The sequence below is a fragment of the Hemibagrus wyckioides genome, linkage group LG03, assembly GCF_019097595.1.
Source record: "Hemibagrus wyckioides isolate EC202008001 linkage group LG03, SWU_Hwy_1.0, whole genome shotgun sequence".
NCBI classification, from domain to species: domain Eukaryota; kingdom Metazoa; phylum Chordata; class Actinopteri; order Siluriformes; family Bagridae; genus Hemibagrus; species Hemibagrus wyckioides.
The window spans coordinates 17599060-17718156 of record NC_080712.1 but is presented as its reverse complement, the minus strand read 5'-3'; the positions used below and the strand labels follow the sequence as shown (position 1 = coordinate 17718156).

At 38.5% G+C, this 119097-nt stretch overlaps 12 protein-coding genes across 17 annotated transcripts in view; 8 read left to right on the top strand and 4 right to left on the bottom strand.

Annotated features, from left to right (window-relative positions):
* Positions 1 to 3830: 3830 nt before the first annotated feature.
* Positions 3831 to 5531, bottom strand: eif4ebp2 (eukaryotic translation initiation factor 4E binding protein 2). Its single transcript, XM_058380722.1, has 3 exons — positions 5226 to 5531; positions 4387 to 4563; positions 3831 to 4268 (listed from the first exon to the last, which is right to left on the bottom strand). Exons 1-3 carry the CDS (start codon positions 5356 to 5358, stop codon positions 4237 to 4239), a joined length of 342 nt encoding a protein of 113 aa, XP_058236705.1. The 5' UTR covers positions 5359 to 5531; the 3' UTR covers positions 3831 to 4236.
* Positions 5532 to 9066: 3535 nt separating this feature from the next.
* ppa1b (inorganic pyrophosphatase 1b) lies at positions 9067 to 17556 on the top strand. The gene is made up of 11 exons (XM_058386727.1): positions 9067 to 9203; positions 10734 to 10798; positions 11139 to 11192; positions 11390 to 11509; positions 12540 to 12626; positions 12757 to 12883; positions 13022 to 13149; positions 13629 to 13714; positions 14607 to 14682; positions 16843 to 16882; positions 17259 to 17556. Exons 1-11 carry the CDS (start codon positions 9143 to 9145, stop codon positions 17285 to 17287), a joined length of 873 nt encoding a protein of 290 aa, XP_058242710.1. The 5' UTR covers positions 9067 to 9142; the 3' UTR covers positions 17288 to 17556.
* Positions 17557 to 17930: 374 nt separating this feature from the next.
* Positions 17931 to 21973, top strand: sar1ab (secretion associated, Ras related GTPase 1Ab). The gene is made up of 7 exons (XM_058386762.1): positions 17931 to 18138; positions 19189 to 19260; positions 19371 to 19490; positions 19628 to 19693; positions 19817 to 19920; positions 20048 to 20179; positions 20415 to 21973. The coding sequence occupies exons 2-7, from the start codon at positions 19203 to 19205 to the stop codon at positions 20529 to 20531; spliced, it is 597 nt and encodes a 198-aa protein (XP_058242745.1). The 5' UTR covers positions 17931 to 18138; positions 19189 to 19202; the 3' UTR covers positions 20532 to 21973.
* Positions 21974 to 24897: 2924 nt separating this feature from the next.
* On the top strand, positions 24898 to 28778 carry tysnd1 (trypsin like peroxisomal matrix peptidase 1). Of its 2 annotated transcripts, XM_058385754.1 has the most exons (5): positions 24898 to 26247; positions 26334 to 26464; positions 27161 to 27346; positions 27654 to 27889; positions 28231 to 28778. In XM_058385754.1, exons 1-4 carry the CDS (start codon positions 25190 to 25192, stop codon positions 27854 to 27856), a joined length of 1578 nt encoding a protein of 525 aa, XP_058241737.1. In that variant the 5' UTR covers positions 24898 to 25189; the 3' UTR covers positions 27857 to 27889; positions 28231 to 28778. The 2 variants fall into 2 exon arrangements, with proteins under 2 accessions (XP_058241737.1, XP_058241736.1); XM_058385753.1 differs by having other exon boundaries at positions 27654 to 28778.
* A 434-nt stretch (positions 28779 to 29212) lies between these two features.
* On the bottom strand, positions 29213 to 58627 carry spock2 (SPARC (osteonectin), cwcv and kazal like domains proteoglycan 2). Its single transcript, XM_058385755.1, has 10 exons — positions 58320 to 58627; positions 47666 to 47711; positions 44700 to 44814; positions 41697 to 41802; positions 40916 to 41030; positions 39518 to 39640; positions 38974 to 39192; positions 32987 to 33049; positions 32003 to 32140; positions 29213 to 31371 (listed from the first exon to the last, which is right to left on the bottom strand). Exons 1-10 carry the CDS (start codon positions 58509 to 58511, stop codon positions 31226 to 31228), a joined length of 1263 nt encoding a protein of 420 aa, XP_058241738.1. The 5' UTR covers positions 58512 to 58627; the 3' UTR covers positions 29213 to 31225.
* A 10746-nt stretch (positions 58628 to 69373) lies between these two features.
* LOC131349038 (DNA damage-inducible transcript 4 protein-like) lies at positions 69374 to 70593 on the top strand. The gene is made up of 2 exons (XM_058384354.1): positions 69374 to 69543; positions 69655 to 70593. Exons 1-2 carry the CDS (start codon positions 69432 to 69434, stop codon positions 70095 to 70097), a joined length of 555 nt encoding a protein of 184 aa, XP_058240337.1. The 5' UTR covers positions 69374 to 69431; the 3' UTR covers positions 70098 to 70593.
* A 417-nt stretch (positions 70594 to 71010) lies between these two features.
* Positions 71011 to 77503, bottom strand: dnajb12a (DnaJ heat shock protein family (Hsp40) member B12a). Its single transcript, XM_058384325.1, has 9 exons — positions 77339 to 77503; positions 75498 to 75675; positions 75223 to 75368; positions 74912 to 75085; positions 73341 to 73420; positions 73014 to 73123; positions 72133 to 72305; positions 71861 to 71992; positions 71011 to 71574 (listed from the first exon to the last, which is right to left on the bottom strand). Exons 1-8 carry the CDS (start codon positions 77469 to 77471, stop codon positions 71868 to 71870), a joined length of 1119 nt encoding a protein of 372 aa, XP_058240308.1. The 5' UTR covers positions 77472 to 77503; the 3' UTR covers positions 71011 to 71574; positions 71861 to 71867.
* A 33-nt stretch (positions 77504 to 77536) lies between these two features.
* Positions 77537 to 79085, top strand: trmt2b (tRNA methyltransferase 2 homolog B). The gene has a single exon (XM_058384312.1). It carries the CDS (start codon positions 77600 to 77602, stop codon positions 79043 to 79045), a length of 1446 nt encoding a protein of 481 aa, XP_058240295.1. The 5' UTR covers positions 77537 to 77599; the 3' UTR covers positions 79046 to 79085.
* Positions 79086 to 82317: 3232 nt separating this feature from the next.
* scdb (stearoyl-CoA desaturase b) lies at positions 82318 to 89760 on the top strand. 3 transcript variants are annotated; one of them, XM_058384333.1, is made up of 6 exons: positions 82318 to 82477; positions 82692 to 82949; positions 83868 to 83998; positions 84633 to 84838; positions 85637 to 85869; positions 86885 to 89760. In XM_058384333.1, exons 2-6 carry the CDS (start codon positions 82715 to 82717, stop codon positions 87082 to 87084), a joined length of 1005 nt encoding a protein of 334 aa, XP_058240316.1. In that variant the 5' UTR covers positions 82318 to 82477; positions 82692 to 82714; the 3' UTR covers positions 87085 to 89760. The 3 variants fall into 3 exon arrangements, with proteins under 3 accessions (XP_058240316.1, XP_058240309.1, XP_058240325.1); XM_058384326.1 differs by having other exon boundaries at positions 82395 to 82544; XM_058384342.1 differs by having other exon boundaries at positions 82446 to 82602.
* A 1670-nt stretch (positions 89761 to 91430) lies between these two features.
* On the top strand, positions 91431 to 97155 carry wnt8b (wingless-type MMTV integration site family, member 8b). The gene is made up of 6 exons (XM_058385962.1): positions 91431 to 92061; positions 93114 to 93147; positions 93717 to 93855; positions 94494 to 94619; positions 94827 to 94969; positions 96106 to 97155. The coding sequence occupies exons 1-6, from the start codon at positions 91991 to 91993 to the stop codon at positions 96664 to 96666; spliced, it is 1074 nt and encodes a 357-aa protein (XP_058241945.1). The 5' UTR covers positions 91431 to 91990; the 3' UTR covers positions 96667 to 97155.
* Positions 97156 to 103747: 6592 nt separating this feature from the next.
* Positions 103748 to 115580, top strand: hif1an (hypoxia inducible factor 1 subunit alpha inhibitor). Of its 2 annotated transcripts, none has more exons than XM_058383713.1 (8): positions 103748 to 104136; positions 107794 to 108044; positions 110068 to 110216; positions 110352 to 110497; positions 111253 to 111359; positions 111743 to 111806; positions 112691 to 112801; positions 113781 to 114255. In XM_058383713.1, the coding sequence occupies exons 1-8, from the start codon at positions 103984 to 103986 to the stop codon at positions 113850 to 113852; spliced, it is 1053 nt and encodes a 350-aa protein (XP_058239696.1). In that variant the 5' UTR covers positions 103748 to 103983; the 3' UTR covers positions 113853 to 114255. The 2 variants fall into 2 exon arrangements, with proteins under 2 accessions (XP_058239696.1, XP_058239705.1); XM_058383722.1 differs by lacking the exon at positions 113781 to 114255 and adding an exon at positions 114262 to 115580 and having other exon boundaries at positions 103750 to 104136.
* Positions 115581 to 117499: 1919 nt separating this feature from the next.
* The window catches only part of cuedc2 (CUE domain containing 2), a 7370-nt gene continuing 5772 nt past the window's right edge, over positions 117500 to 119097 (bottom strand). For both annotated transcript variants that reach the window (XM_058383730.1, XM_058383738.1), the window contains exon 9: positions 117500 to 119097. This exon is cut by the window's right edge and continues 1780 nt beyond it. The gene's annotated coding sequence lies outside the window, so the exon portion shown is untranslated.

The window sequence follows — 119097 nt, the reverse complement described above, 5'->3', positions numbered from 1 at the left end:
GCGAATGCAAATGTGGATTCGTGAATGGGAACGGAAAATTCCGCAAGTGTCACTTTTGTATTTGGGGACAAACAGCCTTAGTTTTAGTGCCAGTTTCTTTCAGTGCTTTTAGTCTCAGTTAAATAAAGTCTTTTTAAGAGGCAGCGCCTTTCACAGAGCTGATAAAGAACACCCTCGGCTTGAAGGCCTGCTGGTGCGCCGTGGACAGTGTTGCCATGGGTTTCCAAGCAACTGAGCACTTCTCAAGAATCATTTATACACTGTAGTTTCACCAAAAATATCGTCTGAAAAGCAGGAAGGGAAGGCTTAAACACTCCAAAAGTGGTCCTTTTTTGGTGCTTTTGTCATGGTTAACATTTGTGGTTATCTTTCCAAATATTCTGCGATAACGTAATTAAAAATGGTATTTAAAGCAATCTTTGGGAGGACCAGATGTACCAAAATAAGGAATAAATAAAGCAATGCAAAAATGACACAATGCTGATATAAAAAAATGGCATCACACAATGTTTATGAATAATGTATCATCTATGTACAAGTTCTATACTGTATATGTATATTAAGGGAACAGTATAACTCCTAGTCAGTTATCTTCAAGGATATCAATCTGACCAGCTAGAAAGGCCAAGCCCCAATAAAAGGGAATGGTTTTGCAGACAGTTGCTCTCTCATTATCCTTCCTCACTGATTTGTCTTTAGTTTTGTGTTTTGTTAGGGTCCTTTTCACTACTTGTAGCATGAGGCAGCAACCCAATCAGGTAGCACAGGTTTCCTCCAGGAAGCCACATGTGAACATGCTGTCTCAAGGAGGTTTAGTGTGTCTTCCAGCAGAGTTTAAAGAGCATGGAGGAGATAGCGGGAGATGGACCGTTACATGATGAGGAAAGCTGCACAGGGCCATAGAAGGGCAACAACCCAGCAGCAGGAACTGAAGGAGCACTGCCAGTGCACTACAAAATGACCTCCAGCAGGCTACTGGTGTGCATGTATCAGACCAAACCGTCAGAAACAGACTCTATGATCATGGCATGAGGGCCAGACATCCTCTAGTGGGACCTGTGCTCACAGCTCAGCACTGTGCAGCTCGACTGGTGCTTGCCAGAGAACACCAGAATTGGCAGGTCCACCACTGGCACCTGGCTCTCTTCATGGATGAAAGCAGGTTCACACTGAGCACGTGACAGACGTGAAAGAGTCTGGAGATGTAGTGAGGAACGTTATGAATTGAAAATTAAAATTCGGCCCTCAGTGGGTTGATTTTGTTTTATCCACTCCTGTATCTGTACCGTCCTTGTAATACAGGGCTATCAACGTCAGAGGCAATTCCCACTGGGTGACTAATATTAATACCCAATAGACTGACTACAATTACTCTTGTGCCATTAACTTATTTAAAGTGTGCTACATAGAAACATCTGCATTCAGCCAACATACACCCAAAAATTAAATCCATGAGCTAATGCCCCTAATCCCCATCAATAAATACACTATACGGCCAAAAGTATGTATGTGGACACCTGACCATGACACATATTTTACAAAGTAGTTGGAAGCAGACAACTGTATAGATGCCTTTGTTTGCTGTAGCATTAAGATTTCATTTCACTGGTCCAAGACAAAGACATGGTTAAATCTGGAACGGGAGGTTTTTTTTTTTAAAAAAAGGACATATAGATGTGATTGTAAGGTGTCCATAGAGTACACAGTTTATATCAAACATTTAACCATCAGTTGGAACTGCTTCAGAATTTGTCACTAGAGGCATACAACTATTCCCATACCCATTGTGCCATCTAGTGGTTATATTAGACAAGTTATACAGGAATATTAACTTTAGAACTTAACAAAATACACCGAGCAACAAGAGATTTTTCCCAAGGAACTTTTATTGATTTTGCTGTTATAATGTCCACTGGCATTGGAATTTAATTCAAATTAATGTAAATTTTACAGGGTCTCAATTACAGAACAAAAAATACTGTTTGTGCCACTTTTTGTATGTCATTAATCTGGGAAGGCTCTAACTGTCTCTGCTGGGCAATTTCTAAATTCCAATTGTGTACGATGTGCAAAAATACACAACGCTTCAGTTAAGGGGATGACAGACACTGTGGATTTGACAGCTCACAATACATTACGAGAGTACATTCAGAATATACGCCACCATTTGCTTCAACATACATTTCATCTCGCCAATTGGTATTTAAATCTGAAATGGGAGTTCAATTGTAAATTCAGAAAAATAAAATGATTTGGAATTAATCAGAGTTTGCTGTGTTTAGCAAAAATCATATGAGCCAGTAAATCCAATCAGTTACAATTCAAGCCAACCCAATCACTTATCCTATTTCAACCAATATATTGCTGCAAGCCCAAACCTTTTACCTCTAAAGCAGAGAAAAAGAATAAACCAACATGTCTCCAAAAATATAAATGTATTCTGACAAACATCTTAATCCTAATCCTAATCTCAGAAAAGAAAAAGAAAAGTGGTAGGATTTAGGGAGGGGAAAAAAGGAGAACTAAACTTGTTTAAGTCACAGTTGTGACACGCTTAGTAAAGTAAGGCAAGGGTCAAGAGACTTATGTAAAAAGACAAATGAATGATTTAAGCACGAAAGGTGTAAAGCAGAGAATGAGCTGTATTCTCGTTTAAGTCACTTTTTAAAGACAATCGCCTTGCTCTCCTGTGGAAAAATCTCAAACATTTCCCATGAGGAATCGGGAAACAAAAATACAATTTTTTTTTATATAATGCTGACATCTGAGCTTAGGATAAGATATAGAAGAGCTTTAAAGAATATGCATAGAGGAGTATTGGAAATGTTTCATTCAAGCTTTTGAGCCATCAAAACAAATAAAAAAAAAAAAAAATTAAATCAACTGTCAGGTCACTGCAACTATTCATCGTCTCTAACGCCGTTATGATTTTTAACTGGATTTTCAGTGATGCATAATAGCAGAGCGAAACGTCCTGACAACACTTCAGTGCTTTCCTACCTTTGATCCGATGTTGCAGGTTTGTAAATATATAGTAGCAAACGGAAAGCGAAAAGTAGACGTCACAACTGGCATAATGATACATATACGTCCCTGTTATTTCACCTAGAAGAGCTAAAAGTGATCTAGTGTACATGACACAAGTGCATCTTGAGACCAGCTCTGGAATGGGGCTGCTTCGTAATTCATTACCTATTTATAAAATCATATTTAACCATTCACTGGCCCAAAGCTGTGCATGATGTCATTACCTTTGACCAACAACTAATTTTGGGTCACTTGTACTACAGTATTTGTGTGTTTTTTTTTTTTAAAGATTCAGTGACCACAAAGCTGATGGTAATGCTTCAAGTATCATCAGGATTTACTAATAATTCAAAGGTAGGGGCAAATTATATTGCTAATAGGATCAATCTGAAAACTGAACACAGTATGACAAGCTGAAGAACAACTGTTCATCAGTCATTTTTCCAAATGATATTTTTTTTTGCCTAAAATAAAGAAGAAGGGGGAAAAGGGGGTAGAAATTTGGCAGGATTCCAACTGCAATTCTTACTTAAGGTCCATGGTTTAGGCATTTTACAAAACTACTTGCCCATGCTGAATCGGCAGTACTACCAGCACATTTAAACAGAATAGAATGGATCCAAGCTATTATATCAATGCCCAATTCGAAGGCTTGGAATGAAAATGGTACTCTTTAAATCTGAACCAAAAAGTGCATGATGCTAGTCGATGCTACTAGAGCGTTTATGGTAATAAAAACAAACTATACTGAAAAGGCTGACACTACTGAAAACGATGAAACAACAAGGAGGCAACTGAAGGGGCACTGATGAGTAGATGTCTAGAGGACACCAAGTTGGCATTTTGGATCGTTTAACTTACTGTGAAAACGGCACTAAATTACCATGAAGAAATCTCTTGGTGGCTGTTTTACAAGTGAGTCTGTTTACATCAATTTGTTACATTTTAGCACTTAAATACAGACATTTCCCTTGCTGTGTGGCATGTACGGCTGATGGTAGCCCTGAAATCTAACCAAACATCATTTGTTAAGTTTCAGGGCTCCAGCAGCCCACTGGGCCAACATGAGTCGACTATCCCCATGATTATTTAGCAACCAACAGCTAGAGAGAGCTAAAGGAGAGGGCTCACAACATTGGTTTCTACAAGCCAAGCCACTGGCACATGGACGCCAGGTTATTATTTGCTCATCACGTTGGTTCCTCTTCTTTAGATGTCCATCTCAAACTGAGCATCTTCACCTGAAGCACAAAATGACCAAAACCATTAGACATTTACAACGAATACACAGCAGCACATCTAATCGATTAACAGCAGACTAATCATCAGGTCGAGGTGTAAGTGAGTGGAAAGACGAACCTGTTCCTGGTTTGCCATCATGGTTATTGATGTTATTAGCTTCGTTCTTCTTGTTCTCATTCAGGATATTTCGGCTCGTCACTCCGGGAATGACAGGCAGGTGTGCTGGTGGAGTCTGGGCTATCGGGGAATTACGCCGGTCTAACAGGAATTTACGGTCATAGATGATCCGGGTGCCTGCGATAAACCATAAAAAAAACAAGCAAACACAGCCATAATGTTTCCTCTTTCTGAATACACACAACAGTTGTGTCACAAAAGTATATATAAATTCATTTCAAAGCAAATAAGATTAAAATACACATCAGTTATTAACTGGAAAATGCATTATTTTATATATCAGTATCAAACAAATATTTTAACAAAATCATCCTTAAATATTTTTATAGCTATATAACACGGCTGTTTGGTCATCATAATTTGTGCTTGCTGCAAGCAGAGAGCCAAAACATCATACTATTGTTATAATTGAACACAGGATCTTCCTTCCGATTGGACAAATCTCAATCACTGCGCTGCAAAGTAACCAATCACGCCATTTTAAACAAAAGCAAGGGCGGCGCGAGTGTTCTGGCAGCCTCCCAAATCACACACTATTGGACCCAGAGCGCACTCTACAGAGCGCAGAAGTCATCCTTTTACACTCTAAAGAGTGAGCCTACATAGGGAAGTAGGGCGCCATTTGAAATCCAGCCCTTGTTTTTGTTTTGAACATGCTAGGCTTTCTAGCGAGGCAAGTAGGCCACAGGCTAACGTCGAGCAGAGTGAATAACAAGTGACAACCTCCTGCATGTGAATTTTGGTCCAAGTAGCAAAAGCACGCTTTAAAATGCCATTACCGCCCGGGGTAGTTGAAAATAAAGTGCCTCCAGGAGTGGTGCAATAATCGTGAGGTAGCTGCGTTGAATCGTCGATCAGCACCGTCCTGGTCGGAATGGCCCTGCTCTCGCTATGCTGACGACTGGACGACATTGCATTAAATTGGGTCGCTGAGCTGGTCGAGCTAAAGTTGTAACGCCGACGGAAGATGGTACCCCGGGCCCTTTGCCTTCTTTTCTAGCTTTTTTCAAAGGCTTTCTTGTCGTTTGACTCGTCCTCCCAGCCGTCAGCACCGTCCCTCCCTCCGCCAGGCAGGAAGCAGAGCGCCTCCGCAGGATATGAGTGCAAACAGGAGCTGAACACGTGGCCACGCGGGGCGCGTCCCACTTCACAACCATGTAGGCAGCCTACACTGCCAGTCACGTTCTTTTGCTGAAGCTTTCATTTCTGAATCCTGAAACCATTTCCGTCAAATCAAACCTGCTTTAAGGTGTAAATGTACCTTGAAAATGCTTTTCCGTGGTGAACCGACATGGATCTTGACTTACTGAAACTACTTTTCCCTTATTCCTTCATCTTGAGAAGCTGTTTTAGTCAAGTCAGTTCAGATCAAGAAGCTTTTTATTGTCATTTCAACCACATATAACTGACGCAGTACACAGTGAGATGAGACCGTGTTACTCCAGGACCCTGGTGCTATGTAAAACAACATACATAAAGCAACATAAAGTGCAAACAGAAAATACAAAGACAACACAAAACAGTATAAAGTGCGCACACAGTGCGGAAAAATGTGCAAACTAGAAGAACTGTAAACTAGTGGTTTCTTTTTAACGGTGATGTCAGACAGAGGAGTTCAGAGTGGAGGTGGGACTGCATCAGGGATCGGCTCTGAGCCCCTTCCTGTTTGCTATGGTGATGGACCAGTTGTCAGAGGAGGTCAGACAGGAGTCTCCTTGGACAATGATGTTTGCAGATGACATTGTGATCTGTGGTGGGAACAGGGAGCAGGTGGAGGAAAACCTGGAGAGGTGGAGGTTTGCGCTAGAGAGAAGAGGAATGAAAGTCAGTCGTACTAAGACTGAGTACATGTATGTGAATGACAGGGAGGGAAGTGGAACAGTAAGATTACAGGGTGAAGAGGTGAAGAAGTTTAAGTATTTGGGGTCAACAGTCCAGAGTAATAGAGAGTGTGGGAAAGAGGTAAAAAAGCGAGTGCAGGCAGGTTGGAATGGGTGGAAAAAGGTGTCGGGAATTCTGTGTGATAGAAAAATTTCAGCGAGAATCAAGGGGAAGGTGTACAGGACAGCGGTGAGACCAGCCATGCTGTATGGTTTAGAGACAGTGTCACTGAGACAGAGACAGGAGCTGAAGATGTTGAGGTTCTCTTTGGGAGTGACAAGGTTGGACAGGATTAGGAACGAGTAAAACCTATGGGACAGCTCATGTTGGACGTTTGGGGGACAAAGTTAGAGAGGCCAGGTTAAGATGGTTTGGACATGTCCAGAGGAGGGAGAGTGAGTATATTGGTAGGAGAATGTTGGACATGAAGCTGCCAGGCAGGAGGAAAAGAGGAAGGCCAAAGAGGAGGTATATGGATGTAATAAATGAGGATATGAAGCTAGAGGGTGTAAGTGTTGAGGATGCAGAAGATAGGGATAGGTGGAGAGAGATGATTCGCTGTCGACCCCTGAAGGGAAAAGCCGAAAGAAGAAGAAGAGCTCAAGTGGTTAAGGCTCTGGGTCGGTGATCATGGTTTAAGCCCCAGCACTGCCAAACTGCCACTGTTGGGCCCTTAAGCAAGGCCCCCAACCCACCCTGCTCCATGGGTGCTGCATCATGGCTGACCCTGCACTCTGACCCCAACCCCCAAGGATGGGATGTGCGAAGAAAGAATTTCACTGTGCAGTAATGTATATATGACAAATAAAGACAACTTAACATATATGCTTGTAACCATATACATATAGCAGCAGTTGAAGTGTGCAAAAACAGCAGGAGCAATGGTTAAATAGATATGCAATACAAGCATGTAAACATTTATAGTGTGGGTTTTTATTGTGTTCAGTGGCTATTCCAGAAACACTGACAGGGATATACCCTGCATGGGAAGACAGTTCAGTCCATTACAGGGTGCCATACACACACTCATACACATTCACACTTTCAGTGTAAGCAGTTTAGAGAGAAACGTGTAGTCAGAATTACACCAGGGAATTGTGCCACCTTGCCGTTCTACTGGAAATACTCATTTGAATAAACATGTTTGTATTAGCCAGCAATAATAGGAGCAAACCTTTGATTGTGGGTAGTTTGATTAACAACGTTTGTTTAAGGGTTGATCAGTGAGAGGTAACAATACATCAGCCAGGTAACTGTTTAAAGGAAAACATGGTAGGAGCAGATTGCTAGTGTGATTTGGATCCATTTGTTTCTTTAGAAGTAAGAGTCAGTGCAAATGAGCAAAGTTTGTATTTTATATATATCTACATCTGTTCAAGCACAATACAGGGTTCGAGGGCTCTCTGAATGGACAGATGACTATGAAAATCATGTAAATCATATACTGTGTCCTTCACGCAGCAGATCTAGGAAGATTTAGGACTGGTGTGTTAGACAGTGTTCTCCACCAACATCATCCAAACACCAATTTAGAGAATATATTTTCTAAGAATGATGTTCCCTTAGATGGTATGAGGAAGAAACCTTGATAGGAACCAGACTCCATAGGGAACCCATACTCATTTGGGTGACAATGGGGCGTGTGTTTGTAAATTATTATAAACACCGGAGAGCGTGATTATGAACGATGTCCTTTCTACAGTCATATACAGTCAGTTGGAGTTGTGTGATGCATATACAGCATATGTAGAATGTTATTGTGTGTATTAATTAGGAGGTTGTTGTCATCCTCAAAGTCCACATAGGGTTGGCATCTTCGCTTTGAATACCCAAAATCTTTACGAAGCAGAATCCAACTGCAGCCGGTGCATCTCTGGATGCCTCAGGATCCTCGCAGGGTTGGCCTCTTCTCACTGAAGGTCTACTGGAGCTGGCACAATCTCTAGATGCCTCGGTATGGGAAGAGAAAGGGAAACAAGTGGTAAAGAATTAGCGTAGCTACTGTTCATAATATTAGCAAGCACTAGATGATAATGTGCATTTAATCAGATGTACTGGGGCCCAAGGTTATGAGATGTATTATGTGTATGCCTGGCTAAAGAGATATGTCTTCGCGTTTAAAATGGAAGACTGTGTCTGAGCTCCGTACACTGTCAGGAAGGCTGTTCCTAAGTTTAGGAGCTAAATACCCCCTTTTGTAGACTTTGCTATTCTGGGAGCTACCAGAAGTAGTTTTGTGGATCTCAAGGAGCGTGAGGGATTGTAGCGTGTTAGAAGACTGGTGCTAAACCATTTAGAGCCTTATGCGTAAGTAGCAATAGTTTGTAATCAAATTCTAAACTTAACAGGTAGCCAGTGCAGGGATGATAATATTGGAGTTATATGTTCATATTATGATGTTGTCTGACGTCACTAATGCTCTTGTGGTGAATGAACACAAATCCCTACAGCCTACAAAATCTAATGGAAAGCCTTCCCAGAAGAGTGGAGGTCAGTATAACAGTGGAAAGGGGAATGAGATGTTCAGAAAGCACACAGGGGTGTCCACAAACCTTTGGCCACATAGTGCATGTGGTGCCTATGCATGTAAATCAGGATAAAGAAACAGTGAAATTCATTCTGACAACAGACTTCAGCTGAAATGAGTTTCCCACCAATTTGTGTCAGCGTGTCTGCTCGTGCACTTGTACACTAGGGCAAGTGAAGGAGGGGTTTGTTTTCTCCGAGTTACGACTTTTCCTTCCTACAACGCAGGCTTCTGTTGAACTTGTAAGTCCCACGTCATTGAGTCACTGCACGCTTACCACTGGCAGCCATGAGCTACTCAATCGAAGAACGAGGAAATCCCAACACTCTGAGCTATAGAGTGTTTTATAGTGAGTTCCACATTTATTCATCTATAAGAAACCTTACATGTATATGATGCTGTGTTTCTGTAGACCCGGGAGAGACGGGGGCCACGTGTTGCCTAGGCTACAGTTGCATCATTCATAAGGGAAGATCCCTACAGGTCTGCGCGAGCGCTAAGTCGAGTTTTTAATGTCAAGGTTTATAACGCAGCAAAGCAAGCTGTATTCTGAGTGCTGTAAGGGCAGAGGTTAGCTTCTCATCGTTAACTGGCATGGCAGAACAGTAGCTACATAAGAGCTGTTTCATTCATATAAACATAGACGTGATACATGATCACTGAATAATCCCTGTATCTTGGATGCTGTGGGTAGCTAACCGGCTACTCTGGAAATACTTGAATGGCGCTCTGATTTTATAAAGCACCCTACTACCGAGGCCAACTTTTTTTCATTAATATTACCGGGAACGTTTCAGAAATCGTTTTTAAATCGTCTATATCGCCCTCTTGGTTATTGAACTTTCTAACCGGCTCAATAATGAAAGACTGCAGTGTTGAGTACTGTAGGAACAGCAGGCTTGTGCACGCGCCATTTCATTTGCCTTAGCGTAGGCAAGTGGTGTATGTTGTGTCCCAAAGGCGTTACCCCTGCGCTAGCAAGTGACTTAGAGCTAATTATGGAACAAAATAACAATTACAACTGTGTTTAACGACTGATGTACTAGGGTGTGGGTGTGTTACAGAACTAAAACGAAGCTGGCAGTGTGCCTGCAACAAATTGTGAAAGTGAAAGACAGTTTCTTATATTTTATCTGAATACGAAGAATCTGGACCAGAGCATAACATTATGAGCACTGAGAGGTGACGTGAATATCACTGATTATCTCCTCATCATGGCACCTGTTAGTGGGTGGGATATATTAGGCAGCTAGTGAACAGTTTGTCCTCAAAGTTGATGTGTTAGAATCAGGAAAAATGGGCAAGTGTAAGGATTTGAGAGAGTTTGATGAAGGGTCAAATTGTGATGGCTAGACGACTGGACCAGAGCATCTCCAAAACTGTAGCTCTTGTGAGGTGTTCCTGGTCTGCAGTGGTCAGTATCTATCAAAAGTGGTCCAAAGAAGGAACAGTGGTGAATCGGTGACAGGGTCATGGGTGGCCAAGGCTCACTGATGCACATGGGGAGTGAAGGCTGGCCCGTGTGATCCGATCCAACAGACGAGCTACTGTTGCTCAGGTTGCTGAAGAAGTTAATGCTGGTTCTGATAGAAAGGTGTCAGAATACACAGTGCATGACGGGTCAGGGCTGTCTTGGCAGCGAAAGGGGGACCAACACAATATTAGGCAGGTGGTCATATTATTATGCCTGATTGGTGTATATGTATAAAATTGACTCTCTCTCTCTCTCTCTCTCTCTCTCTCTATATATATATATATATATATATATATATATAAAATAATTTTATACTATTCATTGGAAGATAGGGGAGGAGACTGGACTGTAGACCTCTCTTTCGAAATCAGTGTGTCTGATATGTGTTATCTCTTTTCTATACAGAGGACCAAGATGGGAAATACATTTCACCATTCCATGACATCCCTATCTATGCAGATGAAGCCCAGGTATTGTGTCCTTGCAACTTGGTTGTTTTTTTATTTTGTTTTTTGTTTTTTCAGTCAAAGCTTTGAGAATTGTGTAGCTTCTGTTCTTGGTTGATATTATAGCAGAATGAATAGCCTTTCTCCTCATGAGACCTGATAAAACAGCATGAAATATTTGTAGCTCTTGCTGCAAGAAGTGCAGAAAGTTCAACCTTCTAGCATAGCACTTATACTGGACTTCTTACTATCTTGTTTTACTCTTCTTCAAATCCACAAGCTATACTAATCATAAATGTCAGAATTAAAGGACCGGTATTGCTATATGAGCAGAAATTAACATTAACAGTTATTTATTCCACAGAACATTTTCCATATGGTTGTGGAGGTACCCAGATGGACAAATGCAAAAATGGAGGTATGACTTGAATGAATGAATGAATGAATGAATGAATGAATGAATGAATGAATGAATTAATTAATTAGCCGTTCCATAATAAATGCAATTTTACATCAGGTCTTGTTGCATTACCTCATGTACTACTAATCCTTGGATATTATATAATTATGCAAAGAGTGTCTTGACTATGACTGATTCGGTGCTTTCGTTCTCAGATTGCCACAAAGGACCCACTTAATCCAATAAAGCAGGATGTGAAAAAGGGGAATTTGCGTTATGTGGCCAATGTTTTCCCACATAAAGGATACATCTGGAACTACGGTGCAATTCCTCAGGTAAGGGAGATATAAGTGACTTTTCCGACCTCTTTGCTAAAAGTGCATCATAACAACAGCATAGTGGGTGATATGACCTTACATTGTGATTGATTAACATGATCTGTTTCTACACAAAGATTGTATGTAAGCATGTTTTGTCACATATGCTTTAAAAGCATTCAGACATGGAAACCAAAAATATTTTATAAAACATCCTTGCTTTATTTCTTAGTCCTACTTGTGTTCTCCCGAAACTAGGCAGTTCTACAGCTTAGAGGAGTCTTAGTTACATGGCAGCATGGCTGAAAACATGCATTTGTTTAACTACCAAGAAAGCAGCCCAAAGAGTTTCAAAATCCATATAAGGAATTTGCTCCACAGGCAGAAAATGTGAAGTAAATGTTTCTGACAAAGCACTAAATATATGAAAACAAGTGAATGCTGGAAAGACAGGTCAAGACTATAATACCTGTAAAAAAAAAAAAGAGGGTTTTAAGAAACTTTAATAAATAATTTATCCTCATGTATTTCCTGGGTTTGTGAGAGTGTGGAGGAAAACACAAGAGACAGGTGGAATTTTAACGGAGCTCTAGACTCAAGTTTATCTAGTCTGCACATTCCAGTGTACTTCAGAACTCGCTTTTAGGTTCAAGTTCATCCTTCATGGCGTGTGTGTGTGTGTCGCAAGCTCTACCAAGCGGTCACAAACTCTGTCTTGCTCTAGCTAGTGGGTTGCCAAGTGAAATCAGAAAGACACATAAGTAAGCTTGCAATGATGAGACAAGAGTAAGAATCATCACACTTTACTTGAAGGTTCACCCCACCTTTCTTTCAATCTATGGCTGATGCTTAACCGCACCCCTGCCACCACATCTTGTCCTGACTTACTGAGTCTCAAACATTTTTCTGACTGTGCCATTCCTGTTCACAAAATGCTGAGAGTACAATAAATATCAAAACAATGATTAACAATTAAAAATTGGTTTACGTGGTTTTCTGAACCTACTTGGTGTATCCGACTACAACCTATTTTCTCCTCTTCTGATAGACCTGGGAAGACCCTGGCCATAAAGACTGTGACACTGGATGCTGTGGGGACAATGACCCAATAGATGTCTGTGAAATTGGCAGCAGGGTGTGTAATTAATTTGTTTGTTAATTCTAATATTATGTAGTTCACTTTATACTGTGTCTTGATGTTCCTTATGTAGGTCTCTGTTGTAGTATAAATGAACGCATGTTTGTGTTTCCTTTTTTTTTTCCAGGTATGCTCAAGAGGAGAAGTTATTAAAGTGAAACTTCTGGGTGTACTGGCTATGATTGATGAAGGCGAAACTGACTGGAAAGTTATTGCAATCAATGTTGATGACCCAGAAGCAAAAGACTTGAATGGTGATTGATTTTGAAAGTCCCACATTAATGCTTTCTAATTATTTCTCAAATATTAATCGCTTTTATGTTGCTGACTTTTCAATGGCATTGCGATGTCTGTTAGAAAGGTATTGTTCTCATTTTCTTGGTTCATTTCAGATATTACTGATGTCCAGCGACTCAAGCCTGGCTACCTTGAAGCTACTGTGGACTGGTTTAGACGGTACAAAGTACCAGACGGGAAGCCTGAAAACCAGTTTGCTTTCAATGGCGAGTTTAAAGACAAGGTACTTTTGTGTCTTGTTCTCCACTGTTCAGGTCAATATAAAAAAAAGGGAACAACATACTGCTTTACTCAAAATGGTGTGCTTTTTCAGCACACATTTTGACTCTTTATATGCATGTTTATACTTAATACACTATTTAGCAGTGCTTACATCTGCTCTGACTGACAGGAGAATGATTTTTACTAGACAGATTAATTAATGTGCACAGACTGTCTGTTTAATATCAGGAACACAGAGGTATTTGAAACAAACACAAAAAACTCTCCTGTTATAAGTAACAGTCACTTTATGGTTAAACGTATGGTTAACGCTGCCATGTTATTATGTTACGTTATCTTACATTGGGTTTTTATGCAACAGAAGCTCTGAGCAACTTATCCATCTCTGACCCTATATCATGCCAACAAGCATGTCTTGAAAATAAGTTCAGAACAAGTTAATTTTCCACATTTAATTAAGGCATTTATTTTTAAATACAGGACTTTGCCATTAAGACAATCAAAAGCACCCATGACTTCTGGAAAGCACTTATTTCACAACAGACCAATGCAGGTGGTCTGAGCTGGTAAGAGCTTTTTCACTTTGTCATGAATTTCCCCGTAATGCTTAAAAATTGTGCTCTTTTGTTTTCTGAAGCAAATCCACTAACTCTTAGCAGTCCACTGATTAGGCTGGTCACACAGGTTGCCTGCATTTCCTAAAATGGCACCAGGGTGTTTCACTGTGCTTATAACTCGTAGGGCTTGTTTTTGCCATGCAAAATTCCCCTTCCTGTTACTAAACCGTTCTTTCAGTAGTATTGGCGACATCATCCGTGGACATAACAAACAATACCACAAAATGGAAGCTATCCGATGAAGTCGAAAAGGAAGAAGGGGCATTTATTTTACTGGAATCACCATTAACGGGAGTTTACAAGTCAGTGTGAGCCAGCTAGCCGACATGCTATAAATTAAGTGTGGCTTCTTGAGGATCCATTTCCGCTTGTAGAGCAAAAATAAAGAAAACATTTAGACATATTGTATCTGAAATGTCGCTTAATCTATATTAATTTCTTGTGTGTAAAACAGTAGAATAAAACCAATATCACATAAGCAAGAATGCTGAATATCAGCACAGCTGTATGTCTGGGAGTTCTGTAGGTAATCACAACTTTAGATTAAATATTTATCCGAGTAAGATTTTAAATTTACTCAGCAGCCCAAAAATTGATTGGCTTGTATGCGGACTGCTGAACATGCCATGAAGGCCAGATCTGGACCATTTTATAAGCTTTAAGAACTTTCTTAACAAGTCTTTCCATAAAGCAATATCAAGATCTGTAATAGTGATTTAGCCTAGAAATCAGACTCCGTCATACATATACAGATATCTTCATACATTATTTCCTTATTTTTATTATATGCTGAATTTATGCCATGAACTAAAAGATGTGATCTTTTTGCTCTGTTGTGTAGTAAAAACACTTGTGTGTCGGAGCCCGGCACTCCGTTCTGCTGTTCACTGGAGGACGCCAAAGCACTTGTTGAAGGCGTAAGGACTTTTTCCATCTTAAGTTTTGTTTTCAAATTGTTTTTTTTTTTTTTTTTGCAGACAGTACTTTGCAGAATGTTTTTGGCATGTGTGAAGAAATTTTCTAAAGTAAGAATGCTTTAAAATAAACAAACAAAAAAAAAACATTTTATATATATATATATATAATATAAAAAATGAGAGAGAGAGCGAGCTTATACTTATCAATTTACAAAATGCAAAGTGAGAGAACAGAAGAAAAATCTACATTGAATCAGTATTTAATGTGACTCCCCTTTGGCTTCAAACCAGCATTATGCACATTTTGTACACAAAGTCAGGGTTTTTTTTATAGGAAACGATGCAGCAGATAAAAGACACATCATGCTTACTTCCCTTCAACATCAGATGTCCAGCAGTGCATCAGTAAAGAGTTGGTGAAAATCAGTGTGGAAGTGGACTTCGCCCTGGTTTCTATACCTCTGACATGTAAGCAAAGCTACATGACACAACTGTGCAGGAAAACATGGGAACTGGGGTGCAGACAAATGGCAGCAGGTGCTCTGGACTGATGAGTCAAAATTGTACATTTTTGGCTGTAACAGGAGGCAGGTGGTTGGCCAAAGGGCTGGAGAGCTGTACAATAATGAGTGTCTGCCGACAACTATGAATCATGGTGGAGGTTCCCTGCAAGTTTGGGGCTGCATTTCTGCAAATGCATTTGGAGATTTGGTCTGGACTAATGGTGTCCTCAATACTGAGAAATACAGGCAGATACTTCTCCATCAGGGAGGCTTCTGATTGGCCCCAAATTTATTCTGCAGCAGGACAATGACCTCAAACATACAGCCAATGTCAATAAGAACTATCTTCAGCATAGAGAAGAACAAGAAGTCCTGGAAGTGATGGTTTGGCCCCCACGGAGCCCTGATATCAAAATCATTGAGTCTTTCTGGGATTACATGAAGAGACAGAAGGATTTGATGCAGTGTACATACACAGCAGATCTGTGGTTAGTTCTCCAAGATATTTGGAACAGCCAACCTGCTGAGTTCTTTCAAAAACTGTGTGCAAGTGTACCGTGAAGAATTGATGCTGTTTTGCAGACAAAAGGAGTCACACCAAATATCGATTTTGATCTCTCTGCTGTTTATTTACTTTCCATTTTGTTAATTGATAATGATCTATTAACACTTCTATTTTTGAAAGCATTCTTACTTTACTGCATTTTTCACATTTCCCTAAAACTTGTGCACAGTACTATATGTGTGTGTGTTATTTACACACACATATATATATATATATAAATTGCAGTATATAAATGGATGGTAATGTTTTGTGATTTATCATCATCCTAGGGCTTTGGATGTTATCACAGACATTCCCTGCAGGCATACAGTGTATGCAGACACCATTTCAAGCTGACAGAAATTAGGAAATAATTTAGGCATTTGAAACGAGAATTAAAAAAGAAAAGAAAAAAGATTGCCCCTAAATTTTTTTTATTTAACAGCAAATGGACTTTTTACTGTTTTGTGATGTAATTTTGCTTTAAACTGGAAAAAGTTTGGCCTTCAAGCCATCAAGGTGTTTGTGTATATAGTGGACTTTCTTTTTATCCACTTCCCTGACTTCTTTTTACTTACTGAAACAGAGCAAACATAATCCACAGGCAAATATCAAATAGTTTGTTATTCTTATGTCTTGGCTGTGAGCTACATCCAAACACATTTGTTGCACAAGTTGCTAAAGCATTTTTGGCATAAAATGGATAGAGTCCTGCCTGTTATTTCTGGAGCTGTATATATTATAGGTTTAAGCATTATTATTTGCTTAAGCTTCAGGGTAGAATTTAAGACTATTAAAACTTAAAATATTGATTCTGAGGTCTGTTTTGTCATTTATTGTTTACCTAATAAAATAAAACACAATGAATCATCTACTTCTATACAGTAATGAGATGTTTCTTCATGATTCATGAATAAGTCTGATCTGTTTCAGTTTCAGTTTGAAGAATAGCAGTCAGGAATATAATCTAGTAATTTAGATACCTGTTTTTGTTTGCTGCACATTGTCAGTGATTTGCACTTTGCTTGACTAAAACATTTCCAAACAGGATTTATCATGCATAAGCCTTCAGTCGTCTTTAATTTCTTTACATAATGTTTCTTCTTATTTCAGACTTGTCCCTGTGGCGATGCTGCATCTATTCCAGACTCGGGTATATGGGTCTTTTTTTCTTTTTTGCTCAGTTATTAAACACAAATATTTTCTTTGCCTATCTACAAATGAATGCCATTTTAAGTGACCAATGATATGGATAGTTCAGAGGTTTTAAAATAGTAGCTCTGTATTTCTATCCAATATATTTTTTTAACTCCTAAACTACTGTGATGCCTCTACGTCGAATTTGCATTGTTTATTCGTAAGATAGTGAAGCAAAGACAGTTTCTATCCTGGGGGCAATATTCTAATCTTCAGAAGGTATTTTATTATTATTTTTTAAACTGAAGAGCAAATATCATGTTGTAAATGAAACACTTAACAGTTTGATTAAAAAATAATAATAATAACATTGTGATTCTCTTCTTTTTCAGTTGACAAGTGGTTTTATTATCAGAAGTGAAAAGAGAAAAGACGAATCTTGATGGACCGGTCCCACTGCAGCCGTTTAGAGTATGTGAACATAGACAGAAATGAAGAACTTAACATGGATCCAAGTTTACAATCGGGGTAGCAGGGAAAGGCTAACGCACATTACTAAATACGTATATGCGTTTCATTCATTTAACCAGTGTACTGTTAGATTGCATACTGTTTATGATTGTTTAGGATCTGGTCAAACTCAGGTACTGGACGGTTGCATCAATAAAGTTTTTCTGTTTGTTCCTGTCACTTTGTCATCTCTGTTTCTGTTTCATAAATATGAAGGTCTTCTCTTGCTTTACCCTCTAGTGCACTAGAAGGTATTCTGCATGAGTGCACTAGAGGGTAAAAGCAAGAACTTTTTCAATGGGTCAGTCAGCAGGTTAAGCCCAATGACTTTATAGTGGTGGCGTAAAATACTAATCCACAACATTTGAACAAAGTTCATCTGTTTACTTATGGCCAGTGGTGTTAGCTGGGGAAACCTGCTTGTTAATGTACATTACTTTGATGTTATTTATAATCGTTCACGCTATTGTGGCCAAACCTTAGTTACACCCAAGATTCATACACAGCTGCTGTTTTACATTACCCCCCCCCCACACACACACACTTTCCACCACTCGAGGGCGCTGCTCACAGGGTCCGTTAGCGCGTATCCGAGCTCAGGCAGTTTGTTTACTTGACGCATTTATTTAGAAATTAGCCAATGTAGGTTACAGACAGTATTGACACATACAGCGATAAAAGAAAGCCGTGGATAAAGCAGAGATATTGAGAAAGCTGAGGTGATTTCGGTGACACGGAGCTGACGGGGTGACGCACATCGAGGTGGGTTATATACTGAAACAGGAGTCGCCTATATACCATCGCAGTCTCTGTCCAACTGTCATACCTTCAGATTAGCTTTATGAAGTTGATAAATTTGTCGATGATATGCTGTTACTATTTTCTAGAAAGACAAATATGAGGTGTTTTGTGGACTGAGCTTCTCTCACTCTTTCTATATATAGGTTACTCACGGCTACTGCCATGGGGTAACCGGCCACGGGATTTTCATAAGGGTTTAAAACCTGGCGTTATGACGTTTAAAGTAATACCCTCTTCTTTGACTAGTAATGTGAGCACAGAGCAGCTCGGTGAGGTAATGCTTTTGTTACACGCCATGTTAGGTTTATTACACAGCGTTTAAACGGTGTACAAAACACCAACTGAGGGGAGTTAGGGGGAGTTGGGGTCTGCCATTTGACTGGCATTTGTGTGCGCGCGCGTGCGGGCGTATAGCTATGTATATGTGCGCGCGCGCGCGCGCGTTTTCATATCTTAGTGGGGACCCAATGTCTTAACAAGGATAGGAATGTCTGAAAGATTTGACCTTGTGTTGTCAATTTTGTCTGTCCCCATGTGAAAAACTTATAGATAGATAGATAGATAGATAGATAGATATAACATTAGCGTATTATATTAATTGAAAGGAATAATATGCAATGGGAAGTCTGCACAAGGATAGTAAAATAACCCTGTGTGTGTGTGTGTGCGCATATACCATTGGTCCAAGGTGTCGGGTAACTATCACTAACGTGTTTATAAAAATAGTTGGTTGCTAAATAGTATTGAGTCTGAGTCTGTAGGACACAGTGTAACAAATATAGTGGAATTGTGTGAATCAGACACCATGCATTAATAAACACCTTTTGTGTGTGTGTGTGTGTAAGAGAGAGAGAGAGAGAGAGAATGCCATTGATGGAATTAAGCATGGATTTATCAAATGTTATGAATCCATGTCACTGCTCACATTCTAGCCTGGTTTTGTTCATTAAACTGTGCCACAATATAAACCCAAGACATTTCTGTGAAATTGCCTTCTTTCTTTGCCTTCAGGGAACATCAACAGAATGTCTTTCATATTTGATTGGATCTACAGAGGATTTAGTAGTGTGTTACAAATATTAGGTAATGTATCACGAATGAGACTGTTTCTGCATGAGAAATTTTCATGCCATTTAGCTATTAACATTAATACTAACAGCTGTAAGAAACTCATGATTGGTTTCTCTCTTTAGGACTGTATAAAAAGTCAGGAAAGCTGGTTTTCCTTGGATTAGACAATGCAGGAAAAACTACGTTATTGCACATGCTTAAGGACGATCGACTCGGGCAGCATGTTCCTACACTTCATCCAAGTCAGTAGTTGTTATTCATCTGTGCTTCACGGATACACAGCAATATGTGGGGAAAGGCATGGAAAATGTTTCAGTAGTCGTAACATTAACCTGATCATCTAGGCTGGTGTTATAAATTTTACCTTTGTTTTTATCAGCTTCAGAAGAGTTGACCATTGCTGGGATGACTTTTACAACATTTGACCTGGGTGGGCATGCACAAGGTAACCATGGCGATCCATCAAACTGTGTAAAGTATTACAGTACGATTTAGTGTTAGTGTACACTACACGGTTACAGGGACATGCAAAGATGCTTTGCAAATATATTTTATTCTTCAACTGCAGCAAGAAGAGTTTGGAAGAATTACTTACCAGCCATCAATGGAATAGTCTACCTTGTGGATTGTGCTGACCATGCGCGTCTCCTTGAGGCTAAAGTCGAACTAGACGTGAGCTTATTATTATAGTTGTTTGTTGTTATGTTTTCATCATTAATAAGTGTATTGATCAGGTCATTTCCCTTTACCAAGACATAATTTGTGTAGAAACATGACCATTTTCTGTCTGGGATTTCAGGCCCTGCTAACCGATGAGACCATATCCAACGTGCCAATCCTTATTTTGGGAAATAAAATTGACCGACCTGAGGCAATAAGTGAAGATGCACTGAGAGGAACATTTGGTCTACATGGACACACTACTGGGAAGGTAAAAAAAATAACCAAACACGTCATACGGCACGGACATTAGTGTTAATTGGAGTTTTTTTGTATTACTTAGAATGTCTTCTTCATTTTGCAGTAAATATAAATGTGTCAGGATTAAATCTTTGAAGCTTGCTTACAATGTTTCTCTCACAGTGACAGAATTGTCACTATTTGCATAATTTTGTTACGTTTTTTCTAAAATGACTTTTTATCAATTATTGATTGTTTGTCTTTAGGGGAATGTGTCACTGAAAGAGCTGAATATGAGGCCAATGGAAGTGTTTATGTGCAGCGTGTTAAAAAGACAAGGATACGGGGATGGTTTCCGATGGCTTTCTCAATACATCGACTAACCGGTTAAGCCTCAACAGCCTCTCCAAACCTGCTTGACCCTATTTATTGACGGTTTGCTCAGGAGTAAAGAACTATTTAAAACGGAATGAAAACTGACAATTGTTCTAGTAGTATTAGTTTTTTTTAATTGTGCCAAAAATAAAATATGCTCCTAAGGTACATTTGTGTAAGCTCAAATGAAATATATTTAAAACTAGGGTTGCAAAGGGGCAGAAAACCTCTGGGAAATTTCCATGGGAACTTCATCTCGGGAATTTTAAGTTGGAAACTTAACAGGAATTCATGGGAATTAATGGGAATTATTTAGAAATTTATATAAACTGTATATACAAACATAAATATAAACATTTTGTTTGGTCATAAGCTGACACGCAAGCAAACTAATGCATAAATGAGATTTTTGACTTTGATTTAATTGCAAGTAGAAATTCATTCTTTCATTGAACAACACAAAAGCATAAATGTTGAAAAACTACATATTTCCTTATGATCAGTGCATGTTATGGAGGAATGCACAGAGCATGTGAAGGTTTGGCCTCAGTAGCCCTGCAGTGCTGTGTGCATGTGACTGAGGAATATACAGGGTAGAAATTCAACTGGAATTGCATAAAATTTGGCTGTTTTAAGATTATGCTGCAAAATATATTTTTCAACTACATTTAAGTTCCCTGTTATAGGCTAACCTGCAAATTCCCAGTTTATTCCCATTAATTCCTGTTAATTCCAAAATATTTCCGTTAATTCCCATGGAAAGTTTCCATCCTTGAAAATTCCCGGAATTTTACAACCCTATTTAAATCTGAAGCAAACTGTATGGTACATGATGAGTCGGGGCTATTTTAGGATAAATTGTATTATGTTCAGGGTTTGCTTAGTCTATCCACATTACATACATTTTCAGTTAGATACACTTTCATAAATACATATTTCGCATATTTTATCAAATTGAAAAAGGGATTAAACCGGCAGGTATATGGAACATGGTGCAATAACTATGTATATGACTTATGTAGCTTGCATATATTTTATTTTTATTTTTAAACACTTGACACCCGTGTGCCTTATTGAGTGTGGTGATGTATCAGCAACTGATTGGTGCTTTAATTTACTTTTCTTTTCTTTTTTTCATTTTAAGACCACACTGTTATAGGTACAAAATTGTTAGATTTCACAAATTATTTCTGCAATAAATACTTTTTTTGGCCTTCCACTTCAATTGGCATGCAGTGATCAAACAAGAGCATGAACAGCACAACAACCTTGCAGAGAAAGAGCACTTTTGCAGTACACTGTCATGTTAAGTCATTTTTCACATTTGTAAATATAATCACTTTCACACATCTTTTAACTTTTTTAACCGATGTGGTTAAAAAAAACAACCTTAATGGCACAATTTTCATGGCTTAATTTTGGAGCAAATAAAAACAAACATTTTCAGTTATTGTTGCATGTTGTCTGTACTTTGTTCATATGTGGTTCTTCTCCAAAGCTCTTGCCACAAGGTTTGAAGCATATACACTATATTGCCAAAAGTATTCGCTCACCTGCCTTGACTCGCATATGAACTTAAGTGACATCCCATTTCTAATCCATAGGGTTCAATATGATGTCGGTCCACCCTTTGCAGCTATAACAGCTTCAACTCTTCTGGGAAGGCTGTCCACAAGGTTCAGGAGTGTGTTTATGGGAATTTTTGACCATTCTTCCAGAAGCGCATTTGTGAGGTCACACACTGATGTTGGACGAGAAGGCCTGGCTCTCAGTCTCCGCTCTAATTCATCCCAAAGGTGTTCTATCGGGTTGAGGTCAGGACTCTGTGCAGGCCAGTCAAGTTCATCCACACCAGACTCTGTCATCCATGTCTTTATGGACCTTGCTTTGTGCACTGGTGCACAGTCATGTTGGAAGAGGAAGGGGCCAGCTCCAAACTGTTCCCACAAAGTTAGGAGCACGGAATTGTCCAAAATGTCTTGGTATGCTGAAGCATTCAAAGTTCTTTTCACTGGAACTAAGGGGCCGAGCCCAGCTCCTGAAAAACAACCCCACACCATAATCCCCCCTCCACCAAACTTTACACTTGGCACAATGCATTCAGACAAGTACCGTTCTCCTGGTAACCGCCAAACCCAGACTCGTCCATCAGATTGCCAGATGGAGAAGCGCGATTCGTCACTCCAGAGAACGCGTCTCCACTGCTCTAGAGTCCAGTGGCGGCGTGCTTTACACCACTGCATCCGACGCTTTGCATTGCACTTGGTGATGTATGGCTTGGATGCAGCTGCTCGGCCATGGAAACCCATTCCATGAAGCTCTCTGCGCACTGTTCTTGAGCTAATCTGAAGGCCACATGAAGTTTGGAGGTCTGTAGCGATTGACTCTGCAGAAAGTTGGCGACCTCTTCGCACTATGCGCCTCAGCATCCGCTGACCCCGCTCCGTCAGTTTATGTGGCCTACCACTTCGTGGCTGAGTTGCTGTCGTTCCCAAACACTTCCACGTTCTTATAATACAGCTGACAGTTGACTGTGGAATATTTAGGAGCGAGGAAATTTCACGACTGGATTTGTTGCACAGGTGGCATCCTATCACAGTTCCACGCTGGAATTCACTGAGCTCCTGAGAGCGACCCATTCTTTCACAAATGTTTGTAAAAACAGTCTGCATGCCTAGGTGCTTGATTTTATACACCTGTGGCCATGGAAGTGATTGGAACACCTGATTCTGATTATTTGGATGGGTGAGCGAATACTTTTGGCAATATAGTGTAATTGTCTAGAATGTCTTTAAAAGCTGTAGCATTTCAATTTCCCTTCACTGGATCTAAAAGGCCCAGACCTGTTCCAGTATGACAATGCACAGGTGCACACAGTGAGCTCCTTGAACACATAATTTGAGAAGACTGGTGTGGAAAAACTTGAGAAGCCTGCACAGAGCCCTGACCTCAACCCCAATGAACCCCAGGCCTCCTTACCAGGGCCTCCATCACTGCCTGAATCACTGATGCACAAATCCGTACTACCCTGCTCCAAAATATGGTAGAAATCCACACATCTACACTCCGAAATCTAGTGAAACGCTTTCCTAGAAGAATGAATATTATTATAACACCAAAGGAAGTACACCGTTCAGGCATAACATTATGAGCACTGACAGGTGACGTAAATAAGACTGATTATCTCCTCATCATGGCACCTGTTAGTGGGTGGGATATATTAGGCAGCAGGTGAACATTTTCTCCTCAAAGTTGATGTGTTAGAAGCAGGAAAAATGGGTAAGTGTACGGATTTGAGAGAGTTTGACAAGGGACAAGTTGTGATGGCTAGACCACTGGATCAGAGCATCTCCAAAACTGCAGCTCTTGTGGGGTGTTCCCGGTCTGCAGTGGTCAGTATCTATCAAAAGTGGTCCAAAGAAGGACCAGTGGTGAACCAGCGACGGTCATGGGCGACCAAGACTCATTGATGCACATGGGGAGTGAAGGCTGGCCCGTGTGATCCGATCCAACAGACGAGCTACTGTTGCTCAGATTACTGAAGAAGTTAATTCTGGTTCTGATAGAAAGGTGTCAGAATACACAGCATGACGGGTCAGGGCTGTCTTGACAGCAAAACGACGACCAACACAATATTAGGCAGGTGGTCATAATGTTATGCCTGGTCGGTGAATGGGACGTTTGAAAGGCCCGTATGGTGATGGTCAGGTGTGCTGAAGCGTTTGGCTAAGTAGTGTACAATGACGTCAGAAATGCATTTATACTGTGTTATTGTATATTAATTATTTCCATATTAATTGTATGACTACGACCCTGAGTAAATTCATAAAGAGATTTGAACGATTTGCAAAACGAGAGAAATAAATATTTAAAAAAAAAAAAAAAAAAAAAGTTTACTGTCGTGTTTTGGTGCTGCTCCAATCAAAAATCGGGATATTAGTAGGTAACACATACGGGCCAATGGGAGAGGACGCAGGCCTATACAATGACCAATGAGATAAAAACCGGACGTGTTTCTGTTCTGTTTTCATACATGCTGTTAGTACGGTCACTACTCTTTTTTGTTTTTCTATTAATTGTTTTCTCTTCATGATCGTGCGGTATCCTATAAATACTATAGTGTACCTTGTTCTGTGCCTTGTCTTGTTTGAATTGTTCTAAATATTGAATGCTTCAATGTCAAATTGTTTGTATTATAATAATAGCAATTAATAAAGAAAGAAAAAAAGATTTAACAAAATAATAATAATAATAATAATAATAATAATAATAATAATACTGTCGTTATAATACTACTAATAATATTATCATGTGTTGTTCTGTCGCGCATGCGCGCGCGGAACAAAACCCCTGAGATTCTACACATGCGCAGTACAAATCGTGTTTCCGGTACGGATCGAGTAGAGAGACAGCAGCAGTGTAGCGTCGGTTATGCTTTACAAAAAATATAAGATGAGTTTAAGCTTTTTGATTAACATTACCTTGTTTAATGTTTGTGTTTATTTTGGTTCTTAACTCGGTTTGCTTTACTAAGTTATTTAAAAACAAATCGGTATTGGGATGAAAGTCCATCTCAGGGTCAGTCGAGTCTCGAGCTCGATTCATTAACCTTCATTAAAAACAAGGTGTCTGTATTGTAGGGTTTGTTTTGTTGCTGTTGTTGAAAATGTCTGTCGAGGAGATGTGTTGTGTTGTTACTGTTTCTGAAAGCAGCTGTAGTGAGAAACACCAGGCGAGTGTAAATCCACTGAGCTGCAGTGGAGTGGTGTTAAACTATCAGTCTGGACTGGTGCTCTGCAGCGGGCTGTTGTTTTCTCGGTTCTTACTGGATAAAGAGTGTATACGCCAAAACCCTAACATATTAAGTCCTCACAAATTTAATAACAATATCCAGGTTTACATAGATCATGTAGATAGAAAGGTAAAGCCATGCCCAAGCGAGAGATTCATAAAGAATGAGTGTCCCACATGCCGTAAACCTGCTGATCTGCTGATGATGGTTAACTGTGTGGAGTTTCAGGTGGCTTTCCAAAAACTCTTTCCTGACTCTGAACAGTGGAAGTTTACTGATTTGGAGGAAGACGATGAAATCCTCTACGACTCGAACTTCCTGAGTTGGTTTGCAGTGCTGCAAATGACCACAGATACCCAAGTGGATCCTGTGCCTTGGATAAAGAGTACAGTGCTTGCAAAGGGATGCTCAGTCCTGGCGTGTGGATCTCCATTCGGTTCCTTCTGTCCAGATCTGTTCATGAGCACACTGAGCAAAGGCATCGTGAGCAATCTAGCCGGAGAGGAGAATGCCTTGATTTTGACAGATGCCCGCTGTCTGCCTGGCACTCAGGGAGGAGGTCTCTTTGTTAGTGATGGAGACGTGTCATATCTTGTGGGTTTAATCACATCACCACTGTGCTGGAAGTCGAATGAATGGATTGGGCTGACCTTAGTGTGTTCTCTGCATTTAATTGTGAAGAACATATTGCAGGCTGTAACATGTCAGCAGTCACTGAAAGAAATATCAATATCAACACACTCAATTACTGATATCTGTCATGTCCCAGCACAAGAAAACTCGGATAATGAAATGTACCCCATGGTGGTTGTGGTTGAAGGTGGACAAGTTTGGGGATCTGGGATTGTGTTAAATCCTCGTTTAGTGTTAACTTGCAGGCACGTTGTGAATGGGAGACAATCTCTGAAAGTCACACTCAACACTAGTCAAAGGTAGTGTCCTGTATTTTTTCATAATAAGTATCACAAACCACGATTATTCGCAATTTACCAAATGTAAACATGGTCTCTGCCCTCAGAGCTCAGACCGTGAGTAGCACAGTGCTGTATTCTACAAAGGAAACTTCTCCTTATGATGTTGCCATTGTGCAGCTTCACGAGTCTTTCTCTCACGTCATGGTGCCACAGATAACCACCGGTTTTTTGCCTGGTAAGATAAGATAGTTGATTTGTATAACTGCATGTTAACTGATAGACATGCTACATTTCCCTGTATTTTATTTTATCCTTTCTTACCCTTTCCCTTCCTTTTTAATTCATAAATAGTGAAATAAATTTTGCTTTAAGTTTCATAGTTTTAAACCAGTGGAAGCAGTAATTATGTTTCATTACAATATTTATTCATTATCATCATTTCAAATGAATCGTTTAAAAATAAATTTCATTGTTTAGAAGCTACACTATTGACAAAAGTTTTGGGACACCCCTCCAAATCATTAAATTCAGGGGTTGGACTTGGCCACTTAGTTTCAGTGAAAGGAACTCTTAATGCTTCAGCATACCAAGACATTTTGGACAATTTCATAGAACACCTTTGGGATGAATTAGAGCAGAGACTGAGAGCCAGGCCTTCACATCCAACATCAGAGCCTGACCTCACAAATGCATTTCAAAGGAATGGTCAAAAATTCCCATAAACACACTCCTAAACCTTGTGAAAAGCCTTCCCAGAAGAGTTGAAGCTGTTATAGCTGCAAAGGGCGGGCCAACTCCATATTACATTCATGTGCATGTAAAGGCAGACGTCTCTGATTTCCGATGATTTGGAGGGGTGTCCCAAAACGTTTGGCAATATACATTAGTTTACATCATTATTAAAGATCAGTTTGATTCTGTCTGTGTCTAGGTGAGGATGTGCTTGTACTGGGTTATGGAGCTTTAGGAAAGACCTGTGGGCCCTCACTGACCTCAGGAATACTGTCCAGAGTTGTCCAACTGCAAAACAAGCCAGTTATGCTGCAGACAACGTGTGCAGTGAATTGCGGAGCCAGTGGTGGGGCTGTTGTCCGTGCCAAAACGGGCGAGTTGTTAGGTAACACTGTGTTATATAATTACCAAAAATTGTCTCATTTCCTGTGCACTTAATCACATAGTTTATTCAGTAAATCTCAACTCATTTCATTCTTGCTGTCAGCATAGCTCTGAGAGGATTATGGCTAAACACTGAGTTTTCTCACTTTAATCAGTAGGGGGCATCATTCAACTAACATGGCGTTTCTAGCCAAAGTATGCCAGAATATCATATTATTTATTATACCTGATAATTTAATAAAGTTTAAAGTTGCTGTGTCTCAGTCTTATCAGTCTACCAATTAATAAATGCATTTGCTTTTGTCCAGGTATTGTGTCCAGTAATACGAGAGACTTTGCAGCTAAGGTTACCTATCCCCATTTAAACTTCAGCATCCCAGTTTCCGTGCTGGAGCCCCTTCTGGGTCGCTTTGCACAGACGCAAGACCCTGCTGTCTTTCAGGAGTTGGACAGTGCAGACGATGAGGTTAGGAGAGTGTGGAGACTTCAGATTCCTCAAAGCAAGCTGTAAATATGTCCCACTGCTTTCACTGAGATAGAAAATGTGAGTGACATTACCATGCACATACCATTGTTTCCTACATTCCCACAGTGGCATTAACCAACAGACTGTTCCACTTTTGATTGCTGAAGGTTCAGTCTACTGGAAGAATAGAAAGAAAAGGAAAATGAATTTTAAAGGTCATTGATCGCTGGTTATTTTGTCTTTGAGTAAACAGAACTTATACGACTTAATTCTCTGTGGACATCAAATGTAATTATAATTGATTACTATAAAGACTAATATAAGCAATTGTGTATATTGCTAGGAAACTTTTTTAAAGCAATTTCACTTTTATGGATTCATAAAATGAATGACTATATTGTGTTTTGATGATCCTTTAGGATTTTTAACTGAAGACACTGAAGCTAAATTTTCGTCTGCTGTTCTGCCATATCGTGTGGTCAACCATACGACTAGTGCCTTACTACAACTATGTCAAATAATCAATTATTTCTGAAACTATAATGGCTTGTCTTGTTGTACAGTGACTCTATATTAAGCCAGCCATGAACTAGATGTCAGATTTGAAGTATTGAAAATGGGAATGGCCTTAAGTGGTCTTCATGCATACTGCTGTCAGTATTACTTGGGCTTAGGAGACTCAAACACTGACTGAAACGAAGTAAATCTGGGGAATGGAAAGCCTGATTAGAAAACAAATAAAGCCTGAAGCAGTTGTTGTTAGACTGGAGACACAAATCATGGACTATTACTTCTGCTTTCACGATTTCCCCTAGCCACACAGCTTATTCTCTATGAAGTCTAACTGGTGGAAGTGCTCATTTACTTGACTGGAAAAGTCTTTCAATTCTGACATGTTGCATTTCACTTTCACAATGTGATTGTGCCTCAATAAAACACCGATTATTTATCACTGTTCCTTTTCTTTTCATTATTTCGAGCATTTTAAGCAAAGCCCAGCGATCCTTCCATAATGTTAATCAATGCCACAGTATTTACAGTATATTTTCATTCAAGTATTATGGTGTAGATGTGAGTCTGTGTAAGGTAGGGTAAGGAAGCAAAGTAAAGTAAAGTACAGTGTTAAAGACAACTTTGTGTTCTGCAGTACTGTGCTTTAAGACAACATTAGGTTGTTAAAACCAAAAGGAAGTCAGCTGACTGTGTCTTTTCAAAAGCGCAGGGTAGTAAATTGACCGGACCTGCTGGGAACATTTATTGCTGAAACTTGAAATCTTATCAGCGCTCTTGATCAACAGGAGAGAAGAACTAATTTGTTTTTCCCTCCTGATGAGAGCAAAACTGATTGCGGCTATGACCGGAAGGTTCATTCGCAGAATAACCGAGTACAAGAGAACAAGATGTTTGGGCCCAATGCCTTTAATCATAATTATACTGAGCCAAAAAGATGATATATTGGGACAAAGAAACATGCAGCTAAATGCAATTCTAATGCAATTGCCAGGGCAAATACACTGTGTCTGTATACTCCAACTATTTACAATGATAAATTTATATGACAATACAATCATATGCAAGTTAATCCATCCTCATGAGGTGATGCCCTCATACACGTGAGGAAAACTAACAGTTATCTCCTCACAATCAGACCAGAGTGACAGGCACTCTAATGACACGGATTACAACTTTAATCCAACTGAAAAAAATTCTATTATTCATTCTTACAGAGAACTAGTTGTTATCTTTTGTTGATTTAAAGAGAAGACAAGCATATTACATCCTATTACATCACACTCCCCATACTGCTTAGAGCTCACAGCCTGGATCCGTCTGACTGTATTAACATACCAGATAATATCTGTGATTCACACGCTTTTAAGATTTGCACGGATTATGCACAAAGCCCGTGCGTCTTGTGCTGAGCGTACTGTAGAAAAGCATTTTTCAAACAGTCTTGTGCTCTCAAGAGGGAGTGATTGTTTCAGTGTATGATAAGGATTGCACAGTGTTTACGCCAAAAGACCTGTTATGTGTATGAAATCACAGGGGTCTGATGTCTCACTGTTACATGACCTGATACCATCGACAACCTGAAACCTTCTCAAGAAAACAAAAAAAACAAGTCTTATCTGGTGACAGAAACGTTTATACCTAGTCAGTGCATTTGGTACATGAATGTCGTGAATGTAAACCAAAACTATAAACCCTTGCAGCAAAAAATATGTACACCTACTAACATTACAACAGACTCCTATTTCAGCTGGGTGAGATGAGTGGATCTGATTAGTCAACAGGCAAAATAGCAAGACAGACAGATCCCCCTGGCTGTCATTGGGTTGGGTTGCGTATCTCATTCTCCATACTGCTATTCATACACATGTTTACTGTGACATAACTGTTATCTCAGAGATAAAGCATTTTTCCCTAGCCTTTTTTTTCTGTGATAAAAATCTGAAAGCAGAGACCATGTTTTTACAAAGAGTTACTAGGTCTCCGAATATGTCAAGTTCAGTGGTATTACGAGGAAACACAGTGCTTCACTATGTCCACTTTCAGGGGATTGGATCATTGGACAAATACAATGTCTTCTTTTTGAGCAAGTGGAGCAATGTGCAGGAATGTCTTAGGGACTATATCGATAATAAGACCAACAAGAAATGCATAATGATATTGCACAAATTTATAGACAAGGACAGGACATGCTGTATGACACAGAAACTCGAATCATGTATCAGTAACTGACTTGTGGTTAGTTATCAGAGCAGTTTTTGGCTTTAGAATGTATTCTTGCTGTGTTCTAGCCAGTGAAACTATATGGGGTTAATTAAACCTGTAAATGGTGAACCCACAAAAAGGTCAAGAAAGTGTCATTCTGTCATCATGTGTTCACTCGAGGTCTGCTAGTCTTAGGTCAAATCTCAGTGCTTCCATAAAAGTCTGAAACTAAAAGGTAACATTTCCAAATATATATGTGCATTTAGTTTATGCTTCTTGCATAAGAATAATGTGACATTTGAGATGAAGCACACTGTATAGCATTTGCAAAGCTCCTGTTCATCTAAAGAGAAAATGTCCAGTTATCAATTACCTAGATTCCAGCTTAAGATTGCTGATGCTATTGACTTTATCAGAAGAGCACAATCTTAAACACAGAACAAAAAAAAAAGTTTCACAAGTATATATAAGATCTTTTTTTTTTTTTTCTTTTAACTCTTTCCCACACCCATAATTTCACTACAGTTATCACAACTCAATAACCCTTCCCTCCCCTCCCTGGCCAATGCTGTTCGGAGTGCAGTATAGAGATGTCCAACCCTCCAGTTTCCACCATTTTGTGTCAGCAAGAGATGGAGCTGCCTCGGAATCAGTGGTCAAAGTAAAGCTATCTTGACCAGGCAACCATTTCGTTTTGGTCTACCAGATATATCCACCATCATCCATTTCCCCGATCTCTTCCTCCTCTTCTTCAGCCTCTTCTCCGGTGTCTTCTGCTTCTTTCTCCTCCTCGTCCTCCCATCCCACGCCACTGCCGAAATCCCCCGAGTAGCCAGCCACTTCATCTAGGAAACACAAAGTGAAAGTCGGAGAAGACCAAAACGTTCTTGTCATATTTAATGGATCTGCTGTTTACTTTCCATCAGCTAAACATGATTTCATCATATCAAAACAAGTGCAGCAAATCTACCACAAACTGTGCAATTTCCCTCTAATAAAGGCTGAATTAAGAATCTAATTGCTTAAATTGTGACAAATGGCAAGCATGTTGTGTGTTTAGCTATTAATGAAAACCATAAAGAGTGTCTGGATGGATGCAGCATCAGCATCAGTAACATCCATTACAGCAAAATGAGCAGAAGAAATGAGAATGCTTCAGCTACCTGCTCAGACACAACAAACAAGACTTGTGGCTTAGGCTTTGGGCTTTTTAATGGCTATTGTAAGCCCAGTCAGGGTATTTGTTCTTATCACCTGCAGGTCCATCACAGCCAGTAGTAATTAATCTTTCGGACCTTTATTTCAAGTACGACAACTGCTCTTTTGGAATGGTAATGAACCTGGTCTAATGAATGTAACACTTGGTCTTCTGTCACAGGGGTGACTGATGGTTTTGTGTATCTAAGCCCTCGCAACAAAGGCAGCCTTGTGCTCTCTGTATGTGTGTTTGTGTGTCTGCACGTCGTGTGTGCTTACCACAGTCAGTGTTGCCATGGATTCTGGAGCCCATTAACTCTTCTCCATGCTGGTCTACACACCAGCACTCCCCCTTGCTTTGGTCACATTGCATCTTCCTATAATAACCATCCTCATCACAGCTGGGGATATAGGTACCTATCATGCCAAAAACACGTGTGTTCAGATTAGACATGTGTTATGATTTATGTTCAGCTTCACTCCTTGCATCAATCGAATTGAGCATTGCACTGAAGCTGAGATTACAAAGCAGTCTTAGTTCTGTAAATAATCGGTCATGCGCTGGAGCCAAATGACAGCAGCATGTAGGGAACAACCTTGAGAAGGACTTTCCAAATGATTAATGGATGTAATTGTTGTTTTCTGAACAGTAAAAAAAAACACACTGCATATATAAGTACACATTAGAAAACAAAAAAACATGGTTTGCCAGTTCAGTGCAGCTTTGAAGGATGTGCCTAAAAAAACCACTGATGTGTATTTTAGGAGACAATCGGAACAGGAGCCAAAAGAAAAATATCTGTGCTGTGGTGATGATGCCAGGTTTTGTCATGTCGTCAGGGAGCATGTGTGTGTTTGGCCATCTTTGGCTGCTGCCTGCATCTGCATCGTGTCCTTGGAGATTCCTGCTGATGGCATAGCCAAACATGTAGCACTGCCCACTGCCAGCTCTGCTTCATGCTAATCCCCATGCCTGATTAGCAGCTAATCCCAGCCTCGTGCTTGTCATCTGCTTCACGAAACTCCTCCAGCATCTCTTCTGTGATGTTTGATCAATCTGTCCGTTACCTAACTTATCCTTTTTTTCTCTGCAGCTCTAAACTTTTGTTTCTGCATCATACGCAATATTGCTTCTTATTCCTGGGCCATTCAATATCCCTGCGTACTTCATGTTTTTTTCTTTATAATTTTTCACCTTCCTTTTCCTGCCTTCTATCTGGTTCCTAACCTGCATTTTTTCCCCCCATGAACGTTCATACATACCTGGCTTCTTTTTGGCTCCTTCCTGCATTTGGATCCTCTCTAGCTCAGCCAGGCAGGGAGGCTCTGAGGACCAAAACAATTAGAGCATTAGAGAGAGACACTCTGCTAATCTCCTCCAGCCAAACGCTGAGCTTCTGCACCGTCCCCTGATGAACCTTACATTATGCCATTCATTTCCCACTGCAGCTGCTAAATCAGGGTCCAATATATTTCTTTTCACAAAGTTGATAGATTTGAACAATTCTGTGTTGCTACAAATTCAGAATATGCAATTGACAAAATAAAGCAATGACAATACTGTCTGTATAATCACATACTATATATTGGACTAAGCATAAGAACATAAACTAACATAAAACACAATTTTACTTTGGGTAATATAGAAAATAACATGCATACAGTCATGTAGATACAGGTCAAGAGCTTCAGTTATGTGATGTTCACATCAAATGTCAGAATGGGGGAAAAACATGATCTCACTGACTTTGACCATGGCACGGTTGTTGGTGCCAGATGGGGTAGTTTCAGGCACTTTCAGGCACAACAGTCTATAGATTTTACCCAGAATGGTGCAAACGTGGAGAAACATCTTTTAATGAGAGAGAATGGTCAGTCTCTTTCAAGCTAATTAGTCTACAATAGACTATACAATAGACTATCACTATGGTAAGCACAAAATGATCACAGGATGCACAACACAGGAACCTTGAGGCAGATGGGATACAACAGAAGCCAAGAACAGGAATCAGGCTACAGTGGGCACAGGCTCACCTAACTGGACAGTTGGCAACATTATGCACTGGATAGTCATAAAGTAGATCAGTCCATTGTAGTCCCCAGTGTTAAATAAATATAGAAATTACCACCCTACATAAGTTGCACCAAAAACACACTAGGATTTGATTTAAAAGAAACAATTGCTGTATATGGAATTTATATGGAAAAGTATGATTACACATATATTAGTCCATTCAAGTTTGAATCAGGAAAAAAAATACTATTTTTGGTTGGTTTGGTACTTAGTTTGGTTTAGTTTCATGATACACAAAATGAAAATAACCAAAAAGAGGGGGAAAACATTAGCTGATGGACATATCAGGATAAAAAACTCTCTGGAGATGTTTGAATCCTGACAGTGCCATATTCCAAGAAAACTGTCACAGAGATACACAGTCAACCGCCTCTGACCTCATGTATGTATGCAAAAAAAGGCAGTTATTGCTGTCCTCTGAGTGTGTTACAATGCCCTGTGACGTATCATGTACAGAATTTCAAAACAATGCAGCTGGCTGGATTCATATTTTGAGGGACTTAGTGTAGTAACAAACGTTTTCATAGATTTAAATAAGCATATGTTTAAGTAAGGCTTACATGGCACCAAGGAAACCACACTCTCACTGCTGTGGCCCAGGTTCAGATCCCAGGCAGGGAACCAATCCAGATACCGGCGGCTGCACAAGCCAGTCTCAGTACACTCAGTGCTGGTCCCAAGCCCAGATAAAAAATGGTGGAGTTGCTTTAGGAAGGGCATCTGATGTAAAACCTACGCTAAATTAAATACACGAATCAGATGAATCACTGTGGCAACCCCTAAAGGGAGCAACTTGAAGAAGAACAACAACCACATCAAGGCCACTAACACCTCAATCGTTCCAAACAGCAGTACAATACTACATGACCTTTCATCAGCCTTCATAAAGACTGAACTGCCAGATGACTACTTAACTAACTTAACTACATAGACTATACAAACTATACATCTGACTAAGAAACACAAAGAAAGTGAACGAAGAGATCTTAACTGAAAATGAAACACTTCGTCTTTCCAACCATTTCATAATAAAACCACCTTAGCCTTAAATCCAACACAAAACAAGAAACACTGAAAACCATATTTTTTTATCCATAATGCTCAGAAATTCAATTAAAGTTCCACAAACAAAATACACAAATTGAGTTAGCCCCCCCCCCCACACACACAATGAATGCAATCCATTCAAGTAAACAAGTACTTTTTTGTTGTTGTTGTGTGAGCACCTGGAAAATAACAGTAAATTTAACCCAGTAAGGGAAGTCAAATATACATACTGGGTTTAAGCCGCATATTTACATTTACAATTAATTTAGTACAGAATTTAAAGCATTTAAGTAATTCTAATGTTTACTTTTCAGATTTCAGATTTACTGAATTGCTGATTTTTTTTTATTTCAGTGTAAAGTTTTTATTTTGAAGTATTTTTGTGTTTCCCCTTGGTAATGGACAACAAAGGAATTTTCCCCATGGCTGTAAGGGCCAGATGGACATAAACTGCTGATCTCCTGGGATTTTCACTCACAATAGGCTCTTGAGTTTTACTGAAAATGGTGCAAAAAAAAATGAACAAACAAAAAAAACCACCATCCTGTGAGTGGAAGATCTGCAGGCTGAAACACCTTGTGCATGACAGAAATCATAAATCAGGTGAATGACCAGACGCATCTGAGCTGACAGGAAGTCTATAGTAACTCTTTCCATCTGTGGTGTGCAGAAAAGCATGCACAAAATATCAACCTTGGCTGGCAGGAGTGGAACCAAGTGTGGTCTTCTGCTGTTGTAGCCCATCCACCTCAGGCTTCAACGTTTTGTGTATACTGAGATGCTTTTCCCTTTTGGTTCCAACATCCATGCCACAATTAAAGTCATAGAGATGACAGTTTTTCTTTTTTTCTGATGAACACATTGAACTGAATTGTTTGACTCTGATCTGTATGTTTTTTTCCCCATTGTGCTGCTGTTACATGATTGACTGATTATTGAGTGTGTGCAACCTCATATTTATACCAAAGCTAAAGTATACATTAGGTATTTATTTTGCCATATATATACACTTTTGAGAGAAAATACTTTTAGCTCAAGGCTAATAGTATACATAAATGAATCATTTTCATTCATTTATCAATTACTCCATTTACTGGATCACTCACACAGCTCTGTGTGATCTATGCCCTTCACGTCTTATACAAATTTCTGCTTGGCTGCTTGGGTCCCAGAGTGATTCAGGCTGAGCAGGTTGTCAACAAACAGTGATGTTTTCGTTCCATAATGGTCTGTGATGGCTATTTCCCCTCCATTGGGGAAAATCTGAGGGGGGGGGAAGTGTGACAGGCCAAAGGCAAATACACCTGCCTCAGGAGAGGTGGGAATGCTTAACCAGAATCAAATAAGAGTGAAATTGGTGTGTGTGTGTGTGTGTGTGTGTTGCAGAGATTCTTCTCTGTGCCGTTCCTGTACTAGAGGGTGGAACATATGCTTGTTTTTGTAAAATAGTCTTATCCTGCTTCATGGCGTGGCAGGCCCACACACACACACACACACACACACACACACACACACACACAGGAAAGAAGACGCCAGCTAATGTTAATAATATGCATTATTCCCCACTGACAAACATACACAAATACAAAAAGGGATTTCCCCTCAGCCAACCCAACACTGCCACCCACACACAAAACACCTGCTAATCCTCAGTCACATGAACCTCTGTACTTTTCATTCAGAACACATTTCCTGAGAAGCACCATGAGGATGCAGTGGAAACAGATAGATGGTTCTTTTTTCTTTTCCTTAAACAAACAAAATCTCTGGACACCAAAAAAAAAAAAACAGGCCATAAAACAGGACAGTGCTGTTTTACTTTCCTCACTCTCGCTCTCTGCTCAGCTATGGAGGGCAAAACTTTGTGTGAAAGAGCTGAAAGCCTGGGATTACTTTAATCCAAGCATCCCGCATATGGGTGAATTCCCCGCTCAAGTTTTCGATTATATTTAGAAAACCAATTAAGCCTAATCCAGTGCAGTTTGAATGAGTTCTGTCAGTTTGAGGGATAAGAACAGTGACACTGCACCAGAAAGACTCTTTATAATGCACTTTATACTTTATAATGCACAATTTAAAAAAAAAAAATCATAATGTTGGTGTTTTATTTATATGTTCAAGCTTTCAAAACATTATTTATTTATAAATAATAATTTATATATTTAACTGCATTATATTTATTACTATATATTTTAACTGTTTCTAAAATATATGGGAAAAATGGAATCAACATACACTGATGAGCCAAACCATCATGACCACACACCTAATATCCTAATATCCTCCTCATCCTCACAAAACAGCTCCAACTCACAGACATGAACTTTACAAGACCTCTGAAAGAATCTGGCACCAAGACATTAACAGTAGATCCTTTAAATCTTGTAAACTGTGAAGTGGAGCCACTGCAAATCAAGACTTGTTGTTCCAGCACATTCACAGATGCTCGATAGGATTGAGATTTGGGGAAATTTAAAGGGCAGGGCAACAACCTGAACTCTTTTTCATAAACCACACACAATTCCTGAAAGTGTACAGTGTAGCAGGCCACCATATATCCTTCTGAAAGAGGCCACAGGCATTGGGGAATAACATTTGCCATGAAGGGTGGCAAAATAGATGGCACATGTCAAAATGACATCCATATTAAATCCACAGACCCAGGTTTTTCGAGAAGGATGTTTTCAAGAGCATCTGACTCCTTCCACTGACATCTCGTCTTTCCACAGTGCATCCTGGTGCCATCACTTCTCAAGGAAAACACTGCACATTTAACCAGCTTACTGGAAAATAGGACTCACCGGACCTTATATTGCTCCATGGTTCAGTCCTGATGCGTGTGTGTTCATTGTAGGAGCTTTCAGTGGTGGACAGGGGGTTAGCACTCTGAGTACTCTGACTGGTTTAAGAGTAAACTGCCCCATATGCAGCAGGGTACAATACACTGTGTGTTTTGACACATTGCTCTTGTAAACATTGTTAAAAGTTTCTGCGATTCTGTGCTACATTAAACCTTCTGTTGATTTGAGCCAGATGGTATAGGGTTAATCACCCTTGTGCACTGATGAGTCTTGGATGCCCAATACAGTTTGTGGTTTGTCCATTTCAGAGATGCCCAGATGTCTGGTCATATCAATTTGGCCTATGCCAAAGTCTCTCAGGTCTTCAGATTTTCCCATCCAACAGGCCAATTATGAGAACAGACTGTTTGCCTAGAATCTAATATATCCATCTGTTTTATCTGCCACTGTTACAAGATTATCTGTTTTATTGGCTTAATCTGTGAGTGGTCATAATGCTTTGGCTCATCCGCGTTTGGAGAAATAAATGCAGTTTAAAAATGGCTTAAAATGCAACACCTGGAAAATCCTAGTGATTTTTTCAGCCATTGTGTCATCCTTTTTTACCACCTCCCTCTTGCTATTTTTAAAAAGCACACTGTGATCCAATTTAGCAGTACATCAGACATTAATAGCAATCTTTAATCTTCCCAGTAATTGCTAATACACATCTGGGTCATTCATGAGCATTGATTAAAAACAAGCAAGGGAAAAATACAGGAGCTTTTTGTAATATTTTTGGTTTGAAGCCAAAAACCTTTGAAGCCCAAATCCTTTGCTTTTTCATTGTGACATGAACAATGAATGAACGCAACATACACAGATCAATGACACACACATTTCAATTATTATTATTTATCAATTTTTCACATGCATTTTAAAAATATATGTTTATAATTCTTAGTAATGTCCATAGCACACATCAGCTGCACTTAGTTTGTATGAGGTGACTGAATAAAATAGTACTTGTTTTCATTGTATTACTATTATAAACTGTACAGTGAGGCCACATTATATATTTATTGCTACTCATGAAGACTGAATAATATTATCACATCATAATAATTTAGATTAGATGCATGTATCTCATTATAAAGCAATAAAGCAGTGCACAGAAAGCATCCTTTTCCTATTCTGAACACAATATCGATCGTGTTGAGAAAGCAAACATAGCAATGCTCGAATGAAATCAGCTCAAGAAAGTTAAACTCTTTTTGTAAATCTGTCATTTGAAATCAGTCATGGAAGTACCCTGGTGTATACTGAAAGTATGTATGATTGTAACTTACTCTCTCTCCAGAAGCAGAGGCACCACTCGGCTGTGGAGACTTTGCCATCACGGTAGGAATCGCAGGAATTGAAGAAAGGCCGGATACACACTTCATACTTATCCAGATTAATAGCAGCCATCTCAGCCTGGTCCAGATACAGGTCATTATTAGTGTCCAGCTTCGAAAACATCCATCCAATGGAGTCCTTACATGTTGCCACTAGAGTGCGGTCCAAAACTGTACAGAGAAGTGCATAATTTAACATGAAACACTATTTCAGCTTACAGACTTATTTCAGAGTCTTCACCGTGGCATAAGTGAACTAAGCTGATGACATGATTTTATGGCAGGATCGAAATATGGTTCAGAAAGCTTTGTGTAAATTCATATTAAATAGAAAAAATTGCACTTACAAGCACATTCCTAATATAACATTCTAACTCTGTTCTGTTTCTCAGCGGTGAGCTTTGGATTTTGGCGGCCTCAGCAAAAGTCAATTGGTGTAATCTTGTTCAGCATCAAATCAATGGCTGAGCAGACAGCTGACAGCTTTGGGCCTTACTTGATGCTGAGGTGGCTGCAGTAGGCTTGCGTGTGTTGTTCTGTTTGGCGTTGCCCTGAAGCAGCTGGAACCAGTCACGCAGACGATCACCCAAATCTGCCAGGTCCTGACCTGTACAACTGTCTATAGGTCCGAGTGGGAGAAAGCGTGAAAGCAGAACGGAAGGGGAGACAAGTAAAGGAAATAAAAACAAGGAAATAAATTCGGCATAGGAAATCATAAGCGAGGTGCAATTGAAATTTAGTCTGACTCTCAGAAACCAACAAGGATATTTAAACACCACACTGATGAAAGGAATTAAATTAATAAGTTATAGAACGAATAATAATAAACAAACAAAGAGTTTTCTGTAATATATTTACAAGACTGCACATTAATCTATTATCTTGATTATTGAAATGTGTTGAAGATGTATATATTGCACATTACCATGAAGCCATTAGAGGTATATTACACATTCTATAAAGTGACAAAAGTGAACTGTACTTTACAGAGTGTACTGTAGTGGCTATTTCTTAGAGCGGAAAGCTTAGTTTAAAATAGTCTTTAGTCCTTAACAGCTCTAAAGGCCTTGGGGATTACTGGGAGATTGAGGGGAGTTACAGCTTTGGGGAAGAAGCTGCAGTTCAGTCTATAAATCAAAAACGTTTGTGGAAAGGCAATTGTAAAAGAACCGAGACACTGAAAATAATGGGGCCTTTAGACATCCCTGATGTCTATCCCTGATGTCTAGGGCAGCAAAACCTTTCAAAGATATCCAGAAAGAGAAAGAGAGAAGCACTGAATAAAATGTGGATGGTTGATAAATCAGTAGTCTGTAGTTCTCAGAGAGAACTTTAGGGGATGTCAGAAGAGAGGAAAAATGTCTTGAGGCTGTTTCTAGGCAAGAGCAGTCTCATCAATTAATAACTCGAGTTATGCCTCTAGATCTTTTATATTTTAAAGTCTTAAAGAATTTCACATCATCCACTTGGTTTATTGGTCTGGTATAATGTTCTTGAAAAAGGTCCATTATTATTGTAATCTTTCGGTACATTTAGCACTAGCAATCCACTCGTCTTCTAGCAAACTAGCTCGACTGTGTCTGTAAATCACATGCATTTGGCCGAGGTGAGAGTCCCGGTTGGCTATGACTTATGGTAATAAGTAAATCTGCTCAGTGAGTTTAGTGAATGGCTAATAGCAGCACGGTACCGCAGTGGTCTGCTACTCCAAACACCTGACCTGAAGCAGGCTCTCCCAGCAGCAGGACAGACAAAAAAAAACCCCGCTATGTGTGCAGGTGCAGCAATAAATAAATCATAGAGCTGTTTAAGCTTTGCTGTAGTGCAGTGATGGAAGAAATTATAGCAGTAGAACAGCTGCTGCCGTTTGGTGGTCACTGAAAGAGCTACGTACTGTGTGTACTGTCCGTCATTGTACTCGGCACAGCTGTAGTGGAACACGGGCAGGGACCAGTGCACTTCACACTCAGCTCTTTTTTGGTGAGACAGGCTTGATGCTGGAGTTTACACTGAAACAACCACACACACACACACACACAGAAAAAATAAGAAGGTCCATATAAGATAAGACATACTGTAGCAACATTTGATTACTGTTGTGTACCAGAGTATAAAAGTAGTTTGTCTGGGATTTCAGTTAAATTCCAGATTCTGTACACATACTTTATAAAGGTGACCACAAAAAAGACGATATCTGATCCGGATAAGGCATCATCTTTCTTGGAAAACTAATTCCCTTCCGTACCTCAGCCTCTCAACAAGACCAGAAAGAGATAAAACAAGACTGCACATAAATCTCATTTTATTCCTTCTTTCCCTCTCTTTTCAAGTCTCTCTTTCTTAAGTGCACTCATCCTCACATCCCCTGATATTTGCAAACCCTACGGGCATATTCATCTTACGTTTTATGAACCTCGTGGGCTACTATAAATGAGATATCCATGATGACAGAGAAACTAATGAAGCAGCCCACTGCCACTGCACATGCTGATTCATAGGAGCATCATAAAGGATAAATAACTACGAGTAATGATTCCATCATTTCCTTCAGTAACAGGCACAAAATAATGAAAAAACCCAGCACATTCATGTATATTTAAATTTTAACAATACTACAAAGTCTTAAATTGTACAAATTGCCATTTAAAATGAGATCACTTGCAGATGTGTTTTACCTGAGAAGCGTAGTTATAGCCATCAGAACCACACACAGGCCCAGAGGTGGACACAGGGCATGGTTTGCAGTTGTTCTCCTGCTGACCCACCACTGGATGCTTCAGCCTGTGAAATTACATTCATGAATATGACGCTCAAGGCTCCAAGATTCAAGTACTGATGCTAGTCATCTTACTGGTGCTCTATGTACACCCATTTTCTAGCAGATGTCTAGAACATTCTGCTCACTACCATGTTCCGCTTTTCGAAAATATTAAACCAGTTTATACTCATTAATGTCATGACTGTAATGGCCATAAGGGATGGTTTTTGGTTTTTGCTTTTGCTGTGGATGGTGCTTGTAGAGAACAGGGGCTTCATGTTGTGATTTAAATAGCTACTGCCCATGTAGTTTCTGTGCATGTTTGACTCTAGATAGACAACACTGGCTAGCCTAAATTGCCCCTAGGTGTGAATGAGTGTGTGAACATGTGTGTACATGGTGCCCTGGGATGCATTGGCATCCCATTCAGGGTGTAGTCGTGCCTCACACCCAGTGTTCCCGGGACAGGCTCCAGATTCCGGACCCAGTTCAGCCAAAACGTTTAGTGAAGATGAATGAATGCACCTCTATCCTGTAATGTAGACACAGACTGAAAAGTAATATCACAATATGTGTTGTTTTGTTTTGTTTGTTTAACAGAGCATATTGTGGTCTGCTGCAGTAGTGCTGAGCTTTGAATGCTGTTCTCTTCAGCAAACAGAATCTGATATATGTTTGCTTACTGCACTGTTTTTCTTCTACCTACACTGTATCTGCTGTTTACACATCAGGGTTTTCTTAGAAATCTTTTAAGAAAAGCCATAAAGCAACCACTATTCTCTTCCAGGGAGAGCATGCTGGGGAAAAAAAAGGGATTCCAGGGTTCCACACCAACAGCAACCATCAGAGAGAAGATTTATAAATCTAAAGTCCTTTTGTATAGAGCAATAATCCCTGATGCCCAGGCACCAAACCAGGAAGCTTGCAGTTCTGCCATGCTGAGCTCCAAACGTGAACCTCCTGAACCACAAAAGGAAAATTCATCCTTTCATCATTATGTTCTTAATCTGTCAGCAAAATGTGACCATCATATCTGTTGGGGCAGTGTATATTTGTGGTTATTTCATTTTAAAGAAGAGTTGTCCTAGTTATGAAAACGACAGATTAGTTTCACAAACCTTTTATAACCTTTTTTTGAGCAGATGCTGTTGTGAAATCTGCATCAGTAGTTTTAGAAGCAACACTCGAAACAAATGTGTGGTGTAGGATACAGTCTGTAATCATTTGTTTAATCATTTCTTATATTAAATAAGTACCTATTTCTAAAGAAGTCATATGACTTTAGACAGGGATACTGTTTATTTGGAAAGTGAACTCATTTTAAGGCTCCAAAATATTTATGGCATGCCTACCCCACTCTATAGTCCCAATTAGTAGAAATAATAGGCCTACTATTTTAAAACATTCATAGTGCAAATGCACCGATCAGGCATAACATTATGAGCACTGACAGGTGAAGTGAATAACACTGATTATCTCCTCATCATGGCACCTGTTAGTGGGTGGGATATATTAGGCAGCAAGTGAACATTTTGTCCTCAAAGTTGATGTGTTAGAAGCAGGAAAAATGGACAAACGTAAGGATTTGAGAGAGTTTGATGAAGGGCCAAATTGTGACGGCTAGATGACTGGATCAGAGCATCTCCAAAACTGCAGCTCTTGTGGGGTGTTTGCAGTCTGCAGTGGTCAGTATCTATCAAAAGTGGTCCAAGGAAGGAACAGTGGTGAACCGGGGACATGGTCATGGGCGGCCAAGGCTCATTGATGCACATGGGGCGTGAAGGCTGTCCTGTGTGATCCGATCCAACAGACGAGCTACTGTTGCTCAGATTGCTGAAGAAGCAATCTATAGAACTATTTTAATTCAATGCACTGAACCCTCAAGTCAAAGTCAAATGGTTGAGTTTGGCAGTTTAGTCAGGTTTATGTAACATTTTCATGAGTATTAAATCCAAATACCAAAAGCATTTCAGAATGTGTGTGCTGGGGTGTGGTACATTCATTCCTGAGCTATTTTGCACTGGTTGTGTAACTATCATGTGCAAATGTCTGTAAATATGAAAAACATGCATTACCCGTAATAGGAACTTTCATGAAATTTTAATGCAAGATGCAAGAGCTCGCTGTTAGGTGTAGCTAGGTTACAGACTCAAACTATAGCATGAGCATACACTGTAAAATCCATTCCATTATTTCTTGCTTAATACCATGACCGCACCACCCAAAAAAGCTTATTTCTGTTTTAAATAGCCGCTCTACACGCTGTCAGTGTAAAGGCCAAATTGATTAACATGACAGAATGATGGATGGAGCACCGCTGCAGTCTGGTGTAAAATGGGCTTAAGAGGAGCTCCAAATTGAATGAAATATTTCATAAATCATGTTCATGTACATGGAACTACATGATCAATAACAGTTGGTAAAGATTTCCTACAACCCCCATCCACATGACCTCATCCCAAGGTTGAGAGCATATGCCCCAAGTGTGCTTAGAATACATTTACATTTCAGGCATACACCCTTATCCAGAGTGACTTACATTTTCAGCTCATTTTATACAACTGAACAACTGGGGGATAAGGGCCTTGCTCACAGTCCCCGCAGGGGCAGATGATCGAACTTTCTGTATCTGTAGGCCAACATCTTAACCAATAAGCTACCAGTAAGCAAAGACAAAGATATTTGATTGATAAGATCTTGCTTGATAAGGGTTTATTCTCTGAAATGTCTTGCTATGTTTCCTTACCTGCTGAAACTGATAAATGTTCACCTGTCTTTTAAACTGTCATGTCTATATACAGCATACAGCAAATCTGTGATGGCTTGCTTATGCTAGAGCTAGAATTTCTAGTGAGAGAGAGAGAGAGAGAGAGAGAGAGAGAGAGAGAGAATGAATTGTTAAAGGATGAGTTAATCTTGCCTGTACTCCAGCTTCTTACGGTTGACACACACAGCACGCTGGTAGCCCTGGGCAACACACACCTTGTGTGGGCTACACTTCACCTTCTGGCAGGGGTCTTTAGTGGTGTCTACATCTGTTGGAGAAAATAGGACCTTGTAACGCATAATAGCAATCACTGTGGAGGACAAAGACACTGTGGAGAGGCTACAATTATCTCCAAAATAATTCTGGGTTACAGAGAAACAGTGGATAAATACAGGACAAATAAAAAAAATAGTTTTAGAGTCAGCTATTATATGTCAGTGAATGAATCTGTACCACTATTAGGCCAAATTAAGTATGTTTATAAACCAAACACATCAAATCAAATATCTGTAAAGCAAAGTTTTCCGTTAACTTTAAATCTGATGGCCAAATCTGCAGAAATACACACTCCAGTGTTTCGAAACTACAATCATACTTTGTTGGAAATATTATATAGGTAGAGAATTAAACTGTTGCTAATAAGTTTGAATATGTAGGATTGAGGCAGCAAATCTTACTGTTTGGTCTTCACTAGTAATGCCCTTTTTCTAGTAATCAGTAATTACATCTACGCTTAAGTCACATTTGGTACTCTCATGTGTTTAGTTTTCTGGGGTTCACATCACTGTCATAGTAACCTTCACAGAATTATTTTTATTTTCCTTTAGATGTATGGAGGTATTCACTGGTACCATGGCTCTGGGTGGATCTATAATCCATGTTGCATCACTACATCCTCACTAAGATTAAAGAAAACACAAGAATGATGATGTTGCCATAGCAACAGACCCACCATAGAGAGACAGGACAATTGGTGTACTGTGATAAGTGACAAGAAATCTACTACCTTTTCCCAGACATACAACTTCTTTACCTCTGATCTCTGATTCTCCACGGTCACTCTCTGGATATAACTCTACAAAAATGCAATTAGACTCGCCTTATTGAGGCAAAGCAAAATTCAGCTTAGGAAAATGGAGAAAATCCCAGCTGCTTTAGAGTGAATTCTGCCTCAGCTTCCTGGCCTAATCGTCACCCTCATGCTTTGTTTACGCACACAGAAGCATTTAATACGATCATCACTGTCATGGAGCTGAACGCCAGAAACAAACTCCCGATCTAGCAACAAACTAAACGTGAGCTTGCACAGTCAGTAAACAGCAGACAGACTGCTGCAGATTGGATTTGGCACTGGCACTCTCACATGTTAGGATAATTGAACATAAGAGGACAGGATTTATATCTGTAAAACCTGCATTATATCTCCAGATGTTTGAGGAAAAAATAATATGTGCCTGGGACAATTTGGTAGAATTGCTTAGTAATTGATATTTATGATTGTTTCCACATAATCAAGGATGATGATCTGTATCAATTAGGGAGAAAAACAGGGCATTCTGGGATTTCCATGAAATTGATCTATAGCTACATTACATGAGCAGTCATGCACTCATTCAGACACTATGTAATCCTGAGCATAGATTTTGGCCTGACATGAGCAGCATTAGTATCTCATCATGTTAATCACATGCATACAAAGAAGCCTGTGTTTCTTCTGTTGGTCAAAAGCACTTCTAAGGATGATTTTCTTTCACCCACTGAGACATTGTTAAACTCAGACTGTTTGAGAAAGCTTCTCTTTTTGCTATAAATTGATCGGTGACCTGCGACTTGTCATTTGTCCCTACAGATCACACTACAGGTGTTTGTCTTTTAAGTGGAAACATCAGCCTAGTTTAGCAACGTGGAACCAAGAAAATCTCTCAGGTACACATCTTTCTTCTGCATCATTATTTTAACCAGAAAATGATGATTTAGCTGATGAAAGAGGAGACAAACATATCAAAAGAAAAAACACGCAGAACTCCACACTACATAACGTGCAAGAATCCAGGTTTTTCTCAGAGTGTATGGTTTTCTTGAATCTTGAAGTGTAATAAACCTCTGCTTTCGATTCTGCAGTATAATATGAAGCTACATGACATGACAGAAACACAGAAATACCAAATATAATCTCTTCAATACATCAATCATGAATAATACATATATGGTTTCATAGTCTGTATACATTTAATTTTGTTATTCAAAAAACGAACAAGAGTTAAACTAAGTTAATTTAGCGTGTCTACATTGTGCCAGCTTCCTGTGTAACAGAGCTATACGAATGTGGGTGTCAACATCTGGTATCATCTTTACGTTTAATATGCAAAATGCATATTAATTTTTCTGTGCAAATAGTGATTTTCTTTTTTTCATGCAGCATGAAAAACAAAAAATGATGTTTTTCCATTGTTCTGTTTTTATTATTAATAGATGACCGAAATAAATATATTTTTCTTTTGAAATGGAAATGAAATGACCGTTTTTCTTGCAGAGCTTACTAGTTAATAACACTTGCTATTGAACTTCTAAATACTTCATTTCTGTTAAATGGCCAGTAGTCACAGAGTTGATTGTGCTGCAGACTTTGAGTGCTAACCTAAAATAAGTCGTGAAATACAGGAACTTCTTTGATGTCTTCAGTGTAAGTGGGTCAGAACAAAGCCAATGTCACTCAGTGCTAAATCAAGCCTCCAGGACTCTTATTAGGCCTTCAGTGAAACTGACAACGATTCATTAATTACATTCTGAGATATATGATAATGGACTGCGCTGTTCTGTGGTCATCATTTTAAACTGCGAATCAAGATAGTGTTGAAATTGTGTCTTGCCATTTCTCTGCTTTAGCACTCGGCAGAGGTCACTTCATATCAGCTATAAGGTATTATATATAGATAGCGCCAGGCTGCAGGTTTAATGAGGATGTCTGTCTTCTTGAACTGTAGTTTTGACTGTTTTCTAATCTGATACTTCTGTAAAGTGCTTTGGTCATTGTGCTCTTCAAAGAACTCGGACCTGATTGTCAATCTTTCAAAATTTTGGACATGACTGTGATCGCTCTGAATATATATGAAACTTACTTTCGTTTGAGCCTTGATTTTCATCCCATGATCTGATGTAATCATCCTGGAGAAATGAAAAGAAAGATTAAATTGGTGGGGTAAATCTATAAGTAATGTTAGATTCTATCCAATGAAATCCTTATAGGGTTCTACAGAGGAGAGTAATGAACATTAACAAGTAAAAACAAGCAGAGGTTTCAGAAAAACACAAGACAAAAGCCGAGGACTGAAAGACACAAGTATGCTGGTGTTTAAATAGCTAATGATTAGAAATTCCTCATCTTAAAAAGAAACATCAAAAAGAGCCAAGGACATAAGACAGATTTAGAGCATATTACTGACCTCTACTTCCTGGAGAAACGTGAGGCAGATGAGTAAAAGAGAAAAGAAAAAGCAGACAGTTAGAGGAGAATAAGTCTCGTAGGAGATAATACAAAAGAAAAAGACGACAACGTACAACAGCTTAATATAGCTCGCTGGTCTCTAGGCAGGATAATTCATCTGCATATCTTCCAATGTGTACACTAAAATAGCTAAACTATTTCATCAGAATCTTCGCAGTCACATGTGTGAGCATTAGCACCAATTATTCACCTTGCACACATTGCTAATTGCTGCTCTGCATGTAAATAAGCGCTCTTTGCAAATATGCAGACTTCACAAACGTTTAATCAATTGTGTTAAACATGAGGATTATTATGTTTCATGAGGATTACATAAAAAAATGTGTCAGGTTTAAAAAAAAACAACCAAAAAACCTGAGCAAGATAGTGAGCATTATACTCTTATGATGAGAGATGAGAGTTAAGATGAGAGAGTTTAGCTTTAGGACTGCAATTGCAACCAACACTTTTGCACTCAAGTCTCCATCAGTGAACAGCTGATAACTTTGACTAAATAGACCTCAGGTTAAAACTAGAATGAATTTCCTGATTACATATAGTACACAGTTGTAATCAAACGGTAATGGTGAATGCTGATGAAAAGCTCTCTGAGACGATATAAGGAAAAAACTTAATAATGTAGTGAATCATCTGGGTGTCGGGAGTGTGATTAAAAATAATGCCCTTCTGCAACTGTGTACTACATGTAATCAGGAAATTCAGTCTAGTTTTAACATGAAGCCTTATTTAGAGAAATGGCTTGCTCTTAAAACTGACATCCTGAAATTATAGATTTCTGTAAAGCTTCTTTATGACAATGTCCATTGTTAAAAGCACTATACAAATACAAGTCAACTGAAATATAAATCAATGGCAGTAATCAGTGCAGATGTGCTCAATAAAAAACAATGTCAGTAACCATACAGATATACAGCTTATTTGCGCTTAGTTCCACAGTAAATACAAGCAATTCTGTGAATTTATGTGCCTTTTTCCAGGGCTGAAGTGTCTTGAGAAATACAGTCCTCTAAAAATTTACAGTACATAAAAAGTCTGCCAGAAACCTCTGCTTTGGATCATAGAGGAATAAGTGTTCCTCACAAAAGAGCATGGCACTTTGGCATTTCATTTCAAGATATTTCATTGAAGTAAATTGCTCTATGATTGGCACACCATCAACTTTGCCATTTGCATAACATTAATCAAACAGCCTCGGCCAACTAAATGCCTTTCTGTTCCATCAAAATGAAAAAAAAAAAAAGCTTCACACCCCTATAGCTTGTACAATAAAGCAATGAATGATGTCACTCTCTAAAAGGCCAGAACTTCAAACCTTGGGTAATCTATAGCACTAGGCAGATGTTGGTACCCTGGCATCTGCATTATTTAGTGTCCTGACAAGCAGAAAAAAGCATGGCAGGGCAAATCAGAGCTTTTAATCGGTCAGGGTGTTGCGGCTATTGTGTTTGGGTTGATTGTTTTGCATGTACACTGGACATCTCAGTACAAGTGTTTACACGGCACGTACTCCTACTTTCTGTACTCTTTACACTCAAACAGCAGAGTGAGTAGAAATTTACCAGCTAATATGTTCTTCGTCTTTGTGATGATGAGCAAACACTAGCATGAGTCAGAGCATACAATGTCAAAACCTGCACTTAGCTACAAGGGGTGGGCGTCAGGGCTCTCAAATATTATCAAGATGTTTTTAAATGATTGGAAATTGATGATTTTGCAATAACTATATTGTACAATACGAAAAAGATGAAGATTCCAGCATGTGTTCAATGACGTACCGTGGTCATCATCAAACACGAATATAACGGCAATACTAAACAGCACATTAAGATCAAAATGGTATTGCAATGGTAGAAATGTTCAGATTCTTTCATCTTGTCTTAACAAAGCTGTCACGGTACTAAAAAATCTTCTGATACCCTTGGGAAAATGGGTGTTAACTGACCCTTGAGGCTCTATATTGAGTGAGTACATGTCCTTCATTGGTAAGACAGCTGTGTTGCACTGTGTGAAGAAGAGCGAGTGTCAACTGTTCATCATTCTGTACAACATTCCCTGACACAGTCCAAGTAACACTGCTAGCCTTCACTTGAACTCGAAGAACCTCTCATCTTGAAGCCTGAGTAATATTTTGGATCGCAAGAGCTGCTATGTGGAGTTTTTTCTTAGATCCTGCCATCATGGTTGTGAACATAACCCAGTTATAACACAATCTCCTATGAACAATTCACATCTTTAACTAGAGTTACCTGAGCATGTAAATATCTGGTGGCATCTGGATCTATTTGATAAGCATTGGGTGCTTTTGTGTTATCAGATATTCCAGGGATCTCACAGGAGTGTCTCATCCTTCTGCGCAGCACAATATTTTTAACTCCTTTGCATGAGAGCACTGATTGAAAACCCTTTAATCTCCTAACATGCACTTCCAAAATTGAACTGCGCTCTACAAGAATGCATTAGGGCTTGAGTGCATGCATGTGGTTGTATGTGCACATGCAATTTCTAAAGCAAACTCAGCAAGGCACAGGGTGAAGAGGATTGGCTCCTTCCTTGCATTTGAGAAACGGCATAGCGGAGGAGTGATTTATACTTGTAGCCAGGCATTAAGTAATGAAAACATGTGATAATAGATACATTCCTTTCAGCATCCATTCAGGGTCACAGTGGGTCTAGAACCCATGCTGGCAGGAATATGCTCTGAACAGCTAGCCAGTCAAGTGAAAGGGATTAGACACACACACACATCTATACACATAGGAAATTTGTAGAAGTGCATACCAAAGCACCTAGAGAAAATGTACATGCACACAAGGATAACAAGCTAAAAAAGCCTAGGTTCAAGATCAAACACAAGAACCTGGAACCATGAATAACGTTATTTACAGTTCATTTCCTCTATCCTGGCGTCTTTCATCTTCATTGAAGTAATATAGACACATTAGAATGATTCCTGACAGTTCTGCCGTTTGACTCTTATAATGAAGGATTTATGTAGGAAGGATTTATCAAATTCAGATGTATCATTGTGGTGAAGGCCTCAAAATGGTCTTGCATCCCACACAAAGATAACTCTACTGGGCTGCTAGCAAACATGTGGGCTTTACACAGCTCACAAATACATGTGTTCACATTCAGTCGCTTTTCAATTGAGAATCCAATCAGTCATGTACCACGAAAAGACTAGGAATAAGCAATGCGCCCACCAGAACTCTGTTTTCACTGTCACAGCACAGTTGGACCAGACAGGCAAACATAAGCCTCCCACTTGATTTATGCACAAGGCTTATTTGACCAGGCTTTTCAGATTAGCGGCACGGTACATCAAAAGCACTGCTCCCAACCCACTCAGCTGATTCAGAGCATCCCAGCCTTCCTTCATGTTCAGGAAGATGCTTGAAGGTCTACCATTCAGCAGAGGTTTTCAGAGCCAAGGGAGACAGGCAAGCAGCTCCTCAGAGACGCATCTCTGACCCAGACTGACAGATCATTTTAAGATACCCAAAGGCTTTGCACAGAATAAAGCGAACATCTCTGAGAGAATGCCCTGCAGTTGACTAATGCCAAGCTTCTCTATTGTCTATTACGGAAACATAAAGCTGTGGGTGGCGGGTTCAGCATAGTAGTCTGTCTGCTTAGCTTTCAGATTCCAAGAAACCAGTGTGTAAGGTTAACGTGAGCAATTAATTAAATTAAGTATCTATTAATCACAGTGTGGCTGGAGGTCAATGAATGTCATATCCATGGTATAGATCAAATGTAGTGTGGCAAGACATGTCTTGTTACTGCTGTTTAACTCTGTAAAAACATTTAATTTTGTCTGGTACTATAAAACTGTGACAAGCATACCACACTGCTTTCAAGTCATCTGTATCAAGCTCAATGAATGAATCACTGTGTTAAAGCGCCGTGACTTGTTTAGATCCATGCTCCCTGAGGGTGTATTCACAAACATCTCCATGATGAACATTTCAGAAAAGTAACCGCGTATCCTCTGACTATGACAAATGCCATCAGTGACAATAACGTCAGAGAAAAATAAACAGGGTGACCTGAACATGAGGCTATTTCAATAAGGCCAGATTTATATATATATATATATATATATATATATATATATATATATATATGATATACAAAAAAGGCAATGCATTAAGCAATAAATATCACATGTATTTAAAGAAGCTCACATTTACAAAAAAAGATTACAAGACTAATAAGAAATCTCGCAGCTATTAATTATAGTAATAGTACATACAAGCAGGATGGTACCGCCAAACATCTTCCTGCTTAGTTAATATAAGTGCTACATTTAATTTGTCACAGGCACACTAACATAATCCCTGAGACTTAATTAATCCCAAACCATTCACGTTCATTTAGTTTCAGGCTCAGAGTGGATACTGCCGAGGCAAATTAACAAGCTCGTTCCAACTCAGTAAAAACGTCCTCGTTGGTAGTCTTCGATACACACTTCAGTCTCAGAACACTGCCGCAAACCCGATGAGACTGAATGACAGCTGTAAAGGTGACAGCCAGAGGGAGCAATACAATAGAGACAGAAAATCAAGTGATGCCTTTAAATGAGCAAATCTGACATGAGAAGCAGTCAATAACCCACTCTGCCCAAAAGCAGTAGAAAGAAGTGAGGGACTTGACTGCCGTGGAGCAGATCTTGACAGCTTTGACATGCCATGTCAACCTTACACATTTCCTAAATGCATTCCCAGTATACTCTGGCTCATTATGACTAGAGGCAGACTGCACTTCTCTGGCATTTGGACCAAGAGCCTGCCAAATAACCTGGCTACTCATTACTACTTTCAAAGAAAAGTCTCCAGTCTGAGGTATTCTTGGCCCTTGAGTTTATTATGTTCAAGTAAAACAGGACAGAAAGTTTACTCACTCTTGCTTTTCAACACTTTAATTGGTTCATTTCAGATGATTCAGCCGCTTTTCTTGTTAGCATGTGCAATATTTTGTGCTTAGACTGAAGACGGCGAAACAGACATTAGAAACATGGAAATGTTAAAATGGACGATAATAGTATTATTGCAATCTTAGAAATTGATTTTTTTTTTAAAAAAAAAAGAGTCTTGCTAAGAAATGTATAGGAGATTGAAAAGCACTCAAATTGCTACTGGGCCTGCTACACTTTGCACCTGCACTCCTGAATGTCCAATTCAGCAGGAAAGGGCACAGAACACAGGAATGGCATGATGAAAGACCAGTTTCCCTCGACTCAATTAAAGCCCCCCCCTTACACTGGTGTGTGGCCAGAAGCTTCTACACCCCACTCAGTTGCCTTCATTGGCTGCCTTTTCAATGTACTCCAACTTTGCTACCTATTAAGTCTGTGCCCAGTCCTTCAGGCCAAACTGCAATTTTATCAGTGCTGAATTTAGAGCAAGAAACCTGCACAGTGAATGGATTCTCTGGCTGTTGTATAGAGCTTGCTGTATTCTTTTTCTTTTTTTGTTTTTCAATAACACAATCATGGTACCAGAACATCACTATATATAAATACATTAGAGCATGGACTAAAACTAAAAAAGTCCCTGAGAGAAGACAGTGTATTAGAAATATGACAGATCTTTAATGGTAGATCATCTGACTCATCCACAGTTGACAGGTGATACCTGAGAAGTTAACCACAACAACAGTATACATATTTTAGCAGAACAAATGAAAAAATTCATCATCACCATCAAAGGTCACAGCAACAACAATATAATTTCCTTCCTTCCAGTAGGTGTGTTGTCTTTTCACAATCCCATAATGTATGCATCACAATACCTGAACACTTAAAGCATAAGTGCTGGGGAAATTTTTATGGAGGCGAACTGGTGTTAGATAAGTCCTAAGGCTAAATTTAAAGTGGAATGGACATTGAAGCACCCTTTCTCAAACAGATGACCATTTGTCATCACTAAAAAGAGGCCCAATGTCCTTTTCCCATGCCACCCATAGAGAGTCAGGTTGCTGTATTGCGATATTTGCTAACATTATGTTATACAGGATTATAGATAATCATGGCCTGTATGCAATGATGACAACACAATCTACACAGACACGCGGTTACAATCGTAATGAATCAGCGCCAGTCGTGACAGCACTGTGGGACTTTCATATAGCTGGGATACATGCCTAGCATGACTCTCACTCTTCACACTACCCAGCCAGGTATCTCATCTATCACTGAGGGTGAAGATGGATGTGCTTCAGTATTTCAGCTGCTATGGTAGTCACACTTCATTAATACATTAGGTGCACAAACACAAACGAGCATGCATTTGTACTAGTGATTAATGCTGTTGATTAGAAGCAACAAATTAATCTATTGCTCAAGCTTCAACTCCACCGATAAAGACATTATGAACTGTCATCATCATCATCGTGCTCGTCTCATCTTGAAAACATCTTCCTATCTGCAATTAGGAAGTCTGCCAAATGACAGGCTTTCCTAAGAGCAACATTATTACACTCACCTCATCTTGGTCCAGTGTGCATCTTAATACCATGGTAATGACTAGGGAGCTGGGGAGAAGATGCATGAAACATTTTGCTTCATTAAAAATGTAGTGGCAGTGTAACAGGTGCAAGCCTGACACAGTCTTCCGCTGCTGAGGGGAAGCACTGCTTTTAATGAGCTCCTTCTACACTGTGAGAGGGGGAGAGATAGAGGCTGGCAGCCACCAGAGGATTGGCCGGCTCTGTTCGTTGTTTATTTTCAGTGGAACAGATGACAGCTTCACTCCTGCTTTCTGAGAAACTCTCTCTTAGCTGCTGGTGGAGGAGGGGGCAAATCAGAGGCATGGACTCACAGAAATTGTCACATATATGCTGATAATGAGCATAAACCTATTACAACACTGAAATGGCCATTAGAAGACATGTAATTGCTTCGAGGAAAAATACAGTACATTCATCTTGTGACATGTATCACTATTTTTTACATAGAAGAAATATAATTCTATATTATATTTAGAATTCAATCAGGGTATTAATGGTATATTCTTTTATATTGTCATTCCCTTGGGTTTAAATATCAACCATGGAATAGGATTTTTATATTCTTGATTTAATATGTGAAAAGACAGAGAGCATGACTCAAATAAATTAAGTCCACAGTGTTGAAAAGCAGGATTCTCCTTAGTGTTGCCTATTTTACACTAGCCATGGCTTGTTCATTGAAAATCTTATCATAAATATTGCTCTTTGCAAATTTAGGAAAGGCAAGCATCTTGCACTTACCAAACATATCATAAAATGAACAGGCCAGCAAAAAACTCCCAAAACATACACTGATATCGTTGAAATATAGTCATCTAAACGATATTAAAACTTTAAATACACTGTACACACAAAATAAATCTATTTTAATATTCAAACACCATTTCTTAATAGTCTACACAATACACAATTGCCTGAATATGATTTATCCATCCTACAAAAGGATGTCTCAGCAATATTTGCTGATTCAGACTAAATTTCTCAACCTACAAGCTTTATGAAAACTCATATAGGTGTTTCATGATCTTATTAGATATCCTGGGCTCCAGGGCCTAATACATACTGCATAGTGCAAAGACCTGTATATAGACAGTGAGAAGAGAAAGCAACAACAGAGGGTTAGTATTTTGTCCTTTTGTTTGCTGAACTTATGTTAAACTAACTAACTGTCAGCGAATAAGCTAATGTCTGTTTTTTAGACCATCAGCAGAAGAAATATTTATCCCAGGAGATAAATATTTATATAAAATATAAAATCTTCTCCCCAATGTAGACAGCAACAGTATGCCGAAGAATGTTCATTAAATATTTATCTCTGTGTGTGAGGACATAAGCTTTTTTTTGTTCTGCTGTTTGGATTACTGTTACCATTTATTACAATGCCACTCAATACTCTGTGTCTCAAAGGACATTAAAGGTCTGAATCAATTTCGGCAATCTAACTTTCCTTGATACCCAGTGAAGATAAAATAAATATTTTCACAACCAGAACCCATCTGAATTCAATGCAGATGAACTTATTCCTATATCTGCATGGAAAGGGAAATAAACATCACTGTCATAGTCCATTTCTTTTTCAATTTGCTCAATCTATGCAATGCCATTGCAAAATTACATGACTACAATACATATTCAAATTCAATGCCCTTGTATGTAATTGGTGTCCCTACTAAGATACATATAACCTTCACAGGAGTTGTGTTCTTTAACATCCTATTCTGGGAGTGTGAAGGACACTGCTCAAAAAAATTTGTATGAAGGATGCCACTGCCTCTCACATCCTTTAAAGGATGTGCCTCTCAGCTTAATGGTGCATCTTAACCATCTCAAAGGACACATGAAGTACTAATAAATCTCTCTTCCTTTCAACAAGAGAAGAGTGTTCTTCAAAATGAATGAACTATTATGAGATACAGTTGCCAGCTTCTCGCTGCTGAATTCATACTTCTGTCAAAGCGGTTGATGTAGGTTTTCTCAGGAGAAGGTGTGGTGGATCAGATTTACAGGGGTTCTCCAGTGTCTGCTCACCAGAGACATGAAGTAACAAATCCCAAATTGCAGTTTTCAGTAACCCTTAGGAACAATGTGACTTCCCTGAAGCTGTAGCGTCACATGGAAACAAAACAAAAACACTTGCACAATGCAAAGATTTAGAACCCAATGCACTTTCTCTGCATGAAGAAGCAACACCAATGCCAGGCACTGCATCTGAAATCACATACGTCTGTTATAAACTGTACGTCAAATCCATACTACAAAAAGATTAGAGTATCTGAAACCAATGTATTCATTACCTTCAGATACTTTAGGTAAAACACAACCAGAGGCCATAAAAAAAAGAAAGAAAATCTAATGCAGACGTCCCACAGTTCACAGGAGTACAGAGATATATGACTTCTCAGGAAATCAGTCAGAAGATTATGAATGTGGTGGGTGGTAAAAAAGGAGTTACATATATATTAAAATATTAAATTGTGACTTGTTCTTTAAAGAAGGCAAAGGCCTGAAGGTCACGAGATGATTCGCCGAGGCATACATGTGAAAATTACCACTGTCACTTGAATGCTGTATCATAATTCGGAAAATGTTCTACCAGCTCTATAGCGTGTAGTACTAAATTTCAGATCCATTCAGATCCAAGCATAAGAAAATAGTTATTCCAACAGGACATTGCTATTCCTGTGAATGCAGAAGGTAGCTGATGATCAGAATACAGCGGCTCCTTTGTAGCGGAGCTTAAATGAAAAGATAATCATGTTCAAAACTCCAGCATACTTCAGTAATTCATCCCTTTCTAAATATTTCTATTCCCACGATTGAGAGGATAATACACAGTCCTGCTACAGGAGCTTAATAAATATAATTGGAAAATCATTAACACTGCTGCTTCCAATTTTCTCTTTGGGGGTTTAATGTTTCATTCACTACTGCTGGTCCATACCGTAGTTAAAGGAAAGATTTCTATTTGAGTTATTAAATACACAGCTTAATCAAAAACTAGACCTTTGGATGTTTGGCCCTTGAGTCATGACAATGTAGCTTGCAAATTTAGCTATTTATTATTGTTATTATTACAGTTATTATATAACTGTTATTATATATGTTATTATGTTATTATATTACACGTTCTCTGGTAAGGTGCGCGTGCTGCTCAGAAAAGGCGTATGGCTCAGTGTTTGTAGTTGTTAGTGAAGCAGGTATAATTATCCCATCACACATGCACATCACTGTCAAGGAATTGTAGACAATAACTAATGTGCATCTCAGCATTTGAAGATGAAAATTACTGAAGTGAAGCTTCACCTCACAGCCAACAGTGTGTGACTGACCTATTCTGTCATCTGTAAACAGGAGCAGTCCTGAATGTAGTGAGAAGCTGAACCCCTTCTAACTAACTAACAAAGCTAGCCTATTACTTCGGCCAATTCAATATTTACAAGATAATGATGACTTATTCCGTCACATTTAGTTCCCGTTTAAACCCCAAACATTTCACGTCAAGCACAAATCGGAACATGTGAAGTGCGTCGGAAACTGAATATTGTGATAACAGTGCGCTGTGTGAACGCACCATTCAGTACTGTAGCGAGCTATGCGGCTTCGGACACAGCCTTAAGGACGAACTCGACGCCAGACCTCCCGCAACACCATTCAGTGTAAATGGGGGCTTTTGTAGACTTTATGTGTCCCTACATTAAATGCGTACAAAACCAATGAAATGAACCGAAGCTCGTCTTTAGTCGTAGAAACAGACTTACATCTCGGAATCGGTTCCAGTGTTTGATCTTGCGACTGTACTGGGAAATGGTGGCCAGCCACTGCTCGTCTTCCATGAAATTGCCGCTTTTCTCAACCGCATCTTTGCCACCTCGCTTTCCGTCCGCCTGAACCGGAGACCCCGAAAGCACCAGGATCGGGAGGAGAAGAGAGAGAAGACACAGGAGCACCATGATTTCCCTTAACTAGGCTTCCGCAAGAGAGCAACCGAGTATCTCAGAGTATCTGTTTCTCCTAACAGCAAGAGATGGATGCTGAGGCTTCACTGAAATGTGACCCGATTACAGGATGCTGCTTACACACACTGCTAAGGGGAGAGAGAGAGAGAGAGAGAGAGAGAGAGATGCAGTATATCAGGTATATTTGCAGCAAACATCATGTTTTTGTTCTACAGATCACACAAGATAAATACAAAATATGCATACATTAAGTCAGTCTTAAAATGATATATACGCCAATTTTTCTTAACAAAATAATATTTCTTGAAGTTTTGCTATAAATCTCTGAAAACGCTTGTATGCTATATCTGGGACAGTTCTATAAAGAAGAATATGTTATAATTGAGAATATTCAAAAGGATGCTCAAAGGCTGCTCATAGGACACACAAAAAGTCTAAGCAGCATGTGGTCATACAAGCTATTAAGATATACACACATTTGTTATTTATTAAGAAACATTATTCCGTTCTTGTTCTTGTGCAGTATTAAAACCTTTGCCCAAAGTATGAAGTGGTTTCATCACATAGGCACTTAATAAATATGTATCAAGGTGTGTTTCCATGTGGTACCTCCATGAATACCTCTTTTGTACTCTTTTAAGAACAACAACTAAAACCAACACAGTATGCACAGTCAGGGAAAGGACTACCCAAGGAAGTGACCTTCGAGAGGCCTGGACTAAACACTTTCCTGCTTTGTCAAGTGAAGAGATGAGAATGTATTTGCACAGGGCCCAGAAATCGTTGAAAGCCACAGTATCCAATGTGCAGTATGTAAATTTACTCAAATTGGTGAGTGAATTTACATACAGCTGTAGGCTGAATGGCGGGTTGTTGTTCTCGGCAAAAATATTATGCTTAAATAAAAAGTCAATTGTAATCACCAACATTGGTTACTGAACTAAATATTAAATGTATTAAAACACTGCAAGCAATCAAATAAACCTCAAGTATTTCAAATATAGTAGTGGAGTAGTATGTTTTTACTATTCATTTATATCTTTGATCTTAACTAACTTGATGTAACACAAAATATTAGACAATACACATATACAAAGCATGTGTAATCCTGTGTCACTCAGTCAGTGTGTGGTGTAATCCAAACCACAAACACCCAGGGGAACTTTCTGGTGTTCAACTATTTACTGTAGGGGCATACTGTACATGAGCATTGCTGGTTATGTGATTGAGGCTCTCAGTGACTTTCAGTGATTGTCAGTGACTAGTGATTCAGTAATCCAAAGAGCTGCAGGTCTGAAACACTACACCAAAGACAAACAAAGACAACATGGACCAAATCCTTATGGAGAATTGTATATACCTTTTGTGATAAGCATACATGGTAATATATATCCGTTGAGACTATACCCTACATGATACACTATATTGCCAAAAGTTTTGGGACACCCCTCCAAATCATTGAATTCAGGTGTTGTTTTTCAGGTGCTGGGCTTGGCCTCTTAGTTCCAGTAAAAGGACATTTTGGACAATTTCATGCTCTCAACTTTGTGGGAACAGTTTGGGGATGGCATCTTCCTGAGTCCTGACCTCAACCTGATAGAACACCTTTGGGATGAATTAGAGCAGAGACTGTGAGCCAGACCTTCTTGTACAGCATCAGTGCTTGACCTCACAAATGTGCTTCTAGTGTAATGGTAAAAAATTCCCATAAACACACTCCTAAACCTTCCCAGAAGAGTTGAAGCTATTATAGCTGCAAAGGGCAGGCCAACTCCATATTACATTCATGTGCATGTAAAGACAGACATCCCAGTTTTGGCCTAGCTCGCAGTCTCTGCTATAATTCATCCCAAAGGTGTTCTATCGGGTTGAGGAAGGGGTCATCCCCAAAAGTTGAGAGCATGAAATTGTCCAAAATGTCTTGGTATGCTGAAGCATTAAGAGTTCCTTTCAATGGAATTAAGGGACCAAGCCCAACCCCTGAAAAACAACACCTGAATTCAATGATATGGAGGGGTGTCCCAAAACCTTTGGCAATATAGTGTACATACTGTAAATAAATCCAGTAAGAATGTTTCCCTTAATTTTCCATGTGTTACATTCACAAGATGCAACATAACTACTTTTAAATAAGATTAAATGTACAATAAGATTAAACATAAAGTATAACTAGCCAACATGTGCAAAGTGTTTTATTTGGGTCAACCTGTTTGATTTTTGGAATGGGGTTAAATCAGGTTTTAATTACAGTTTTTATATAATTATTGATGAAGTTACTAAAGTCCTGGAACTTTCTGAACTTTTTTTTTTTGAAATCATGCCACCATCACTGATTTCACTGGCCTTCTCTCATTTCTGTTCTTATGCCATTTTTTCCAGAATAGAATGGATTGACTATTGACTGCAGGCTGCCAGCTCAATCTTTATTCTCTCATCCTCTGAGGGAGAGACATCAATGTTTGGAGATGAGATTGTATTATATAGCATTGGAGGGGGCAGTTTCCCCTGCTCTCAGCACTTTCCACCATTGCTTTGCAGGGCCACTTCTGTCATTGATATTCTGCAGTGAAGACCAATACTATACTTAGTCACCCTGATTTCACCCTCCTTCAGTTGCAGTGAGATGCTGACACGTCTCTGATATCAATACCGTCTCATAGTCGATAAGTTCACACTGTTTCAATAGGCCTTTCTTCTTACAGCTTTTACAGCTTACATCTTAGTATTCTACTGCTGTCCAATAGCATCTGCTGTAAGTAGATGAATAAAATCAAACACAAAGCTATACGTTATACCTTAATATCCATATTATATATAATAGACTTAGCATGCATTCATCTTTGTGGAATGTAGTGCCATAGACCAGTTTGCCAAAATAATTGCAAAGTAAGATTAGATAGAATGTGCATCATGTTATGCTTGCTCTTCCACCGAATAAAGATCTTAGCATTGCAGTTCTTCTTCTTTTCTCTGTGCTGCTCTGAAAGAAACCAGGCTGCGATCAGAAGCCTGTGGGGAAACTGAGAATCGATCAAAGCTATATGTTGAACTATGTAAAAGCTGTATGTTGAACTATGTATTGCTGCAAAAACTGCAATTCTTCAGGGTTATAAAAGTGATTTTTTAAATTTTGTATCACAATCTAAATAAAGAGATCTAATGTGAGATTTAATGACTTTATATTTGTTTGTTTGATTTTTTTTTTTAAATAAAAACTCAGCATAGGATCTGGATAGATGTAAGACAACACAATTTAAGCCACTCCTAGAATGCAGCTTTTGTCTCGGTTTTAATAATTGATTCCACTGTTGCACCTTTCATGTAAATACAGCAAACTGTATTCCGAGGGCCGGTACGCTCTTAATTAAATAAAGCAATGGCTGCTCAGAGAATGAATGAAATCAAATCAATAATTCAGTCCACATGAAAAATGGACAATGCTAGGTTATATACAGTATGCCTCACTGTACTGCAACCCATTCCTTCCTCCCTCAGTAAAAAGGAATCTTTTTAAAAAATAAACGTAGGCTTGCTATCTTATAGCCATGTCATGTCCTGCCATTAATTTGGCTTTGGCTTGGTGCCTGAATTTGTTTAACGGCTAGACTTTCCATAAGTCAGGAGCATCTTCATTTTAAAGAACACAAGCGAACTGTCTTGATTTATTATTGCTGGAATTAAAACAGAGTGAACTATATTACTGTTTCTGCCATGGCAATACAGCTCCTCAAAACAGTTTTTATGTTTATGCCACACTGCAGCAAAAATGTTGCAATGTGGCACAGTGGTATGATTGTCTTACTAATTGACTGAAATATCACAATACATTAAAATCGTCAGCTGCATCCACGCTTTTTTTCCCCGCCACATTAACCTTAAGCCTGTACAAAGAGGTGCTGTGCAAAGTGTGGGAACTGAAAAAGAGAACATTGCCGCTCAGCAAGATTTATCCAGCATCACTTGTTTCTTCTGCACCTTTGGGAATTGGAATCCTCTCTAGCTCCTCCAGCCATAAATCAAACTGTAAATGGAACAATGTTTTAGCCAGTGACTAAGAGTACACATACAGACACAGAGGATAGAGAGAGAGAGAGAGAGAGAGAGTCACCTCTATTTAGGGCCACAGGTAAAAATTACACATCAAAACACAACACTAAGAGTTTGCTGAAGAGACACTTTAGTTTAATATTGCTCATATGTCATAACGTATACTTAAGTGTTGCTACAAACAAACATGGTATTTCCAAATGGCACCAAATAATTCAAATACATGCTGTTTCTATTTCATATTTTATACCGCTGTGTTTCATATTTGCCCCGTAAGTATGCAATTACAGAATGGAGAAAAGCAGCGGCAGCAAATAAAGGTTTCAAGACTTTCGGCCCATACCAAACACAAGCCTTCATGTTCTAAAAGCATGGTGTTTCTATGGATACGGACTACTCCATGCAGCCCTGGGACTCTCCTGCAGCACTCCCTCTACATTTGATTCAGCATCGCTCACTATTTAACACAACTCTTGCTATCAGCATCGAGGCCACATGCTCGATCACACAGACAATTCAGCTATTCTTCATGGCACAAGCAGAACCACAAGGAAAATGTCCCATATATTCAAAAAGGGTAAATGTGTTCAGTACAGCTAGCTGGAGCTGCTCTAAATGCAGGCTGAGGTGAACAGGCATGTGACGGATCAGTAAGAGCTTGTAGTTGCAATGTATTTAACATGTTGGCCTTTAGTTATTACAAATATAGACTCTGTTGCATCAGTTTTGTTAATAACTCTAGAAGTATACATATGCCTGTGCAGTTAGAAGACCAATTACAACAAAACCTAAAAAGTGTTTGTTTAACAAATATAATAGCCTACGAATGCCTCCTAGTGTACACTTTTGTTATTACACACACACACACACACATATATATATATATTATATATATATATATATATATATATATATATATATATATATATATATATATATATATATATATATATATATAATTTATTTCTAACCTCATGTTGCTAACTGTTCAGTAATCAGTAACAGTAATCACCACAAGCAAATGAATTCATTTACAAGCAAAAGTCTAAACAGAAAAATAATCATTTTGTTTTTTGTTTTGAGCTTACATGGTTCACTTAATACATACATACACTGCTCAAAAAAAATTAAAGGAACACTTTGAACACATGCTGGATATCTATACTGATATGGACTGGGTAATATGTTAGGAACAAAAAATATGCCACATCATTTGATAGAAATGAAAGTTATCAACCTAGAGAGGGCTGAATTCAAAGACACCCCGAAAATCAAAGTGACAAAATGATGCAGCAGGCTAGTCCATTTTGCTGAAATTTCATTGCAGCAACTCATAATGGTACTCAGTAGTTTGTATGGCCCCCACGTGCTTGTATGCATGCCTGACAACACCAGGGCACGCTCCTAATTAGACGACAGATTGTGTCCTGGGGTTTTTCCTTCCCAATCTGGACCAGGATATCACTAAGCTCCTGGATAGTCTGAGGTGCAACCTGGCGGCATCGGATGGACCAAAACATAATGTCCCAGAGATATTCTATTGGATTTAGGTCAGGCGAGCGTAGGGGCCATTCAATGGTAGGAACTGCCTGCATAATCTCGCCACATGAGGCTGGGCATTATCGTGCACCAGGAGGAACCCAGGACCCACTGCACCAGCTTAGGGTCTGACGATGAGTCCAAGGATTTCATTCTGATACCTAATGGCAGTCAGGGTACCAGTGTCTAGCCTGTAGAGGTCTGTGCCTCCCCAGACCATCACTGACCCACCACCAAACCGGTCATGGTGAACGATGTTACAGGCAACATAACATTCTCCACGGCTTCTCCAGACCCTTTCACGTCTGTCACATGTGCTTAGGGTGAACCAGCTCTCATTTGTGAAAAGCACAGGGTGCCAGTGGCAGACCTGCCACCTCTGGTGTTCATTGGCAAATGCCAATGAGCTCCACAGTTCTGGGCAGCGAGCACAGGGCCCGCGAGAGGACTTTGGGCCCTCAGGCAACCCTCATGAAGTCTGTTTCTGATTGTTTGGTCAGTGCTCATCCTGTTCCTCCTTGCACAAAGGAGTAGATACCGGTCCTGCTGATTGGTTAAGGACCTTCTACGGCCCTGTCCAGCTCTACTAGAGTAACTGCCTGTCTCCTGTAATCTCCTCCATGCTCTTGAGACTGTGCTGGGAGACACAGCAAACCTTCTGGCAATGGCACATATTGATGTGCCATCCTGGAGGAGTTGGACTGCCTGTGCAACCTCCGTAGGGTCCAGGTTTTGCCTCATGCTACCAGTGGTGACACTGACCCAAGCCAAATGCAAAACTAGTGAAAAACAGTCAGAAAAGATGAGTAGGGAAAAAAATGTCAGTGGCCTCCACCTGTAAAACCATTCCTGTTTTGGGGTCATCTCATTGTTGCCCATCTAGTGTACCCGTTGTTAATTTCATTAACACCAAAGCAGCTAAAAATGATTAACAATTCCCTCTGCTACTTAACTGAGCAGATCAATATCCCAGGACTTATAATATTGACTTGATGCTATACTCTGATTAAAAAGTGTTCCTTTATTTTTTATTTTTTTTTGAGCAGTGTACATATATTAAACAACAGAAAGCATCACTGCTTAACTACACAAAAATAAACATCACCACCACCACCACCAACAAAATGACGTAATAATGTTAATCTCACCACAAACACTCCATAATTCTCTGTAAAATAGTACAATCTAACATCTAATATTTTGCTGTATAACATACGGTCAATATGCTTTATGGAAAAATACAGAGCTATTTATTAAGCAATAGCCTACTGATCTGGTCACATTTGTGCACAGTCAGCACCAAAATGACTACATATAATTACATATAACATTACATATAATAAACATAAAGATAAATTTGAACCAATTTATTTTTAAATTGTGTACAGGAACATGTGGCATGTGGACACAATTTACACATTTTCTAAGGGCCATGTCCAGCATGATGATGCACCATGTTACAAAGCAATGGTCATGCCAAACTGGTTTCATAAACATGACAATGAGTTTAATGATGTTCAGTGGCCTTCCCAGTCAGCAGATCTGAAACCAATTAAACATATTTAAGATGTGGTAAAAGAAAAAACTCAAAACAAAGAAAAAGTGTTTTAATTTTTCATATATACATTGCAGCACCATGGCACATTTTTTCTTTGCATATCCCAGCTTGTTAGGAAATTGGTGTCAGAGCACAAGGTCAGCCATTATACAACGTCCCTAGAGCAGAGTTAAGGAAGGACCTTGCTGAGAGAGAGAGAGAGAGAGAGAGAGAGAGAGAGAGAGAGAGAATAAAGTATACATTCTATTTCATTTTATTATACAAATAATAAAAAACTTATATTTTACATGTACTATAACATTAAGAATATTGATCAGACAGTAATTTGAGTCACTCTTTTTCTGTGGTTGGATCTCCAGTCACATTCTAGTGGTCAAACATTACTGTAGGTATAGCAAAAAAGAAATATAAAGTAAAGTAGAAAATGATCAGAGTGCTTTTTTATGATATTCATTGTTTATTATAAAGAGCATCAGTTCTTTCACTTGTGCTTTATTTGACAAGAGTTAATTGTGTAATAATAATGCATGTTTAGCATATTGTTGTTGTTGATTATGTTGTTTTTGTTTAATTCATCAGGTCTTCACAAGGCCAGAGAATTCACTGGATTGGATGCCAGTCTAACACAGGGCACCATACACACACATTTACTTTTAGGAGCAATTTATAGTATCCAAATCCTTCCCCACATATTTTGGACAAAGGGAGAAGTCCAGAGAATGCAGAGGAAACCCATGTGAACATAGGGAATGCATGCAAAACTACACAAAGACAATAACCCTATGCTTAGGATTGAACCTAAGACTCTGTGGCAGCTGTGGGACTGGATTAGCATATATTGCAATACCATACCTGCAGTACGGTGTAGCTTTATAAATTAATCTGAAAGTTTATGCACCATTATAACAAGTTTGCATGTGTTTTAACTATATGGACATTAAATGTATTATGAAGGTAAACAATAAATTGAAATGACTGAAGGGTTACTGATAAAATAATAATAAAAAACCCCCACAGAAATTAAGGTATAGTGTTAATTTGTAGTCCATAGCTATCCAGATAGTTCATCCAGAGGAAATGTGATACTAGGTAATTACTGCTCAAGGCTCCGTAACTGCTCCTTAGTTAAAAGTGAAGTCTTACTAACATACTTAATATGTAAGTAACTAGTAGTTCTCCAATCAACAGTTAATTGGAGTAACATAAGTGTAAATGAAGTACTTCTCATCTGTTCCTGCTTAGTTCCTGCATAGTTAACTAGGTTTTGTAACAGTATCATAATGTGTGTCTCTTTCTTAATATATCTACTTCCTCATCTTACCACTTAAAGCGCACAAATAAATAAATATACAAACAAACCTCTGACTAGTCACAGTAGGAGATTAGCACTATAAGCTGAAGATAAATAAACCGTCTTTACTCATAATTGGAAATGATAGCAAAATTTAACCGAGATACTAAAACAATTAATCAGAAATCAAAATATAATAGAATTAACTGATGTTTTAGATCCCTTCTCTAATTACAACCTCTGTTGTGGAGTAGCTTATTTATTCTCTCTCTCTCTCTCTCTCTCTCTTTTGTATGCTTATTTATTTGAATGAATTTATATTGCGTTCATGAGCAAGAGTGTGGTTTGGTTTTCTTTTTTATAAGACGATAAATTACATTGTTGTTTATGGGGTTTTTTTCAACACAGTGGTGCTATAGTTTTGCATGTTGCTAATATGCAATAAGTTATTGATTATTTATTTATTTACTTGCTTGCTTGCTTGCTTACTTACTTACTTATTTAATTTTCTTTTTTTTCATTTTGTATAATGTAAGTATTGGCATGCTTATTTATTTGGATTTGTAATTTAGTTTATTGGAAGTGTCAAATAAATGGTATTTGATATTCAAATTCTCTCTCTCTCCCTCTCTCTTTCTCTCTCCCTCCCCTTCTCTCTCCCACACACACACAGGAAGGAGAAAACACTGACATGAGGACACACAAAATGGCCACGCGGACCAAACCCTAGGGTCCCACAATGGATTTATGAGGCTGCCAGGGTGTCACTTGCTGAATATTTACACTTTATTTCCTGCAACTGCTGTGGGATCTTTTCTCTCTCCTTCAGATCTCACTGAAACAGAAGTTTAAAGGACAGATATAATGGCTGGGTCCAGCAGGATTATCTTTAACATCAGTGAATTGGATAGCTAATGCTAGCTAGAATGTTGGTTTAGATACAGGCTACTTAATTATTATTTGCTTAGATTGAGAACAAAATGTAAATATCAACAAGGCAGAATCTAACATGAAACTGGATCCAAGACACCAAAAAATAACCATTTATTAAATTATATTAAAAGTTAGCTCATTTCCGGGGCCGCTGACCCCCAACGGCGACTGTGCTTCTGCTTCAAACAAAGGACTCAAGAGTTATGAAACAAGTCTACAGAATGAACATTTATTTCGGAAAAAAGCCACCAAGACTCAAGTTTCCAAGAGTCTTGGTGGCTTTTTTCCGAAATAAATGTTCATTCTGTAGACTTGTTTCATTCAATGTGATATTGAAATGATTTATAATTTATATCATATGGAGTCTGTAGCTTCGCCAACACGATCCCATTCGGCGGTTAGGTTTTATTTAGCTATGTGTATCTACCATTTCAGACTTGTTTTCCTCACTATAGGCTATATCTGCAGTTTGGTTTCACTAAATACGTGGCTGCATTGTTTTACGACTTTAATTTGAAACTTCTCCTACAGGAATAATTCTTAATATTTATAATTAGCAGACTATTATTTCACAATTAAACCTCGAGCAGGAGTTGAGATGTTATGTTACTGTTAGGCTCGAGCTGCGTACGTGACATTTTTGGAGTTGACCCAAATTTGGTGAGAGAGTGGAGGAGGGGCGGGGTCACGTTGAACCAACGGTTTCAAAAGACCGTGGAATTCCAGTAGAGTGGAACGCGGTGCACGTGCTCTGGACGCTGATTGGCCGAGACCTGTGACTAGAAAAAGATCCGCGAAAGAAACGCAGCAAACAAAATGGCTCTGGAATGAATGGTGTAGGGAGTCGCTACTAAGTTAGTGGATAAAGTACCAACAAAAGTCGTTTTCACGTCTACACTGACGTTTATTAATAAATCAGTCGCTTCTCATTAATCACGTATCATAAGCAAACACTTAAAAGTGCATATAAAGGTTTTAGTTTAAGAATACCGAGTGAGAATTTTCACAAATGACTAATTTTCACATGCATTATTGTATGCATTCATTTTCACAGGTTACTTAAAGGACTTATTTAATTAGATAGATAGATACGTAATACTTAGATAATTCATCTGACCTGAGAGACTATAGTTTAGTTTAGTCATTAAAAACAACACTATTTTTTAGCTATGTATTTGGTCAGCCGTCACCACAGCACTGAATCAAACGCGCTAGACCTAGTACATTACGTTTCATCATCTTTTGTCTGTTTATTTCACATTTGGGGCCAAAAGGTGTTGTTTACTTCACCCCTAAATCACCAGCCATACACACCTCAACCCCCACCCCGGAAGCGGGGATCGTAAACTGACCAGTCCTAACAGCCGAAGGCATTTGTGGTGGAGGTGAAACGCTGAGAACGTGCCCTAAACCCTGATTGGCTATGAAAGTGTAAGAGGGCGGTGTTACCCAGCACTGGGTATAAATACCACTTGGCCGCGTCTTAGAGTTTGTGAGCTTTTTTTGGTCTGCTCACAATTTCCAGCCTGGTTTTCACTCCTTTATCATGGACTACTCACAAACTGAGTCTGGTGTTTCAAAACGCCTTTCATGGGGAAAAGTCGTCGATAAACTGCTCCATCATGCCGATAACACAAAAGCAACGAAAAGAGATTCAGGTAAGCTGAATGATCCTCAGGTTTACGCTGTGTCTATGGGGTTATATAGTACACCGTCTGCTTAAATATTTTCAGTATACTTGAATTCTAAGTTCAATTCTATATTTTCAGGGTGTTTATCGGTGCTTTCCATGGACGATGACCCGTTTGAAGAGGCTCTGTGTACGGAGACGGTGGCCAATGTGTCCGATCTCCTGAATGAGAGCAGTGCTGAGCTCCTCGGCTCCTCCAGACTGGTGGTTCCTCATCTGCTACTGGAGAGGATCGGTCAGGAGCTGCTGCAGCTGGCGGCCACTGAACCCTGCGGTCTCAGAGGAGCCATCGTCGATGTGTGTGTGGACAACAGCAAGAGTCATCAGAGTGTGGGACAGATATCTGTGGACCCTGATATTGTTCCAACTTTTCATCTGACCTTTTTACTGCGGCTGGATCTTGGAGGACTGTGGCCAAAATTCACGAGTAGACTCAGTAATTCAGTGAAAATGAGCCCAGGCTTTACAGTGGTCAAAAGGAAACTGTACAGCTCTGAGGAAGTGTATGTGGAAGAACTATGACCTGAAGATGGCACTTCTATTGAACATTACTCTTACTAAGAGTTGTAGGCAAACTCTACTTGAAAACTCTTGGCAGTTTATTTTCTTATTTAAAATAAGACAAACGTGTATGGGTTTTACTATACAATTTAAGCTATAGGGCAAGCTTACTAGTTTTAACAATTTACAATCTAGTCCTTAAAATACCCATTACTCAGCTAATGGCAACTAAAAATATATGCAACTACCTCAGGGAGGGGGAGAATTTTATAATTGTGCCTGTGTAATTCTAGAAAATACTTAAATGTTTGCACAAATGAAATTTGCACTACTTTTATGTGATGAAGTTTACAAATGATTAAGTATTTTCATCCTCAGCAGATGAGAAACATTTGTTTAAAGTACTGAATCTGAACTTACTGCAAAAGATTTGCATACTCATATTTTTTTAATTTATACACCCATATATTTGGGCTTTTTGTATAAATAAAACTACAGAATGATGACAAACCAAAGTTTCTGTGCTTCTTTCCAATGATTATTTGATGGATGATTGTTTGTTGGATTATCTCGCACACACATTGGGGTGGTAATAGCTCAAGTGGTTAACACTCTGGGTCGTTGATCGCGGTTCAAGCCCTAGCACCGGCACTGTTGGGCCCTTGAGCAAGGCCCCTATCCCATCCTGCTCCATGGGTGCTGCATCATGGCTGACCCCTGCGCTCTGACCCCAACCCCCAAGGATAGGATATGTGAAGAAAGAATTTCACTGTGCAGTAATGTATACGTCACAAAGACAACTTATCACACATTAGACCTTTATGCTTATAAACTTACATGGCTTTACTAACTTTTTTTTTAAAATTAACATATTGCACTCAACAATAGCTGAGTTTGAGAAGCAGAACAACTATAATTAAATGACACACAGGAATAGGTGATTTAAATTTTAATAAATACAGGGCAAATCTCTTCATTAATCTCAACAGCTTCTTTAAAAAAAAAAAAACAACAACAGGCAATCAACAGTGAAGAATTAAATAACAAATAGCAACATTTCAAATAAGTGAATTTCTTGCTGTTCAAACAATACTAAAATCTGATTTGGCTCAGATAACCCAAATAATGGGATACTAAGAATTGCTTAACAGAAAAGTGGGGTGTATGGACAGGTGAGAGAAAGGCATTAAGCTTTAATCATAACTTACCATTTGGAAAATACCCATTTGCTGACGTTTCACATTCATTAAGCATCACCAATTACTTTCATGTAAGCACAATTAAGCATTAGTGCTGTTTTTCAGACCTTAGCAAGAGCTATTCAATGATGTCCCACTTCACCATCATTATGGGAGAGAGGAAAGACAAAGTTGCTTGCTACTGCAAGGAGATAGAACATTTTTGTTTTGTTTTTTTCTTGAACTGGTGCGAATTCCCACTCTACTTTTAGTGAAAGTTTGGTAAGTTTGTTGTTGGTCACCTTCAAATATGGACCATCCTAAAAAAAAAAGTCATAAAAACATGCATATGTCAACACAGACGAGTATGCCTTTTTTTCTCTCAACGAAATCGCAAACTTCTTGAAAACTTTCTGAAGACTCCCATGACTGTTACAAAGCACTCCTTTAATAAATGTTAAACACCTCCTTATAGAAACCTTAACAATTATATTTTCTTATTTCTTACACATATTTTATCTTGTAATTTTAGCCTTAGACTATGTGAGGCGAGAGAGACAGTCGTCAACAACGACTGACATATATATATATATACATAAAACTTACTTGTTTTTCAGTGTCCATGTAAAAGGACTTGAATGTCTGACAGCTTCGAACAACTGGGTGTACCCATCTTCTGGGCCCTTTGGTATAAGTCTGAATCTCCAAAATACCGTGCCCGATACAACAGTCCTTCCTCTGCAATACAAAACAAGTTCAAATATTCAGTACTGAAGATAATGTGTGTTGACTATGATGGCTGTCCAGATGATATGACACTTGGTTTGGCTCTACATGCTATGGTACACAACTGCAATGCAATTAAAGGCTTCACTCACTCTGTTGCTTTTCCTTCCAGCAGTTATTTCGAAGGTTTGAAATGTAGTCATCCTCCACACTTTGCTCAATACTCCTAAGATGCTTTCCAGTATATTCTTCTGAGAAGCGGTCACCCACATAGTAAGGCACCTTCAGATTAGCTGTTTGCCGCCTGTTCGTGTGCCCTGAGGATCTGCAGAATAAGAAACGTTTCATACAGGATATACAGTGGGGTCCGTAAGTCTACTACAATAAAATCTGGGATTTATTTTCTTTTTCTTTTCTTTTCTTTTCTTTTCTTTTCTTTTCTTTTCTTTTCAAACAACATATAAGGTTCGAGAATTTGGAAATATTTAAAACAAAGAAAGTAAATGTTCGATATCTTTAATAATAATAATAAAGTTCAAGATTTTGCAGTATTTCTAGGTCTCTATTTAAATGTGAGCAATTGTGTGATATTGGTGTTAACTGTTAACTGCTTTGCACAAAAGCTCAGATTTTCCTCATGCCTAATTCTATGAAAGCTTGTGTTTAGATGAATAAAATGGATCATAAGGTTTTGGCACAAACTTGTGGAGTCCAGCTCGAGTACACACTGTCATTAAAGTATAAATGGGACAAACCAAAAATACTAAGAACTATACTCTGAAATTTATGTAAATGTGTGTAAGTAAATCATGCAAGTTCATGTCAAAAATTTGTAATAAAAAATGTTGTATTAAATTAGAAAATAATGCAAAATAGAAGCATTTTCACTAGTGCTATAAAAATGTTTGGCTCCTCCTGTATATTATATTGAGGTTGAACATTTCCTAATATGTAGTTTGCCAAATCTTAGTATCTAAAACGAAAGTGAGTCAGAAGAGTTTGCTGTTGAAATGTAAGACGTGCGCAGACTCACGGCCTGAGGCTTAGACTGTATGGAGGGCTGGACACCATCAACTGGCTTAGAGCTGAAACTATAATGAGGATGAGGATGGGCATCAGCTGAACAAACAGAGCAAGGCTTCCCTGATTGTAGAAAAAAAGTAATAAAGCAGAATCTGTTAAACATCACCTGATTCTTAGTGTTAATTAATCACTTAGTTAATTAATGTAGTGTTACATGGCGTTATATAATTATGTGAACATAAAAAAACCACCACTAGCCTTGAAATAAACTAGGCAAAATGCTCTAAATGCGCTACATACACAGCATGTTTCCTCAGAGGCTAGAAATAGCACTTACATCTCTCCGTTGTTCTCTTTGTTCATGCCGATGGTTATGTCCAAATCTCATCCTGCCATTACTATAAACATGGACATTACCTGGAAGAAGGGAAAAGATTCATGAGGCAAACACCTGAAATCATTTCTCGGATATGAGAGTGCTCTACATGTGCAGACCTGCCAGGCCTGAAGAGGAAATGTGCATGGTTCTGTCAGGAAGCTGGGGTGGGGCCAAAAACTCAGCAAAGAGGACAAAAAATACTCCAAAAGAATATGTTTTAGATTTAATCCATTTACCAACCACTTGTCTAATATCCCTGATATAACTGCAAATGTTGCTCTGCTGAATGTGTGCATGAGCAAAGGAAGAGCTTGACTGGTGTGCATGAACAAAGGAAGCTAGGTTTAATCACTTTCTAGTGTTAGATCTGAAACATTACTGTAGGCGTATATAATTTTTTCTCTCTGTCAATTATTTTCTTTAAATCAAAAGCCTAGACCTTTTCAGTGATGTAAAAAAATGATAAATAATAAATAAAGAATGTTAAATGATATTGACTATATGCATCTATCCATTTTCTGTATTGATTACCGTACACAAGGTCACAGGGAACCTGGGGCCTCTCTCAGGAGACTCGAGGCATTCTGCACTCAAACACCAATTCACAGACTACAGACAAAACACCTAAGAATCTGTCACTAATTGCAGATACATGTTGCAGGGTTCATCTGAGAGAAAGCTGATGAAGACGACTACTCTTCGGGCAAGTTTGTGAGTGTGTGAACTCGTACTGGATTACTGATAAAATGGGTCTGCACATGCACAGGAAACACGTAACACAAGTCAACAAACAGCTATGTAAAACTGTTTTGCTTCCACTATCATACTCTTCAACATTATAACCTATAATTAGGCTTTTAGATTCTTAAGATAATACCATCATTCTTCTGTATTTTTTTTTTTTTACAAATATGAAAACAAATTGTCACAGAAATCAAATGTGAACATCCAGGATGATAAATCACTATGGTGCCATTAGGGCTGGGTGATAAAATAATTATCATATATTTATTGATTATTATCTACCTTCCCTTCTACCATTTGCTACCAGTGCTAAAAATATAAACAACACACTCACAGTGAAGCATTATATCATCCTAATAGTACGACTCTCATCTGACATCTTTGAGCACACTAGATAATGCTTAGAAATTTGCTCAGACAACATGTCACACTTGATGTAGCTTGATGGTTTTTCTGGTCACAATCCAAGCATTTAAACATCTCTGCTTAGTAATAGTAACAAGAAATAGATCGCATGTAAATATTAGCCTAATTCTTTGTGAAGGGCCCACAAGGTGTAGATTTTATTTTCCATTATAATTACAGTGAGAGTGTTATGTTGTTATGTGTTGTACAGTGTGCGGTGTGACGTTAGGCTATTTTCTTTTTCATGCCAACACAAAACATGCTCTAGGGAGTGTTTTTCCAGGTAAAAATGGTACAATGTCTGTTAGTTCTTTCCCTTATGCAGTGTGAAAGGTCATCAGATGCTATAGAATATAGAGAATATCCGACTGTTCACTTACTAGATGGGAATCCACCTCCAAAGAACATGTTGAAGAGATCTTCTGGCGAAATATCTGCCTCAAAGCCATGATGAGAATGGCCATGACGTGACTGGTGAACTTTCTCTTCTCCATAAAGGTCGTACTGCTTCCTCTTTTCTGTGTTACTAAGAACGGCATATGCATTCCCGATAGCTACAAACAAAAGTTAATAATAATGGAAAAATAAGTTATTGGAACTTGCTTATGCTTAATATCATTGAACGCATGTGTTGTGAATGCCGATTACATTTTATTCGAATGTAGAAGCTGAGCATTTCAACATGACATACCTTTAAATGCCTCTGTAGCACCCGGAGCGTGATTTTTATCCGGATGGAATTTCAAAGCCAGTTTTCTGTAAGCTTTTTTCAGATCGTCATCAGAGACATCTTTACTGACTCCCAGAATCTCATAATAGTTTTTGCATTTCTTTATCCTAGTCATAGTAAAGGAATGTTACAAAACCGAAACATTACCAGCCACCAGCACAGTGTCACAGTTATTCATATGATTTTTAAAACATCTTTTATAGCCAAAGATGATGTGTGGTCAAAAGTAAACACACTGTTTGACTGCATCCAGCTGTTCTTCTGTATAGGACTTGGCTCCGTCTGTGGCGCTGTCTTCTGATGTCTCCTCTCCAGCACTGGTTGCTCGGTGTCGAACTCCACTGCGCTCGTTTTCTCCACAGTTATTATTACTGCCATGTGGATTTCCATTCAGAGCTATAGACTCTAATAACCCTAAAATGACAAGTTGAGGAAAAAAGATTTGTGTCAGTCTTGTATCCTATTTATATTTACAGATAATATTTACATACTGTATTTATAATATATTCTTGTATCTGTCAATCTTGTGTCATATTGACAAGTCAACCTGCAAGCAAATCTAAATGAAACACACTGAGAAACCAGGTTATGTACATCCAACTAAACAGTAACATGCTGCACTTCAGAAGAGTGTACAAGTAGCTGCGTACATCAGAATCAGCTTTATTACCAAGTATGTTTAAGCACACATATGGAATTTGGCTTTGGCGGCAGGAGCTCCAGTGTAGAAGAAAGTACAGACATAGTGCAAACATACATGTTAGTGCAGACATAGTAGAGAGAAAAACAAGACAGCCCTGACCCATCATGCATTGTGTATTCTGACACCTTTCTATCAGAACCAGCTCGTCTGTTGGATCGGATCACACGGGCCAGCCTTCACTCCCTCGTGAATCAGTGAGCCTTGGCCGTCCATGACCCTGTCGCCGGTTCACCACTGTTCCTTCCTTGGACCACTTTTGATAGATACTGACCACTGCAGACCGGGAACACCCCAAAGAGCTGCAGTTTTGGAGATGCTCTGATCCAGTCGTCTAGCCATCACAATTTGGCCCTTCATCAAACTCTCTCAAATCCTTACGTTTGTCCATTTTTCTTGCTTCTAACGCATCAACTTTGAGGACAAAATGTTCACTAGCTGCCTAATATATCCCACCCACTAACAGGTGCCATGATGAGGAGATAATCAGTGTTATTCACTTCACCTCGCACTGCTCATAATGTTACGCCTGATCGGTGTATACATATTTGTTATTTGCATTACAAATGTCCAGATTCTATATGTGTGTCATATGTGATGAACAGTGTATAATTATGAATATTTTCACTGTTCAGGCTGAATATATTCTGCGGTGGGAAAAAAACCCCGAAACTATTCTTGTGTCTATATGTACCACACAGAATGGATCAACATCGCACAGCTTCAGCAAATTAATTGTCTATCACGTCGTTTCAACCTCATCTCACAGAGCTGAGATTTGGGGGATGTGAAAGCCACATGAAGTACCAAGAAAATGTTCCTCAGCTCATAAAACTGCTATTTCCGGCCTGTACTGTTTACATCAAACAGGATGGCTCAGAGCACTCACCTTGTTTACACCAAATTCAGATGATGCAAAATGAAGCCTAGGCTTAATCACCCTTCAGGATATGCAGCATTGCTATAAACTGGCATATGCGCTCTCAAAAAGCTATTAAATGTTGGTTATACTAAACACCGCAGTCACGTGACCCTGCTGGACCCTACAGTTTATCTAGGAAAGCGGTGTCGCAAATAATTCACTGACAATTCCGGGTATAGGGAGCTTCAATAAACTATGCACCACTAGCACAGCAGCTTAGCTTGATTATTATTATTATTGGCTGTTGTTGACATACCGAAAAATACTGGAGATCATGTCATAACATTGCAGAAAGAAGAACACCTGTGATGTCTAAAGGTCAAGACATATAGGGTTATACACAATAACAGGTTAGACTAGCTAGATGCTAATGATACTGGTTAACGTTAGCCAGCGGGTTAGCTCACAGGCGTTAGCGACAGATTTGACAGCGTAATAAAAACAAATTCACTCACGTTGTGCCTTCTGTGTGGGAAACAATTTCTGTGCCTTCTCCAGGAATCTTCGAGCTCTGTCGGTCTGATTGTCCCGAAGCGCAGAGATCGATATTTCTATGCAGCGTTCCGCTTCGTCCTTGTTTGATTCCATTGCGACAGCGGAACTGAACTGGCTTTTAGGCGCCGCATAATGACGTGACCAAAAAACCTGACGCTGACATTTTGCGTCACGGCTTTGCCAGCGTGAGGACAGCGGAATAAGTCCGTGTAGAAAACTCAATGATCTCTATGATCAGTAAAATGCACCCGAATAAGATGTTGCAAGCAGTGTTAAAATGTGCCGGGGATCTGCTAAACGTCTCTGGAAGCCATGCAACACTACGCCGCTGTTTTGCGTGTGCAAGCACTACTGGAAAGAGGAGAAAACAGAAATCCTGGCTTTCAGGTGAAGAAGCTGTGTCGCTGGAGGAAAGACTAGCTGACACTGTCACCCCTTTGTGGAGACTGAGTTATGAGGAGCAGCTTCAGTGGAAACAGGAGCAACAGCACAAAATCTTACTTCAGATGACAAATCACCTGGCACAGGACTCATCTCTTACATCCAGTAAAGGAGAGCTCCCTTTCCCTGTTTTGCCCATAGTGCCTTCACCAGTGAGGGATGGCTACCGCAATAAATCCACCTTCTCCGTCAACAAAGGAGTAGATGGAGATCCGAAAACTGTAGGATTTTACATCGGCACTGGAAAAGGTAGAAACATTGTCTGTGTTCATGGGGACCATCTTCTTAACATGCCATCAAAGCACAAACTGGTGGGAAGGTGCTATGAGGATTTTATACGTGCATCACCATTGAAACCATGCATTTTGTTTCATGATGGAGGACACTGGAGAGAAATTACAGTGAGAACAAACTCTGCTGGTAACACAATGGCCATAGTATATTTCCATCCACAAAACCTAAGTCCCAGTGAGACTGATGTCCATAAAGAATCTCTAGTAGAATACTTCACCAAAGGCCCAGGAACAGTTTGCCAACTGGACTCCCTTTATTTTCAAGAAAGCACCATGACACGATGCAGTCATGAAGATTCTCCTTACCAGCTGCTGTATGGGAAACCTCATATCTACGAGGAGATCCTTGGCTTCAAGTTCCGTATCTCTGCTGATTCCTTCTTTCAGGTGAACAGGAGTGCAGCAGAGGCCCTGTACATGACTGTAGGAAAGCTGAATGAAGCCAATGAACAGGGAACTCTACTGGATGTGTGCTGTGGTACAGGAGCTATTGGCATTTCATTATCCCCAAGACTGAAGAAAGTCATTGGTGTCGAACTGATTGAGCAGGCTGTAGAGGATGCGAAATATAACGCTGCACTAAATGGTATTCAGAACTGTGAATTTCTGTCAGGAAAAGCAGAGGTTGTTCTTCCTAAACTGATACCCACAATGCACTTTGAGGGAGCACTCACAGCTGTTGTGAATCCATCCAGGGCAGGCCTGCATTACAGAGTGATCCGAGCTCTGCGTAATAATGATAACCTACAAAGACTTATCTATATATCCTGCAAGCCAGAAGGAGAAGCGATGCGTAATTTCCAGGAGCTTTGCGGAAAGACAGATTTAAAGAGAAAGATCACTGGAAAGGCCTTTACACCAACGCTTGCTGTTCCTGTGGACATGTTTCCACACACACCTCACTGTGAACTGGTGCTTGTTTTGGAACGATAAGCATAAGTGTAATAAATTTGGAAGAACTTCTATAACATAACATGTATCATTTGATTGTTACTGGTGTCACCTAGAGAGGTTTAGAATCTGCTCAAATTTAGAGGAAAATCCCCAGTCTGTTTAGTGGCCAAGGCTCTGTGAACAAAATAAAATAAGATTAAAACAGAAGAAACCACATCCAAATAATCATGACACAAATGTCTTTCTATAAGTTTATCAATCATGTTTAATGAAGACAGCTACAAAGAAAGCTCCTGCTCTTAGACTAAGATGGAATAAAAAGAGATGCTTCCTGTTTAGTAGTTGAATAAGTTATTACATTTTCCAGACAACTCATTCAGGATGGATATGGCTTAGATAAGGCAACAACTGTACCTATATGTAACAGTTAAATTGTTAACAAATATAGCTGGAAAATGCTCAGTTGTTTTAACTTTACCAGTAAAAGGTGTACACTTCTCAAATCAATTTTTCCCATAGTTTGGTTTTTACATCAGTGTTTTAAATATACACTCTGTGGGATGGGATTAGCTGATTAATTATTTGTGATGAAGCTGACCAAATGAATTGACCAAAATGAACTGTATAGAACCATGTTTATAAATAATTTATGAATAATTTTGTAATCTGTATTGATTCATATAATATAACATAATTACAACAATTTAACATAATTGAACATTAAAATTTAAAATTTAATTTAAAACTTTTTTAACTGTTCAAGTTTATTCCAGGTAAAGGTCAGTGGCAAATGTTACTTGTTTCACTGTTCAGTTAATAAATTTTTTTTTTTCTCAGTGTGTACAGATTAGGCAAACCGATGCATGAGCCAAGAGATTCAGTGATAGAAGGGTGGAAAGTTTTAACTTGTGTAATCAATAGACACCGCAATAGTTCAGGACATTTCAGGGACATCGTTGTTAATCTTTGATATGATTTGCGTCTTTGGTGACACAGCATTTTGAAAAAGAATCTAGAAGGGGTTATTCATGCCTCCGTATTTGAAAAATAATATTTTTAAGATGTTTAACAATCTTGAGCACTGACACAAATTATTAATACATGCATTACAATATTAAGCCTAAACCTCCCTTTCGTATTTCAAAATGGCAATCATTTATCAGTTCATTAGACATGTAAAGGTCTGACAAAACTTTTTATTGGTTTGAATCCGAGTTAATATTGCATAGGTGCATTAATCCATTCCTTCCTCTTCTCTCCTGCTCAGGGTTGTGGTGGCTCTGGGAACACTGACGCATGAAGTGGGAATATATGATGGATGTTCACCCATCTATCCATTTTTTGCATTACTTTTTTCTTTTTGCTATTCTAACTAATGTTATAAATTACTAAACTATCTAGAAAAAAAGTGATTATATTTTTGAAAAGTACACAAAAAACAGTTTTGTTTTAATGGGTTTTAAAAATTATATCAGACAAATGACGGCCGTTGTTGGCAATACATTGATGGAGTCGTTCCCGGAAGTTCTCCATGACTCTCCGTGTCATCTCAGGTGGTATTGCGTCGATTTCCTCTCGGATCCTTTCCTTCAAATCCTCAAGATTTCGAGGACGATGTTGGAAAACCTTTTCCTTTAGGTATCCCCAAAGGAAAAAGTCACAAGGGCTTAAATCTGGTGACCTTGCTGGCCATCCCACGTCTCCCCTTAAAGAGATCAAATGCCCAGGAAACATTTCCCTCAACACTACAAGCGAACGTCGTGCTATGTGAGCTGTGGCCCCGTCCTGTTGAAACCATACATGTTCTGTATCCAAGTCGTCCAGTTTAGGGCACAGAAAGTTCTTCAACATTTCAATATGAAAATGGGAAGAGCCTAGCCTACCAAATGAAACCTGTCCCGCCTCTCTACTGCCACTACAGCCCATACGGCGCCCACTCCAAATATGGGAGATCTTTATGCCCCACCCTGTATAACGGTCACTTGTCAGTGCTAACAATTTTTATTTATTAGTTACTTTATTACAATGTTATAGAATGTTAGTGAAACAAGTACTTGTTATTACATAAAGTATATCAGCTGTGAACAGTTGTTCCCTTGCAGACTTTTCTTTTGTGAATCTAATAAAATAAACAATACAGCTTACCTGTTACCAAAAAATACCATCCCTGCACTTGCACTTCTTGCACAAACTAAAAAACAGATATTTCTTCATCTGCTGAAGCCTATGATGATGATGAAGATGATGATTATTATTTATTCTTCTATGCAGGTTCTGTACTGATTATCCTACACCCCGGGGTCTATCCTAGGAGACTTTGAGTGCAAGGTGAGGGAGACCTGCTACAGAGAATATAGAGATGACCATGAGCCTACAACACATGTCTTTTGACTGGTACCCGAAGGAAACCCCTGAAGAGTTGGGAGACCATGCAAACTCCACACACAGAGAGCAGAGATATGAACCAAACTTCCAACCTACGAGGCAAACAGGCTACCCACAAAGCTCCTGCGACCCTCCATTCTTTCTTTTTTTTTCCTTTTTCTTATTTAAAAAAATATTATTTTGCAGATTTAACCCCTAGTCATGATATAATAGATAGATAATAATAGATGCAACTTTATTGTCATAAGATGCATAGTACAGTTACATAGCAACGAAATGCCATTTAGCATCTTACCCGAAGTGCAAATAGTAGAAACTGTGCAAATGAACAAGTGCAGATAGATATTTAAATATCTACCTCAAATAAGGCTGTCAGTATGTGCATAGAGAAGTATGTGCAAGTTGTATTTACAGCATATAACGTGTAAAGAAAAGAGTAATTATATATTTGTGCAATATGTGTGCATTATGTACACTCTATGAACAACAGTAACCGAGACAATATAGATAGATAGATAGATAGATAGATAGATAGATAGATAGATAGATAGATAGATAGATAGATAGATAGATAGATAATCTATTAAGATTAGGTAATGAAATGTTAGTGAGACCTGAGTGTCCTAGTGGTGTAGTGTAGAGTTCAGTAGATATATAATATAATATATTATCCTCTCTAAAGTACATTTTGCTGTCTCTAATATTATAATCTAAAAGTGCCACTGAAATACTTCTATGTATTTATAGAAAATAGAAAAACGAGAGAAATAAGAGTCTGTTCTTGAGTGTGTACTTAAACAAGAAAGAGCTTCATAAGGCGAGTTATTAATTGTTATTAAAGTGCAGTGACCTCGTTTTTCCAAGGGTTACTCTTGGACATGGACTGAGCGTCACTTGTGCCATTCGAGTTGGGTGGCAGTGAATAGTGTGACTGGGAGGAGAGGAGGGAATTGTTTAGACTGTAGCATCCACAGTGAACATCAGACCAGCTGACAGCCAATGAGACTGGCAAATCTAGGTGGCATCCGTCGCCACCCAACCAACAGCCACATTTATAACAGTGTCTAAACGGAACGAGGGGCTTAGGTAAGCAAGTGAAACACCCTCCTGACGTGCAGCTCTTCATGTAGCCTAGTGTAACTTGCTTTTAAAGGTAGGTAGACGACAGAGAGGTTTGGATTTTAGAGAACCGGCATTTGAGAGCAGCGCGAGTAAGGCAGTGAGGGGGGAAAAATACATTACAGTTCTTCGTGTGCTTGTTGTTGCGTAAATAAATATAATGAGGCTTTGTCTCTTTCAGACGCCACAGGCCAAACTGCAAATATGACTGGAACAGAAAAGACGGATTGTTACTCTGCCAGGCAACGGAAACCCGAGGAAAATGGCGAACTAACATGGGTAGATGATGCTTTGGATGAAACCTACAAAGATAAAGACGACTCTCTGCCTCCACTGAAGATCGTATGGAGAAATGTTGTGCTGATGACTTTACTGCACATCGGAGCTGTTTACGGACTGACCATAGTTCCTTCTGCTAAACCGTTTACACTCGTATGGGGTAGGTTTGCTTTTTTTTTTCTGGATTATTCTATGCGCCAATATATTGATCATGCTATGAACATGATGCTGTACAGTGCAGGCTACAGTGCGGTTTATTCTGGATGCGAGGGGGCGTTTCGGTGCTGCCTGTCAGATACACTCTGTCTTTTGTTAGAGAACAGAGAGCAACACTGATCACTATCACCATGCCATGCTTTTATTCACATTTGAACAAATCATAGATATGTTTTCTTATCTAGTTAAATGTATTATATTCATTGAAATGATTTAGTTTTAGAGAATGATTTAGAGAGAGAGAGAGAGAGAGAGTGTGTGTGTGTGTGTGTTTGTGTTTGTTTTTTCCTGCCAGATTGGGAATGGAGTCCGCTCCTTTCACGAAAGCTAAGAATCCTGAATTATCCAATGAATCCTCTTTGTAAAACCAGAGTCATGAGAGATAGAGCCTTGTCTCTAATCCTGCAGTTACTAATTGTGGTCCAAAGTTTTTGGATGATCACGCTGCATGTGTTGTCCAAGCCGAACAATGCACAATCAGTGTGTCAATAGGCTGTCTGTTGTGAGCTAGACAATATTCGTCTCTAGCTGAATTTTTCCCTGGGATGTCATAGTGCATGCACATCTTGTCTGAAACAGACAACACAGTGAGACATTCAACACCCATGTAAAACATCTTCGAGCAGGAAAGGCACACCTCTCAGCAGGGCTGTTCCTGAGCATCTAGAGCCCCTAAAAGATGACATCTTGAAAATATTCTTTATAAAATCCTACATTCATATGGGGCCCCCTGGTGGCATGGGGGCCCTAAGAAGCTGTAGGGCCCCTGCATCTCATACATAAATATAATAGAATTAGCATTTCAGTGAAGAAGTGAGAGTCTGTACTTTGTTACTAACTTTTGTTTTGTTTCATTTTACAGCCTGGGTGTGTTTCATGATTAGTGCCATGGGAGTGACAGCTGGAGTACATCGGCTCTGGAGCCACCGGTCCTATAAAGCTAAACTGCCATTAAGAATCTTCTTAGCCATTGCAAACTCTATGGCTTTTCAGGTAAAGGAATTGTCTTAATTGACTCGAATCATGGCCTAACTTTTGTTACAATACCAGTTTTATATAAACTGTACAATGGCAGATACTAATCCAGTACTAAAGTAAGTGATTCTCAGAGTCGATCCAGAGACCCTGAGGTGTCTGTGAAGCGTAGCCAGAAAGCCATTGATTCTTTTAATGTAGCTCCACTACCAAAAATCCAACCCAACCTACAACCCAAGCATGTCTATAATTACTGATGACTTATTGATAGACCTAATGTGTCCTGTTGATATAGTATTCAGGAAAAGAACACACTACTGATCTAAGAATTGCATTGTACACATGTTAATAAACATTTACTGAGGGTTAGTAATAGTTGAAGGGGTACCTGGGTGCAAAAAGCTTTGCAAACACCTGTTTAAATTAACCACACTGACTGCCATGTTAGGCCTTGTGGCAGTGTGATGGACTTTTAGACAACTTGTGTCCCAGATAGCAATACTATAATATCTAATTGGTAAATTCCTGCTGCAGCTTATTGTACAGGATCTTATGCCTTATGCTTTGTTGTCCTATAACATCAGGTATAATTATGTTTAATGAGTAACACCTGATGGATTAATGTCAATTCTGTCTATTTCTGTCCATTCAGAATGACATCTTTGAGTGGTCTAGAGACCACCGTGTCCACCACAAGTATTCAGAGACCAATGCAGACCCACATAATGCCAAAAGAGGCTTCTTCTTTTCTCATATTGGCTGGTTGTTGGTACGTAAGCACCCAGATGTCATTGAGAAAGGGAGCAAACTGGACCTCAGTGACCTTAAGGCAGATGGTATCGTTATGTTCCAGAGAAGGTATACACGTGCAGTAAATTTCATTGACCTTACTTTCTGAACTGCTAACTTCATAGACTGCAATATAGAAAACATTTGTTTTGGTCTCAAGTTACAGTATTTGTTTTTATACCAAAAGTTGGGTTCTACTTTACCGTCTGATAGTAATTTAATTTTCGCTGATCAAACACTGGCTTTAGGCATTATTCTACTGATAATGTTTATTGAACTCAACATGAATACATGCCTAAACACACTCTACGAATTGATGCAAGCAGGGCTATTTCATTCACCCTTCCCCTTTTGAGCCAAAGTATTACTCACATTGTGTGGAGTGGCTTGTAGATAAAAGCTTCTGCCTGTGTACACATCAGGTCACAGAGAATGAGCAGGGTACAGTGTGCATGCAGTCCTACAGTGGCCCTGGAATCTCTTTGTAAAGGGATTAGCACATCAAATATCAACTAAACATATAGTATTTGAACAGGGTTTCACAGAGCTGTCATATCAGTTAGTTGAACAATAACTGACTTGTAAATATTGTAGAAATTAATTTCAACATAAAATTGCAAATCCAGCTTTTCCCACACAGTTTAAGCAATGTATGCTATTGCTTCAAGTGGATTAAGAATTGCCTCACTTGCATTTTCTCTTAAAGAGATCATATTTATTTTAGCATAAAATGAAATTAAAGTTAGAAATGTGCTATATAATACAAGTTGTTTGGTCATCATGTTTGTTTGTGAAAATAAAACTGAAATATGTTGCTTTAAAGTTTAAACAGAATAATAATGTGTTAATGTCATTTTCTTGGTTTAGGCATTATAAGTTGTCTGTAGTGGTGATGTGCTTCGTTTTTCCAACACTGGTGCCATGGTACTTCTGGGGGGAAAGCCTGTGGTTGGCTTACTTTATCCCAGGCCTGCTAAGATATGCTGTGGTCCTTAATGCGTCCTGGCTGGTTAACAGTGCTGCCCACATGTGGGGTATGAAGCCCTATGACCGCAACATTAATCCCAGTGAGAATAAATTTGTTGCCTTCGGTTCCGTAGGTAGGAGAATTTCTAAATTCTTTTTTATGTTTTGCTTCTAACCATTTGTTTATATAATAAACATTTGTTTATGGGTTAAAGATTAGAAGTGTTTTAAAATAAAATGTGTATTGTGGCAGTTTTTCCCTTTAGGGTTATCTTTTATAACAAGTTAGAACCTAATTCATCCACAAATATACACTATGTTGCCAAAAGTTTTGGGATGTCTGCTTTTACATACACATTAATTTAATTTGGAGTTCAACTCTCCTGGGAAGGCTTTCCACAAGGTTTAGGAGTGTGTTTATGGGAATTTTTGACCATCCCTCCAAAAGCACATTTGTGAGGTCAGGCACTGATGTTGGACGTGAGGGTCTGGCTCACAGTCTCTGCGCTAATTCATCCCAAAGGTGTTCTATTGGGTTGAGGTCAGGAACCTGTGCAGGCCAGTCAAGTTCCTCCACACCAAACTCACTCATCCATGTCTTCATGAATCTTGCTTTGTGCATTGGTGTACATTCATGTTGGAACACGAAGGGGTCATCCAAAGTTGGGACCATGAAATTGTCCAAAATGTCTTGGTATGCTGAAGCATTAAGAGTTCCTTTCACTGGAACTAAGGGGTGAGGCCCAACCCCTGAAAAGCAACACCTGAATTCAATGATTTGGAGGAGTGGCCCGAAACTTTTGGCAATATAGTGTACATTTGAGTTTTGTGTACATACCCTTATGTGAAGACAGTAAGAGTATGAATATTATGGTGTCTCATAATAATTACATACATTATTTTCTCTTTGACCCTTGCAGTAAATGTCTAAAAATTGTGTATATAGTAGTCATTTTTAATGATACAGCCATTAAGTTTTTACTAACACTATCATAATTCAATAAGATTTACAGGAAAAGGTATATAGAGCATTCAGCAATGCATTAATAATGTTCATCCATTCATATTTAGCATTCAGGGATGTTGTTGGTTAGGTTAAGTGTTGAGTGTTTGCCTGAGTATCGTCAATAATATACGTTTTCATTACAGGGGAAGGCTTCCATAACTACCATCACACATTTCCATATGACTATGCTACCAGTGAGCATGGCAGTATGCTGAACTTCACCAAGGTGTTTATTGATTTCATGTGCTACATTGGCCTCGCCCGAGACCGCAAGAAGCCGTCTCATGAAACGATCATGGCTCGGATTCAACGTACCGGTGATGGCAGTCACAAAAGTGGCTAAGTCATTTCTAACATTTCACAAGCCAAAACGTGTCATGGGAAGCTAAACCAATATCTAAATATATTTGTGCAGCAAAGTGTGCAGCAAAGGTCCTAGTACTGTCTCCAACTTCACAGTGAATTAAGAATTCCTGTCTTGATTACACAGACTATGGACAACAATTTTATTTTTTTTTTGCATAATTTATTCTGAAACTATGTGTACGTTAGCACTGAAAAGCTTAATTTGGAAATTCGCTCTGATGCTGTAACAGTATTGCTTAAGCAGTGCATTCAGCTAAATCTAATCGATATCACTGTTTAGAACATAAAATTCACATTGAGATCATTCTGATAAACTATGCAAGCTATACAGTTACAGCTTATAATATATATATATATATATATATATATATATATATATATATATATATATATATATATATATATATATATATATATATATATATATATGTAAATAATATATTAATATCACATATGTGCTATTAATCCCTTTGGCACTTTTGGTTTACATTCAAGTCGTCATAAAGTGATAAAAGTTAAAGAAGTGACAGAACGGATACAAGAAGCATATAAAGGTTTTTCTGAGCACTGATACTGCTGAGTTGCACACTGACACATTTTATTGTAAATTCAACAAATTCCACATTTTATGTTAAATATGGACAACTACTATGCTGGCCTTCAGATTTCAATTGATCTAAACACAAATGCTGTATAAATTTCAATTTATTGTTAATATTTTAACACTGTATGACCTAATCAAAACACTGAAAAAAATATTATTTTGACACCACTGTGCAAAAAATACACTACCGCTCAAAACTTTGGGATCACTGGCACATTTCAGCTTGATTTCAGCTACAGAGTAAGACTCCATAAGCCAATCCATCTTGTGGGAAATGCTCCAGGAAGCATGGGGTGAAATCTCATCAGATTATCTTGATAAATTGACAGCGAGAATGCCCAGACTGTAATTGCTGCAAAAGGTGTTTTTTTGATGAAGGCAAAGTTTGAAGAAAACATTCATCATTTCCATCAAAATCATTATTTCTAACTCTGACATGTCAACATGTCCTGTTCTTTTACTATATTTTCTCTTCAGACTAATTTTGTGTGTATTTCCTTGGAAAACAATAAAATTTTTGAGTGATCGCAAACTTTTGAGCGGTAGTGTATATATAGTCTGTCTAAATTCCTTTTTTTTTTCTTTACAGTGAAATGAAATTTCATATATATTGGCACCCCTGAATTTAGTTTCCATTCCTTTGGCCACACTCACAATATATTATTTTTAAGTTATTAAAATGAAGTTATTTTTAATGAAGTGGACCATTAAGTTATTTTATTATATGCTTTTGACCATCAGCTCCTCTGGATCTCTGCCTAAAAATAGGATTCAGGTCAGAGGACAAAAAATTGAACCCTTGGCATACAGTGCAATATACATCTTCCTAAACTGCACTTTAAATTCATTAAAGCACAAGTATGCCTTTTAAACAGAGTTAGCTTTTTTCGATCACAGTGAGAGCTAACTCCCTCTGTTTAACTGATGTTGCCTGTCAGTAGTACATTAGCTAATGAAAACTGAATCATGAGATCACAATTTTAGCATTTTGGAAAAATATTTATTACAAAGCTGGCAACATGTAAACCTATTCCAACCTAGAGTAGGAGCAGTCAGAGAGAGATCATTCTTTCCACCCTGTTTTTCGAACCTTCAGTGAGATCCAGTCCAATGAACAAAGTTTCAGATTGCCTTCACTACAAAAGATACATTTGATACCTTCAAATTTAACCAAACTCAAGTACTTAAGGAGATGAATGCTTTATGTTGCCTCACTGAATAGGACAGTGTTCATGTAGGCAGTGCGCAATGCTGCCCAGAAAAAACTGTCTACCCTACAAAGCTGACTTAAAAAGGAATTAAATGCAGTATCAGTGATCATATTTTAAGGCGTTTAAAGTAATTACAAGAAAGTGGGTACTGCATATTCATTGGTGTATACTGTACAGCTTAGCTTCTATCTTTTCATTTCTATATAACCCTCTGTTATTCATGCCAAAACCATAGAACTTCACATACTGTAAATTGATTAAAAGGAAATGGATCATCTCTGTTTGTTTTTTTTCTGGCATGATTATTGTCATCTCAGAACTCATAATTTTTTACAAGATTTTTTCCAACCAATTTCTGAATATGTACTCTTTTATGCTGAGTTGTTTCTAATTGTAAATTTATGCATAAGCTATTTATTGAAGAGTGTGTAACGTAGTTGCTTGCATAAGTATTTTTGAGGGTTGTCCATTATTACAACAGACATGTATTTTTAATGAGAATTGTTTATTAGATTCCTTTCATATGTGAATGTAAGATCATGATAAAAATGTCCCCCATGCCCATACTGTCTCACAATAATCACAGTGGGCCATTTTGGTGTATTTCTGTAGTTAAGCTATTACAGAAACTTTTATCAAATACGGTAGGTCTATAAGCTGCTTACTGTATGGTTTCTCACATTCACTACTGATATTTTAAAAATAAAAAAGATTATTTATATATTATTTCTCAGTATTTTACAGTTGGCTTTAGCTGTATGGAGGCCTTAAAGTAAGGTCAAGGAAAGTTGTCACTTTATGTAGGCTACAATTGAATAAATAAACATTTCTAAAAGAACGTTATGAGTTCTGCATTCATTTTTATGGATATTCATTTTTATAATGTTTTTCACGTCAACTATAGTCTTGCATAGTACTGTCATTTAGACTGTCCAGGCATAACATTATGACCAAGTCATGCACTGTGTATTCTGAAACCTTTCTATCAGAACCAGCATTAACTTCTTCAGCAATCTGAGCAACAGTAGCTCGTCTGTTGGATCGGATCACATGGGCCAGCCTTCACTCCCCACGTGCATTAATGAGCCTTGGCCGTCCATGACCCTGTTGCTGGTTCACCACTGTTCCTTCCTTGGACCACTTTTGATAGTTACTGACCACTGCAGACCGGGAACACCCCACAAGAGCTGCAGTTTTGGAGATGCTCTGATCCAGTCGTCTAGCCATCGCAATTTGGCCCTTCGTCAAACTCGCTCAAATCCTTACGTTTGTCCATTTTTCTTGCTTCTAACACATCAACTTTGAGGACAAAATGTTCACTAGCTGCCTAATATATCCCACCCACTAACAGGTGCCATGATGAGGAGATAATCAGTGATATTCACTTCACCTCTCAGTGCTCATAATGTTATGCCTGATAGGTGTAATTTGCTCAGTCATGTATTACCACATGTGGCGCAAATGAACAGTCGAATGAGTTTCTCTTGGTTACTGAGATAAAGTTAGGGTTAGAGATGTAATCATTAATTAACTGAATTATTAGCCTAACTATGTCAAAGAAAGGTATAGTATAGTAACACAAACATTTGTTTGTTTGTTTGTATGTTTGTGTTTGTGCGCGCGCGCGCGTGTGTGTGTGTGTGTGTGTGTGTGTTGGACACTGGCCCCCTCTGCTGACTGCAGACTGGAGCGCTCGTGCACTCCTTAAACTCGCATGAGGAAATTGCAGCTGAATCTCATCTCTTGCTGCACATACTTACTGTGAATTTGCATCAGATTTAATTTTATTTAATAATTTGTGCCACATTTATTTATTTATTTATCTTGTTTATTTATTTTTACATTTTTTATATGATCTAGCAATGAAACTAAACAAAACCTATAACACTTATTATAATTTTATTTATTTATTTATTTACTTTGTAGCTTGCTGTTATCAATTTCATCAAAATGAAATTATCAGTAAATTAAACCGAATTAAACTTTTTTTTTTGCCATATAAATAAAAATAATATTTGATGAGCTAATTTACAAGATACAATTGCGAATCAAATCATTTTGAGACAGACAAATTAATGACTTAATCATCAACAAATAAATAAATAAATAAATAAATAAATAAGAAAAACAGGTCACAATCCAGAAGCATCTCTTTATAATAACGTTCCCTAATCTTAAATTAGAGAGAGCATGAGCTGTGAAAGACCTGGAGATTATTGAAGATTACAACAAAAGAGCTTTGAGTTTTGTCAGGATTAGGAGAGCAAACACAGTGCTGTCGTGACCCGTTCGTTTCATTACATCGATCTGCACAGTTTCCATTCATTTCATCCTCTTAATTTGGTCTCTTCTGTCCAGTGATCAGATCTGCTTAGTCTTGCATTTGATAATTTGGCTGCTCTTATTTTATTTTAATTTTATTAAGCATCTGCAGCCCGTTATAGAGTGTTAGACGCTCAGACTTTACATTCAGCACACACACACACACACACACACAAATCCCATGCCCAAGTTTTTGTCCAATTTATAGTCTCGTGCAAAGAAAATGTAAAGAAAACACCCCAATAACCATTTTCAGTCTACATAAAGGGGTTGGTCTGGATTAAGGATGATTGAATCTAAGTCTCCTCTGTAAAAGTGCGCTAATTTCCTCAACAGAGAAGAAACCAAATAACATTTGACGTTTGATCGGCGCGATAATCCCCGACCATCCTCGGTTCCCAGGCTACTGTATCACACTGGGTAAATGGAGTTTTTGAGGAGATCAGCGATCTCCAGTCCGAATTCATATGGATTCGCCCCAACTGTTAAGGCGCACTGAGCTCTTCCCCGCTATTTGGCCCCGGGGAGCCACTGTGCCCTTTTGATCATTTCAGTCTCTGCTAGGCACAATAGTGCTGATTGGCTGAAAGGCTAAGAAGGGGGGAAAAGGCTTTAATTAAGCAGATAATCTCGGTTTGGGATGAGAGCAGATCCATTTCAGAGGCTGCCTGTAGCTTATATAGACTCTGCTGCGCCTGAATTCCGTTTTCTAGGCTAACATCTGGCTTTAAAGGCGCTCGCGCAGGATGTTCATCCATTTGGACGTTTATTATTACATTTTCATTTTGATGGTTCACATGAAATCCTGCTGCAGTTGGTGAGTTACATTTTGCATTTATAAAACAGAATCAGAATGATTGCACTACTGTCTTAACATATTACAACTGCTGTCATTTTCATGGCGTTCAGGCCTGAAGGACGATTTTATTCTGTTAATTAGAAAATTGAGCCCGATTACACCCCAAAGATTAAATACTGCTTTAATCATCCATTTACTTCAAAGTTGGTCGATTTTTGAATGTCTGTGTGAGTGAATTGTATTATATTTACTCGATTTTATATCCTGTTGGCAAAGGATTTTGTAATGCCATCGTCTGATGTTTAAGTAATTGTCAGTATTGCTCAGGTTTAATGACCTCTCTGATATGAAACGCTTTGGGAAGTCCTGTCTAAATTTCCGGTTTTGTGATAAATATCTGAATAAGAGTCTAACAATGAATCCTCTCTTGCCAGGTCGCCTGGTTTCTAATCATATCCAACAACTATTAACATATAAAACAGATTTTATGAACAAAAAAATGTTATGAGAGTCTGAATGTAGGTTATGATTGCATGCATGTTGTGCAGAGTGCAAAAGTTTGTCTTTTTTGCTTAAGGCCTCATAGATGTTTGTTCACCATAGAAAATGATCAAACGAAGGAGAAGCATGTGTGAATATGATTATAGTTTTAAAAACACACCTAAATAAGATTTCAAAAGATTGCAACTTTCTAAAAACCCACTCACTGGTATTAGAACTGTATTTAACCTCTTAGCAATTCTTCTTTCTAACTGTTGTCTATTATTTTTAACATCTTCCACATCCAACTTAACCACATAGCTTTTTCAAAGCTACATAACTTTTTCATTAGATCACAGATTTTAACCCCTGGTTTATTTTTACAATAATAAAATAGGTGCAATTATCTATAATCTGTTTATAATTTGTAAATACAGTACCTCTATCTGACTGTATATATGTACAAAAAATAAAAGTACGAAAATTTTATTGTATATATATAATGTGTGTGATGTAATCATTTTTTAAGTATTTTGTGTAGAAAAGTGTTGGTCATGGGGGAGAGCTAACACTCTTGTGCTGTCTTCCAGGTCAGTGAATAATTTCCTGATGACTGGGCCAAAAGTAAGCCAACTTTCTTTTGATCTTCTAAGATCTTTATCTAAAATCAGAGAGTCAAACTATCCTAGCACTGATTTAAGTAGATCATTATTATTTTAAAATAAATTATTACTCTGTGAATTTCTTTTTCTCACAGCACATTCACTGTTGGGAATTATTTCTTAGAGCAAATATCACCTGATGCTAGTGTAGACTATTAATATATATGTATATATGTATATATACATATATATATGTATATATATATATATATATATATATATATATATATATATATATATATATATATATATATATATATATATATATATATACACACATATATATATATCCTAGTTTTAACCTCTTGAAACTATTCACATTGTAAAGGATCCAGATAAACTGATGTGTATGGAACAGTTACAGTTAAAGACCTAACAAGAGATCTGATCTTAATTGATAAATAAGTATATACAGTTCATGTGAGTCTACAAAAGTTTAACCTAAGATGTGTGTGTGTGTCTGTAATGGTGGGTGGTTGGGTATGGGTGTGTGAAAAGGATCAAGTTGTATAAGTATTTCTGCTTTTGCAGGCTTACCTGATCTATTCTAGTAGCGTAGCTGCAGGCGCTCAGAGTGGGATTGAGGAATGCAAGTATCAGTTTGCGTGGGAGCGCTGGAACTGTCCAGAACGAGCCCTTCAGCTTTCCACCCACAGTGGACTCAGGAGTGGTAAGTGTATGTCATTTGAAAAATTACTCGGAATCGACTATTGTTTTGTGTGTCCCAACACAGTAAAAAAAAATGTAATGGTATTTGCCAGTCCAATGTGTTAGCATACGGTTTTGTTTATCAGTTAGTGTAACATCAGCCAATCATAGTAAGCTGATTCGAAACCACTTGAACACTGTTTACTGTAGCCACATACACTGTTTTCTCAAATCAGTTGAACCATGTATGTAGGTGAGTAAATAGAAAGCCACCTAGATGTTATTGTGAGGCAGCATGAGTGAGTGAAATGGATGTCCTCTTAATCTGAAGGGTGTGGGTCAAAGGTTTGCCTTAGACTCCTTTCACTGGGAATTCTTCAAGTGCTAAAAGGAAACCTGAACCAGTCTAGTGCCGACCTCTGCCTAATTGAGAGACTGCTGAGCTTATGCCAACTGTGCGCTTCACTGTTTGATTCAACAAACAAACCCATGAGCAGTCATAAATTAATATTTAATATCTTATTCAGTAATCTACAGGCAACTGCAGGTAAAGTTAAGAGATATAAAAATAAATTTGGTCAGAATGTTCTGTATGTCATGCTGGGCACAAAAATATGGAACAAAAATCAGAAATAGCTTCAAGCTCATTTCTATTTGCAGCAACCCGGGAGACAGCTTTTGTTCATGCCATCAGTTCTGCTGGGGTTATGTACACTCTCACAAGGAACTGCAGCCTGGGAGACTTTGATAATTGTGGCTGTGATGACACCAGGAATGGTCAACGAGGTAAGTACACATACTGTAAAAATATACACAATGACAGACAACAGTAAAAACAACACTGCAAGTGTTGTGTAAGTGGTTTTGGAGTCAATCCCAGACCCCCAACTCAGGACTAATTAGTATTAATTTACGTATTTACTTAATAATAACAAGACGGATAAGTGCTGCTGGTTTATGTAACATGTAATTGAAATTGCAACTATATTTCAGGTGGTCAAGGCTGGCTGTGGGGTGGCTGCAGTGATAATGTGGGCTTTGGAGAGGCCATCTCCAAACAGTTTGTGGATGCATTAGAAACTGGGCAAGATGCACGTGCTGCCATGAACCTGCACAACAATGAAGCTGGACGCAAGGTATCCTGAATGTCAAAGAAGGCTTCTCCAGTTTCTCCCACGGACTTTAGCCTATGAAAGGGTGCTAGAGATAGTTTGCTAGAGTGGGGGATTTACTCCTGCACTACAAGATGGGACTTGAAACATAGGCAGCTCTCCTGGCCACCAACAGAATGTAAAGTGCCTTTTGAATCATTTTTAGTGCTTCCAGTGATCGCTTACCACCCAAGAGTTTCATTCATGGCCTTATAAGCAAGGTGCCACTCATTCCCCCAACAGTGTTTGCGCTGTACCAGATGGGCCTATTTACAGCCTGTGAATGTCCTTTATGACAAGACCTCAACTCAAAATTCTTGGGATCAGTGGTGCGAGCTTAATTAGAGGACCTAGGGGGCCACACGTTGCAAAGGTTCTGTATTCTGTTGCTTCTCAAATAAGCATTTAGTTTTATTCCAGCAATAAGGATCTTACGTTTATGTTGGTCTTTGTTGCACTTGAGAGAGCCACAGGCATCACATCCATGCAGCTGAAGTGCTTTGTTTTTCCTGCCAGTACCCCGTCTGTAGGTTTTGTCAGCTCACTATGGCACCTGGAGCATCATTGTAACTAAAAAAAATGCAAAAGAATTCTTTTTCATTTCATCCTGAATGGACTAACCATTGGGTCTGCCCATGGCAGAAAACATGTTGACAATGGCCTTGCTAAATAAATACTCCCCTTTCCTGTGCTGAACAATTCGGCTCGCTGTGAAACCTTGATTCTGCCTCCTATCAAGAGCAAATACCTCCCTGAGAAAAGAGACGCTTCCTTTCAAATGACAGATGTTTGTTTCATCTGAAGTCAAGATATATTGTGCAAGCACAAAAGGTGAAAAAAAGAGAAACACCCAAGGTTGAACCTTGAACCTGCTTTTCTTTATCCAAATGAATTCCTTTTTTTGTTAAGTGGATGTTTTGGACATATAGTCTGTCTAATAATGGGTTCATTGTATGTATCTTGAGAAATGATGAATTCAAATTCAAGTGTCTTTAAACTATGGAAAAGGAGAACAAAATTAGTGAATGAATTGTTCTTATGGAATTACTGGTTAAGAGTGATGCATTCTTTTCTGAAGCACATTGGTCATTTTTTTAATTGTCAATCTTTTCTTACACCAGGCTGTGAAAGGGACCATGCAAAGGACGTGTAAATGCCATGGTGTGTCAGGCAGCTGCACCACTCAGACCTGCTGGCTTCAGTTGCCCGAATTTCGAGAAGTGGGCAACTACCTGAAAGAGAAGTACCACCGCGCCATTAAGGTGGACCTCCTACGTGGTGCAGGTAACAGTGCGGCCAGTCGCGGGGCTGTCGCTGAGACCTTCAGTTCCATTTCTCGTAAGGAGCTGGTGCACCTGGAGGATTCTCCTGATTACTGTGTTGAGAACCGTACGCTAGGTCTTCCAGGTACTGAAGGCCGTGAGTGCTTAAAAAAGGGCAAGAATCTGAGCAAGTGGGAGAAGCGCAGCTGCAAGCGGCTATGCAGTGACTGCGGCCTGGCTGTGGAGGAGCGCAGGGCAGAGACTGTATCAAGCTGTAACTGCAAGTTCCACTGGTGTTGTGCGGTAAAATGTGAGCAGTGCCGCAAGACTGTCACCAAGTACTACTGTGTGAGAGCCAAGCAGGTTAAGAATGATAGCGCGGGTCGAAGAAAAAGCCTTCGCTTAAAGAAAAAGCACTAATGTGGTCTTTAAGGCTTGAAAATGACAGTGTATCTTTAATATATATATTCAACCTTGCAATTTTGACAGTGCATTAGCAATTAAAAACACTGACACTGAAACATAAGACATGCTCAGGCATTATGTCTAAGTCTATACATGTCTGAGTATATCTACACTCAGTCACTTTTCAGCTGTATTTCTGAGATAGCACTGAAAACTGCATTTAACCATAAAATAGGGTTCAGTAGACTATGAATAAGGCATTCTTTGAAATAGTGTCTCCCAGAATTTTAGCAACACAAATCTGTGTCTCTGTACTCTTTCTATTATAATACACATCTGAAAAAAACAACACACAACTAAATATAATTGTGTTATGAATTGGGGATAATAATCATACTCTCTGTAAATGAACTGTAAATAAGATGAAGCACTTTGTATATTGTTAATTTATTTCATACATGTAGTGGCATTTTGTTGGATAGATTTTTTTTTTTATTTTGTATTTCGTCCCACATCTTCAATTTTATGATTAAAGATATGTAATGTGTCCTTTCATAGCTCTTTTTTTTTATTATTATTATATATGAATAGAAACGGCACTCTTGTAGATTCTTGTGAATCACTATAAGTGGTTAAAAGTGAGTGAAAGTGATTAGTCTGAATATTTTATGGTTAAAGTATCAAATGAAATACTGCATACAGATCCAGTATACATTTATGCACTCCTGCTTATTTTAAACACTACTTATATACTAACTGTAGATTGTTTGCCAGGATTGTAAATTGTTAAGCATGCCATATAGATTTGCTAATTCGTTTTTGTATTTAGTGTCAGATAACCCTGGGGCAGGGAAACAATAAGAAAAGAGTTTTAATTATAGTCTTCCTTCCTTCACGCCTCTCTCAATTTCTTCTTTTCAAATGCCCTTTTTTCTATCTAAGTAATCCTCAAAGAACTCCCAACGCCTTGGCACTTGGATGTTTCTTTACTGTTTAATACTGGTTTAATTAACTTTGTCGAGACAGAGGGAAAACATGGACCAAGTCGCCCCTCAAATTATCTTGCCTCTAATTTTGTATGCTAATCTCCTTTTCACGCCATCATCTTGGGGGAAAAAATGTTGGGAAACTTCATGTGGCCTGTATTGGGCTTCCTGTGGATGTTTTATTCCAAGCCCACCTATTTGGCTCTTTTCACTCCTCTAGGGCCTTCCTTTGCTCGATTTAACAATGAATGGCGAGCTAATCAGCTCCCTCGGTAATGCACCACTGCTGAAGAAGCTAATCCCCCTCTCCTCCTCCTTCAATGGCCTGTCGCCTTCAAAGGGACTTTGGGAAAAGGCTTTGCATGGATTCACACTATTTGATGAATAGAAGTTAGTTCAAGTATTGTACCTAGACAAGGAGGGTTCATAAACAAATACTTGCCAGCTTCCATCCCACCTGCAGAAGTGCCAGCCCTACTGTAGAAAGGCCCAGCAAAAGTGATATCCTATTAAATCTCCACCGAGTGATGCATTAATACTTGCAAGCATAGTCGGCTTTACTTAAAGTTGTGTCACTGGAGCATCTCACTAATCTTACTTGCTTCCTCTTGGTTATGGCTGATTTGAGAGTTGTCAGTCATCTGAACCTAATGGAAAAAGGAGTTCTAACAGTTTACTTTCAGTACATTGCGACTTGCCGCAAGATCTCTTTTAATAATATAAAGTCTATTAATATAAGTTATTATAGTTGTTATTGCTGCTTTTAAGGGTTATTACAGAAATCACATCAAATTCCAGTCACAAATATTACTAGGATGCTTTTTAATATAGAAAAAACCAAAACAAATATCTTTACAACTGTCTAATAAATCTGATCAGTTCAATTAGATCCAATTTTCAGCATTAAAAACAATGTTTTTCCCTCCTTGTGCATGTTTAGTTAAGAATAAGGCTGTGTCTTGCCACTTGCAGTGATTTGCAGTGAGTCTTGAGGTATCTCAGACATTTTACCGGAGGATCTGAAGATTAGGAGTTGTCTACACACACAGGTCTAAATCTGCTCACATGATTCAGAAGGTCAGTGTGCATTTCCGATGTCACTGAACCATAAACTCTACATGACTTTTTTTTTCCTGAGAAACAACTTACATATTTATGTCCTACTTACAAAACAAGAAATGCTTATGTATTAAAGAGACTTAAAATGATGTATGCTACAGTGGAAAAAGTAAAAAAAAAGTACAGAAATTACACATCAGTTAGCATATCACTTTAGATGAGACATTTTTATTTGGATTTTCTTTAATCAGGGGAAGTGATACTACAACCTACATGTAAAGCATGTGAAAATTACATTTAATAGTTCTGTAAAACCTTGACTAATGGGATTTGTGGCTTAGGAGCTTTGGACACACAACACTAAAAGAGAGTTAGGGTCAGTAGGATGTGCTGAGAGAAATAATGAATGTGACTTGTTAAAGCCAGTTTCTTTCTTCCTTCCCTCCCTTTTAAATAAAAGTGGTACTTATAGTAGTTTTTTTTGACCATCTAAGCTTTACTCACACTATAAGATTTACATTTGCTAAATGTTTCATGCAAAGTGACTTATACATGAGGAAGAATATAATCCAAAAACAGTATATATTATATAATATGCATACACTGCTCAGCAGTTAAGATCTAAGGGTCTTACTGGGTTTTATATTTAGATTCTAGGATGACAATTCTTAGCATACAACTGAAGCGTGAGCTTTGACTGTTATCTACAGAACCTGCATGTAACTGAGGGCATGAGAACAGTGCCACAGTTCCATCTGCTGGTGAAATGACAGAAGCGGCTGAAACCAGGTTATGCTCCTATTTAAAATCCTAATGAACTTCAACACTTAATGTGATGTTACGTTGTGTCTTACGTTTGCATATCATTCAGGCATTTATTGTTTTTCTTAAAAACTGAAAATAAACATAATTGGTTGTGTATATGTATTAAATACACTATATTGCCAAAGGTTTTGGGACACCCCTCCAAATCATTGAATTCAGGTGTTGTTTTTCAGGGGTTGGGCTTGGTCCCTTAGTTCCAGTGAAAGGAACTCTTAATGCTTCAGCATACCAAGACATTTTGGACAATTTAATGCCCCCAACTTTGTGGGAGCAGTTTGGTGATGACTCCTTCCTGTTCCAACATGACTGCACACCAGTGCACAAGGCAAGGTCCATAAAGACATGGATGAGTGAGTTTGGTGTGGAGGAACTTGACTGGCCTGAGTCCTGACCTCAAGAACATCTTTAGGATGAATTAGAGCGGAGACTGTGAGCCAGGCCTTCTCGTCCAACATCAGTGCCTGACCTCCCATAAACACACTCCTAAACCTTGTGGAAAGCCTTCCCAGAAGAGTTGAAGCTGTTATAGTTGCAAAGGGTGGGCCAATTCCATATTATATTCATGTGCATATAAAGGCAGACATCCCCAAACTGTGGCAATATAGTGTAGGCTATTATTTACACTAATAATAAAAAAATAAAAATAAAAATAAAAATAATAATAATAATAATAATAATAATAATAATAATAATAATAATAATAATAAACCATGAAGCTACGATTATAGCCTAAACAATATTTGTTGACATGGTTCTGAATGGTGAATCAAATGAATCACAACTAGCTGGATTCACAGTAATAGAGATTAAAAATATTCCTTTTTTTTCTTACAGGTTTGCCATTGCCATTATAACTCAAATGACCTATTTAATTATTTACCTATTTGTAAGTGAATCAAATGATTTCAGCCTCGATACCTTTTTACTACTCGATTCACCACTAAGTTGTACATCAAGGCCAGTTCAGCACTATAATTCAGGCCAGGAATCTAGGTCCAGGCCATACATACTATATATATAGTATCAGAAAAAAACAGGGCATTTTGAACAATTGCCCTTCATCAGCTGTGTTAGTGCTTACTGTGCTGACTCTGAGCTCTGAACCTTTCCATTTTAACACACCTGCATGTGCTATATGGTGAACATACCATAAAAATGACAGATTTTGTGCCAAAATGATTACTTCAAACATTATACCTTGAGCATCTACTCATATAAATATTTTATTCTACTAGTTATGAACTGGTAGACCTTTCATACCTGAACAGGATATTTCCTGCTCTCTTTCTAAAGCTACTCCTACAATTTTCTGCTTTCTTTCTAAAGCAAATGTAGCTATTAAAATAGTTTTTATTTTATTTCATAACTTGAAATAAATTATTAACCATTTATGATCAATGGGACCCCAGTAAACAGAGTGGACAGTTTTTGTGATCTAGGTATTCACATCAAGCAGGACCTGTCATGGTCCTGTCACAAAACCCTGGTAAAGACCCTTCTTCTCAGCATTACCACCTTAGACACTTAAAGGACTTTAAACTACCCTCTCAGATGCTACGGACATTCTACACCTGCACCACTGAAAGCATTCTGATGGGAAGCTTCACAGCCTGGTTTGGGAACAGCATCAAGTAGGACAGTCGAGCTCTCCACTGGACAGGTCATCTCTCTTCAGTCTAGCCACTCTACCAGATGCTCTCACAGCTCTGTGGAGGATCTCTGAAGCTCAGTTAGAGTGGCCATTGGATTCTTGGACACCTTTCTGACCAAAGCCCTTGTAGCTCTAGGACAAGTCTTGGAGATTGCAGATTTTATACACAACAATAGATGTAACTATGCACCAGGGAACATGCACATTTTTCGAATAGGGCACATGGAACAAGGGCACATGACAAATTATTGAGACATTGACATTTTTTGTTGTGGTATACCCACCACTGTTGTTGGCTTTTGTTTCAATAAATTGTTTGAGATGAGGAAATAACCATTGCATGCTTCTACTTTCATGATATAATATCACTGTAGCGTGAACTTTTTACATTTTCCATTCATTTCACCCAAAAGCCAAATATACTTAACTTTTTGTGAGTAGTGTATATATACACACCAATCAGGCATAGCATTATAACCAGTGAAGTGAATAACAGTGATTATCTCCTCATCATGGCTCCTGTTAGTGGGTGGGATATATTAGACAGCAAGCGAGTGAACATTTTGTCCTCAACTTTGATGTGTTAGAAGCAAATTGTGATGGCTAGACAACTGGATCAGAGCATCTCCAAAACTGCAGCTCTTGTGGGGTGTTCCCAGTAAGTAGTGGTCAGAATCTATCAAAAGTGGTCCATAGAAGGATTAGTGGTGAACCGGCGATAGGGTCATGGGCGGCCAAGGCTGAAGAAATTAATGCTGGTTCTGATAGAAAGGTGTCAGAATACACAGTGCATGACCAACACAATATTAGGCAGGTATAAATATTTTCGGCTGACTAGAGTATATATATAGCTCTGGGAAAAAATAAGAAACCACTGCCAAATCTCCAGATTTGAACCCTATTGAAAAGCTCTGGAGTGTCATCAAGAGGAAGATGGATGGTCACAAACCATCAAGCAAAGCTGAGCTGTTTGCTTTTTTTGCAAAAAGAGTCGTATAAAGTTACCCAACAGCAATGTGAAAAGCTGGTGGAGAGCATGGAGCCAAAACACATGCAAATCAGGGTTATTCCACCAAGTACTGATTTCTTAATGTTGTTTAGCCAAAGCATTAACACAATTTGTTTACAAATTATTTGCATTTTGTTTTATTTGAGTTATTAAAGCTCTGCAAATACTGCATGATCTTGGGTTATTTTAATGTGTTGTCATTTCCTTTAAATATACACTCTAAATAACAATAGTTATATTTAGGAGAAATATTGTCAGCAGTTTACAAAAAATCAAACAAAACTGTTCATCTCACCAATACATGCACCTGGGAGAAAAATTTGATTTATTTGCAGTGGTCTCTTTTTTTTTTTTCCAGAGCTGTATATATAAATACATACATATGCATATATGTACATATACATGTACGTGTAGATTATTATGAAGATTAAGTTAAAGAAACTATTTTTGTTGTTTATACACATTTTTAAGAAGATTCTTCCACCTTCACCATTAAACCAGACTTGATTCTCTGTATACTGTAATTATATTTTGAAAGCTACTAACGTTACATTTTGTGACTATTTATTATCTGCAACAGTGAACTAGATTTGTTTAGGAATAGGATTGGTTTTATTTCCCTGTCTGCCTACATTTGAACTGTTTTTCAATGCTGAGTCATGGACATGTGGCAACCCTGATGAGTGATTGAACATGGGAATGGGCGCGCCCGTTAAAAAAGGATATTAAAATAGTGACAATATTTCCTTTCTTTCTTTCTTTCTTTCTTTCTTTCTTTCTTTCTTTCTAAATGTTAACTTAGCCTTTCCATGCTGAAAGGCACAATGGCTTTAGATTTGCATTGTATTCAACAGTTATTTTCGAGTTCATAGAAGTAACTGGTGAATCAAGATTGCAAATGAATCATGAGCTAGCTGTTCGATTCATGAAATCGCAAGAAACACAAGAAACACCGAAATCCCGTGTCTGCATATGTGTGCATCCTCCCGGTGAAGGAGACATCTCTCTCTCTCTCTCTCTCTCTGTTTCTCTCACACACATACAACACCAAAAATGAGATGATACACGAGCAATGATAAAACTATTTGATTCATTCGCGCTGCGGTTTGACCGATTCGTTTAGAAGAATCGAATGAAAGGACTCATCAAGTGAATCAAAGACTATAGTGGCTGTTTACCTGCGAGCGTAACCGCATATAGTATCATATTTCAAAATAAAACAGAGTTTAAGAAGATATATAAATATATAAATGATTATTTAGTGCATCTTAAGTATTATAATATATAGCAAATTACCTAATTTGCTCAAATGTTTTAAATGTACTACGGGTTTCGTTTTTGGCTGCAGTTATACATTCTTACGTCTTTTGCTTGTGTGCACTTTCATTTTCCCCTTCACTGTCAACAAGAGATTGTCCAAGACAATACTTATATTGCAAATTAATAGGCAGTTAAAAGACAATTAATAATCTTAAATAATTTAGAGGAAGTAGAGAGTTCGGTCTTCGCACGTGTGTGTGTGTGTACTTTTTGGTTGTAAGTACACGAGTCAGTGTGTCTGGCTTCACGCAGCCGGAACAGAAAACACAGCGCCGTCACTGGAGCCAAACAAACCCGAGCTACAACGTGCGGCGCACTATACGGCTGTTCAGCTAGCAGACTGTGTCTGCGGGCAACTCAACAGTTCACGAGTCACCTAGTTAGTATAAACGTCTTTTAACCTTTTTACCATATACTGGGAAAAACAACACAGTCTCTCCTGCAAGGACAATCGCCTACACACAGAGAGAGAGACGGAGGAAATGGCCACAGTAACAGTGGCTGAAGCTGAGCCGACATCTCCCGATGGCTCGGGATGGACTGACGAGCAGCTTCGTAAATACCCTTTCCCAACGAAACAAATCCCACGACTTTCTCACACGGACCCCCGAGCAGAGATCCTAATCAACAACGAGGTAATGTTTGTCTTGATATGCATACAGTCTACGTATATATGTATTTAGATTGAGGTGGAGAGCCAACTAGTTACTATTAGCTTGCTAGTCTCGATGTTTATGTAAATAGTCAGGTTATCTTAATGTTATGTTGCACGGTGCCAGTCATCACTAACAGTAAACATGTGTAGCACTATTTGACCATCATTTTAGCTAAAGAAATGTTTTAGTAAGCTGCAGCCCTGCTTTGTACATCCACAAAGGATCCCATACACATCTCCAGTATATACCATGGTCCTATTCCGTTATGTTTTTACTATAACTAATGTCGGATATGTAAGATACTGTATTTATTACACTGATAGATTTACAAAGCCATGTGTTTTTATGTGTAAGAACGTGTAGCACAGTGCACCACAGGTCCACCTGTAGACTGGAACTTAAATTCTGTTGTAATTCCGCATAATGAGCTTTACTGTACTGTAGACACTGTATGTGCACTGCACCTTTAGTGACATTAACATTACGAGCAGTAAACTCTTACTGGACTCACAACAGGCCGAACTGGGAGCCACGCCTCCGCGGTTTACTGGTGCGCGTGTAAAATCCAGCTATTTCCAACAGCACGCGCTGGGCTCACTCAGTGACACCCCCTCCCATTGATGTAAACAAAGCTTTTAAGCTGTATTATCAAACACACACATGTTATTTAATACCAAGAGGTGTATAGAAAAAATGTACTGTGTTGTTTCATTGCAGTCTGAGGTATGTTTGTGTTTTCTCAACAACAGCTCGGAGGTACTCTGTCCATAGATTGTCTTGTTTACGTGCTTGTGATGTGTCGTTCAAGAACGAGTCGGATCTTTGAACCGATTCTTTTAGGTTGAATTATGAGTGCCGACTCAAATAAGTGAGACATTTTTTCTTATTTAAACTGAAATAGATATTTACAAATAAGGTACAGCAGAGTACATAAAGCAGTGATGCACACTGGTTTAGTCAGTGCACATGTGAATGTCTGTATAATTTAGGTCTAAAAGATAAAATACAATGCAAAGCTATTAATTAATAAAATTTCATTCAGTGTAGGTGATGAATAAGCCTTTAGGGTACCGAAATGATTGGTTCTTATTGGTGTGATGAACCAAATGATGTGACTCACCAAAAAGAGCCGGAATTCACATAAAAAAAATACCGTGCCTCTTGTGGCCTCGTGTCGGCCGCTGTGTGGTGGTGTTTAGCCCGCACACTGGCTACCCTGAAAAGCGGCACGTTCCTGCAGTCACGTAGCACTTGCCGCGCACACGCGCACGCACGCGCAGACAAACAGCACGCACACTCATCAACCAAATAACCAGTGCTTTCATAGACACTTTCGTTATCTACCATGCTGGCAGAACATGGCACTATACCAGCCAATATACCAAGGATAAGAAATGATATTTGCATGAAACCAAGCCCAAAAAGCTCACGTTCAAGTTTTACTTTATTTTATGTGGTATTACCCTTAAGGAGTTAAATTGGCCTTACTTTCAAGAAGTCATGTGTCTGAATTTGAGCATGATCTGGGTGTGGGTAGGGCTGTAACTTGCAACCATACAGTCTTTTTCGTTTCAGATAGTTTCGTGACGATCCTGTGGCACACTCAGCATCTTTAAACTGGAAAAAATTAATAAATCTGATCATTCCAGTGATATTGTCTTATGATCATAGTTATTAATCTTGCAGTGTTAGCTGATTAAGCTGATTTACAGAGATAAAATTACTCATTTATTTGTTTTATTAGAAACAAAAGTGTTAAAAACATTTGATGTAATATGTATAAATATAAAATGGTTTTATTAACTATAGCTGGGATTATAATACCTCCTATATGGGCCCACTGTGTATGCAGAAGGGAAATTTAGGCCCATACCAAGTAAGCTGTATAGAGAGTCCTACAAAGCATTCACCTATCTGTGATATGGCGAAGGGGAAAAACATGCTAAATACTCAGAGTAGCATCAGGTAAAATATTTTTTCCCCCAATGCAACAGCCAGCACTTGCCAGCAAAATTCCTGATATATCTATCCAGACAGGTCTAGAATGATCAGATGACTGCAAGTTTGGACAAACAGTAGGTCATTTGGTCTCCAATTTCCTCAGGGGAGGAATAAAACACTGACATGGCTAATGGCCATGGATGGAAATATAATCACATTGAAGCACCTGCAAATGATTTAATTACTCCAGGTCTCCATGTAAGTTTAATTCTGTCTGAATATAGGTGTGTTTTTCTGTGCCTTATGCAACCGATAGTTCATGATGTAAAGACGACGCTGAAGAAAGGGTCATGGCCTAGCTGTAGTTAGTACACATTCGATAGAGTATGATTTAGGTCGTCGTAATGTGTAAATAATGCAGTAATGTAAATGGGTATGGTAGGGCCAGGGGGTATTCCTCGAAATGAGTTAATTTAAAAAGAGCTTGTTTGAAATAGTCTTGCTCAAGCTAGGAAACAAGTGACTTCCTGCTCAGTGTGTGCCACAAGGTATGACCTGTTTTCGCTGTAGTCATCGAAGCTAAGCGTAATGCTCATGCATATCAACAGCCCCAAAAATGCAGAAAATGTAAACTGTCATTTAAAGATTGCATAAACATGCTTCCTGTTTTCCCCTTCCCTAGTAAGCAGGTATTGCTCAATAATCTCTACAAAGACTGTAAAGGACTTAAACAGAAGCTTTTAGTTAAGTGTTAATTATGCTGTAGAATGTACAAGGAAAATAATTTAAAACATTTATAAACAATCAAATCCATTATGGGCAAAGCTAATATTAGCTACCCAGACATAATACCTTTTAATTACATCTATAATTATATTCAGTTAAATTGGTATTATCCTGACAAGTGTGCAAGGAGTGAATTACAAGCAGCAGTGAAATAAACAAAGAAAGAACAATGATGGAGGTCTCGGTTAAGAAAGTTCAGAGCTTGTGTGTTTCCCCATCTTCTTCTGGACAAGTTGAGCTGGACAGGACTGTATTTGGTATATGTGAAGTCAAGGCTACCAAATTCATAATCATTCATCAGATTATATCAGCTCCACAAGTACAGAAATTTCATTTCACAGAGGTTTAGTGGCAGAGCGTAATGTAATCATAGATGAGCTAGATTGGCAGCAAAACCTTGTTTTATCTTGGTGGAACCATGATGTTGGGTAGTAACTACAGAATCCAAGCTAAGCACCGGGATTAGCCTTGTATGATGTAGGTTTATCCAAAGGTGTTTGTTATCCTAGTGAACTGAACAGGGCTTTTGATTATCTTCTTTCATGGAACTGAAATTTATAATGAATTAGCTGGACTGGTTGAAATAAACCTGGCTGATCTCATTAACATCCATCTTGGAATCCTCCTGGATTTCACTGATGCTGAAATGGTTGTGTAATAAAATAAAATGTGTTTGGACACCACTGTTTAAATCCTAATTGTTTTTGGCTTGACCTATGTTACTTATTGTTGGGCTAAATGCAGGGCATTTAGAAGTCATGCAATCCTACCAACTATGAAGGATTACAATTCACTGTAAAAACTGTGGCATCCTGAGTACGTCTGTGTAAAAAAAATACCCAATAATCCATTCTATCTGTTTCTATCTGTATGTGTATACATATTAATGCTGCCATTTTTATTTCATAGGAACCTGTGGTGTTAACAGATACCAACTTGGTTTTTCCAGCACTCAAGTGGGACATCAATTACTTGCAAGAGAACATTGGCAATGGGGACTTTTCTGTGTACATTGCTGAAAACCACAAATTCTTATATTACGATGAGAAGAAAATGTCAAACTTTGAGAACTTTGTGCCAAAGTCACGCAGAATAGAGATGAAGTTTTCTGAGTTTGTAGAAAAGATGCATCAAATGGAGGAGCTGAATGGAAAACAGAGGTAGGGTGTTTTAATGAATTGCTGGCTAAAACATCTTCATTGCTATTGTCAGAAATGCAACCATCTTGGATCATATGTGAACCTTATGTAAACAAATCTTGTGTGTACCAGTTTGGGTTCAAGCCTCTACGGCAAATTGCTGTAAGAGCGGGTGTGCAAAGTTGTGGAACATGTCAAGGTGCATGAAATCCAATGAGGAAATAAAATCGCCGCCAGGCATCGGCCAACTAACAAGCAGAAAGAACACCGACCTCTTCATGCACTTCTCTGTCACTGCCTTAGTTAGACATGTTATTTTGACGTGTGGAAAAATAAACATAATCGCACTGACATATTACTGAGAGGTTTAACAAGAGGTAATCTTTACAGCACGTTATTCATGCCTTTATCTCAACTTCTTGGATGTTATATATGCTCCAATGCAACCATTAAATGTTGCTTTGTGATTATTGCCAACATGCAGCTTGCTGTTTCATACAGTACAGCATGTTCCTCTGTGGGTTGAATTTTAGCTCGGTGGTCTAATGTTAGCAATATGTGTCCTCTCGTCGTAGTCTGGCTCAGGCAACACTTGGCATCATTTTGCCTGAGCTCAGGGAATATGATGATACCAGCTATTCCTCTGAGCTTGATGCTCCTTTCTGCCATAAAGTATTTATCGACCTGCACGCACGCAAGTTATAATGAAATTATAGTTATAATAAAATCAAAAAACATAAGGAGTATTAGTGACTATTACCTTGTCCTTGGTCAAACTGCATGTACTGTAATTTATTCAGAAGTATCTTTCTTTTAGTTCTTAATAACTTTATACTCTATATTTTACATACAAGACAGCACTTGCTTATTTTGGTAAAATGGAATAAGACACAGAGTGCTCTTTTTGTCTACTTGTGTAAATGTATGTATACCATTGTCCTGCTTAGTGTTTACCTTGCTGTAACTTACTGCAAAACCTTCCAAGTGCACACAATACATACCTTCTGCTTTGTTACTGTACTTCCATTGTCCTGCATGACGTTTAAAGCGGATTGTAAATTGCGTTTTCCACTACTGCTCAGAATTTCCAGAACTTCTCAAAGCCGGATGTCTGATGATGATGATGATGATGATGATGATTTTATAATTGTCTTGTTTTTTGCATGGCTCTAAAAAGGCCTGGTATAAAAACATTAGTGCTAACGATGTAGTGTACACTATGACAGATGGATTTTGTCCAGGCCATTGATCATTAATTACTCATTATTTAGTTGTACTGACGTTCCTACTTTTATGTATGTCCAAAATTACATTTGACGTGGAAAACTATCTGGCCACTTTGTTTACTTTTCCACTGAATTGTAGTTTAAAGATTAAATCCCTTATCAAGACACCTGATTTACTGTGGAAAAAAAGCACAAGGAGTTACACTGAGTTGCCAGTTTGTTAGTTAAATGTACATAGTATGCACTTCTGTCTTATAGGTGCTCTTTTGTAGATGTTGTAGGTAGATCTGTAGCTATTGAAAGTCGTATTTGTTTCCTCAGTCAACCTTTCTGCTGTTTATACAGGAAATAAAACTACAACAGGAAGACCTCTAAGCAGATATTATATTGGTTCTGGACCTAGAACTAATATTGACATGGTAGTGGCATGAGTGTGTCAGTGGTGTTAGGGGTTTTCAGAACAATTTAACAACCATAAATATCCAGCAGTCCTGTGGTCAGACACTACCCACTATTGAGGGGCTGCATGATGGTTTACCTAAACTGTGTATAGTGTAAAGACACATACAAGGTCAGCAGTTAGTCTACATTGTACAGATGTAGCAGCACTGTTGTGTACACACACACACAAACAGGCTACTACAGGCTACAGTGTCTGTGTCACTGCTGTGCTGTGAATAATCATCCACCCATATAATATCTGGTTAGTGTTCTTGGTCATGGTGATCCTTTTCACTGAAGAACAGATAACCTAAAGTCTGTTTTTTTTCCTGTCACTTCTGTGACCTTTGTATTCAATGAACTTGTTTGATTTTTAGAGTATACTTGCAACAAACCCTGAATGACACAGTAGGGCAGAAAATTGTCGTGGATTTTCTGGGATTCAACTGGAACTGGATCAACAAACAGCAAACCAAACGAAACTGGGGGCAGCTAACATCAAACCTGCTGCTCATAGGCATGGAAGGTACAGCATGATAGCATAGTGTTTAGATGCCATTTAGTGGTGTAGACATTCACAAAGCGACACTGCTCTGATGTTTCATTTTCATTTTTAACGCTCTGTTCTCTCGCATGTCTCTGATTCTCTTACACTGAAAAGGCAACGTGACACCAGCGCATTATGATGAGCAGCAGAATTTCTTTGCACAGATTAAAGGTTACAAGAGATGCATCCTTTTCCCACCAGACCAGTTTGAGTGTCTCTATCCTTACCCTGTTCATCATCCATGTGACAGACAGAGCCAGGTATTTCTACTCTTCAGAAGATCTGCCTACAAGTAAATCTTGAACCTGCAAATAAGGACATTTTTAGCTTTGATGTATATTATGTAAGGAATAAAACACAACAGTATGTGCTGTTACAGGAAGATAATCAACAGTTCAGTAGTGACATGCATTACCATCCAGAAGCTGATTAAATTATAATAATCCCGGATTACCGCAGAAATTTGTCAGTGCAAACCATTTTTAATGCATTATTTATCAGTAAAGATGGTAGATTATCAACAAAACAAGTCAATTCCTGTTATCACTTATGTTAGAGCAGCATGATTCTCTCAACAGCCACTCTTTCTTTGTTCATTTAAAGTTAAACAAAATATGCAGCTTGTCATGCCATCGTTACTGAGAAACCCAAAAACGGGCAAAGTCCTCTGTCCTGAAGACCTCTGTATTGTTCGTCTAAGCGTTTATACTGAAAACACTATCTCCTTACAGACAATTTTCAGTACAAACAATTACACGCTTTTTTTTTGACACATACACCATACAGGTTGTTTCTGTAGAATCTCTAATGCATCAGAATGAGCGCATTACAAGGCATAAGGCAGTTTCATGTAAATCTTTCAATTATTGTTAATGATGTTATGAGTAAACCCCAGTCTATAATGTTGTTTTTAGCTACTTACTGCTGTTAGTGTTCTACACTCCTTGATTCTAAGTATTTCATAGTTTAGGTACAAAACAAAGTAATTCCTAATTGCATTTTCTTTGCCTCGTAGGTCGACTTTGAAAACCCTGATTATGAAAAGTTTCCCAAATTTAAAAATGCTTTCGGATATGAGGCCGTCGTTGGACCAGGCGATGTGCTGTACATTCCTATGTACTGGTAAGAGATTCTTATCAGTTATATGTACAGAGGGCACCTGGATATAGTCACAATAATGGAATTATACATTATGTAATGAATTGCAGTAGGTTTGAATGATATAGTTAATTTCTTTTTGTGGATTTTTGACCATTGATGTATAAAAAAATATAAACAGACAAGCCATATAATGAAAAAAATTGTGTTTATGAACTGTGTGTTTTATTAGACAGTAGCACTATGTTTGCTGTTTTGGTGCTAAATGCATCTCTTTGGAATAAAATGTTGTCTTATTCCAAACTATATCAGTGAAATAATCTCCTCAAACAATATGGTTGTAAATAAGCAGCTCGTACGTCCTATTTTATCTTTCTGTTTATAATGCAGTTCTGTTTGTATTGCAGGTGGCATCACATTGAGTCCCTGTTAAATGGAGGAGTAACAATCACAGTCAACTTCTGGTACAAGGTATTTATGTGCAGACTGATTTTGCAGCTAGAATTTTCTTGTCTCCCCCCAACCCCACCACCACCACCACCAAATTCAACACAAGGCTAAGGTCTGGACTCCACTTGAGTTCTTCCATACCAGCCATTGCTACCATGTCCACTCACTTTAAGTGCTTCATGCACATTAAACTGTAACAAACTGTACCACTAGAGCATACAAAGCCACCCTATGCAATTTGTTTTCCGTAGCAACAGTTTGGGGATGAACCACATATGGGTGTGATGGTCAGGTGTCCAGATACTTCTCTGGATATCTCACTTGAACAATAAGTGATGTCTCAAAAGATTAGATATAGTTAAATTGTTCCTGTTAGCTACTCTTTTGTCCCTAAGAATTCCTAATCTACTTTAAGAGCTTAGCATAGATCATAAATAATAATATCTAATAATAGATAACATGTTAGAAAATGGATAGTCTTAGATTCTGATCCTACACGAGCTCAAAAACAAAATGGAATCTGACTTTGACACCCCTGATTCAAGAAGTCACTTTAGACAGCCAAGTGAATCCTTGCAAAAATGGTAATCAGACTGATTGTTAGAGCTACTGCACATGCAACTAAAAGAACATGTGACATTAAACACTCAAGAATATTTGCATTGGGAATACTTTCCCAAATGATCTCCCAATAAGCATTTGAGTAGCTCAAACGGATCCCTAGTTCTCTGTTTACCCACCATGCCGCATGTTCAGCATGGATGCACACATTGTAGAATCCGTTACTCCCAAAGCTCACAGTCTCATTTCATAATTGTCTGTAATGTCAATCCACTACTTAGAGAGCCTTTTGTATTGTGAGATCTCATGTCACATGTAAAACATACCTGTATTGTTCTTTTCAGGGTGCACCCACTCCAAAGAGGATAGAGTACCCACTGAAGGCCCATCAGAAGGTGGCCATTATGAGGAACATTGAAAAGATGTTAGGAGAGGCCTTGGGGGACCCACATGAGGTACTGAAAAGTAGAGCATTCAATCACAGTGTTTTTTCTTTCTATATTTAAACACTTCAGGAGTGCTTTGGAGACGGTCCTTCTGTCTTTTGACCTTAACCTAGATGATATTTGTAGCTAACCTGCTTTTAAGCAAAATTAGAAATTGAGCATACAGGTTTAGACAGCTGTTCAGGAATTTATTAAAACCTTTTATCACGTGAGAGTTACTTTGTCCACATCTACATGGTATAAAATACCATTAGTCATGATGTGTGGTGTGAGCAGTGCACACGTTCACATAGTCTTTCCACTGATAGAGTCTAGACCAGACGTTCCCGAACATAGAGCAAACAGTCCCAAATGGGAATTTTCCATGAACTCAAGCCTTGACCATCCTACATTACATTAAATTCAAGATTTATAAAATATGCCTATTTGAACATTTAATGAAGTCAGTAAAATATATCTATGTAAAATAAGAGACTAAAAACCAAAGGAATATTGCTTGTACTGAATTGCCAGTCTAGAGGGAAGTGTTGTGAGGAAATTAATCCATGCCTGGCGTTTCTCACCGCCAGCATGGTTTATACTTGACATGCATGACAGAAGTGACGTTAATGCGAGCTGCTTTATTCTTCACATACGTGATGCGTATCTCTTGTACATCCGGAAGATTCAAAAGCACTAGACAGTATGTCTGAGCAAAAACATGCCAGTCCATCAGGTTTCCAAATCAAAGTGTAAAATGCAAAATTTTATGCAAAGTGACGTTAAACACACTAACAAGCTCTGTCTCTCTGAAAACGTTCCATTTGTCTTTAATTTCTATTTAATTTGTAAAATAATGGAATGAAACAAAAGAGGAGATTGTTTCTCTCATGACCCTATTTGTAACTCAGCTGACCTCATGTGTGGTCATGACCCTTAGTTTGGGGAAAGTCTGCCCAAGGCCCAGGAACAAAGGTTTTGGTTTTAAGAGGCTGCATTTGTTTTGCAGTTCCTACTAAAGGCATGGTCACACTACACTTCTTGCTCCGCTGACTTCCATTCATACACATGCGGACGCTAAAGGCTGGACCGGACGTTATTTTTTGAACTCTGACCTGCGAATTTGTAACATGTGAAGACATGATAGAAGAATGATACGTCACGGTGTGACCTCTTCACAAAAGCCAGTATAAGAGAAGTATAAAACAGTATACTGTAAACATGATCATGAAGATAGCTGGGGAGATAACAAGAAGAAAGTAAATAAATAAATAACACCTCGGCACGTGATGTCATATCCTGTTGCTACAGTCTCTGAAGAAATTTCACATGGTGAAAGTCTAGTGTCACTGTGCCTTTATTCTTGCATTATAAACTAGTGCCATCATCAGTCTATTATTATGGGAATCACAATTATGTGGCATTCATAAGCTGTTAGTTGTGCTGTATGTAAAATCAAATATAACAGACTTTATTACTTCTTTCGACAGGTTGGTCCACTGCTGAACACCATGATCAAGGGGAGATACGATCAAGGTCTGAGTTAATCAGCAGTTTTCCTCCAGCGTGCTGTATGTAGTAGAGCATAGGGATGTGGATGGATTCTTGTCTGTACAGTCAAGATTGTTCAATTAACTGCATGGCAGCATTTTGGCTACACTCATTTCAGTCTGCTTTGAATATCTCCAGCTGTTATATCTGCTAAAGGAAGGTACCACTAGAGAAGATTGATTTCCTCTGTCTTTCGAGTCCTCATAATATGTGATATATGCTGATTAGTTATATAATGCAGTGTGGGAGAAAATAAACATTCGGAGCACACACGCCTCTGCAATAGCACCTGTTTTTCGTTGTTTCGTTACCTTGCCGGAGTAAATGACTGTCAATTTTAAGAGTGCTTCCAGCAAGTTGTGTTATTAGCAGATTTGTACTGTAAACTGTAATTTATGCAGGTTATAATGTTTTGGAGATCAGTGCCGATGTTTTTCCCTTTAGCTCTCTCTTTAACCCCGCCTCAGAAAAGTGTCGAGTACAGTCGCAGTAGTGATGTGCAGGAAGTATTGTTTTAAACCCCTGAAGGACTGGGACTGATAGGATTTTTTTTTTTTTTTTTAAATACGTTTTGATAATTGCTAAAAAGAAATCGATCTTTCTGTGCAAATGAAGTCATGTATTTGTTGGACCCTTTTGCATTGTTTGATTGTGACCCTTCCTTTACACATGGTACAATTTTCAAACGTTTCACTTACTGTTTGTGTGTGAATTCAATAAAAACAAGTATTTTACGGTAAGAAAGGATCCTGTCCCACGTAGGAACGATGCTTCTTTATATAACGACACAGAACCTGGAAGTCAACAGTATGCCTCCTTTTTCCGAGGCTACTTCAGTATTATTAAAGTGTTCCTCGAATCCACACCTACAAGGAAACACAAAGAAAAGTACAATCCTAAATAACCTGCTTGTTTATTTATTGAGATCTGATTAACTGATTACTTTCCAGATTAGTTTGTTTTGCACTTTTTTTTTTGTAATGTAGATTTTTTAAAACCTGTGTATTTTGTTGATCTTCAGTAGCTGAATGTTTATGCTGAATTTAATTACACATCTCTAGACCCAAGAGAAGTTCCGATTGATGACTGTTGTTCTAAAGTGATTATTGCACAGAAGTGAATTATTTTGTGGGTTTATTGAAATTGTTAGACTTTGCATACTTGGTTTTGTATCCGCTCTCTCTCACTCTGTATGTGCTGTGTGCCAAACTGATTTTCCTAACATGAAGTTGTGATTGAAATCAAAGCTAAACGTGTCCCCAAGAAGTGTTATAGCTTTTTTTTCTTCTTCTTGTTCTTCTTTGTTGATGACATGTCTATGGCTTGACTGTACTTAGAATTGAAAGACATGGTCAGTATAGCTTAGACAAAAATTAAGTGCTTTATACTTCACTTTATTTGGATAGCACTTCTATTGATTGAATAATATTGGCACCTAAAATGTCTGGGTAATGGTCACCGGACATAGAAAGCACTGGATTTTGAAACGTCACCCTCTCTCTGGTAGACAAATGCTATTCCAGGCTCATTCCGGCTGAACAGTTTGTAAACTGGGTTGTTACTGCACTCTCCTATAATATCCCAGCTGTGAGTGCACACATTTAACTAGAACTCAAGGCTCTGTCCCAAACAGCACACTAATGCCTACTATGCCTACATAGTAATGCTGTTGATTGTATAGAGGCATGTTTTTAAAGTTTAGGAAGTAGCCCAAAATCTTGTGATCAGCACTTGTGACTACGCAGTATTACAGAAGTATAATGAGAGGAAAGTATTTTATTTATATGATGTGGCAGTAAAGAGCAAAACCTCTCAGCAATAGCTTGCATCTTAGCAGCTGCCAGCCATTTAGTACAGATTCCCTGATCCAACGGCCGTGCCTGTGTATCGCCGGCCTGCCACCGTGTATCTGTGCTCATTCTCTGGTGTAATAAACCAAACATCACACAGAAGGGACTAGTTGCCTGTTATATATATTTTTTTTAAAATCTCATACGTGCATTTTGTTCTTTGGTCTGCAAAAGAACATTTGGAATGAACCAGAGTGTGTTAGCAAGCTGAATATAAGACTCGTAAGAAAAAGACACAAAAATAAAGAGCAACTCAGCAGTTTCTCCAAACTTGACAAGGAAAATCAGCTAGCCATCATTTATCATTCACCCTCTTCCCATCAATGAGATCATGGGAAATGCCTTATCTGTTCAACTATCAGTCTTGATCACTTACAGTGTAGCTTCACACTTTTTCAACTCCTCTCATGCTGTTTGTCTCTCTCTGATCGGCTGCAGTTCCTGTCAGTCACTGTATAGCTAAGCTTTTTTTTGCGTGTCTGTTGTTGGGGTTAAATGACATTTCAAGTATCTGAGCTAACTATTATAGAGTTGTCATTGACGCATACCAGGTCAGGAACATCAAAATAATAATAATGATGATAAAAGATTGGCACTTTAGCTTTCATTAAATTCATGTCATAAATGCTATTTGGAACTGTGATTATTTTCCATGTACACAAATAGGAGTCAATTTGTTAGCCAACTTTCACTTCCATATATCTGCAGACCTGCTGTTAATTCAGCTTGTTTTGGGCAATGTTTCTGGGTTTTAATTGCATTTAAATATTTGGAAGATTTGCATAACGGTGAGCTTTATATTTGTAAGGAATCTTATCAGTCTATAGAGTCCAGTCATTTTTGGTCTGTGATTTACACATACCCCATAGGTTTTAAAGAAATTTTGAACAAAGGTCTTGCACAATTAAGATGTTTATTTTATTTTAAAGATGCTATAGATATATAACTCAGTTGTGATGTTTTTCCTGTTAACTACAAACTTCTGTTTCACTGAAAAGGGTTGCTTTGCTATATTTGTCTCTGAATAAGACACCCCACCCTGCTGTGCATGTAGTTCAGAAACAAAAGCTACACTGTCTCCTTTAATGAACCTTTCCAAACGTTTTAGGATACTTTAATTCATTGGTATGAACATTTCCTCTTCTAGAAAATAAAGCCTTACCCATTACTCACCTTTAACTTCTGTGAATACTTAATGAGTTATGTAATATTGTTTAACAGTAATAATACAGATTGAGTGTGTGCTATATGGAAAAACCTCACAGCCTTTTACAACTGATTCACATTCTAGTTCTTGTCTTCATTGGTGTCTAACAATCACTGCCACTGCACTGTGATGCTTTCCCAAGAGATACTGACACCATATTATAAACAGGCGAGAAAAAAAAACAAGATTAAATATTGTGCAACAAGGCTATAATTAAATAGAAATACATTATGAACAAATAATGTCTGATATAAATACAGAAACAAACAGGAGATGCACATTTGCTTCACTTAGCATTTGGTTAGTTAAAATATTAGTGTATCTGGACATTGTCTGCAGGATGCAATGAATAAAAAGTCATCTTTACTTTCACCTAGGTGCAGTTGATTAGTCAGATATGAAGCCTGTGGTGTTAAAATTCACTCATTATCATGAAGAGGCTGTGTGCTGCATTTACATTGTTCATTCATTCATCCTTATCTTAAATTCATTTGTTTTTACTTTTCTGGTTTCTTCAGATTTAAATGCAAATACAGATAATGGCGAGGCATTACACAATACTGCGCGTGAGTGAGGAATCCGTGTGTGTGTCATCTGTGTAATCTGGTGCCTCGCCAATACAAACCAGCTCTTTATTATTGATGCTGTAACCAGAGATGACAGCAACGTAATAAATACTTTATATTACATACTGTTGTGGCTGTATTTCTGTAAAAAAAAAAAAAAAAAATCTGCTTTAAAGCAGTGCTTAAAACTGGAAGATTTTGTCTTGTCCAGTTCTTCCGCTCGATTTTCTTTTATAAACGCTACCGAGTTACCACGTTATCAACTTAAATAAACATTCACAGCTGTGTATTCTCCTGCTGAAAAACACAGCACCTTTTCAAAGCTCAGCTCAGCCAACTGTTCCACAACTTGTGCTCATGTTACACGACAGGTGTTAGACACAAAAAAAAAAAGTGCAGTAAATTTAGAATGATAAATACAGCCAAAAATACACCCGACAAAGTTTACATCCGTCTTTTATGTTAATCATACGGCAAAAATAAAGATTTTGACATAACATAGTTTTGCAGTTTGCAGAGATCACCTCTTTATGAGGAACTGCCATGACACCTTGTAACAAATGTTAATAGACTAGGGTTCCTGCACTACTTATGACCGGTGAAGAGGAGTTACATAAACAGCCACTTTCCATCAGCTAAAACCATGCAGACCTGTAAGCACCAAAGTACATAACACTTCTAACACAGAGTAGCAAAGTGAGTAGATCCAGTGTAAATCACACAAAACTCAAAAGAATTAATATACAAAAAAATAAGACTCTTGTATAGTGTGTAACATTTTTCCTTGAGAGCCTTTGGGCATTAAATCTCATTCCACTCCAGCTTCAATAATACCTGAGGCTAAGTAACTGTTGTCTTGGTTGTTTTTATAACAGAACAGCCGTTTAGCAGCATGTAATACTGACTGACACATTTCATTACCACATGATCAAATTTCAAACTGCATGCCCAACCTTCACTATCCCTAACACACACTGTTATTTATGTATGTATACATGTATATGATTATGAACGGTGTATAATTAGCGGCAATGGAGGACATCTTGGCACTTTCTTGGACGAGCGCACTCGCATGCCAAGACTGTTCAGTCACATAGTGATGCATGATGCTGTATTTACAATAAATACAGCCATCTTTCCCTGGAAACTACT

What these genes read in the sequence shown, in the direction of transcription:
- wnt8b (XM_058385962.1), top strand. Translation starts at nt 91,991, where the DNA reads ATGTTCATCCATTTGGACGTTTATTATTACATTTTCATTTTGATGGTT. An exon ending in ATGAAATCCTGCTGCAGTTG is followed by an intron (nt 92,062 to 93,113) that starts GTGAGTTACATT and finishes GCTGTCTTCCAG; the next exon opens with GTCAGTGAATAATTTCCTGA. An exon ending in CCACAGTGGACTCAGGAGTG is followed by an intron (nt 93,856 to 94,493) that starts GTAAGTGTATGT and finishes TTCTATTTGCAG; the next exon opens with CAACCCGGGAGACAGCTTTT.
- ppa1b (XM_058386727.1), top strand. Translation starts at nt 9,143, where the DNA reads ATGAGCTACTCAATCGAAGAACGAGGAAATCCCAACACTCTGAGCTAT. An exon ending in GAGCTATAGAGTGTTTTATA is followed by an intron (nt 9,204 to 10,733) that starts GTGAGTTCCACA and finishes TTTTCTATACAG; the next exon opens with AGGACCAAGATGGGAAATAC. An exon ending in TCTATGCAGATGAAGCCCAG is followed by an intron (nt 10,799 to 11,138) that starts GTATTGTGTCCT and finishes TTTATTCCACAG; the next exon opens with AACATTTTCCATATGGTTGT.
- eif4ebp2 (XM_058380722.1), bottom strand. Translation starts at nt 5,358, where the DNA reads ATGTCGTCCAGTCGTCAGCATAGCGAGAGCAGGGCCATTCCGACCAGG. An exon ending in ATTTTCAACTACCCCGGGCG is followed by an intron (nt 4,564 to 5,225) that starts GTAATGGCATTT and finishes GGTTTATCGCAG; the next exon opens with GCACCCGGATCATCTATGAC. An exon ending in TGATGGCAAACCAGGAACAG is followed by an intron (nt 4,269 to 4,386) that starts GTTCGTCTTTCC and finishes TTTGTGCTTCAG; the next exon opens with GTGAAGATGCTCAGTTTGAG.
- dnajb12a (XM_058384325.1), bottom strand. Translation starts at nt 77,471, where the DNA reads ATGGAATCAAACAAGGACGAAGCGGAACGCTGCATAGAAATATCGATC. An exon ending in TCCCACACAGAAGGCACAAC is followed by an intron (nt 75,676 to 77,338) that starts GTGAGTGAATTT and finishes TTGTCATTTTAG; the next exon opens with GGTTATTAGAGTCTATAGCT. An exon ending in TACAGTCTAAGCCTCAGGCC is followed by an intron (nt 72,306 to 73,013) that starts GTGAGTCTGCGC and finishes CTTATTCTGCAG; the next exon opens with ATCCTCAGGGCACACGAACA.
- trmt2b (XM_058384312.1), top strand. Translation starts at nt 77,600, where the DNA reads ATGATCTCTATGATCAGTAAAATGCACCCGAATAAGATGTTGCAAGCA.
- spock2 (XM_058385755.1), bottom strand. Translation starts at nt 58,511, where the DNA reads ATGGTGCTCCTGTGTCTTCTCTCTCTTCTCCTCCCGATCCTGGTGCTT. An exon ending in AATGACGGACAGTACACACA is followed by an intron (nt 39,641 to 40,915) that starts GTACGTAGCTCT and finishes TCGGACCTATAG; the next exon opens with ACAGTTGTACAGGTCAGGAC. An exon ending in CCTCTGCTTCTGGAGAGAGA is followed by an intron (nt 33,050 to 38,973) that starts GTAAGTTACAAT and finishes TTTGGTCCTCAG; the next exon opens with AGCCTCCCTGCCTGGCTGAG.
- hif1an (XM_058383713.1), top strand. Translation starts at nt 103,984, where the DNA reads ATGGCCACAGTAACAGTGGCTGAAGCTGAGCCGACATCTCCCGATGGC. An exon ending in CTGTACATTCCTATGTACTG is followed by an intron (nt 111,360 to 111,742) that starts GTAAGAGATTCT and finishes TTTGTATTGCAG; the next exon opens with GTGGCATCACATTGAGTCCC. An exon ending in CCTTGGGGGACCCACATGAG is followed by an intron (nt 112,802 to 113,780) that starts GTACTGAAAAGT and finishes TTTGTTTTGCAG; the next exon opens with TTCCTACTAAAGGCATGGTC.
- scdb (XM_058384333.1), top strand. Translation starts at nt 82,715, where the DNA reads ATGACTGGAACAGAAAAGACGGATTGTTACTCTGCCAGGCAACGGAAA. An exon ending in CAAACTCTATGGCTTTTCAG is followed by an intron (nt 83,999 to 84,632) that starts GTAAAGGAATTG and finishes CTGTCCATTCAG; the next exon opens with AATGACATCTTTGAGTGGTC. An exon ending in ATCGTTATGTTCCAGAGAAG is followed by an intron (nt 84,839 to 85,636) that starts GTATACACGTGC and finishes TTCTTGGTTTAG; the next exon opens with GCATTATAAGTTGTCTGTAG.
- LOC131349038 (XM_058384354.1), top strand. Translation starts at nt 69,432, where the DNA reads ATGGACTACTCACAAACTGAGTCTGGTGTTTCAAAACGCCTTTCATGG. An exon ending in AGCAACGAAAAGAGATTCAG is followed by an intron (nt 69,544 to 69,654) that starts GTAAGCTGAATG and finishes CTATATTTTCAG; the next exon opens with GGTGTTTATCGGTGCTTTCC.
- sar1ab (XM_058386762.1), top strand. Translation starts at nt 19,203, where the DNA reads ATGTCTTTCATATTTGATTGGATCTACAGAGGATTTAGTAGTGTGTTA. An exon ending in TAGTGTGTTACAAATATTAG is followed by an intron (nt 19,261 to 19,370) that starts GTAATGTATCAC and finishes TTCTCTCTTTAG; the next exon opens with GACTGTATAAAAAGTCAGGA. An exon ending in CCTGGGTGGGCATGCACAAG is followed by an intron (nt 19,694 to 19,816) that starts GTAACCATGGCG and finishes CTTCAACTGCAG; the next exon opens with CAAGAAGAGTTTGGAAGAAT.
- tysnd1 (XM_058385754.1), top strand. Translation starts at nt 25,190, where the DNA reads ATGTCTGTCGAGGAGATGTGTTGTGTTGTTACTGTTTCTGAAAGCAGC. An exon ending in ACACTCAACACTAGTCAAAG is followed by an intron (nt 26,248 to 26,333) that starts GTAGTGTCCTGT and finishes CTCTGCCCTCAG; the next exon opens with AGCTCAGACCGTGAGTAGCA. An exon ending in AACCACCGGTTTTTTGCCTG is followed by an intron (nt 26,465 to 27,160) that starts GTAAGATAAGAT and finishes GTCTGTGTCTAG; the next exon opens with GTGAGGATGTGCTTGTACTG.